The sequence below is a fragment of the Podarcis tiliguerta genome, assembly GCF_965153285.1.
Source record: "Podarcis tiliguerta genome assembly, chromosome: 8".
NCBI lineage: Eukaryota > Metazoa > Chordata > Lepidosauria > Squamata > Lacertidae > Podarcis > Podarcis tiliguerta.
In genome coordinates this window covers 39,212,988-39,357,166 of record NC_139541.1, presented here as the reverse complement: position 1 = coordinate 39,357,166, position 144,179 = coordinate 39,212,988, and the positions used below count along the sequence as shown (strand labels likewise).

The 144,179-nt window shown below is 44.4% G+C and overlaps 3 protein-coding genes across 6 annotated transcripts in view; 2 read left to right on the top strand and 1 right to left on the bottom strand.

The window, feature by feature from the left end:
• Positions 1-30,000: 30,000 nt before the first annotated feature.
• Positions 30,001-65,591, bottom strand: LOC310684993 (thyrotropin-releasing hormone receptor-like). 3 transcript variants are annotated; one of them, XR_014515016.1, is made up of 5 exons: positions 55,834-56,171; positions 50,885-51,386; positions 49,546-49,981; positions 45,141-45,764; positions 30,001-30,359 (listed from the first exon to the last, which is right to left on the bottom strand). XR_014515016.1 is itself a non-coding variant. In XM_083456507.1 (5 exons), exons 3-5 carry the CDS (start codon positions 51,343-51,345, stop codon positions 45,345-45,347), a joined length of 1,317 nt encoding a protein of 438 aa, XP_083312633.1. In that variant the 5' UTR covers positions 51,346-51,386; positions 55,834-56,141; positions 65,538-65,591; the 3' UTR covers positions 44,274-45,344. The 3 variants fall into 3 exon arrangements, 2 of the variants coding, with proteins under 2 accessions (XP_083312633.1, XP_083312632.1); XM_083456507.1 differs by lacking the exon at positions 30,001-30,359 and adding an exon at positions 65,538-65,591 and having other exon boundaries at positions 44,274-45,764; positions 55,834-56,141; XM_083456506.1 differs by lacking the exon at positions 30,001-30,359 and having other exon boundaries at positions 44,274-45,764.
• ZC3H18 (zinc finger CCCH-type containing 18) lies at positions 65,554-122,336 on the top strand. Of its 2 annotated transcripts, none has more exons than XM_083456458.1 (19): positions 65,554-65,695; positions 76,159-76,793; positions 80,487-80,571; positions 81,871-82,025; positions 83,712-83,804; positions 86,000-86,157; positions 88,356-88,388; positions 89,125-89,251; positions 90,276-90,544; positions 102,596-102,796; positions 103,306-103,431; positions 105,426-105,527; positions 106,894-107,037; positions 108,597-108,749; positions 109,946-110,106; positions 115,658-115,860; positions 117,995-118,091; positions 119,569-119,665; positions 121,402-122,336. In XM_083456458.1, exons 2-19 carry the CDS (start codon positions 76,173-76,175, stop codon positions 121,604-121,606), a joined length of 3,030 nt encoding a protein of 1,009 aa, XP_083312584.1. In that variant the 5' UTR covers positions 65,554-65,695; positions 76,159-76,172; the 3' UTR covers positions 121,607-122,336. The 2 variants fall into 2 exon arrangements, with proteins under 2 accessions (XP_083312584.1, XP_083312583.1); XM_083456457.1 differs by having other exon boundaries at positions 115,655-115,860.
• An 18,418-nt stretch (positions 122,337-140,754) lies between these two features.
• IL17C (interleukin 17C) overlaps positions 140,755-144,179 on the top strand; it is a 6,486-nt gene continuing 3,061 nt past the window's right edge. The window contains exons 1-2 of the mRNA XM_083453349.1: positions 140,755-140,921; positions 143,169-143,479. Of these exons, the coding sequence (XP_083309475.1) occupies positions 140,919-140,921; positions 143,169-143,479 (314 nt within the window). The 5' untranslated portion in view covers positions 140,755-140,918. The remainder of the gene's footprint in view (positions 140,922-143,168; positions 143,480-144,179) is intronic.

Below are 144,179 nucleotides of genomic sequence, written 5' to 3'. Positions count from 1 at the left end.
ATGATTGGTCCATCTATCTCATTATTGTCCACAATGAGCAACAGCCACATACAGCTTGAAATGAGCAAGAATTCAGCCCATGAACCTATGTTTTAGTGCCATGGGTCAACCCCTGGAATATGTGGAGTTAGAAAAGGACATACTGCTCCTGCGCTTGTGCAGAATGCATTTCTCTCCCAGTGAGCACCCTTATTTATAGGGTTTGGGATAAGGCTTTCAAAATTGGAATGCATAATTTCCAAACAGGGCTGGGTGCCGGCATCTCTGCCTGAAGGATTTATGCCCCAAGGCCTCTGGCACTGGAAACTAGGTCTGAGACCAAGATCTCTTCCAGGTGTCCTGTTTATTGAGCATTCTTCCTGATTTGTTTGTGGGGAGTTTAGATGATGTTGCAGCAAAGCAAGCATTATCCACACTTTTCAGGACATTTCTGTTACTTCCCTTATTACATAAAGTCCAGTCCTTTGGGGAAGCAAGCTTGTTTCACAAGACCTCCCAACTAACTACACTACCTGCATGTGATGGAATCCTACCCCAAAACAGCAAACATCTGGAAGTGCCCAAAACCAGCCTGTTGGCTGGGGCTGCTCAGAGATGTGGTTCAAAATATCTGGAAGGCAGCAGACTGGCACCAGCTGGATAAAACTCTAGATAAGGTCTGGATGAAACTCAGGGGGAACTCCAGCTCGGCATTGTCACAAAGCCACGTCTGCTGCGCCCTCATATTTAAGATTCAAAGGTCAGTAGAGGAGTGGGTGAAAACCACCCTCTTCCTTCGTTGCAGCCAGACGCTGTTCCCAACCTTTCCAGATCCGGCTCCCACCTTTAGGCACCACCTCCCCTTCTTCCACTTCCTGCTGTGTGTCATCTATGGATGTGGCACTTTATAAAGACTATGAAAACAGATCCCTGCCTGAAGGAACTTGCACTCCAAAGTTAACACGAGAGAGGAAGGGGTTTGCTTTTTAAATAAGAGCCATTCATCATCATCATTACTCTCATAGGGGCTGCTGCCGCTACTCTCATTGATCACAAATTCTACCTACCCCTGACAAACCCTCCATTTCCTCCTTTTACACTTCACTTAAACACCTCAAATCCCCTCACAATGCCTTCAGGGGGGCCCCCATATCCCCTCACAGCTCCTCTGTGTTTCTCATCCCTATTTTAATCAAACCTTGGCTGTTGGTTCAGGCAAACATTTTAAAACCCGCTTTCTTTCTTTCTTGCTCCTCTCCACTGCTCCTCTCCCTGACCATGCAAATCCATACAAACCCAACGGGAGGCTGTGTGATGACAGCCTTACATTTTTATGTATATAGGAAGATGTTATTTCTTACATAAAACCAATAAGCATGAAAAATGTCAGCAGCTCACAGCCATGACCATAGATATCGCCAGCCATGTAGTTAATCCATTTCCAAAAAGGAGATGTACTTCAGTGGCAGAACACCTGCCTTGCATGCAGAAAGTCCCAGGTTCAATCCCTGGCATCTCCAGGTAGATCTGGGAGAGACCGACCAAGAGATCTCGACTGAAACTTTGGAGAACTGTTGCCAGTCAGTGTCAACAGTACTGAGTTAGATGGACCAATTCAGTAGAAGTGCAGCAATAAAACTGCTAGCACATTTGCAAAGCTAAGCAGGATATGGTATGGTTTCCAATTGTATGGGGGACTGGGTGGAGTTGGGTCCCTTCCAACTCTATGGTTCTGAGATTCTATCATTCCTATGTTCCTAAAAGCTGGAAGGAAAACAGTCATCTTCACATGACATCTAAAAGCACCAGTTGCTGGTGTGCATTGGGCTTGGTGGGGTGGGAGGCAGAGTGGCCAACAGTAGGTGGAACCACAGCCAATGGTAGGCGGAGTCAACTCATTCTGACAGCCAGGGCCACCCCATTGGACTGGTTTGAAGTAACAAGGCAGGCAGGTGGAGGTGGGCTGAGGTTGAAGGGGCAGCAGGGTTGGATTAAGACCTTTAGAGATCACTGAAAAGATGATGGTGCCCCCAATATGTAATTCAAAATAAAAAACTTTTAAAAATAAAATAAAATTGCACTATGTAAAATATTTTTACACACACAGATTCATGTACAGTGGTACCTTGGGTTACAGACGCTTCAAGTTACAGACTCCACTAACCCAGAAATAGTACCTTGGGTTAAGAACTTTGCTTCAGGATGAGAACAGAAATCGAACAGTGCTGCCACAACGGCAGCAGCGGGAGGTCCCATTAGCTAAAGTGGTGCCTCAGGTTAAGAACAGTTTAGGTTAAAGACAGACTTCCAGAACGAATTAAGTTCTTAACCAGAGGTATCACTGTATATATATATGTAACTCAGAAGCACATACCCATAATAAAAAACCTTAGATTCATTGCAACACATGACGGGATCTGTTTTTCTCACATTATTTCCATCTATGACAGTGGGACACCCCTCTGGTTTAGATGGGGATAAGTGAATAAAAAGAGAACAGAAGAAAGGAGAGAGTGTATTGAGCAGAATGCAAGTTCTATTTTTCCATGGTGACTACTTTGATGCTTAAAAAAAAAATCAAATGTCAAGCTGTGGTCCTGAGATATGTAAGAGTCCCAAGAAACTTAAGGGCGACTTGGAAGACATGAATATTGTCCTGGAGTGAGAGAAGGATGAGGAAAGGGCTTCTAAAAGCTGCCCAGGCATGTTGGTGCAAGCAGAGCCTTTGGATCAGGGCATTGCTGTATGCAAGAAGTAATTCCTTTTCCTGCCAAAACCATCTCTGCCAACTTCCGGAAACCCTTCCCTCCTGTGAAATCCTCCATGCTTCACCCACAGTAGCAGCAAAGCAAGGGAATCTTTAAATAGTCTGGCTTTTAATACCAATGCTTATTCAAATCCTATTCCTAAATATATGCCAAAAAAAGCAAGCATGAGAGTTTTAAAGATGTGTCAAAACCTGACAGCCATCCTTTTAAAGGGAAGGGCGGTGGGTGGGAGTGGAGGGTAAATTTATCATCATTTTCTGCAAGGCTGTAAATTCCAGGCGTAATTGATTTGCAATTGACCTTTTCGTGAAGCGGCTCCTGTGTAGCTTGATGGCCAAAGAGCTGCCAACATCTCAGGGGGAACTCCAGCAGAAAGCACCCAAAGTGTCAGTCACATATGACCTTCCCAGCCCCAGTGATGGTGACCCACCACACAAAAAGCAGTGTGAGCTAAATCCGCCCACTGGCAAGTCCAGAACCAGGACTAAGGCAAAGGGTAAATTCACTGCCTCACTGAATTTATTTATAATTATTTAATTGATTTATTGTTGGGAATTAAACTCTAGTTCCCATTTACAGAGTTATGCAGAAGACAGCATGAGTCATTTGACCCTTTTAGTTCCCTTTTCCTTCCTATAAAAACTATGCAATACACTCTCTAAAGTTTAAATAACATAACTTTTACTTAGTGTCATAGGAGGCATCTCCTAGAGGCTGAGGGGGTCTTTGCCCCCCATAATATTTGAGGGAACCGGGAGCCCCCAAAGTTGATGGCCACTGCCACTCAAATGGTGTGTGTGCATCATGTCATGTGATCGATTATGTGGGGCGGGGCTTACCTTAGCGTACTTGCGCTTGCAGATTAAAATATACATTGCATATAGGTGTTACTTATGTTACTAATACATCTTACATAGATTTTTATCTAAGATAAATAATGTTATGGAATGACTAACTCCGAGGCAGATAGCAACAGAACAGAACAGATCTGCTACCTAGCTGGCGACTCACTGCCAGAAACTTGGAAATCATTGAGAATTGTACTATGTCCTAAACCACACAAAGATCATTCTCTGGTGGAATCTTATCACCCAATTTCTCTACTTAATCTTGACTATAAAATCTTTACAACAATAATGATTACTAGGACGAAAGCATTTATTGGGAAATACATCCACCTGGACCAACCAGGGTTTGTTCCAGGATGCAAAATTGCAGACCCAATTAGAAAATTACTGAACTTAATATACCACAGCAAGCAGACAACTTCAACATCAACCTGTCTATCACTGCATGTATTTAAAGCATTTGAATGTATAGAACCCAGGTGTTTAATTGAAGTGATAAAGTTTGGATTTGGTCCAAAATCCACTGGATTATTAGAGAACATTTATGGCACCACATTTGCCAAAATTAGGGTAAATAATATAGACTCGCAAAAATGTCAAATTGATATAGCAAAGCAATGATGCCCACTGTTGCCTTTATTATTTGCCATAATCTTGGAACACTTGGCAATTAGACTGAACCAAATTCTGGCAGGAAAGGGCCTAATCATCAATGGAAATGAATATATTCTGGGTCTGTATGCAGATGACATTGTTTTATGCACATCAGAGCCAATCAACCCAAGAAAACTATTGAGTCTGGAATTGGAGAAATTCTCCAATATTTCTGGACTTACGAGTAAATTTTCAAAAATCAGATGTAATGTTCTTTCATAACCCCACCCCCCAGCTTCAAAAAACCTTCTCTAAATCCCAATAGCTAAGAAAAGTTTCGGATACTTAGGTGTTCTGATTACTCACAATTTAAATAAGTTATATCAGACAAATTATGGCAAAGTATGGAAAACAATAAACACAGATATGTGGCACTGGGGGGAAATGAAATTTTCTATTATGGACCGACTGGCCACAACCAAAATGATGATTGTTCCAAAGTTATTACAGTCATACCTTGGTTCTCGAACGCCTTGTGACTCAAACGTTTTGGCTCCCGAATGCCACAAACCTGGAAGTGAGTGTTCCGGTTTGCAAATGTTCTTTGGAACCCAAACGTCCGATGCGGCTTCCATGGCTTCTGGTTGGCTCCTGCAGCCAATCGGAAGCTGCACCTTGGTTTTCAAACGTTTTCAGAAATTGAATGGACTTCCAGAATGGATTCCGTTCAAGAACCAATATATGATTGTATTTTTATTCCAAACCCTACCAGTGTGGATCCCACCACCCCACATGTCCAAGTGGCAAAGAAAAATTAATATTTCAGTCAGATAGAACACACATTAAAAAATCCCTGGTGTATCAGCACCCAACTGTTGAAGGATGGGGACTTCCAAACTTAAATAGCTATTATAACGCCTGTCAGCTGAGCAATATGCTAGACCTAATGTCTGGTAATGAGGGAATCCAATGGAATAAGTTGGAGAATGTGGAAATAGACGGTATCCCTATAAAAGTAAGACCTCTTTTAAAAGATAAACTAAATTCCTTACACAGATTGAAAACTTTTAAAATTTGGACCAAACGGGCAAAGCTCTTTGTCCCAGGCACATCACCCTTAATGGCAATACAGTTTCACCCAATCTTTACAAATAAATATAAAACCTATAACATAAAAGCGTGGAAAGAATTATACTACCTGAAAGATTTTTACAAAAACAGAAGGCCGCTTACCATTAATGAGATACAAACCCAATTGGGATATCCTCAAATACTGTGGCTATTAGGAAATCAACTAAGGTCATTTCTAATAAATTAGAAGATTAAAACTGAATCCACGGGACAATTAACATCATATGAAAAAATAATAGTAGAATAAAAAAAGCAACAAAAAGATTAATATAATCCCTGTATAAATCAACTATAAAGGCATATTTCCCTCCCCAGAATAATATGAGAGAATGGTAGAAATCAAATTGGAATTTAGAAATTGAGGAAGAAGCATGGAATGGACTGTGGATCAAAGCCCTGTATAAATCTATTTTGGCAATGACAAGAGAAAGAGCCCTGCAAATCTCACATGGCTGGTATTTAACACCTAGACGTCTAGCTTATATAAAACCCAACAGCTCTCCTCTGTGTTGGAGAGGGTGTCCCACTATTGGGACATACAGACATATGTGATGGGAGTGTTCAAAAATAGAAAATGTCTTTGATCACAAGGCAGATAGTTCCTATGTCCCCAGGACTGGCATTGCTTAATTTATACAGTCAGGACTCACCAAGAATTAGAAATAAAGATCTTATAACCCATTCCTTTTAATGAGATAGAGCACATGATGTGTAATTTTATGGTTTTTAGGATTATGAGAATGTTTGAAATGTATGCTGTGGCAAATAAACTATTTTTAAATGGAAAAAAAGAGAACAGACCTGCTGCTCTAACTGTTAAGACTGTAAATAACTGCCTCGGGCACATGACATCACAGAGTTCTATAGCCCTTGTGAGCATTAACCCTTTCCTTAGCATTTTGGATGCTTTCATCCCACATTTATATGCCACCTTTCTCCCAGTTTGGGATTCAGTGCAGCTTACAATTAAAAACAACATTACTGAAAACATAGTAATAAAAACAAATGAGTTAAAATACAATAAAACACATCTAGAACCAGCATTAAAATACTGATTGCCTTGAGAGCAGTCCACTGGTCAACTGTGTCTATACCTTAGTTTCCAAAGCCCTATCTGAAGAGGAGGAAGGCCTTAGCCTGCCAGCAGAAGAATAACAAGGGAACCAATCTAACCTCTTTTGGGGGGGAATTCCACAAGACGGGAGCAGCCACAAAAAAGGCTCTCTTTCATGGCACCACTAACCATAGTTGATGGGACCAAGAGAAGGTGCTCACCCAAAGATTTTACCACCCAGCGAGTTTCATATAGGGAGACATGATCTTTCAAGTAGTGGGGACCAAGCCATATAGGGCTTTATAGGTCGTAACCAGCACTTGGAATTGTGTCCAGAAATAGACCAGGAGCCAGTTAACAGGGGACTAGGATGTTCCCTGTAACCAGTCCCAGAAAGCAATCAGGCCGCAGCATTCTGGACCAGCTGAAGTTTCCAAACAACTTTCAATGACATCTCTGCATAGATCAAATAGAGAAGAGGGGGCCTGGAAATGAGAGATGAGAGAGCCGTAGCTGCCAGTCGGTGTAGGCAGCCCTGACTCAGTTTCCTTTGCTTCTCTGTATAACAGCCATGCTGGGGGTAGTCCAAAATGATTGGAGGGCACCAGGTTGTTCTGAGGCTGCCCTTGTTGGTTATTTGACAGCCCCCCTCTCTGCTTTGCCCTCCCTTAAAAAATAAAACACTTGTAACTCTGGTAACTGCTTTGATTGCTTGCAAAATGCTCCATTGGTGCAAATTACATATTAATTAGCTGTTCTGGAGAGCTAAAGTGTTTTGACACAGTGCTCTTTGTGATTTATCACTGGCATTTGTTTTTTCTTTTCTTTCCCCTTCCAGCTGGCTGACTAGGTGGCCCAGTGACTCAGAATGGGCACACAGGCAGCTGGCAATGGAATGAAAGAGGGAGCGCACTGCAGCTGGCAGCAAAGAGAGATTGTGGCAGCAGTGCCAAGCAGCTCCAAATCGAATCACTATGCCCCTTGATAAGGGCAACCATACTGTTACGGCAGTGCAGGTAAAGCCCCTGCAAGGCTGGAAGCAGAGCAACTGTGAGGAGGGAGGGGGCGGGGTTGGATTCTCTGCCACCTAAGGCAAATGGCTTCATCGCCCCTCATGGGTAGTCCGCCCCTTTGTAACAGCCTTCATCTACCCTGTTCTACTGACCAGGTGCGACCCATCCCGTTTTGCCACCTGAGGCAAAATGGAAAGGTGCCACCTCTCGTAGCTGAAGCCTCTCTTGCCAGGGTCATGTGGTGGTGGTGGCTTCCAGAAAGATCTCTGGAAGCTGCCACAGCTTCTCCTCATTTGTGTGGCAGGGGTGGGCAGAGTGCCCACAGGGGCACCACCATGTGGGACTCCAGCACCCAGGGCAGCTGCGCGTCCCCTTCGCCATGCTCAGAGCACACTTATAGATGGGGGTTTTCTATTCTCGTTCTGAGTGCAGAGCCAGTGGGCAGGTTAACCTAAAGTAAAAAAGCTTTGAGTCATATAGTGAAAAGTGGAGGGTATTCCAGGCTCGTGGGCATGGTGATATCACCATAAGAACATAAGAGGAGCCCTGCTGGATCAGGCCAATGGTCCATCTGGTCCAGCATCCTGTTCCCACTGCAGCCAACCAGATGCCAGCAAGCAGGGCTCAAGCACAAGAGCGCCCTCCCCTCCTATAGTTTCCAGCAATTGGGATTCAGAAGCATTGCTGCCTCCAATTGCGAAGACATCCTGGCTAGTAGTCACAATAGCCGCATCCTCCACGAATTTGGTAAATAGTCTTTAAAAAAGCCAAACAAATTGGTGGCCTTCACTGCCTCCTGCGGGAGTGAGTTCCATAGCTTAAACAGAAGGACTTTCTGTTATCTGTCCGGAATCTTCCAACTTCATAGGATGTCTCCAAGTTCTAGTGAAAGGGATGTGAAAGGGATAAAAAGAAGCTTTTCCCTATCCACTTTCTCCACACCACGTATAATTTTATAAACTTCTGCCCTGTCACCTCTTCTCTATATTCAGGTAGGTAGCTGTGTTGGTCTGGTACAGTTGAAATAAATTTTTAATTTTTTTAAAAAAATGTCCAATAGCACCTTAGAGACCAACTAAGTTTGCATGTGCATGCAAGAAAAGGTATCGGAAGAAGTGTGCATGCACACGAAAGCTTATACCCAGGACAAACTTAGTTGGTCTCTAAGGTGCTACTGGACAATTTTTTTATTTACTTCTTCTTTATATTCACTCAGAGCTGAAGAAGACCTATAGGCATAGCTGTCAACTTTCCCCTTTTTTAAAGGGAAATTCCCTTATTCCGAATAGGATTCCCTGCAAGAAAAGGGAAAAGTTGACAGCTATGCCTGTAGGGATTGTGACTCCTGCTCGCCTTTAGAGAGGACCAGACTCAATGTGCGTAGTGTGTGTGTGTGTGTAAGAGAGAGATTTTACTTTACATGCCACTATTCCATGCCTAGCAAACTTCCAAATGCATCACAATTTTACTCCCTGAATAAATGTTACAGATGACACAGTTTTGCAAATACCTTTATACCCTGCCTGCTGAATCACCATCTCTCAGCCTATATTTGCAGCCTGAAAAGGACTAGACTAGAAACTTCCATTAGAGGGGGGAAAGCTCATAATCATATAAAACCGAATTCCCTGCATATGCAGGTGTGCCTACAGAAAAGCAAGGTCCAAACAGAAACCAAACAAGATGAGTTTTTCAGTGATGAATAATTCACTCTGTTTGGATTTGTTGGTCTCTGCGGGCAGATTGAGATGGATATTCTGTGACTGATTTTTTTTTTTTTTACAAAAATAAATAATAGAATTACGGTAGCTTTTGAGATCTGTGGCTTGCCCTCAGAAAAATCTGGAGTGCCCTTTGGCTGAGAGAAAAACAGCGAAAGCACACAGAGAGGCTGGCTGGCTCAGTCTGTTGTAAGATTGTGATAACTCAAGGGCTCCCCCTGCTGTAAATTAGCTGTTAGGAAATAACAGTCAATAAATTCAGATTAGAACCTGTGGGGTTTGTTGTTGTTGTTGTTGCTGTTGCTGCTGCTGCTGTTGCTGTTGTTTTTAAAAAAGACCCACAAGGATAACAGAGTTGTCAGCCATCAGGCACCTGGCTGAAAGAAAAGGAGTGTCTTTGCCTGGCACAAAAAACCCCAAACATATTAATGGAGGTGACAATATGCTCTCTTTGGGGAGCACATTCCTCAAAGGACAGGAGCAGGAGGAAGCACCACCGAAAAGGATCAGGTAGCAGATGAAAAAGCTCTCTCTCAACCCTGAGACACTGGAGAGCTAACTGGAAGAAAGTCAGTTCTGGACTAGATGGCCAAAAGCGTCTGACCTGATATATGACAGCTTCCAATGTTCCAAAACTGCCCTTACTTGGGGTAAAGGTTTCTGTTGCAATTAGCACCCAGAAGTTTTTACTCCATGTAAAAACTTTCCATTCCCCCTTTGCCTTTTCCCCACAGTCTGGGGAGACCCTCTTTCTCACTGTTCTCAATTAGGCTGCATTACCTTTCTGGTGCCCCCAGTGCTGTGCTGGAGCTTCACTGCTGCAGCCGGCTTGCTTTGAAATGCCCCCTTCCTGCATTATTCTGATTTGTGGCCGTTAATTCTGATGCCTTCTTGCAGGAGGGCGTGTGTGTGTGTGTGTGTGTGTGTGTGTGTACGTGCGTGCGTGCACACACACACTTGTCAAAGAATAACTGGAAAGGTAGATGCTTTAATGCATCCCCTTGCTGGCTGTGTCCCTGTAAGCAACTGAATCCCACACCAAAGTCAGTTTGAAAAATCCTCCTACTCTCCACCTCTGGCTCCATCACCACAGGTTTGACAAGAGTTATTTCATTTCCACCAGTTTCACAGGAGGGATTGCATTGATTATGTATTCAGGGCAAGCAAAGGTCTCCAGCACCCTGTGCAGAGCCTTTCAAACTGGATGTTGAGCGAGGCTGCCGGGGTCACTTAATGGTTGGCAAGGGCACAGTCTGTGGACTGCTGATGAGGTCCTGTGGCCTCTGCTCTCAGTTTTCTCTCTCCATTTCCGCAGCCATTTCTAAAGGAGAATGCAAGAGAGCTATTCACAGCCAGGTGTTCAGTGTGGAACCCCATCTCACTGAAACACAATTATCCCTTTTTTCTTTTTTTTTTAACTTTTATGGGCTTCACCTCCATTGCCCATCTTTCATACTACACAGCCAGCAGGGGGAAGCCGGGGGAGTGCTGGGGTCTCCCAAGCAGGGGCATCAGAGAATTCCAGCAAAAATGGAAAAAGGAAGGAGAAATTGCTGCAGTTCGTGGGTTCATCTGTGGTCAGGGACAGAAATCAGCCAATATAACTGGTATTTGTTCACCTACAGTGGTACCTCGGGTTAAGTACTTAATTCGTTCCGGAGGTCCGTACTTAACCTGAAACTGTTCTTAACCGGAAGCACCACTTTAGCTAATGGGGCCTCCCGCTGCTGCCGCGCCGCCGGAGCACGATTTCTGTTCTCATCCTGAAGCAAAGTTCTTAACCTGAAGCACTATTTCTGGGTTAGCGGAGTCTGTAACCTGAAGCATATGTAACCTGAAGTGTATATAACCTGAAGTACCACTGTAATTGTTGTTGTCATTTTAAGTCCACAAATGATACATAATGAAGTTTTTTAAAAAAAACAAAAACAAAAAAAACCACTGTTACACAAGTTACATAAAAAGTTATGAAAGTTAACATTAAAAAGCAGGTGGCAAGGTGTATGAAGTAATACTTGGCAGAAGCAGAGTGGAGCAGAAACGGCACTGACCATGACAAATACAGAATGAATTATAGAAATGGAAGGGACCCCAAGAGCCAGCTAGTCCACCCCCTGCAATGCCAGAACCGCAACTAAAGAATCCCTGACAAATGACCATTCAACCTAAGTTGAAAACTTCCAATGGAATGCAACAGACACCGCCTGCCATCTTACACCTCTGGCCCAAGCTGCTCCTTTGCAGGCGCATTTAGCCCCAAAGTAAAAAGATAACCACAGCAAACAGCCCACGGACAAAATATGCATTTCAAAGGACATTGCCCTGCAGTCACAACACAAATATAAGCAAATGCTGCCAGGTGCACAAGCAACTATTTCCCACCCTTTTGCTAATTAATCACCCACATCCATATATTCAGTTGACTTTATCCAAGTTATCAGTTGCTAAGGGTTCTAAAATATTATTCAGCTTCCCAACAGAATTTGTTTCAGTCATGAACTGACAAGACAGTGGGGAGGAGGAAGAAGACCCCAGCAGGGGCATAACTGTGACTGGGACACACTGGGGCAAGCTGGGGATGGGGAAGGAGAGGTTGGTGTAGAAAGTACTCACAAGGCAACAGAGGATGGTGAGGAGATGGGCATCAGTTCACAGGAACCAGAGTGGCAAGACCCATAACCAGAGCCAGAGGGGCCCCTGTCTCCTCAAACACGGCAGGCTCTGAGGTGCAAGGAGCAGAAGGTAAACTCTAGGATGCTGAAGCAGACAAAGGCTCACTAGCTGGCCAGGTGGGGCTCATTAGCTCTGGGAGGAAGTGAGTTCTCCTGAGCTGGAGTAGGCTTGGAACAGGTGAGGGTCGTGTGCCTCGTTAAGCCCAGATGCTGCAATCAGCATGCAAAGTACAGTATAAAGGAAAACAGAGCTGAGGGTCTGGGTCATAACATAAATTCACAATATAAAAACACAAAATGCATAATAAAAATAAACACAAAAAGAACCCAATAAACCCCCAATGACAACCCAATAAACTAACCCATTCGTGTGAGTTCCATTAAAGCCCTAAAGGAGGCTGAGACTATCCATGACAGCTGTGTTCTGTCTCCACTGTCGGAGGCAGTACTGTAATGCCTCAGGATACCATTTGTTGGGAATTGCAGGTGGGGCAAGTGCTGCTGCACTCAAGCCCGGCTTGTGGGCACCTGGTTGGCCGCTGTGGAAACAGGGATGCTGAGCTAGATAGGCCTGGTCCAACAGGCTCATATTACATGCTTGTGTTGTTCTACTTTTGTAAATGTTGGTCTACTTGATTTCTCTCTCCCCTGCTACTCCTGTTTTTACTGTTTGTTTTACTGCATATCCCTGAACTATATATTCTCTAGTTTTGCTTTATGATATCGTAAACTGACTGGAGTGGTTATTTTCTTTAGTGAGGCAGGATATGAATATGAACTTAAATAATTCAGACAGGACTGTTGACCTGTTGCCTTTTATGATGAAGGCATGAAATATATTTATTTTATTTATACAGTACTAATAGTTCTATCCCACTTCCCCTCCTCTACCTTCCAATGGCGATGCTCAAAACAGCTAACAATGTAAAGCAGACAATATCAAAAGTTAAAAATAGCAATAATCCCTCTTTTGGTTAATGGAATAAATAGCCACAGACCAGCAGGAGAGAAAAACACACCACACAGATGAGAGGAGGAGGAGGAGGAAGGAGAAAGAGCCAAAGTAACAGATGATAACTTACTTAGTAGTAATAGCAGAATTAACAGAAGGGAAATGTCTCTCCAATATTTTCATCTTCCCTGAAGGGCTGTCACATGGAAAATGGAGCAGGCTTGTTTTTTTGCTGCTCCAGCGGGGAAGACCCAAAGCAATGTATTCAAAGTACAGGAAAGAGATTCCAACTAAACATTAGGAAGGATTTTTGGTGGCAAGAGATATTTGACAGTGGAATGGTGGTAAACTCTTCTTCATTCGTGGTTTTTAAGCAGAGGTTGGATGGTCATCGGTCAGGAGTTCTTTAGCTGTGATTCCTGCATTGCAGGACGTTGAACTAGAGGGCAGTAACCAAAGGAAGGTTGTTTCCATTTGGATGAATGAGCAGCAGAGTGTCCTTGTAAAGTTTGCTTTATTTATAATACATTATATACATTAGAGCATAAGGGGAGGTAAAAATCAGATGCTCAGGAGTAGTGCTGGATTTACATATAAGCTAAACAAGCTATAGCTTAGGGCCCCACTCTATTGGGGGCCCCCAAAAACTTTAAAGGGAAAAAACTGGATGTACATTTCCAAAATACAAGATAAAAAAACAAATAAAATAAAACCTACATACAGCAACAGTGTTTTGTGTTGTGTAGGCTCCTATGATGTAAGTAATGGGCCCCACTTGCTATATAAAGGGCCCCGTTACCTTCAATAGCTTAAAGGTAAAGGTAAAGGTACCCCTGCCCGTACGGGCCAGTCGTGCCCGACTCTAGGGTTGCGTGCTCATCTCGCTCTAGAGGCCGTGAGCCAGCGCCGTCCGAAGACACTTCCGGGTCACATGGCCAGCGTGACGAAGCTGCAGCTGGTGAGCCAGCACCAGCGCAGCACACTGAAACGCCGTTTACCTTCCCGCTATAAAGCGGTCCCTATTTATCTACTTGCACTTAAGAGTGCTTTCGAACTGCTAGGTGGGGAGGAGCTGGGACCGAACAACGGGAGCTCACCCCATCGCGGGGATTCGAACCGCCGACCATATGATTGGCAAGTCCTAGGCACTGAGGTTTTACCCACAGCGCCACCCGCATCCCTTCAATAGCTTAGGGCCTCATCAAACCTAAATCTGGCCCTGCTCAGGAGTGACCTGAGCAGCATGCAAGTGTTGGAAGTGTGGGTGCAACTGAGCTTGCAGAAGAGGGGTTTGTGGGGGTTAAGACAGGGCCTCCAGATTCCCAGACTATTCCTGTACAGTGGAAGCTCGGGTTGCAAAAGTGATCCGTGCGGGAGGCACGTTCGCAGTGTTCGCAACCTGCAGCGCCACGTGTGCACACACGTGGGCCGCAATTCAGCGCTTCTGTGCACGTGCAAAGCATGATTTAGTGCTTCACATGTGCGAGTGCTGAAACCCGGAAGTAACCTCTTCTGGTACTGGTTTGGCATGGTGCGCAACCCGAAATCGTGCAACCTGAAGCATCTGTAACCCGAGGTATGACTGTATCTTTAACCTCTTGAGCTGAACTCCCCATCCCTGCATTGTTTAGACTGATATTCTCAGGGTGCATCCTGTTTTACAACTTCCTCCTCCCATTTCTCTCTTGGACCTCAAGATGAGTTTGATTGATCAATCTTTAACTATCCTATGTGAGAAAAAAGGTGCAGGCATTGCTGCCTTGTTCTTTTCTAGGCTAGAACTAGAAACTTTTCTATCCAAGTTATGCATTTCCTACAATAAACACATTTATTATTTTCTTACCTCCAAGCATGTGGGTGTGATTGCAACAGGTAAAGTCTAACCAAGTTTCAGTATCTGAAACGCTGCTGATTCTGCATACAGTGGTACCTCGGGTTACATATGCTTCAGGTTACATATGCTTCAGGTTACAGACTCCGCTAACCCAGAAATAGTACTTCGGGTTAAGAACTTTGCTTCAGGATGAGAACAGAAATCGTGCTCTGGCGTCGCGGCAGGAGCGGGAGGCCCCATTAGCTAAAGTGGTGCTTCAGGTTAAGAACAGTTTCAGGTTAAGAACGGACCTCCAGAACGAATTAAGTACTTAACCTGAGGTACCACTGTACTCAAAAGGGGTTCAGTGGGTATTGTTGTTGTTTAGTCGTTCAGTCGTGTCCGACTCTTCGTGACCCCATGGACCAGAGCACGCCAGGCACTTCTGGCGTGGGTTCAGTGGGTAATTGACCCTATTATCCTATTAGCAAGACTACTTTCTCCTCTCCGTGAACTCCAGCCAAAAAACTCTGAAATATATAAATCTCCCTGTTCCAAGGGCAGAAGTGCTGCTTTGAAAACACACATTGGCCCACTTTCCTCAGCAGGAGGGGAGGGCCCTTACTCAAAGCACTGATGGGTATCTCATTTAATGGGTATCTCATTTAAAATTGCAGAAAGAGTCACAGCTACCAGGAGGCCATTTCTTCACCATGAAACTGCCAGGGATGAAACTTCCACCAGACAATTCTAGGCATTTAACCAGAAATTGCAAACAACAAAAGAGTCATCTGGTAGCTGTAACCATATGTGTCATCGAGAGTAGGGGGGTTTGTGATTGGAAGCCCCACGTTCTTCAAATCCCTTCTGGAAAGGGGAAGCAGCTTCGGATAAGTCACAGGCTCTGCCTGTAGCCTTATCAGAGGCTTATTTTGAAGATAAGTACACACTGCAAGCCCTGTGCACAGAAATGTTTTTCCAAAGCATCAAGATTGCAAGGGCGTTAGTGACTCTTCTGCAGCGAGGCACTTCTCTCTAACCCCCACCCCTGTCTTCCTTTCTGCAACAAACCTCAGTTTCCTCCTGTTTTCCCCTCCAGGCCGGAGCAGAAGAATTGATTTCTAGTACAGCCCACCCTCTCCTTACTTTCCTACACATCAGAAGAAGCGTCTGTTCCTCGTCAGATCAGCAGGGCCTCCTTCCACACAGCATGATCATCTCAATTTTTTCCTCTCCATTTATCGGTATCTTTTCTGCTGTGCAGCCTCCAATCCTCAACACCCACTGATGCTTTTTGTGTGCAGCCTCCAAGGAGGCCATTGTTATCAAAAATAATTCAGCCCATCCTTGCCAGATGTCCTCCCTCTCCCCCCCCCCCCATTCCTGCTTGTTTCTTTTTTTATTTTCCTCCTTGCATCACTCTTCTGATGATGAATAATTGCACAGCTGAGCTTTCTTCCTGTCTTTTCAGGTGAAGTTTCCAGACTGTTCTGGGCTGCTTCTACCTCTTCCTTCTAGATTTCCCCAGAAGACTCTAGAGCAGGCGACAGACATAATCATACTTTTTTGAAGATGGTTCACCCATGTTCAGACTTGCTCCTAAGTCATAAAGATCAAGCCAGAGAAGGAAGCTTTCTTCATACGCAATAGCTAAATAAAACCTTCACGTTTCAAGGAAGCGTGAATACCAGGTGCTAGGAGGAAAATAGCAGAGGGTTGCCTTTGCATCATCAAACATTTATATCCCATCTCTTCTAGGAAGCTCAAGAGCATGCAAGGTTATGCCGCTCCCATTTTATGCTCACAACTCTCCTGCAAGGTAGGTTAGGCTGAGAGAATGTGACTGGTCCAAGGTCACACCCAGTGACCCACACCCAACCCACACCCAACATGGGCTGGTTGGATGCAGAGTGGGAGGAACCAGCTGGGGAACCACCAAGGGCAGAAGGTGCCAAGGGATGATGACGAGTGGTCAGAGGGAGAAGCCAGGGAGGAAGAGTTGTCAGAAGCTGAAGAGGTAACAGGGCTTAGTGAGCTGGGAGAGTCTGTGGCAGAGAGAAGTTCAGAATCAGAGGCAGAAGCTGAAGCAGGAGTGTGGGAGGAGGGAGGCCAAGAGGCAGGAATGAGTCAGACTGGTAAATAGGAGTGTCTCCCCTCCTGCAGCAGCAAGCTCCCCTCCCCCCTTGTCTCCCAAAACCAGAAGAGGCATGAAAAAGGTGGCGGAGAGAGTGCATGCAGGTGTAGTCCCCGATTGCTTGGGGAAAGTCCTGGTGAGGAGGCAGGGACGGTCACTCCTGGCAACTGATTTTCATGGAGGAAAACCACTGGAAATGAGTTGCTCCGCTCATTAGGCCAGACACACAACCAAGGTGGAATCTACACACATGTTTAAAATGCTGTGAAAATGCTTTTTTGAAAATTGTTTTGAAAAATGCATTGAATTTGCTATAGCTCACAGTCGCCATCTAGTGTCATAATTCTATATTGCACTTTACAACACATTCAAAACATTTTATTTGCAGCTGTATAGCCGAGACCCAAGTCTGTGTTTTTGCTGATAAAGATTTCATTCCATCTTTGAACTGTGTGATTACTGACTGACTGGCAGGCTCCTGTGACACCTAGAGAACTTCCTGGCTGAGTAGGGATTTAAACCCTGGTCTCCCAGGCCATAGAGCAATGCTACAGCAAGTGTGAGGAACATCTGGCCAGGAGCCAAATGGCCTCCCCCCCCCCGTCCCTTGGAATTCTCCATGGGTTGCACCCTTCATCGGTCCTGCTGTACACCCTCCCAGACCCTCCAAGTGTCCCTATTTTCCAGGGACATCCCTGATTTACAGAAGCTATCTTGGTTTGATCCCGGAATGTCCCACTTTTCCTTAGGATGTCACTATTTTCACTGGAGAAATGTTGGAGGGTATGGAGTTATCCAACCCCCGAGCCGTCTGAAGGCAATCCTGTACAGGGAAGGTATTTTTAATGTTTTATTATGTTTTTATATATGCTGGAAACTGCCCAGAGTGGCTGGGGCAACCCAGTAAGATGTGTGTGGTATAAACAGTATAATTACCATTATGGAATGGGACGTCCCTATTTTCATCAGAGAAATATTGAGTGTTTTTCTCTTGAACTCTAATAATTTCAATTAAGAGTCTGCATGGTCCTTGCCGCAAGTTATGCTTCGCTTCCTGTCCCTACTGGGTTGCTGAAGGGCAAGTCTGAAGCCAGATTAGATCACCAGAGCAACACTCTGCATCTGCTCGCTCTCCCAGACATTTTATACCCAGGTAAAATGTAATTAATCCCACCTGCTGGGACAGCTCAAAAGCATCTACACTCAATCAACTTCAATTGTCCCAGTTTCTTCAGTGAAATTGGGACAATTGATGCTGATTAAGTGGGGCAGCTTTACAGCGAGAGCTTCAGACCTGCCTTTCCTTGTCCTGGTTGCAAGTGCTGTTTTTATCTCACATATTTGCAGGTCACAAAATCCCCCTTTATTATCATTATTTTGACAACTACAGTTGTCCTTAGATTTGGACAGATGGCTGCATGTGTTGGATTTTGGTGCCCATCCAGAAACTAAATGCTGGTATATGGACAACTCCTCTCTTGAAAAGTTGGTCTGCCTTTATTCTTGCTACGTCCTGCTGAGGAAGTGTCAGAATGAGTGGTGAATCTTGCTGATAGAAATATTCCTCCTCATAGAAAGATGATAAAGGGAGTATAACTCAAATCTAGACAGCTTTCATAATTTGCAGGGTTCTCTCCCAAGCCTTTCTATGAGCCTTCAAGTCCCTCTTTAAGAAGGCAACTTTGCTTGGCAGCAGCTGCTGCAACAAATTCTTTTGATTCCTGGGCTTGATGTGGCAGCAGCAGAAACTTCCAGTGGACTTTGGGAGTTACATTTTGATGCTGGGAGCAGTGAATGTGCCTGGTGCAATCTCACAAGAACATAAGTAGAACCTTGCTGCATCAAGCCAATGGCCCATCTTGTCCAGCATCCTGTTCTCACATTGCCCCACTTGCAGATGCCGGTGGGACAGTTCTGTGGCTCACACCTGCCCAGAAGCTGCATCACCCGAGCTGGATTCTCTGCTCTTCATCCCAGGTATATGAGATGGAGTCCGCTGTGTTTACTTGCTAGGAAAGGAAAAGTACAGCCAGGACCTCAGGACAGATTATAGATGTCTTCAAAACACACACACACACACACACACACACACACACACACACACACACCACACACACCATAGACATGAAATGCACAGGGTGGAGTGGAGCTTTCCCCCTCTCCCTTTCTTGCAATCCTAGCTCTCCAGTGAAATTGATTGGCAGTAGATTTAGGACAGACAGAAGGAAATCCTTTTCCCCACAGTGCATAAGTGGACTACAGAAATTGCCACAAGCGGTGGGGCGGTAGCAGCCACTCCCATGGCATCAGTGTCTTCAAAAGGCAAATAGACAAATCCACGGAGAAGGAGAGTTCTATCAATGGCTTTTAAGTGTGATGGAACATTCACATTCAGGGGCAGTCTACCCCTGAATCCTGAAACTCTATGTTGCTCTTATATTAGGCTGTGGTTTCATTCCCCCGCAATGTTAGCAGAAGATGGACATTTGGAGTGATCAAGCTCCTCTTATGCTTTTGAGCCTGTCCTTTTGAATAGTGTCGTTTTGGCCTTTCAAGGGTATGTACTCACCCCGATGGTTCAAGGCTTTGAAACTCTTCTCTGTTCAAAACATGCCTGGCAGTGACGTTTGCTCTAACATGGTCCTTGGCTTTGATTTGGAAATGAGGCTTGTTGTTCATATGATTAATTAAGGCTAATTAACAAGAGTTTGTTCAGAACGTTGGAGAGCCTCTCTGAAGAGGCTCTCTGTGCATGGGAGATTCCGGGAAATATTTATATAACCCCATCCAGCCTCGGAAGCTTCCAGACCTCAGAGAGAAAGAAGCTAGACCCATGGAGGGACTTGCCTCTAAGTAAGGACTCACTATTTATCCATCCTGCTTTGCTTGCCCAGAGCTTATGCGGAGATTAGATAGATTCCGGTTTCTTGAACATTCCTCCTGATTTGCTTGTGGGCTGTTGATACAGCTGCCCATTAATCATCTGCCCATTCTACAGTCTTCAATGATTTCCCCTCACTTTCTAAACCACAAAAAAATTCTGTTCTGTTGTTTGTTTGTTTGTTTTTGTGGATTTGTTGCTCTAGGCCAGGGTGACAGAGCCATTTCATCCACTTTAATTGCGAAAACCTAATTTTCTCCTTCCACAAATCCCTTCTACAAAATGCTGAAAGTCTGGGGGTGCCTGCCATAAGCCACCTAGTGGAAAAATAATGGAATCATAGAATTGTAGAGGTGGAAGGTACCCAAAGCATCATCTAGTCCAACCCCTGGCAAGGCAGCAAGCACCGCTGAAGAAGCCATGACATGGCCATCCAACCTCTGCTTAAAAACTGCCAATGAAGGAGAGTCCACCGCCTTCTGAGGTAGCCCATTCCTAATATTCGTTCTTGGATATGAATTCATTGGTTTAGGTCCTACCCTCTGGAGTAGCAGAAAGCAAGCTTGCTTCATCTTCCATGTAACAGCCCTTCCAATATTTGAAGATGACCTCTCTGTCATTTCTTCTCCAGGCTAAAAATATCCAACTCCCTCAACTGTTCTTCGTGAGGCTTGGTTTCCAGACCCTTGATCATCTTGGTCGCCCTTCTAGGCACACGTTCCAGCTTGTCAACATCCTTCTTAAATTGTGATGCCCAGAACTGGACACAGTACTGCAGCCGTGGTCTGACCAAGGCAAAATAGAGGAGGGATGCGGGTGGCACTGTGGTCTAAACCACAGAGCCTAGGGCTTGCCAATTAGAAGGTTGGTGGTTCGAATCCCCGCAACGGGGTGAGCTCCCATTGTTCGGCCCCAGCTCCTGCCAACCTAGCAGTTTGAAAGCACGTCAAAGTGCAAGTAGATAAATAGGTACCACTCCGGTGGAAAGGTAAATGGTGTTTCCGTGCGCTGCTCTGGTTTGCAAGAAGCGGCTTAGTCATGCTGGCCACACGACCCTGAAGCTGTACGCCGGCTCCCTCAGCCAGTAAAGCAAGATGAGCGCTGCAACCCCAGAGTTGTCCGTGACTGGACCTAATGGTCAGGGGTCCCTTTACCTTTACCTATGACTTCCCTGAATTGGGACACTAGACTTCTGCAACCTAGAATTGCATTAGCTTTTTTTTTTTCTTTTTTTTTTTTGCTGCTAATTTTGAGGGGAGGTTATACAACAAGCATTCATTCCCAATTTGCTTGTGAGATGTTTCCACATCTTCCCTCTAATCTTTTGTTTATTCCACACTTGATGCATTACTGCCTCCAAATCACACAGCTGAAAGTAAGGGACCAACTGCTTTATATGGAGGAGATGGAAAAATGCCACCTTTGCTGTGGCTGCAACCTGCACCTCCATGGAAAGGGAGGCGTCGAAGCTTACACCCAAACTCCTGACAGAAGGCGCTGGCACTAATTGAGCCCCCGCAAGAGATGGGAGTTGGCTTCCCAACCCCATGTCATCCCGACCCAGCCAGAGGACCTCTGTCTTTGAAGGATTTAACTTCAACCAGCTCCCACGCAGCCATCCAGCCACAGCTTCCAAGCATCTGGTCAGTGTGTCCGGGGCCAAGTCAGGGCGGCCGTCCATCAACAGATAAAGCTGGGTGTCATCAGCATATTGATGACAACCCAGCCCCAAACTCCAGGCAATCTGGGCAAGGGGGAGCATAAAGATATTGAAAAGCATCAGGGAAAGGATTGTGCCCTGCGGGACTCCACACACCAAGGACTGCCACAGCAACAACTCCCTCCCTAGTGCCACCCTCTGTCCCAGACTTGAGATAAAGGAGCGCAGAACATTGTCGGACTGTGCCCTGAATCGCTATGTCGGCAAGGCAGTGGTCCAAAAGATCATGATCAACCATATCGAAGGCTGCTGACAAATCTAAAAGAATCAGCAGTCCCAACCCGCCTCGATCCAGCTGTCTACAGAGATCGTCTGTTAGGGTGACCAAAGTCATCTCGGTCCCATAACCAGGGCGAAAGCTGGACTGAAATGGATCCAGAGCCAATGTTTCATCCAGAAACCTACCAAGCTGTTCAGCAATCGCTCTCTCAATTACCTTACCCAGGTATGGAAGATTCGAAACCGGGCGGTGATTGGATAGATCTAAAGGATCAATAAAATCAATAAAAAGCATTAAAAAAAGAAAATTCAATAAAAAAAATGGGGGGAACACTTCTCTCTTGGCTGGCTTTCCTCCCCTCTGCTCAGCTTTGATCCTGGCCACACCCTTCCCCCTCCCTCTCCTCTCTCCCCCACCCCTGCCATTTTATTGCCATTCCAGTCCTGTTGCAACAAGCGAACTGCAGCTCAGCAGCTGCTGCTGCTCTTGCTGCTGTCCCAGCAGGGCTCTGCTGTCTCACTAATTTGGGCCTTGATTAGGCCACTGAAGCATTGCCATTTTTTTGCTGCTCCCAGTTGCTTCGGCTGTGCACACCATACAACTTTGCACGGATGGCAGGAGCAAGACGGGCAGATTAGCCAAAGCTCTCCTGCCAAATTGATTACTCTCATTAGACCATCACCTGGAGAGCAGGGAAGGGGAGGGGAGTTGAAGGCTTGCTATCTCTCTCCCCCGTTTTCCTTTAAAAAGAAGATCGAATAGAATCAGGCCATAGCAAAGTGGTGGAGCACATGCTTTGAGTGCAGAAGGTCCCAGGTTCAATCCCTAGCACCTCTCAAGCACAAGGCTGGGGAAAAGGGGCCTTTTGTCTGCCCCCAGACCCTGGAGAGGCCCTGCTAATCAGAAGAGACAATGCTGGCCTAGAGGGGCCAATGGCCCAACTTACTGTAAGGCAATTTGATGTGTAAAATATCTACTTGCATATTGCAGAAGGAGGGGACAGGAGAGGAAGCAGATTTGAATAAAATTTGCATGTACAATTTACCGGTAATAGGTATAGGTGCAAACTGAGAAATAATAGCTAAAATAGAAATTGAGAACATCTCACCACATGGAAAAGACTGTGCCCAGGGCCAGATTTACATCATCCGTTTAAGGTACTATGATTCCACTTTAAGCAGTCATGGCTTCCTGCAAAGAATTCTAGGAACTGCACTTTGTTAAGGGTGCTGAAGAGATGTTTGGAGCCCCCAAACCATGAATGAAGGGGAATGATGGCCGAATGGTCCAGTATAAGCCCACCAGTAATGCACTATGATTGCATCCATAATGTGTTGCAGAAGACACCTGCAAAGATTGTGCAGGGGGCTAGAAATGAGCCCTTGGTCTGATCCAGCAGCCAGGGGCTTCTTATGCTTTGCAACAGATGAGCTGGGCCATTGATTAGAGCAGGATTTCTGCTGCCCCTCTTCCTCTTCCACCTAACAAGAGCTTACTCATGCTGCTTCCTGTTGCCAGCATGGCTCCAGATGGGCACAGGCTGCATCCTGCCTCATGCGAAGCCTTTGTTGCCAGCTCATCTCGGGGTCTGGATGCTCCGAAGCACCCAACAGCACCGACTCAACACATGTGACTCATGACAGCGGGAGGGGTTCTCAGAGGACTTAGCAACCAGATTTAGCAGCGGAAAGAACAAATACATATCCGTGGGCAGACTGGCTCATATTCTGGCAATCGGGAACGAGACGTCTGGATCACCCACTTCTTCTCTGGGATTAGCTGACACTAACAACAGAGAGGTTGCCAAAGTTCGAGACTGCCTTTGCGTCACCTCATCCAGAAATGTAGTCTTTTAATTCCATTGATTAATTCCATCAAGGTGTGGTTGTGTGTTGCTGATAGAGGGGCACCTCTCTCTATTCTCCTCCTGTGATGTTCTAGGTCAGAGCACGGGTATTCAGAGAGTCCCAGGCCTGAAATTCAGCCATTGCTCCTTCCAAAAGCAACGCAGTCAGGTGCTTGCTTAAGCTTCTGTTGGGAAGGAGAGCCCTGATCCGTCTGAGCAGCTCACAGGTCAAAGCTGTTCTCAGGAGTGTACCACTTCAGATTGCAGGTGGAATAAGCACGTAAGAGCCCCTGCCCTTAAGAGACAAAAGAACACAAGAAGAGCCCTGCTGGAGCAGGCCAATGGCTCATCTAGTACAGCATCCTATTCTCACAGTGCCCAATCAGATGCCTTTAGGAAGCCTACAGGCAGGACCTGGATGCAACAGCATCCCTGTGGTTTCCAGCAACTGGTATTCCAAGGCATACTGCTTCCACCAGTGGAGGTAAACACACAGCCTTCACCTAGTAGCCCTTGATAGCCTTATCCTCCATGAATTTGTCTATCCCCCTTTTCAACCTAACTAAGTTGGTGGGTATCATTATACCTTCTGGGAGCAAATTCCACAGTTGAACCATGTGCTGTGTCTCTCTCCGGTTTCTCAAGGCTATGCATAGTTTTATACACTTCTTTCATGTCAGTGCTTCCTTGACTGCATGGGTAGGTTTAGTCCATGGAGAGCTTTACCATGTGAGTTGCTGCTCAGCTTGGCATGGGGTGACTTGCCTACTGAGCGTTCATCCAGATTTGCTTGCATAAAGCTTACGCAGAGGCTAGGTTGTTTCTGCTCTTCGCTGAGCATTCCTTCTGCTTTGTTTAAAGGAGCACTTGTAGGGCAATGAGCATTCCTGCTGTTTTCATCCTGATTTGCTTATGAAGTATTTATCCATCTTCCCACTGATCATTAGGGCACCAAGTTGTTGAAGACTTTTTAAGGGGTTGAACAAGGTATTTCACTCTAGGTTTGCCAGCTGACCTTCCCCCTTTGGCCACCTCTCTGTTGCCCTTTGCTAGCTTGGCATAGAGCAATGTTTTTTTCCTGAGAAAGAACCTTGGCTGAGTGGCAGAGTGTCTGCTCTGCATTCAGAAGATCCTGTGTTCAGTTCCCTGGTGCAAAAGATCATTGGGTAGCAAATAACACAGAAGACATCTGCCTGAAACACTAGAAATCTGCTGCTGGTCAGAAGAGACTTTTCTTGTAGAAAGTGTCTTTTTCTGTTGATTCACTTCCTCCAGACACCGGCAGCTATTTGCTCTGTCAGCTTCTTTCTCCCACTCAACAGTTCTTTGCTTGCACCACAGCAATGTCTGGTTTGCTTGAGCTGATCCGGCAGGTGGGTGCATAATTCTGCCTTTGGGATGACAGCAGGTTGACCAGATAAGCCTGAGTCCTGCATTGTTCTATGCTCTTAAGAGCACAGATCTGTCTAGACAAATTAATTTCTTCTGTTCACTGTTGGTGGAGTCTCTGCTCACACAAGAAGTAAAAATAAAGTAAGAGATTCCTTGTTCCCTCTACTTTTCCTTCCCGGATTTCCCCTGCTTTTCTTGGTGGGGCGAATGTAATCCTGACTTTTTCATGCTGCCCTCCCCATTTTCCAACTGTGCTTAAGTAATTAATGTAGACAAAGGATCTGTATACCAGAACAACAAAAGGGAAGCTGCCTGTTGTTTACTGACATGCTTGTTCAAAGATTGAAGACACACACACACACACACACACACACACACAGACTGCTGCAGCAGCATTGGTACACAACTCAAGAGCTGCAGAATAGGAAAGCTTTCAATGCTTTTCATGGCACAGTCCAAATAAAGGTCTCTTCAGAACATTAACTCTATTGGGGAAGATGAGACGGGGTGATGAAAAGCATTTTCCCTGTTGTTGAAAAGTGCAAGAAGCCATCAGATGCACTTTCAACTCTTGTGCTTTCAGAGCTACATTGCCATTTCCATGCAAAGCTTAGCAGGGGGCCCCAAGATTCTGGGTGGGTGGAGGGGAGATAATAGGACAAAAGGCAGAAGAGAGGAAATAGCCAGCTAGCGGTGCGGTGTGTTTATTTCTGTTCAAACCCAACAGCATTTCAATTCGTGATGCAGAATGCATTTTCTTTTGTAAGCTGAGCTGATCCATTTACAGCATTTTTCTTCCTTTCTTGACTTAAAGGTGGATGGTCTGTTGTTGTTTTCCTTTGCTGCACCAAATATTACCCTCAGGAAATGGACCTGCCTCTCATACCTAGGAGAAAGAACAGCCAAGCAAGCCCAGAAGCAACGCACACAAAAATTATTGCATGCTAAATTTCCTTCCCGGTAGATGTGGTAGACTGTTGAGCTAAGTACAAACGAACATAGAGATTTCTCGCCTCTGCTGTTCTCGCTTTCTCTGTGTGGCATCCCCACATCATGTATAGAAGTGCACATCTGAAGCACCTGCATCTTAGGATACCTTTAAACCCTGCTGGCAGATCTCTTACTACCAGCAGCAAGCCACCCAAAACCTAAGACACAATGACACACACAGGATCCTCTCCAAGTTAATGGAACAGGAAAAGGTTGCTGGCATCCATCTGTCTCAGGAGACAGTGGATGCACCTCTGAGTGTGAAGTCAGACTGCTAGAGAATCACAGTGCATGAAGTGACCTCTCCAGGGAGATTCTGGGCTGACCAGATGACAAGACCCCGCCCCCCATGGCCTATCTGGAGATGCCAGAGATTGAAACTGGGACATTCTTCATACAAGTAGATGCTCTACCTCTCAGCCACAAGACTCAGGCTCTGTGATAGGAGCTGGTCTGGACACTTTCACCTGCTCTGCTACTGGATCCTCAGGGAAGAGACAGCTTCCAGGGTGGGGTTGGGGTAAACCACTCTGTATCAAGGGTAAGACACCCAGAACCACCACTGGCAGGGGTGCAGAGTTTCTGCTCTTAACTGCATTATAGGAACTGTGTCTTGACAACTTTTATTTGAGCTTGCTTCATCCCACTCCCTCCTAATCCCTTTTTCCTTATATGTCATGTTTTTTCAGACTATAAGCCTTGAGCGCAGAGGCAGCCTTAATATTGATTTCCACAAGCTGCCCTTTTTGGCTAAGGGCAGGGGGCTATAGATTCAATAAAGAATCAAACTCAGAGTTCCCACAAGGAAGTGGCCAAACAGCCATGGTAAAGGAGACCTTTTTTGCATCTCCCTTCAGGAAAAACAGAGGCAGTGATTAAATGCTAGTGTGCTAGTTCTGTTTTTTTAAGAGTGCTTGAAGAAGTGCTTTCCTCCCTGCATTAAGTGTGCTAACTAGGAAAAGGGTACCATAGATGTGTACCCCCTCTTTTAAAAAAAGTTATATAACTACTTTCATTCCCTCACAATGAGTGCCCCCCCCCCTTTAACTCCACTCTCCTTTTGTCTCATAGTTTTTAAAGAGTTTGTTTGTGCCCTGTATTTCTGTACAGCACATGTTGGGACTTTTACAAGTAATAAATAATGCTGGTGACGTATGTTGACTTAATGCGCAGTTAAAACAGTGGTCTGGAAAAACTCAAGCCTCCATCCTTTGCAGTTCAGTACCATGGACAGCAACCCACAGAGCTGCCTTTTGAAGCGGTATGGTGCTGCAAGCTCCCTGTGATCTTCCATTAAGCTATGCTTTCATCCTTCACAATGCTAGTGAGAGTCTGATGTCAGTACTTTCCATATGAATATAGGATCAGATGGCTGTACCTGTCTTTTGCCCCTTAATGTTCTCCTTCTTGGAAAGTTTTATTTGTTCCATTTGTGGCTTTTTGGACAATTAGAAAAACAGAGTAGAAGAGTGCTGAATAAATATGTGAAGGGCAATTGCACAGATCATTCCACCACCCACACCTCCAGCATTAAAATGAGGGGTTCAGCACTAACTCAGAAAAGAATGATCTTCACTAATGATGGTTAGCATACATGTTTAGGACTGTCCATGAATTTATTATGACAGTGAAGAGTTGGAGATTGATGGGAGAATTTGGCATAGAAGGTCTTTAATACTGTGTTTCTACTACCTCTTCTTTGTAACTGCATGCATTTATTCTTGACTCCCCGTAGCGTAATAACTGAAAAACAAAAACAAAATCCTGTTGCATAATTTTTATTATGGCCTGTATAAATGTATATTAAGGTTAAAAACAAAACAAAAAAATAAACTGATACTCAGAAGTGGGGGAAAAAAAGAATTTAGGGAAAGCAAAATTCTAATCCCCTTCTCACCCTAATTAAGAAGGCAGCTTGGCAATATCAAATCGTGACTTCAGTGCCCTCCAAGCCTCCCTGCTCCTCATCCGTAGCTCATATTCTGTGCATCCTGTTATCCAAGCTGCTGCACTCCCACTTCACGGATGCTTTCCTTCCCATACATTTCCTTTTTGCAGACCCAGCCAAATATCCTATCTATCTTTAAAATCCTGAGTTTCGGAACCAGAATAACCTCTCTCTCTCTCTTAAAGTTGTACCTAATTTGCAAAGCATAGGTATGCGTTGTTTGGGGTGCAGCACTGGCAAACACCCCTACTCCATTCTTAAGAAGAAATTCCAATGTGCAACTGAAAAGGAGAATCACGAGGAAGTACTGCAACTCTTTTGTTGAATGCTCAATGGGCAGAGCAGGAGGGATGAGTCTTGCATCACTTACCACTGCCATGGAGCCATCACTTACCACTGCCAAAATAAGCATATGACCCAGTAGTACCTGCCCAGCAGCAGCTCACTGGCTGGCAGGGAGGGGCTATGCCCTGAAGTACATCAGCAGCTCTTGGGAGCTTCTGGAAAGGAGCCTCACATCATCCAGGAAGCCTATGGCAGGGATCTGTTCCTCACTGGTGCTTTGGGTGTAGTAGCTGGTGGTGTTATTGCTGAGCACCTCTGCTACTTTGCACCCACTGTCTGGAAGCTTGACTCTGCTCTGTTGGACTATGACTCTGTTCTTCTTCTGGATGTGACCCTGCCAGTGAACCAGTCAGTGCCATTGCTTCAGCCCAGCTTTTCCCAAGAGCCTTGAGCCATGCTAGGACAGGACAGCTCCTGGGATGTGAGACGCAGCCTATCAACAGCCTGTGTGTCCAGGGACTGGCACTTGCTACTTCCCCTCACTCTTGTCTTTCAGCTGGCCAGCCAGCCATCCCTTCTGTGCCCACGCTGTCTGCGGCTCCCAGGCAGGCAGTCTGAAGTTGATTCTGAAATGCCCTTTTGCAAACTCCCAGACATTTCATCTTTTCCTTGCAATAAATGGACGTCCCGTGTTGCATTTAAACACCACCTTGCTATATACTGCAAATCCAAGGCAGCTTGTAGCAATTTAAGAAGAAAGTAATGTAATAATAAAGCTGATTTAAAATACAGTAAAATAGCAGGCACTGAGCAGTAAAATAACAGAAGCAATCAAAGAAATGTAAAGACTTTAACTTAGAAGAGTCTAACTTAATATGAAGTTGTGTGTGTGTGTGACAACCTGATATTCCTGATATTTGGTGATTATTGCCCAAACCCAGCCCATTTGCCTATTTTGTTAGTTTAGTACATTAAGTCAGACATAATTTGATAGTCCAGGCTTAGACTTGACCCTCTGTTGTTATGTGCTACCTGAGATGTGGGTAGTGCTGTGGTCTAAACCACTGAGCCTCTTGGGCTTGCTGATCGGAAAATCAGCTGTTCAGATTTGTGCAACAGGGTGAGCTCCCATTGCTCTGTCCCAGCTTCTGGAAACCTAGCAGTTCGAAAGCATACCAGTGCAAGCAGGTAAATAGCATTTCCATGTGCTCTGGCACTCACCAGGGCCCTCTGTGTGCCAGAAGCAGTTTAGACATGCTGGCAACATGATCTGGAAAGCTGTCTGTGGACAAGCACCGGCTTCCTCGGCCTGAAAGCGAGATGAGCACCGCAACCCCATAGTCACCTTTGACTGGTCTTAACTGTCCGGGGGTCCTTTACCTTTTACCTTTTAATTGCTACCCCATTCTCCAAGCAGTGAGAGATTCCAGGGGTGCCTGTGTTTACCTGAGGTTCACTTTCCTTGAAATGAAGGCAGTGGAGATGGCAGTGGATAGGATAGATGGTTTTATTTACACATATATGCAACCTCAATACAGCATGGTGGGCTCACAGCATCAGCACCCTAATAGATCTTGCTTCCCCTTTAGTTTTCCAGGGGAGCCCCAAAGTCCACTGCAGAGCAAATGTCTATGTGTGTCTCTCTCTCCAGGTTCCAACATCTATCCTCCCCTTCCAGCATCCAACTTTGGCTGTTGTTCTTCTACCTACCAGCGGGGGGGGGGGGGGAGACCCACCCATTTGTTTCCGTGGCAACCTCTTTGGATTTGTTAATCACAGTACTCCAAAGTCATTACCTTAGCAAAGGAAATGGTTTGGCTGGTTTTCTTTTATAAACTACCCCCCCCCACACACACAGGATCAGTCTCCCCTTCCCATTGGTAAAATGGGAACAGCCAAGATCAACTGCACACGATTGCTGGGAAGGAAAACACAACAAAGGTGATGAAATACAGAATTTGCTTTGCTTTAGACTTGGCTTTGAGCTTCATTTCTGCCAGGAATTCTGCAATGCCAGGGGTTCATGGTGTAAGCTTATGTTGTCAGTCTCACTTCCCTCAAGAATAGGAACAGCAGGGGATCTGCCTCACAGGGCTGTTGTGAAAGAAAGCAACCATAAACACTTTGGCATCAAATGTGAATGTGCATTCTTGCATTTCAGTCAGGTTTGTTGTTTCATGTGCTTTGCGGAAGGTGAGGAGACATGATGTGCTTGGTTCAGGTTCTTATTCTGTCACTGGAACGCTCTGGGGACTGGGACATTTCCCTTGTCATTGGGTCAGTTCCAGTCTCTGATTCAGCTTTGAAAGCTCCCAGGAATAAAAGCTGAACCAGTTGATGGGAGGGCAACAGTCACAGCTGCCACCAGGATCCCTGAGGAAATCCCCTCTGGGTCGCTCTGCAAAGTTATTGAATTCAGAATAAGAAAAGTCTTAATAAGCAACGCTCAATACTGAGTTACAACAACCTGTCCAGCTCACACAGGGGCTGGTTTGACATGAATCTATAGCACCCCTGAAGGCCAAAGGACGCGTCTGTTTGTTATTATTATTATTATTATTATTATTATTATTATTATTAGTTGTTGTTGTTGTTGTTGTTGTTGTTGTTGTTGTTGTTTTACAATTTATATACCCCCCTTTATCAAAAGATCCCAGGGTGGTATACAACATTAAGAACACATAATGGAGCATCAATAATAAAAACACAACAAAGGGGCCATTCTCTTTTCAATGCAATTCTCTTTTCAATAGCCCCTCCCTTAAAGTTGTTTGTTGTATGACTTGCATTGTGCACACAGCAGGGAATATAGAGATCAGACCTCCCAGGAATCTGCAAATTCTGATGCAAATTGACTTGATTCACACCATCTTTGTCCTCCCCACATACCACCCCCAGGGGCCTTGTAGTGAAGGGCAGGTAAGAGAAAGAAAAGAGCAGCAAAATACGAACTTCTCCCCACTGGAATATTATCGCAATGCATGCAGGTCACTCCAGTGTAACTCAGCTAAGCTCATTGGGAAGCAATGCTTCAAGAAATATCAAGCATCAAGTCACAGCCTGGTCCCAAGCTCACCAAAAAATATATATGTAAGGACATAAGGAAAGCCCGCTGGATCAAGACCAAGGGCCCATTAAGTCCAGCATCCTGTTCTCACAGTGGCCACCAAGAAGCCTGTGGGAAACCCACAAGCAGGATCTGATCACACAAAGTCATGCTCCCCGCCATTCCCTCCTGCTCCTGAGCATCCTTGACCAAGGATGACCCCTGCCTTTCTGCCTTCCGCAGGCAGCTAACACAGGAAATGATTATCTGAGTGTACTCAAACTTCACACGAGAGCCACGGCTCAGGCGGTGGTGACAAGCAAATAATTACAGTTTGTGAGGGGGTGCCATCCCTGGAGCGGACACATTCAGAGCTGGCTGGTTCTCTCTGAGTGATGAGGGGCCACTTCATCAACACATAACAGCCCTTCTGTACGGAAAACTGTTTTGCTGCAGACTACCCACCCTCTCTGTCCCTGCCTCCACTGGATGCACCACAATACAACTGGGCTTACCTCTCTTGCCATCGTCGGCAGCTGCTAATTACAGTTTTCATCAGGAAAAGCCACTCTGCTTAATTGGGGTTGTGAGACAGTATGACAACTCATTTTCTTTTGCCTGTTTCTGGCTGTAAATGAAAAGCACACACAGCCTTGTCATTTGCAGCTTTGTGCCAGCACCTCTGGGCAGTAATGCGCAGTTTTAGATGTTCCAGGCAAGCCGAGCCTAAGCATTATGCTAAGCGTTGGGGTGCAGAGTAGAGAACCAGACAAAGTGGAAGACCTTTTGATTATATTATTCTCTGGCCTGTTAATACATGGGATGATGAAGGTATCTTTGACTACCTTATGATACAGTCACAATCCACAGCAGGACTGATGAGAAGGCAGCAGATTCCAGCTGGACCTCAGAAGGCTGAGGCCCCACTCTGTAAGGCCAGCAGCTTCTGGCTGCATTACAGTCACTTCCAGGAACAGATGGGTCAACACCAGGCTGTGTCTCAAGTCCTGTTTTTTTCAGCTATGAAGAGCCCATTTCCATCTGAGCTGGTCATGAAATAAAGGTACAGGGACCCCCGGCCATTGGGTCCAGTCATGACCGACTCTGGGATTGCGGCGCTCATCTCGCTCTATAGGCCGAGGGAGCCGGCGTACAGCTTCCGGATCATGTGGCCAGCATGACTAAGCCGCTTCTGGAGAACCAGAGCAGCACATCGAAACACCGTTTACCTTCCCACAAGAGCGGTACCTATTTATCTACTTGCACTTTGATGTGCTTTCAAACTGCTAGGTTGGCAGGAGCAGGGACCGAGCAACGGGAGCTCACCCCGTCGCGGGGATTCAAACCGCCGACCTTCTGATCGGCGAGTCCTAGGCTCTGTGCTTTAACCCACAGCACCACCCACGTCCCTTTCGGTCATGAAATAGAACCTTGTAAAATCAATAATTTGGTAGCCAATTTTGCTTGTTTTCCTCTCCTCTCCTCATCCCTTTTTTCTTTCATGACATGCCTTTTCAGATTGTAAGCCTCAGTGAAGGGACCGTGTTGTTTTTGTTCATCTGCAAACCACTCTGACGGCCTTTCTGACTGAAGAACAGGGCATGCATTAGGAGCGAGCCAGCTGGCATTTCTTTTTGACCTACTGAAAACGAAGCACTAAATTACAGTATTTAAAGGGTTGGTGAGGAAGTGATGAGGAAATGTCTCAAATGGTTTTTAGCTTCATGTAAATACTTTCTGGTTATTATTTTTTAAACCTTTTCAGCCTAGAACATTTTCCACAAACATATCCTGCCCAGCTGCTGGTAATTAGAATGGTTTTTAAAAACCCTTCTGCGAAACAGTTGCGCGTCTTTGCTGCTGTGTTTCAAGGAGAAACATTTCCACTAACTTTTTTAGCAGAGAGTTTGAATGTTCATGGTAGGGAATTGTCTTTTCAAAATCCTGCTTCCAATGGCAGATCTTGCTACAAAAGTGCAGTTTGGTGTCTTCCTCGTTTGGTAGGGAAACTGTGTTCTGGATGAAATGGAATACACCTCCTGTAAGCAGTGGCGTAGCGTGGGTTGTCAGCACCCGGGGCAAGGCAAGTAATTTGCGCCCCCTAACCCAAGGATTTTAGCACTCAGAGAGCTGCGAGTGCGAGCGCGCCCCCCGCCAAATGTTGCGCCCAGTGCGGCCGGCCCCCCCTGCACCCCCCACGCTACGCCACTGCCTGTAAGCTCTGCTGGCTGTGGCAGATGGGAATTGTGGGGCAAAGCATCTAGGAAGTGCTAGGTCAGGGAAGGCTGCTCTAGGTTAATTGCAGAAGAAGATTTGTTCATCCCACTAATTAACACCCAACAAACAGGAAACCCAGCTTGGTGACATCTCGGAGCCTGTAACTTAGTGCAAAATCCTCCAGAACAGCTTTTCTCAGCAAAGGATTCTGTTTTTCTCAAACCATGGCAAACCTTTTTCAAAAACACTCCTTCCACCTTTCGAAATGCCAAAGGAGCAGTTCCTTGCTGGCCTTCAGGCCCCGGTGCCCTTTGCCTGAGCTCGCCTACTGCCAATGTTTACTGCAGTAGCACCAATTTCTCTCCCCGTCTCCCTTGAGCCCAGCTGTGCGGATGTTCTAGAAGGCAGTGTAAAAACCCTTCGTTTTTAGAATGGCCTTTAAGAAATGTGATGCACTTGGCAACAAAATGTCAAGGTGGCTACCAAACCAGATGGCTTTAAAGGGGGATTAGACAAATTCACAGGGGGTCAAACTATGTGTAGCTACTAGCCCTTGGAACTCAAATACCAGAATGCACACTTCTCCTTACACCAGCCACTCTGTGGTTTGCAATCTGGAGCTCAACTACCTTCTGTTGGCAGAATAGTATTAAGAATGGACATATAATAGGACTTCCTGTCTGATGGAACCCCACCTGTGGAGCCCCCTTCCCACAGAGCAGTGTTCTTCAACCATGGAGTTCCAGATTTTGTTAAACTACAGCTCCCATCATCCCTGACCATTGGCTAAGCTGGCTAAGGATGATGGGAGTTGTAGTTCAGTAACATTTAAGCCCCAGGACGACTAGCACAGAAAATTTTGTCATTTTAGAGCCAGATGAAAACTCACCAGTCTGCCTGTGTTTTGGGCAGGGGGCACAGTTAGGAATTCTGCTGCAGCTACAAGTGATGCGTTCTGGTTGTGGCTCCCCAGGTGTGCTTAATGATGTTGGGTTTTTAATTGCTTTTATGAGTTATGTTGATTTGCTTTTATTGCTGTGTTGTTGTGTTACTGTTCTATTGTGTCGCAACTTGTCCTGGGATCATATTGTCTTGGAAACAAAATGAAATATTTACGGTGGCTATGTCATCTCTAAAATCAGAAGCAATGTGCCTCTGAATAGCAATCACAAGTGGGAAGAATTGCTGTTGCAGTCGGGTCCTGCTTGCAGGCTTCCCATTGGGGCCTCTGGTTGGCTGCTGTGAGATGCTGAATTAGATGCACCATTGGCCTGATGCAGCAGACAGGATCTTCTAACATTCTTCTATTATAAGTGGCGTCATCTGGCACGCTTGCAATCCTGTAGTTTCCTGGGAGTAAGCTCCGTTGGACTCAGTGGTCCTTCTGGTTGTGTATAGTTTCAGCTTGTAAAATGCATTTATCTTTAGCAAAAGGTCTTCAGCCACCTGAAATGCAACCTTTAGCTTTTAATTCAAGATACAGTCTTACAAAGAAGTGTTACCTTTTAAGCTGGGCTGAAGTCAGAACGCCACTGAAGAGAAGAAGTAGTACCCAATCTCTGCTTGATTATTTTCCTCTTCCTCTTCCTCTACATGTCACAAACAATAGCAAAGCTTGAAAGGCTCATTATCACCTCATCCACTTGCCAGAGCAAGGAACATCCATCAGTTACCTTGGTGCTCCTTGTTCCTGTTCCTGCTCCACCACACCACTGGGCTATGTTAGGATATAGTTCCGTTCCACCTTAAAAGGAACAGGCATGACTGTTGTGTCACATGCCTGTTTACTTCCAGCACAGGCTCACTGGGAACTTCTGTTTGTATATTGCTTTTGTATTGCTGTTTTGCTGGACACAAAGGGAAGCAGACATGTTTTTCCTTTGTTCCTGAACTATGCTGAATAAATGCTGTAAATAATGCTTACACATTATTATTACACATTATTACACCACTTCCGTTGTGGAGATTTATTCACTCTGCTAATTAGCGTGCTTGGTAGCTTCAGAAGGCTACTGAGGCTCAAGCGAGTCACTGATTGATTGATGCTGTTCCGTGACCTGGAGATCACCCGGCTGCCGGCCGGTGGCTGGAGCCAGCTGGGGGCCTGCCTGATGCCCCTGTCTCCCGGACAGTATCCCAACAGGCTAACCTATGTGTATTGTCATAGTAAGCATATTTATTAAATTTATTATACACCCAATTACTCTCTGAACTTGCTGAACTTTGGGGGCTCTGCTGAGTCTGACATGGGGCTGGATCAGCTTGTGGTGGTTCTAGCAAACTTCACATTCCTCTTCCTCCTGCATATTTTCACTCAGGTGTTGTAGATTCCCCTGGCATTCTTCCCAAGACAACACTGACCCTGAAAACTAGATTTTCCATATGTATTCCCCGCCTTCCCATCAGATATTGAGGTGAGTCTCGGTTGTGCATATCTTATAGCTGTTAGATAAAAGCTACAAGACTTTTGGGTATTGGGTGGTAGATAAATTCAATAAATAATAATAATAAATAATAATACAAAAACAAATTAGTTCCCTTGAAGAGCTACTGGTGGAAAGACAGGGTAGAAATCTTTTCAAGCAAGACAAAATAAGCATTGGTAAATAAGGCAGGACCTTTTCTGTTGTGGCCCCTGTCTTAAAGATAGGCCTGGAGCTCTCTGGCATTGAAAATGGATAGACTAAAGCAGGATGTCCTCAATGCAGCCGTAGTGATAACTTTCAGATGTTGTTGGACTACAACTCCCCTCTTCCCTGACCCTTGTCCATGCTAGCTGGGGATGATGGGAGTTTCTTATTACGTTTATTTCCCACTTTTCCTCCACAATAATAAAATAATTTTTTAAAAAATAATACTCCTCATGATCTTGGGGTTGTTCAGATTTCCTGGTGGCTGATATTTACATGACCAAGAAAAAAATAATGTTCGCATTCATTACACTCATCTAATTAATCACAGTTAAGATCATCATAACTAGTTTAGCCCTTGGCTACAATTTTGGTCCCAATTCCTAAAGCCAGGGGAGATTTCCACTGCCACACAACAAGCTGTGCACCTCCCCTACATCCCCACCAATGGAGCAATAGAAAGCTAATCATACTGGTCGTTTCTAAGATGATATGTTCATCTATGCAATGAGAAGAGAAAGAGTACTCACTTCGCATATTTAGTGTGCATAAATCATTTGGCCTACAATAACCAAGATTAAAGAGCATTATACATTTTCAAATAAAGCTCATGCACGAGTGTGGCAATGGAAATCAACTTTGAGCTGGAGACCACAAGCTAGCACTCTCTGTCTCTTTCCAGTCTTGTGGGAGGGAGGTGTAAATAAGTGATTTTTCTTTTGAACTTCCATACTGAATTATGCCTGGGAGGAATAAATTGCTCATCAGCTGTAGCTTCTGAGTTGGAGCCAGCATGCTTAATGCCGTTTTGATTCGGTAGGTCTGAGGACTGACATTTTAGAAAGCGTTGGGAGTATATTCTGAGAGTCTTTGGATTTCTTTGCGTGGGGGCAGGGGATCCTTACCAAAGAGCAGAAAGCAGACAATGAGAGGTGAACTTTTCTGTTTTGAAAGAGGTGGGGAAATCCCATTGACAAAGAGTAGTTGTTAACAAACCTACAAACAAAAAAACTGTTCTCCCTGGCATCCTTTGATGCTTTCCTTCATTTTTTACTCTGCAGCGTTACTCTTTTGAAATTAAGCAATGGGACAGGTTGTTCCCAGTGGTTCCCTAGTTTTTCTAGAACACCCACCTTCCACTTGCTGTTGACTGTGATCTCAAGACAGGGTGGTCATTTAGAACATATGATGAGCTTTCTCGATCAGGCCAATGGCCCATCTAGTCCAGCATCCTGTTCTGACAGTGGGCACCCAGATGCAAGCAGGACCTGAGCACAAGAGCCCTCTCCCCACCTGGGATTCCCAGCACCTGGCATTCATAGGCATCCTGCCTCCAACAGTGGAGGTAGAACATAGGCATCTTAGCTGGCAGCCATTGATAGCCCTCTCCTCCATGAACTTGTTTGCCAGTTTAACTTTCTCTTTAAGAGGTGGACAACAAATTGCAGCAACACAGGTTCCTTCAGAATCCTGAGTTTGCCTCTGGGCTTTAGAGGAGACCCAGTGAGGATGTTATTCTTGCACAAAGTTCCAACCCCAGAAATGCAAGTTTCAAATGATAATTGTTTTTCCACCGCATTTAATTAAATCTTATATACTCTCCGTGGTTCCATTCTCTCTTATCCACCTCTCTGTGTGTACAGAGTTACATCACTCACAGTCTTTGCCTGGTGTCTCTCTCCAAATTCTGAAATACTTATCTATTTTGTTTAGCTTTCCTCCCATGCTATACGAAGGGCTTCAAAGTTTCATGGGCTGTGGAGCTTTCCAATTACAAGGCTGCTGCTCAACCTCTAGCTGTTGGTTTGACTGTTTATATAAGGTGGGGCCAGTGCTTTCTTCCCTGTCCCATCACACACACCCTACTTCCAGCATGGGCATGTTTGCATTATCATTATCATCATTCTAATTACATTGGTACCTCAGCTTACATACGCTTCAGGTTACAGACTCCGCTAACCCCAGATATAATGCTTCAGGTTAAGAACTTTGCTTCAGGATGAGAACAGAAATCGTGCTCCGGCGGCGCGGCGGCAGCAGGAGGCCCCATTAGCTAAAGTGGTGCTTCAGGTTAAGAACAGTTTCAGGTTAAGAATGGACCTCCAGAACGAATTAAGTACTTAACCCGAGGTACCACTGTATATTTAATTTTATTACCCTCCCTTCGCCAGCAGGTCCCAGGGTGGTCATATTTCCAATCCAGGGCTTAGGACCCTGGACAGACAGCAGCATTGAAAACACCTGCTGCCCCAGCTAGGTTTGCACAAGCTGCTGGGGCAGCTCTATAAAGCCTGGCTGTCCTTGGCTGGCTAGTTTCTTTGCTGTGTCCTACTGGACAGCTCCAGTGTCAAGGGGAACCTAGCTGTTAGGGTGTGAAACCTAAGACGCTGGCAAATTAGCAATGTCATGTGACTTTAAGTAGTCAAGCTCGTTAAGTTGTTAAGTTGCTCAGTATATAAAGAGTGTTTGTTTTCTCTGCCGTGTGTGGGGAGTGCTGGGCGTGAAGCAGAAAATGTCTGAATGCTCCGGAGGTGTTATCTTTCTGCAATAAACCTGTCTTTGGAAAGACAGGCTTCCCTGTGTCGTCATTTTTTTTGCTGCTGAGACTTTGGAGCTTGTACTGCAACAAGAATCTCTGCACTGGACTTAATTAATGCTCTGCAAAGAGAGCTGTTGCTGGTGGCGCAGCGGAAGCATTTACTGGACCAGTAGACAGACTCTCTTAGGTTATGGATCCTTCTACGTTTCTACAGCTGTATTGTGTGCAGAGAAAGTGAAAGCAGCTTTCGGATGAGAGAAGACCGGCTTGGTCGTAAATCCAGCTCTTAAAGGAACTGAGAGGCTGGAGGCGTCTGAAAAGTGAGTAAAACAAATCCCAAGGGGAAAGAGAAGCAAGGGCACACAGAGGGAGTAGCAGCAGACCCCAAGAATGGCAGTGGAAAATTTCCAGGTTCCCTTTACAAAGTTGAACTCTGCTAATTACGTGCAGTGGTCTAAGAGGGCTCAAGTCTGGTTGGAAGCCAAAGAAGTGTGGGCTAACTATGTCCAGAGGCGAAAGCCGTTTGTGGCTGTTGCAGCAGATGCCACAGCAGAGCAACAGGCTGCTGCACATGCTCAGAACAGGGAACATGATAAAATGGACACTAAAGCTAGATGCATGTTGATGGTATCGATAGACGATTCCCAATTACCTCATGTGGAAAATTTAAGATCTGCATTTGAAATTTGGGAAGCTCTTAGGCGAATTCACCATAGAGCCACGCCCGGAGAGAAGGTGAACATTATACGTGCTTTGTATGAGTTGAAACTGAAGCCAGGGGATAGTGTGGTTGAACACACGTCACAGATGACTGAGTATTTCAACCGACTGTCATCTCTAGGTGTGAATTTTCCTGAAAATATTAAAGTTTATACTCTGCTTAGCAGCCTGCATGCAGGGTTTGAAAACTTAGTACTAACTTTACAAGTTTTGCCAGAGGACCAGCTGAATATGAATTATGTGACTGGTAGATTGTGTGAGCAAGAATATCAACATCATCGAAAACGTATTGATAATTCAAATACCCCAAGGGTTGGATGTTCAGATAATTCCCAGCGTGAGGGAACTAGCAGGCAGAGCTGTAAGGAAGCCTCACAAGTGTCTGCTATGGCCAGCAAGTCATGTTTTCGATGTGGCAGCAGGTTTCATTTGATAGCAAAGTGTCCAGAAAAGCAACAGGAATTTCAACAGTCCAAGGCCAGTTTCCGGAGCTACAGGGGAAGACGACGTGAGAACTACAAGAATCAACGATCCAGAGGGGGAGCAGGTGCTGATAAGGGACTATCTGCAATGGCAGCACAACAGAGTCCTAAAAGGAGCCAACAAACCTTGAAGTGGATAATTGACAGTGGAGCAAGTCACAGTTTAGTTCCAGCGACATCTAGTGGCAGCTTGATGAACTGCAAGACATTGCCAGTTGCAAAAACCGTGACTATAGCAGACAATAGTAAACGAGAAATGAACCTTAAAGGCACAATTTATGTTAACTGTTTGCAAACTAACCTTCCTGTTTTTGTTCTTCCAGGAATGAAGAATGGACTTTTGAGTGTGTCATGCCTGGTAAAAAGTGGTTTTAAGGTTGAGTTTGAAAATGATGTGTGCACCATTTCAAAACAGGGGAAGGAGCTAGTTAAAATTCCCTGTGAGGATGGGCTTTTTGTTTTGGATGAAGAGCAGTTAGCAGCAGGTAGATGTTCAACAGGTGAAGCGCAAGCTAAGTGTGTAAATAAGGCTCCTCATACAGGTTGTGTACATCTACTACACAGAAGGTTAGCTCATATATGCTTTAAGTATGTAAGCAAGATGCCAGATTTAGCTGAGGAGTGTAACATTAAACCCTGTCCAAATTTTCTGGATTGTTGTGCTTGTAAACATGCTAAGGTTAAGACATGTAACTATCCTAGATCTGATAGAGTAAGCAAGAAACCCTTTGAACTTGTGCACACAGACATGTGTGGCCCTATGCCAGTCAAATCGCTTGGAGGTGCGAGATTTATGCAAATTTTGGTGGATGATTTTTCAAGAGCTAGTTGGGTTTTCTTTCTGAAAGAAAAATCACAAGCAGCTTCCATCCTGATGGATTGGATTGAAGAAGTTGAATGTAAATTTGACACCAGGGTACGTAAAATACAATCAGATCGTGGTGGGGAATATGTGAACCACACGTTGGAGACGTGGTTAAAAAGGAAAGGTATAGTTCATAGACTTACCAATCCCTATTCACCACAGGAGAATGCAGTTGCCGAAAGAAAATTTCAAACATTACAGGAAGCCATTGCTGCTTTGCTGTTTGATTCTGGACTTCCACAGCGTTTTTGGGCTGAGGCTGCACTGTATGCGAATTATACTTTTAACAGAGTGTACAATAGCACAGTAGGCAACACTCCTTACTTCATGCTATTTGGAAAAAAACCAAAAATTGATCATCTAAGAGTTTTTGGATGTCGTGCTTATGTGCTGGTGCCTAGGGCACAACGTAGGAAAGGCGATCCTAGGTCTAAAGAAATGTTTTTCTGTGGTTATCAAGCAAACACAAAAGGTTGGAGATTTGTGAATGTAGAAGGCAATCAAACGAAAATCACAATCAGCAGAAGTGCGGAATTTTGTGAACAGGATGGTTGGAATAAAATTCATGGAAATCCTGACATACTATTTGATGTGGTGGACAGTAACAATGAAACTCAGGCCCCAGGGCAGGTATTAGTTCCAGAACAGGCTGAGGAATTTAAGTCTGAGGACGAGGGTGAGAAATCGTCTAGTTCACCCAAGTCTGTAAAGTCAGAATCTTCTAGCTCTAAAAGTTCACCTGTACAGCAAGAGAGACGTGTAAAGTCAGAATCAGAAAGTTCTTCAACTACTAGTGACAAACAGGTGACTACTAGTGACAAACAGGTGACGACTAGTGATTCTGAGTCAGAGGGGGAAACTGAAGGAACATCGCAGGAACTGTTAAGGCGTTCCAAGCGTGCCAACAAAGGTAAACCTCCTGATAGGTACCAAGCTATTAGTGTTTGGGCTGGTTTGGCAAATTGCGAACCTGAAAGTTTTGAGGAGGTTGAGCAATTACCCCAGGAGGAGGCCAGTAGGTGGCGTGAGGCCATGCAAAAGGAGTTGAATTCTATGAAAGAACTGGGTGTGTTTTCCATCACCAAACTGCCAGAAGGTACCAAGGCAGTAAGTTGTAGGTGGGTGTACAGGATAAAGACAACAGTGATGGGGAAACCAGAGTGCAAAGCAAGACTTGTAGCTCGAGGTTTTACACAAAGAAAGGGGTTACATTATTCTGAAGTCTATGCACCCACTTCAAGGAGTGAAACCCTACGGGCACTATTAGCAGTTGCAGCTCAGAAAGGGTTTAAAGTGAATCAATTTGATGTCTCTACAGCTTATCTTCATTCAGACTTGGCTGAAGAGCTCTATATGGAGCTACCGCCAGGATTGAAAGTTGGTAAATCAAATCAGGTATGGAAACTACATAAATCTATTTATGGACTCAAGCAATCTGCTCATAATTGGAATGAGTGTTTGAATGACGTTTTGGTAGGCATTGGTTTTAGCAGGAGCAAGGCTGACAATTGCTTATATTTCAGAGGTTCAGGAGATGCTCAAGAATCTTTGCTTGTTTATGTAGATGACCTGATTTATACTTCAAAGACACAAGAACAAGTAAAAAAACTAGCCAAAGAGTTAAATAAACACTTCAAAGTTAAGAATCTTGGTGATGTGAAGGTCTATCTTGGTGTTCAGATAGATAGGACCAAAAATGGCAGTTTTCTACTGAATCAAAAAGGCAAGATATTGCAAATGTTGAAAAAGTTTGGCATGATGGAGTGTGCAGGTGTTAGAACACCAATGGAAATGGGTTTTGTAAAAGACAATGAGTTCAGGGATAGTGCTGAATTCAAGCGTGCTGAAATCTTTCAGTCAGCACTGGGAAGCTTACTTCATCTTTCGCAATGGAGTAGACCAGATATTGCTTATGCTGTTAACTTACTCAGCAGAGAAGCTTCAAAACCTAGTGTAAATGCATGGAAAGGAATTCAAAGAGTGTTAAGATATTTACAATACACCAAAGATTTTTGCCTTGAATTATCTTCAGAAGGACAAGCACAGATTACTTGTTGGGCAGATAGTGATTGGGCAAATTTAAAAGATAGAAAATCAGTGTCTGGCTGTGTAATAAAATTTGGTAACTCTCTGATTGGGTGGAGATCCAAGAAACAGAACCTGATTGCTTTGTCGTCAACAGAAGCTGAGTTCTGTGCCTTATCTGAGTTATGTAGAGATCTAGAATTTTACAAATGCTTGGCACAAGAGATGTATGAAAAGGCCATCACTCCAATCACTGTATGGGGTGATAATCAACCGTGTCTTAAGTTAGCACAAAATGGGCAGTTTAAAGGTCGTACAAAACATTTGGATATCCGCTTTCAAAATGTTTGTCAAACGGTAAAAGCAGGAATTGTTAAATTAAATTACTGTCCCAGTCATGAAAATCAAGCTGATGGTTTTACAAAACCGCTTGGGTTTCAGCGGCATGAAAACTTTTGTAAAGAAATGGGTCTGAAGTAATTTTTTGTTTTTGTATTGCCAGCGAGAGGGGGTGTTAGGGTGTGAAACCTAAGACGCTGGCAAATTAGCAATGTCATGTGACTTTAAGTAGTCAAGCTCGTTAAGTTGTTAAGTTGCTCAGTATATAAAGAGTGTTTGTTTTCTCTGCCGTGTGTGGGGAGTGCTGGGCGTGAAGCAGAAAATGTCTGAATGCTCCGGAGGTGTTATCTTTCTGCAATAAACCTGTCTTTGGAAAGACAGGCTTCCCTGTGTCGTCATTTTTTTTGCTGCTGAGACTTTGGAGCTTGTACTGCAACAAGAATCTCTGCACTGGACTTAATTAATGCTCTGCAAAGAGAGCTGTTGCTGGTGGCGCAGCGGAAGCATTTACTGGACCAGTAGACAGACTCTCTTAGCTCAAAGTGAGCAGAAATGAGTCACCGGCAACTTGCACAATAGCGTTTACTTTCCAGAGTCTACTTTGCCACCATCATGTGTACACCTTCCCCCTGATCCAGAAAAGGCAATGTGAGGTCATCCAGATGTTGGACTACAATTCCCATCATCTTTTGCTGAGACTGATGGGGATTGTGGTCCAGCAACATGTGGATGGCACCAGGGCACCTGTCCTGCCCCCAATGGATGCTACAGTCTACCACTGAAGCCTTGTAACATTTTATTCTGTGTCTGTTGCCATGCAATGCTATGCCCAGTAGTTACCCAATTCAAGTCACCAAATATCTCAGAAAACATTTTCTTAAAGGCCACCCTTGACTCATTCCTAGATGTGGGTGGAAAAGGGTACATATCAGTTCAAAGGCTGAGTTGCAAAGGTTTAGATGCTGCTGTTTCAGACAGCTTGTCCCTGTTGAACTGAGCACCTTCTGGGTGACTTTGCACTTATAGAATTGTAGGAACCCCAAAGGGTCATCCAACCTAACCCCCTGCCATGTAGGAATCACAATTCAGGCCTGTGATGCAACTGTGTTTCTGCCCATTGTAAGACCAGCAAGATAATTCCAGCACAACCTGTCTGCAGCCTTGAGAGCAGCTTTTCCCAACCTGGGATGCCCTCCACACATCACTGGCATCCCTGACCACTGGCTATGCTGGCAGGGACTGATGGAAACTGGAGTCCCAAACCTTTGGAGGGTACCAGTTTGAGGGAGATGGGAGCAGAGAGAGTTAAGCACACCTTGTCCCTTGCTTCTGGAGCAGCAAGGCAAATAAAAAGGAGAAATATCTATCATCTATCTCTATCTATCTATCTATCTATCTATCTATCTATCTATCTATCTATCATCTATCTATCATTCCCCCCCCTCTCCCGTATATCAAAGAGGCCAAAGCAAGTCATGGTCAGTGGACTATGGAGTGACCCTTTTCAAGGAGGGGTTTGTACCTTCTTCTTCCCCCATTTGCAGCTCTCTCATACCTGGGTAGCAAGGGGAAATGTACGGTCTCTAGGTACTCAGCTCAGACCTGTGCACAAGCTTAAGATGCCAGCTTTTTATCCAGGAGCATCAGCTGGCTTGCCCTGGCCTCTCACTGCCAGGAGGCTTCCTTGGCTGGTGTGGTCTGTCCCCTTGCAGCTCTCTCTCGTTTCCTTGGAGCTGGGGTGGAGCTGGTACACAGTCCTGATTCTGGCCCAGCATCCTTTAGGTCCTGAGTACAGAACTCGTAGCAGGGCTCCAGCCCTGACAAACTCCTTCCCAGAGTCAGAAACACAATTCTATTCAAAATGGTGGGTGAACAGTGATTTGGGCTCCTGAAATTTGGCTCGGGGGTTGCTCAGGGCACCAGTTTTGCCTGCAGATGGTCCCAGGCTCGATTCTGGCATTTCCAGGCAGGTCTGGAAGAGCCCCCTGCATCATGCCCTCAAGAGCCACTGTGAGTCAGCATAGACAGGACTGAGCTAGATGGGCCATGGGTCTGACTCAGTAAGGCAACTTCCTATATTGCAGTTACCATAGCTCACCTGCTTGGCATGCAGAAGATCCCAGGCCCATTCCCCAGCATCTCCCCATAGGGCTGGGAATGTCGCCAGTCTGAAATCCTGGGCAGCCTCTGCCAGCCAGTGAAGACAATCCTGAGACAGATTGACTCAGTAGAAGGCAAATTCCTCTCTTCCTATTTAAACAAGAACCACGAGATCTTATTATATTTAAAGGAAGTGTCATGGCTCAGTGAGATCACTTGCTTTGCATGCAGAAGGTTCAATCCCTGGCATCTCCAGGTAGAAACTGAGTCAGTGTCGGCAATTCTGAGCTGGATAAACCAGTGGTTTGACTTGGTCTAAGTCAGCTTCCTCCCTTCCTATAGATCTAGTTTACTAGGAGAAGTAAAGCAAGTCCTTTACTGGGAAGTGAGAAAGGAGCCAGGCAAGGGGAACTGGGGCATTTAGAGCACGCTGAAATACGGCTCCTTCTCTTTCTCAGGTGCAGGCACCTGCTCCAAAGCAGGCAAGTCCTCCTCTTCGCCTCCTCCTGGGGACGGTGGCCCCTTAGCCTTGATGTCCCCATGCGGGTGGGCGTCAGGTTCCTTCTTCATGCTGGAGGCTGTGTAGAATCTGTGCCTTGGCTGCTGCTCCACCTTCCCACACTTGCAGAGCTTCTTGAAGGCCAGGCGGAACTTCTGGGACATGAGGTTGTAGATGATGGGGTTGATGGCGCTGTTGGCGTAGACACAGACCCTGCAGAAGAGGATGAACCAGCGGTTCAGGTAGGGGCGCTCCATGAAGGAGTTCACCAGCACCAGAGTCCGGTAGGGCATCCAGAGGAGGGCAAAGAGGACCACCACCACGGCCAGCATTTTGGTCACCTGCAGAGGAGCCAAAAAAAGAGAGAGGTGGCTTGGATGTCTTTAACAAGTTGCAGGTTTTCAGTTGCTTTTTCCATTTGCTTGCCTGTTTGGGATGTCATAGATCAGAAAATTCTACACCAATTCTACATGTTGCCAGGATCTGTTCCTGACAGGTGTAGGAATGAGACAGGCCATTTTTATATTGCATACATTTTCTTCGTGTTGACAAGATTTATGCAGCAAAAGTAAATTTTCTGCAACCTTGTATGTTTAATGGGCATCTAAGAGCAACCTGCATTTGGCAGATGATGAATATCTGTGCAGAAACTGAGCCGTACTGAGACTGAGAACATGCCTCTATAGGTTTGAAGGTCCTTCAGGTTTGAAGGAGATGGTGGCGCTTCCCTTGCACATGATACAGATTTACTTGTGCTGCATAACTGCAAGATAACCAAAGTGTATTGTGGTCTCAGGATAGTCTTGACACTTAATTTCACTCTTGCACCTGGATTTTAAATGCTCAATTTAAATGCATGAATAAATCTGATTTTTAGCTTATTGTAGATTTTAATTAGTTTTGAATGTTTTAAATAGTTGCTTTTACTGATAATCTCATTGTTTTATTCTTTTTGTAAATCACTTTCAGATTTATTTATTTGCAATTAAGCAGTATATCAATTTTAATAAATAGATATGAGCAAATAAAAAGGGCATGGGACAAACTCACAGAGAAGGAGAGATCCATTGTATGGCCATTTGCTATGAAATCTGGAGCCTCTCTTTTCAGAGGCAGTCTATCTCACAATACTATTTGCTGGGGAGCAACAACGAGGGAGATGGCTCTTCCTCTCGTGCCTCTGCTGGAGGGTATCCTGAAAGCCTCTTTTGGCTGCTGTGGGAAGCAGCATGCTGCAAAGCATTCAGTTAAAAAATAATAATAATCCAAGTCAGTAGGGCTGTTTCTTATTTGCTTAGTGCCTGGGGTCCAAATGCAGCCCTTGCATCACCATTCGACCATTGCTACCTTAGAGCACTCCTTTCCTGTGTGTAAACAGGGAGAGATGGAACTGCAAGGTCTCTCCACTCGCTCACTTGGAAGACTAAGAACTTTTGGCTCCTCTTTTACAAAATGTTCCATTTCGGCTGGTCATTACAAGAGCTTTGCAGCTAAGAGTTTTGCTTTCCCCCCCCCTCTCCCTCTCAACCCTTCTTTTTGTGGCATGGAGGGAGTTGATAGAGAAATGTTAGAAGACACAGCCATTCAATGAAGCTGAATTTTGGAAGATTCAGGACAGAGAAAGGAAAGCACTTCTTCATTCAGCGCACAGTTAAACTATGGAACTCGCTCCCATGGGAGACAGTGATGGCCACCAATTTGGACAGCTCTAAATGAGAATTGGGCAGACTCATGGAGGAAAGGGCTAGTGATGGCTGCTGGCCATTAGGGCTATGCTCTGCCTTCTTAGCTGGAGGCAGTAATGCTTCTGAATGCCGGTTGCTGGAAACCACAGGAGAGGAGAGTGCTGCTGCGCTCATGTTCTTGAGGGCTTTCTACAGCTATCTACCTGGCCACTGTGAGAACAGGATGCTGGACTCAATGGGTCATTGGCTCAATCCAGCAGTGCTCTTCTTATGTCTCTTAAGGGCAGGGGATGCCCTATCACTGGTATCTGGAAGTCTTTTTCAACTGAAGTGTGGAATAAAAGTGCTTTAAATCCAACACATGCTTTTAGCATCATGACACCAGTTCTCTGGAATTCTCTCATTCCAAAAGTGAAGCAAGCCCCAGCCTCATGACATGTTCAACGTTTGTCAAAAGCTTTTCTCCCAAGCCTTCCCAAATTAGCTGGCTTTATTTCTGTCATTTTTAATTCTCGTTGTTTATGATCTGTAGTTTTTATATGTATATTTTATTTCTCGGTGTTTCTCTGGATGTTGAGCAGTTTTACAAATCCACCAACGAATAGGTAGGAACAAGAGAAGCATTTCCCAAAGCCATCATCAGCCCTGGATTTGCGGGGTGGGAGCGGCACCGTCTATTGTGCAGCTTCACTTTAGAATTCTCTTTTCAGCCTGCCCTTTTCGTACCAGGACTCTTTCCAAAGAATTAAAACAAAACAGTGTCAAAGCCATCGCCACCGTGCAATGTTGATGAAGGCTCTGAGAATGCTTCTGGCTCCTTGCTTGGCAGACGGCGGTGGTGATAATTCAATTCCATGCAAAGCCAACGTGTTGGCATGCCAAACAAGACAAATGTTGGCAAAGGGAAGGTGACACATCATATGAGTGATTCTTTAAAAAGGACTTGGATCTGCTTGGAAATTCACGTTACTATTTAGAAACCCTTCCTCCCTCCCTGCTCAGCTTGGGATTTATTTGTTTGTTAGTCGGGGAAGCAAATGCATTCTGCACATGCCCAGAAGCACATCCTGATTCCTTATGCTCCATATAGGCCACCAAAATCTTCCGATGAGACACGTTTGGTGGCCCACTGTGTCCCTGAGTTCTGGTCAGCCAATCCTGACCAAAAGTCAATTCTGCTTTCTTTCGGACATGTTTTAAAAACTGCATCGTTCGGACAGGGTTTTGGAATGTGCTGGGTTGTGTGGTTTTTTAAATCAACTGTTTTTTATTGATAAGTTATTGATGTTTTTACTATTGCTACTTTTGTATCATGGTTTTATGCTGTACAACACCTTGTTACATTTTCTCTGAAGGTGAGCTTTATAAATATTAACATTAATCGGAGCATTGGTATTAATTAAGAACTGAGAGGGGAGGTAAAATAAGCCAGGGAAACAATTGGAGGCTACAGCAGTGGGTGGAAAGATGTAATCTGGATGCTGGGTCTATCCACAGATTAGAGCTGCTAAATCAGGGAGGATGGCAGCACAACCCCCCCCCCCTCGCATCTTTAATAGATGGGTTAAAAAGGTGATTTCAGCGGGTGTATTTTGCATGACAGCTTCCTGCAGTTCTATATCCCTACCTCACCAAAGATCAGGGTCGGGCAGACTTTAGGCTTGCAAGGCTATCTATGGGTCCCTCCAACCCCAACCCCCTTGGCGAGGGGGGTTGGTGAGGATCCAGACAAAGATGATGATGCGCTTGGCCCGTGACACTGTGCACATGATTTGTGCTCATGATGGTATTGGGGTGGTCAAATGCAATTCCACTTTCAACCCTCTTTCCACCTGCAAAAGCTTTGTGCCAGACATACTGCTTGGTTTCCAGTCTGTGCAAGCCCCATAACCTTCCTTTGAAACCCTCTACCTTCTTATCTTATAAACGTTCCAGTTTATTTTACTTGTCCCACTTCTGTTGTGCTGTCATGCAAATATGCCCTTTTACAGTAGATGGCAATAATGAAGTAATGTATCTCCCTATATGAACCTATCTGGATGCAAAGATCCTCAGTTTAAAAGGGTTTTAATTTTTGTTTTTAACTAGTTTGTTTTTATTTTTCTGTTTTATAATCAATATTTTAAATGTAAGCTGCCTTCAATCCCATCTTGGGAGAAAGGCAGGATATAAATATATTTAATCCATCGGTCAATAACACTGGGGGAGCATCACAGAACAAATAAGACAGTGAAATGATGTGTGGACGGTCCAGAACAAATCCACCACTAACACACTATAATTGTGTCAATCATAGAATACACTGCTCACTGCTGCACTTTTAGACCTCTTGCCAGCATGACACTGTTTTCTCCAGCCCCCCCCCCAAGGCTGAACCTGCCTGCCCATTGGCCTGAACTTGGCAGCACCTGGCAATCTCCAGAGGGCTCTGCGTTACCTGCTTCCTGGAGGAGACGGGCACCCTGGTTCTTGAACCACTGGCCTTGCTCCGGCTGGCCTCTGTGCCATTCCTCTCTTTGCCGATCTTTACTTTGCAACTCTGGTCTTGCCAGCGTTGGGTGCAGGCAGTGGGCTGGTGTGGGATGGGGCTGCGGAAGAGGACCCTCCCAATGAGACCATAGAGCACTGTGGAGAGGAGCAAAGGGGTGACAAAGAAGAGGGCGAAGTCGAGGAGGTAGATGGGCAGGTAGAGGTTGCGGGAGACCTTGTAGCCGCACTCCAGCTGCTGGCTTTTGTTGACAGCAATGTCCACCAGGAAGAACCACAGGGTGCAGTACACTGAGGTGAGGATCCAGACAAAGGTGATGATGCGCTTGGCCCGTGACACTGTGCACATTGCCTGCGCTTTCATTGGGTGGCAGATAGCAATGTACCTGGCAGAGATGAAAAGGAGGAAGTTATATGTGAGTAAAGACATAACACTGTGCTGAAACAGCAGTGGGGAACCTCTAAGCCATGGGCCTCAGGGGCCCACCTGGCCTCCCCATTCAACTTGCCAGGTTGCTTTGACTAAGCCACACGCACTTGCCCTACATGGGATGCCACTTATTGTTTAACACTGATTTGGTGTAATGTTAATTAATTGCCACTGCATAGAAACAGGCAAATCAGACCCACCCAAAGGGCATGTTTCAAGATGGAGAGAGAAGCTGGTCAGGCAGTAGGCAGCAGGCTGCCCAGTGATGGTCCAATGCCACTGGGATGCCACTGGGGGCCAAGGACCACATCTGTATGAAGTGGCAGGATGAGGATGGAAATACCCTGAATGATGGTCAGGGATATGAAGATCTCCTGGGGGAGAGACTGGGAGAGAAAGAAAAGCTCCCAGGTGATACCTGGGAGGGGCTGTCATTTTCTCTGAGGGTGGGGATCAAGAGCTACTTTTAAATAGAGAGAAGATTGTGTACTTGTGCATTGTTTTTGCATCTTAGACTGATTTCCTCCTCCCTTACTTTTTAGGCTGCTGCTGTTTAAGGTTTATCTGGGTGCACTGTTTAATTCTGTGTTGTTAACCACTCTGTGGTCCTTTGACAAAGAGCAGCATATAAATTTAAGATAGAAATAAAACAGATGGATATCCCTGCTCTAAGGTCTAAATTGGGGATGTGGAACTTGTGGTTCTCCAGATGTTGCTAGACTACAACTCCCATCATTCCTGGCCATTGGCCATGCTGGCTGGGGCTGGTGGGAGTTGGAGTCCAACACCATCTCGAGGGCAACACATTGGATACCTCTGGTCTAGTAGAACGGAGCTACTCCTAAGAATCTTTTCTTACCTTTCCACAGTGAAGGCAGTGATGGAGCAGGATGATGCATTGATGCCCAAGTACTGAAAGAAGGTGATGCCAAGACACCCAGCAAATCCATAGATCCATGTTCCTGCCAGGCTGTCAGAGATGTTGGGCAGGCCAGCAGCCACCAGAACCATCAGATCAGCCACAGCCAGGCTAACCAAGTAGCAGTTGGTGGGAGTCCTCATCTCACGGGTGGTGAGGACCACCAGCACCACCATGACGTTGCCGATGATGCCAACTCCGCATATGCCCAACACCAGGAAGACAGAGATTACCTTGTATTCAAGAACATCCAGTGGACTATCGCTGCCTACCAGGGATATGTTGGTGGGACTGTCAAATTTGCTGCTGCTGTTCTCCATGGCTGGGATGAAAGCGAAGAAGGTTTGGGTCAAGAGAGGCACAGAATCAGATTTCACAGAGGAAGGTCTCCTCATTCCCATTCAATTCCATCAGCACTTTCCTTTAGCCAGACAGAGAAGTCCTGAAAGTCAACAGATCAGACAATTAAAAAAGGAGCTGGGACCGAGCAACAGGAGCTCATCCCCTCACGGGGATTCAAACTGCCAACCTTCTGATCAGCAGGCCCAAGAGGCTCAGTGGTTTAGACCACAGTGCCACCCGCAGGTATAATTAAATTAGATTCTATAATGCCACATTCACACCATACATTTAACGCACTATGTTACCACTTTAAATATTATGGCTTCCCATCACCACCCAAAGAATCCTGGGAGTTTGTTTGTTTGTTTGTTATGGGTACTGTTAGCAGACCCCTATTCCCCTCCCAGAGCTGCAGTTCCCAGAGTGGCATAACACTCAATCCCTCTTCACAGGCAACTCGTTGAACTGTAGCTCTGTGAGGGGAATAGGGGTCTCCTAAACAACTCTCAGCACCCGTAGCAAGTACAGCTCCCAGGATTCTCTGGGAAAAGCAGTGACTGTTTAAAATGGTATCATAGGGCTTTAAATGTATAGTGTGAATGTGGCCTAAGAATTCTGTTGGGGTACATGGAAGAGTATCAGACTCTGATTTTAAAAAAATATTATATTGTCTTCTGGTGGCAGCAAAATGTTTAGCAGCTCAGCACTGGGAGAAAGCAGATAATGACAGCAGTGAGTTTCAGGTGTGGTTAGTGTGTAGTTTTGCTGGTATTAGCTTAAGTTGGGGAGAGAGCAGCAGAAATGACAGCATTGCTGCTATCAATAAAAGCACACTTGCATATTTGGTGTGTGGGGCTAGTTGTCACTGCTGTATTTCCATATTTTGGATCTACTAGCAGGTATTATGGTCCTTGTATGTTAGTTGTTTCATTTTTATATTGGTGGTGTGGTATTATAATAATTGGGATTATTATTATTATGTTTATATACCGCTTAATACCAAAATAGGCTTCTAAGCAGTTTTAAAAATATATAGAAACTAATTACACAATATTCTTAAAATGCACAGTAATTAAAAATACAACATTAAATGCACAACAAAACATGCCATGCCATGCCTAATTTTCACACCTCTAGCATCACCCCTCTTCCACATTTATTTTGTAAACTCTCCTCATTGCAGAGTTGCTCCATCCCTTTGGTTATTGGCCACCCTTCTCTGCACCCTTTCCAGCCTGTTCCAGCCTGCTGATTCTGTGTGGTTGGTGCTGTTTTAGCCAGATTTCACCCGCAGCCTGAACATCAGAAAAAAGGGAATAATTCTCCCGGGCTTAACTCCAAGTAAACATTAAAAGGATTTCACTGTTAACTAATTAACTGGCTGTTGCTTTGTTGGCATTGTCCCATGGCAGGGTCTTATTGTTGGCAGTTCTCTGTTTATGGGATGCCCTCCCTGGAGATATGTGTTTGTCTTCCTTTTTATTAACATTCAGGAGCAATTTCAAAACATTCCCATTCACCCAAGGCTTTATGGCTAAAAGATACTATTCCAAGCAACCTTGAAACTATTAGCTGTGGTGGTATGTGACTGTTGTTGTTGTTTTTTTTTAAATAGATGTTCTTCACTATAATAATAATATTGTAATAATTTATTACTTATTATTGGTTTCCCCAGCCACTCTGGGTGGCTTCCAACAAGAGATTGAAAATACATTAAAACATCAGTCATTAAAAACTTCCCTAAACAGGGCTGCCTTCAGATGTCTTCTAAACGTCAGGTAGTTTTTTTTATTTCTTTGACATCTGATGGGAGGGTGTTCCACAGGGCGAGTGCCACTACCAAGAAGGCAACTGCCAGAAGGCCCCTTGGTGATGGACCTCAGTGTCCGGGCAGAACAATAGGGCTGGAGACGCTCCTTCAAGTATACTAGGCCGAGGCCATTTAGGGCTTTAAAGGCCAGCACCAACACTTTTAATTGTGCTCGGAAACATACTGGGAGTCAATGTAGGTCTTTCAAGACCGGTGTTATGTGGTCTTGGCAGCCACTCCCAATCACCAGTCTAGCTGCCACATTCTGGATTAGTTGTAGTTTCTGGGTCACTGCTTTTTAAAGCTTTTAATACTTTAAAAAATTGTATTGTTTTGCTCTTTTGTTGTTTGCTAGCCTGTAAAGAGAAGATAGAAATCTGATCAGTCCATAAATAGACCTTTAACTTCAGGTAAAAATGTGGTCCCCCACTGAATCAGAGTGGCCATGACTCGAACACTGACTCTGCGAGGCAGGGCTCTTAAAGGACCCCTTGCCATTCACACTTTATCAGGGCCTTCTTCTTTTTCCACCGGCTTCAATGAAAAGGAAACCTAAAGATGAGCTTTTTACTTCCAGAGTATACCCATAACAACCTCAGTGTTTGCCTTGTTATAACGAAATGCCTATTCTTGCCTTCCCACCAGGCACGACACAAAGGAGCCGTGAGAAGCATAGGTGAGCATGGAAGTGTTGGGGAGGCAAGAATGTGCCAAAAAAATTGCCAGACATATAGTGAGCAGTGCAGCTCTTGACTGACCTAGTCAATCAGCTTGATTTTAGCAAGAGCCATCAGAGCAGAGGAACAGGCTTGTGCATACTGATTGCCCTCCTGGAGATGCCCACTACCACCACCAGAGAAGGGGAGCCGGGGGTGAGGGGGTCCATGCTTGGTGCTCCTGAGCTGGAACATTGCAGTGCATTGATGTGTTTGCATTTAATTGAATAATGAATTGATTAATCCGTTAAAAAACCCCAGGAAATTGACCAATTTAGAAACCTTCTGTCGGTTTACCGCCAGAAGGTTTATTAGATTTTGATGCATTCCTTTGCTCCCTCTCTCTCTCTCTCTCTCTCTCTCTCTCTCTCCACTTACTGCCTCTCCTTCCCTGATGCGCTGCCTTATCTGGAAGGATGCTACACTCAGTGTGTACTGAGGAGGGATTTGAACAGAGCGGCTGCTTCCCCCTGATCTTAACTAAACCTTTTTCTGCTGCTGTTGAGCGTAAAGGGTGCAAAACATGGCTGAAGTCAGTAGATGCCAGCCCTTTCCCACAGGCACACCCTGGCCCTCTGGGCTTTCCCATTTGATCTAATTTTGTGTCATCTTTGCCCTTCCTCTGGTACCCAGGTGACCGGCCACTTCACAGATTCCTACAGCAACCTGTATTATTCTCTCCAAGTGCCCACAATGTGAGTTTTGGAGATAACACGCCATGGCCGAGAAAGGGAGACACAGGCACACGAATCCTTACTGAAATCATACCATTGCCTTGTCTTCCAGCAATTTATTTATTTATTGTTAAATTTATATCCTGCCTTTCCTCCACAAGGAGCCCAGAGTGGCCATCAGAAGGGTAGATGGACATGGAAGTGGTGGAGAGACAAGAATGGGATCAAAAGATGCCAAACATTTAGTTTCATTAACTCTATATTGGCCTAATTTGCCCAAATAGCATCCTTCCTGCTGTTGATGGATTCTTCTCTGTTCCCTTTCTCTCTCTTTTTTTTGGGGGGGGGGAGGGGAACAGCCTCATCAAGACAGGTCAGCACAGCCAGCACATTGCCAAAAAGAAACATTATTGTGAAAGCTATGATTTGACCTTTGTAGATTCATTATTCCTTAAGTAATATTTGCTGTTGAACATAACATACACTCAAGGGTTGAAAAATAAACCACTCAGACATGCCTGAAAAAATACAAGGAAGGGAGGAAGGAAGGAAGGAAGGAAGGTAGGTAGGAAGGAAGGAAGGAAGGAAGGAAGGAAGGAAGGAAGGGTCTAAGCAGGAAGCCTGGGTAAGAATGCAATGTGTGTGCCACAGATCTGGTTGCATTCAATGTGACCCTTGCAAAGTATGCAGGAAGGATGCATTCAAGGTGTCTCTCACAGGCAAAGTGTCAAAGGGGAGAATTCTAATAGGAGATTAACTCCATGGTTTGCCAAGGCATCTTAAAGGTCTAAAGCATGACAGGTTACCTTGCCGACGGAGCTTTACCTAAACATTTACTGCAAAAGGGCTGCTGATGATTGTTGGTTCTGTGTCCTGTCACCTAAAACCTGTTTGCTGCTCCTCCTCCTCCATATCATTCAAGAATCCCCAGATCTTTTCTGCTTCTTTCTCTGGGATAGGCAAAATATACCCACAATTGACCCTGTCCCTGCGGATGCCTTTACACATTGAAATCTATTGGATTGTCTCATTTAGGGAGAAGGGCTGTAGCTCAGCAGTAGAGCACCTGCATTGCATGCAGTTTCGATCTCCAGGTAGGGCTGGGAAATGCTCTCTGCTTGAAACCCCGAGAAGCTGCTACCAGTCCGTGAACACAATGCAGAGATAGATGAACCAGTTGCCTGGCTTGGTATAAGGCAATACTTTAAATGGTCTGGTAAAGCCTTTCTCCAAAGCAGACAAGTAACCATCCAGGAGATCACCCTCTTTCCTCCCTCTTTCCAAAACCTATTGCCTTGGTTTTTAAAACAGCAAAACAAAACCGGGAACTAACTTTTCCTGCAAAACTTACCTTCTTTTTTTGCATCATTCTTAGATCCTGGACGAGACTGGAGGCAACAGAGGAAGGAGAGTTAAAGGCATGCAGCGTCCCTGTCCCTCACCTCCTCTCCTCTCCGTCCTGCTTTGCCGGAGTGCCTTCGTATCTCCAGCCTCTTCTACAGCATCTGCCTGCCTCTCTCTTTCTCTCCCTCCCTTTTCTGTGTGGCTCGTGCAGTTTTTGCTGGCAGATATAAGGGGGACCCTTCGTCAGCTGATGTAACTCCACTCTGGCAGGGCTACAGTATGAAAGGAGAGACCCTCTCTTTGTTGCTTCCCTGGGAGAAATTGCAATCAGCATTGTTTAACACACAATCAGGGAGTGTAGGAAGAGCGGATAAAAAAAGTGCCACTGCTCATCAGTTGTTTTTATTGCTTGCTCTGTTGGCCAAGTGAGGGATATTTTGACAGCTGTCACCAAGTGGGAAAGCACTCCAGTCCAGACAGGAGGCGTGACCTGGGGAGGGGAGGGGCCTGCTGAGAGTCCTGAGGGCCAGATAGTGAAGCCTTGAGGGCCACATTCAGCTTCAGAACCTGAGGTTCCCCACCTCCGCTTTACAGAATTATCTTCATCCCCAAGTCGAGCATATGACGCTGGTTCTGAGTCACACCTGTGGTAAAACTAACCCAGTATTGCTTACTCTGACTGGCAGAGATTCTCCAAGGCCATCTCTCTTAGACTATGCTATCAGGAGCTGTCATCCAAGCTGAGGGCATCAGCTTGGTGGCACCTGCTCTTGAACCATCTCTGAGAGCAGAATTTTGTAACCACTGGCGAGTCCTGATATGTGACCTTCTCTAGGACACAGAGAGAGTGTCAGTTATGTCTTCTGTGGACAATATGGGGATTCAGTGTTTTGACCTCTTTGTAGGGTCTGGCCTACACAGTTATTTCAGAATGGATGCATCTGCCAAAGGGCTTGAGTTCAGTTCCTTGTCCATCCACAAATTCTCTCAGTGACCTTGAGCAAATTGCCTAGGCTTTGCAAAAATAGCTACTCTGGCTCTGAATACAATTCAGTGAGAAATGTGTCATTTTACGTCTTTGCCAATCATCCTTCTTAATATTTGAAAGCAAATTATATCAATTGCACACAGAAAGACAGACAGACAGACAGACAGACAGACAGACAGACAAAGAGACACACTCTCTTTCCCCTTCTTGCTATCAGCTCCTGGGTTATTCAAGGAGTTCCAGAGCAAACTGTTTCAAAGAGAAGAACAGAGCCCCCCTACCTGCCTATACTCCTGCAGATCCTGTAGTTCCCCTAAGCCTACTGAGTGCTGATACACCTCTCTGGCACAGGGGTGACAACTTGAATAAAACATTGTGGGGGCCAAGGTATGCCCTGCCCTGCATAATCAATGAGATGATGCAGTGCACACACACCATTCAAATGGTATTGCCCATCTAATTTGTGGGGGCCCGGCCCCCTCAAATATTTTATTTACTGAAGCTCCCATGGCACCTAGGAGTTGGCTCCTATGCTTTGGCACCTGGTTTAGCTACATAAGAATCTACATTCAGAGATTGAGTCTACTAGTGGTATATTATGGCATACAACTCAGTGCCCTCAGATGCTTCAAACTACAACTCTCAGCAGCTGCTGCCAACATGAGCAGTGGTCAGGGATGATGGGAATTGTAGTCCAGATATGTGGTGGGGGCAACCAGGTTGGGGAACCCCTGTGTATAGGATGGTGATAGAGGTGAGCAACCAACACAGGGTGTTATGCTCACACATATTGAATGACCTATGCACCTTTTGGAAGTACAACAGCATTCTGTGTACAACTTAGGGGTAAATTCTCTTTGTGAACTAGCCAAGAGGGGGCTGGATGGAAGTATTGCTTAGCAACCAGGTGGAAATGCATGATGTTTGCTGAAGTAGCACGTGTCCAATTGGCTGAAGGAGTTTTTCTTCTATATATTTAGGTGAATGTCTCCCTGCTATATACAAGGCCTGAAGTAAGAAAGACAAAACCTGAGAAGTATAATTTTAACTGAATAAATTCAAAATATCCTCAGTAAGTTGGAAAAAAATGCAGTGAAAGGGTAACATTTTTTGGACTGAAATCTTTGATGAAATTTATAAAATTGCTAACCAAAATCTTGAATCTAAACCACAATTAGCTTTATTGATAATATTTGATAACTCAGAACAGAATATAGTTTTTAACAGCCTTATTATTTTCTTGGTAACAACAGCTAGATTGGTAATAGCAAAACCTTGGAAAACTTCTCATTCTAATTTATTTGAATTTTGGTGCCAAGAAGTTTGGCAGATTTCCCTCATGGGAAATTTATTCGATAAAGTGAAAGCACAAAGTAAAGATCCATAAGTTGTCCTGTTGTGTGGTATAAATGTATTAAATATGTGTCTATGTCAAAAAAAATCTTCACAATCCAGCTCTGTAAACCCATGAAACATTTTGGACAACTACACTTGGGAACCTGAAATTTGAATAATAATGAAATGGACTTACATGCCAAAATGTAATGTCTCAAACTTTACAACTCCTTGCACTAGGTCTATCTATGTTATTGTCAATGATGTTGTGTGTTTTAATTGTCACACACACACACACAAATGTATAAGAAAGACAAAATTTCTCTGTTTATTTCTCCACATATTATACACTGATCTTGTTTAGTTTTCCTCCGTAAAGTGTTATCAGGATTTCTCTCTCTGGAGAAATTGCTTACATTTTTACAAACAGTGTGGAACATTAATTCAACAGTCACAGTTCAATGGCAACACAACAGGAGATTTGGAGACTGCATAGACTCTCCACATTTCATTTTCCACAGGAACAAATATTTACATTGCATAAGTGTAAGTATACAAGTAAGATACACCCCCATATTTATTTCTGGACACTACTTTTTGGTACACAAAAAGTGAACAAGGAATTGTGGGATTCCTTAGCCAGAAAATGAAGTTATTGCTTTCTGGGAATGAACCTGGCTCAACAACCGTGGGAACAGCCTGCTATCTTACTTTCACCTTAAGTGGTTCAAATGATATTGTAAAGCAGCGGGATAAAAATGCTGCACGTCCCTGGTACTTTGGGGAAGAGCTGAAGCTCAGGACTGCAGCACATTTTTGCATACAGAAGGTTCCAGGTTCAGTCCCTGATGTCATCTTCAGGCAAGTCTGGGAATTTCCCTTGCCTGAAACCCTGGAGAGCTGCTGCCAGTCAGTGTAGACATTACTGGGCTTGATGGACCAACAGTCTGAATATAAGGCAAAGTTCCCTTTGGATGGAACCTCCTAGGAGACACAAGTCACTGGTGATGGGTGGAGCCAGAGGCAAAAGTGGGTGTGGCCAGCATGATAGCCATGACTCTTACCTTTGTACAGTAGGCTACATTCCAACCATGTCAAAGTCAGAGGTTTCTAAACACACGCCTGTCTCTCTATCCACCTTCCATCCAGGCAAGCAAGAGGCATCCTCACAGTTCAAGAACTCATCCCAGCCAGGCAAATGCACTCAAGCAGTGCTGGTACAAAGGGTGTGGACTGGGCAAACTTCTGAGGGCAAGACAGAGGTTCATATTTGGCTCTCAGGTCTGAGGTTGCCAATCCCTGCGCTATGGAAAACACCACCTATGGAAAATAAGAAGCCTGCTTTAAACCAGTGGTTGCTTTCTACAGGTTGGGGTGGGGGGTAGGCTTGAACCCCAACTCCTCTCAGCCCCAGCCAGCATGTCCAATGGCCAAAGATGGCAGCAGCTGTCATCCAACAACATCAGGAGGGCTCACCCCTGGTTTAAGCTCTGGTGATTCTTTCCAGATTTAGCTCTGAGAGCAGCATGGGGTGGTGGCTGGGGAAAGGGGAGTCTCGTGCTTTCATCCACACCTTGTTGTTAGGGCCCACAGAGCAGAGGGGGTTTCAACCTGTCAGAAGACCCAAGACCAAGAAGTTGATTTTGTATTTCTGCTGCAGCCAAAGGAGCAGGAAAGACTCGACTGTTGTTCTGGGTAATAGTTTGAGCTGAGAGGTACTGAGGCAATTCTGCCTTGGGAGATTGGAAGGGAAGATTTCTGTGGATTAACATAAAATCAGAGCAGAGCTGAGGTGGCAGTGAGGGTGACTCACTTGCAGGCCTATTATGAGGGGGTGGAGGGGAGGGGGAGAAGAGATTTTGTCTGCTTCCATGGTGGATCGCTCATCATCAAGCATCCCCCACCTCACCTCTGTCTCTGTGCAGTTTTCCCGGCAAGCAGCCCAGTCCTCAAACCATTAAGCCACAGCCATTTCATCTGCTCAGCCAAAGGTTTCAGAGATGCCTTAGTATGGTTTTACACTGGGCACCAGTCCTACCACTAGGCAGGGTCCTTTCTATTGTGCATTCATGTTTATTTGACTTGATTGTGTTAGGATGGCTAGATGCCATTCTATTTCCAATACGGTTTTGGCTGAAAACACATTTGCGTGGACATGTTTCATTTTCAACCAGTGCATGTCCCATAGCTTCCCACTGAAATACTGTCACTTTTAAAACCACAAAGGTTTCAGTTTTTGTTTTTTGTCCTGCTTCTGTTGTCCTATAGTGCATGAGTGCTCCCTCAGGGGGCAATAATGAGTTAACATGATGTGTGGACAGTCCAGTACAGTGGTACCTCAGGTTACATACGCTTCAGGTTACATACGCTTCAGGTTACACACTCCGCTAACCCAGAAATAGTGCTTCAGGTTAAGAACTTTGCTTCAGGATGAGAACAGAAATCGGGCTCTAGCGGCGCGGCAACAGCAGGAGGCCCCATTAGCTAAAGTGGTGCTTCAGGTTAAGAACAGTTTCAGGTTAGGTACGGACCTCCGGAACGAATTAAGTACTTAACCTGAGGTACCACTGTATAAGTAAATGATTATTGTGTCAATGGCATGTTTCAGAATACACACACACACACACACACACACACACACACACACAAAACCCACAAGTCTCAAGGAGCCCTGAGGCAGCTACCTCAGCTGGCAGATACAGGGGAACAGGGATCAGCAAATAATGGATCCACACTGTAATTTTTAAGCATATCCAGTGCACATTTAAAACACATGACCTCCCTCAAAGAATCCTGGGAGCTGTAGTTTCCTCCTCACTGAGCTAAAATTCCCTACATCCTTAGCAAACTATCGTCCCCAGGATTCTTTGAATTTAAAGCCATGTGCTTTAAATGTATGGCAAAGATCTTCCCAAAGTGTTGGGGGACAGAGCTGGGTGTGTCACGTGGCCTGGCCACTGTGCCCTCTAAGCTAGCCTGATGTCAGGTGTGATGTAGGGTGCTGTCCTGTCACTGGTGCTGAAGTAAGACAGAACTGCCAGTTCAGTTAGTTTCTCTGCTTGGAATAGGAGGGGTGCTAAATCTGCTTTTGCTTAGGCCTCAGCAATGTTTCCAGATGGCTCTCCTTTGTCGGAAGCAAAGGTTTATTAGGCAAAGTTACTGGTAACACGCAGATTCCTATGAGGAGCTACACAAGCAGGGCTTGAAGACACCAGTCCTCCCTTGTGGTAGAAGGGCCATAGCTCAACAGCAGAGCATCTGCTTTGCATGCAGAAGCTCCCAGGTTCAACCCCTGGCATTTCCAGGTAGTCTATTAATACTGCTATTATTACTGCTACTAGGAAGACTGCTTTTTTCAAAAAGCCCTTCGGCCATAAGGTCCAAGGGCAGGTTATAGTAATATAAAAATACAACTTTAAAACCAGTTAAAAGTATTTCTGTTGTGGTCTGTGGGAAAACTCAGCAACATAAGATTGAGTTCAAGCATACCTTGTTAAATCTCAGGGAAATACTCAAGACTTTGCAGTATCCAGTCTTCTGAAACTGGTGTAAAATCAACATTCGTCTCAGGGTTGGTTTGTTTTAAGAATAAGAAGTGCCTTGATTGACTTCAGTGATGGATTTGGCTCTGTTTGTCTACATATTTCACTAACAAATTCATAATCTCGCCTCCCTGCTCTTGTACCTCATTTCATGCTCATCAAACCGCTGAAATGGCACTGCCATCCCAACCCCAGACACATTTGGGCTTGACTTCTAATGTATAATACTTTATTCAAAATGCTCATTTCAGCTTTCCTTGGTGAGTCAGGAAGAGGGGCCTGTAGGTAATTCTCAGCAGGCTGCCTTTGATTTATAGTGGGTTCATTCAGTTTGAAGATTCTGCCTCTCTCAAGATGTACAGTAAGCTCCCCTCATGTGGGAAAAACCTGCATTCAGGGGTGGCCTCAATATCCCAGAATCTGGATTAAATGTTACCTAATAATTTTGTGGTCTCAGCTGATTTGGGAGAATGACTAGATCACAACAACCTTCCAGACCCTCTTGAGGGCCAATATTGGCAGAAGGGCCTTCTTGATAGTTCCTCCTCCCTCAGAAGATCGGGAGGTGGCGGTTGAGAGGGGGGATTCTCTATGGCAGCTCCTAAATTGCAGAACTCCCTCCCCACAGAGGTGTGTCTGGCACTTTCTTTATACAGCTTTGGGTGAGTGCTGAAGACGCACCTCTTTTGACACCCAAGATGTATATTTTTAGGACCCATCTTATTTCTGTAATCTTAAATTGTTCCAAACTGTTTTTTAATATTGTGTTTTAATGACTGCAACTCGCCCTAGGACCTTAGGATAAAAAGCTGATAATACATTGTAAGAAGCACCGTCATTGTCTGTTTATTTCTATGCCACAAAATTGTGCCCAAAGTGGCTTGCAATGTTATCAAATAAACCAGAAGTATGACACTTCAAGAAACATATTGGAAACAATTGGATAGAATATCATAAGGAAAAACATAGAAAGCAATTGTATGACACGATACAAGCAGTCTCACCTAATTTAACAGTGTAAACTAAACAGATGGGAGAATAACAACAACACAAAACATTGACTAGTAGTATGGAAGATATCACCATGCTCCAGACAATACACCTGGATCCACACAACTAAAGATCCCAGTTGGGGTGTTGCAAACACCCACACCTTGGCTCTTACCTGGAGGGGCCCTATGTCCACCCTTGTTGTGGGCTGTCACACCGCATGGCGGCCAATAACTTTCCTTCCACACTCTTCCACCAAGCAATAAACATTTGTCTAGGCTGGGGAACATAAACAAGTTCTTGGGGTAGTGCCCTCACCCTCATCATGACCCCTGAAGTTAAAAACCCAAAGAAGAAAAGCCCCTTTGGTGTCACTCCTGTGGGGCTGACCCACCAAGGTAGACCCCCCACCAGTGACCTGTTATGCTGCCATAGTCTGCCATATTGTTTCCTACTCATGTGAGTATTTACCAATATGAATACAGAGATAATACTTATTAAACACACAATCAAAATATACAGATTTACTTGTTTCTGCAGTCAGGAATAGCTCAGCAATTAGCTCAGCAATTAGCTCCACTAAACTGTCAGTATCAATCACTTCAGTTTGGGGAAATTAGCTAAATGACTCTGACCATGACTAAATCAACATATGTGCAATATGCCCACAAAAAGCGGCGGAGGAAGGGGCAAGGCAGGGGTACAGTTTAGGAGGAAACATATGTCCAGCACAGCTTAGAGAGAGACCCTAGCCTAGTCTGTTCTTATCAGTCAGTTTCCAACAACCCATCTAAAACTCTCTCTCACACACTCACATAGGAATTTACCCCTTATTAACATTTTTAACAGTGACTATTAAAAAAGTAAAACTTTGATAACACAAACATCCTGACATTGGTACACCAATTAACACAAGTATTGCAGGGGGTAAATCCATGGTAGTGGTTCAATCCACAAGTGAACTGAACCTCCAGCAGTTTCAAGCTGCAGTCTATGAAATTCCTTTGTTCCAGTATCCCTTAAAGTCATTACAGAAAGTTCTGGGAGGTGGAAATGTTCCCCTGCTGGCTTTTGAATGATTGGCCATTTATGATGACTGATTTGTATACATTTGCCCTTTTGCTTAAGAGACAAAAGGCTGCAAGTATTCAACTGTGCATCGTTGTTGGGTGTGAGCTCCCTCTTCTGTTGTATTTGGCAATAGCATATCTCAGTTTCAACTTTTCCTCCTTAGTTCCAACCTGCTTTTGATTATCTCCATCTTAAGGTTTTGAGTCAGTTTAGAATTGCTTGTTTATAGATCTATATCAACTGTGGGAAGCATTTTGGTCCTCCAGATGTTGCTGAACTGCAACTCCCATCATCCCTGGCCATTGGCTATGCTTGCTGGGTGTGATGGGAGTTGTAAATCAGCAACATCTGAGCGCGAAAGGTTCCCCACATCTAATCACTATTGTTACTTATTAACGTATTACATTTACAACCCACCTTTCATCCAAGGAGATCAAGGTGACATACATGGTTCTCCTCATTTTATCCTCACAACAACAGGCTGAGAGACAGTGACTGGCCAAAGGTCACCCAGCAAGCTTCATGGCTTGTGAGGATCTGAACCTGGGTTTTCTAAGTTCGTTCTCTCCTTCCCTGTTTATATTTTCTACTTTTCTATTTGTCATTTCTTGAATTTTGTGGGGGAACAGACAGAGAGTGGATCAACACCCTATCTGCTGCCCTGTTTTTGCTAGAAAATCATTTTTCTCTCACCAAGTCAGCACAGACATCACTCAGATAGGAGTGCAAACATGCTGGGAATGTGGGTTTGGGAGAGCACATCCTTGTTTGAGACTCTGTCCTGCCATGTGATGGCCAAAATCTTCCTGACGCAGTGCCTGTGGAAGGTGTTGAGGAGTTGCTCCTGGCGGTTGTAAGTTGCCCATGATTCACTTCCATAAAGCAGCATGCTCAACAAGCAAGCCTGGTAGACCTTCATCTTGGTATTGGACGTTAGCGCCACATTCTCCCATACACTTTGGAGAGGCAAGCCATTGCTGTAGCTGCCTTGCTCAGCATCAATGGAGAGGTTGCTGGTTATGGTGGAATCCAGGAAGACAAAATAATCTACCACCTCAAGCAAGTGGTCACCAATACTGAGGCGTGAAGTGCTGGAGACGTCCAGACACAGGATGTTGGTCTTTGTCAGGCTGATGAGCAAAATAGTTGATTAGTTTCTGTAGAGCTTCCTCAAACTGCGCTGTCAAAATCAACTGGTGTATCTTTCACCAGACTCAACATACAGCATTGGGAGAAAGCTTCACCTCTTGAATTTCTGCCAGCGGTGATGGCGACCATTGGCCTGCCAAAGGGTTGGGTTTGGAATCAGCAACTATAACCATCTGCTGCGCTTAGATTCGTATGAAATCAGTTGCTGCAATATTGGATGGAAGCTTCAGGTTTTGAATTTCTGAGCCTTGTGTCGTTCTTAGGTAGGCGGATGCCTGTCACAAGGGATGGTGTGCTGGGGCGGGGAAAACACGAGTTGAAGCGCTGGCGCTCTAGGGCACTCTGCACGTGCTCAGAACCATTCTTGCTTTATATAACAGTGGCTATGAAACATGTTCTGTACAGTGAATGTGCTCAAATGACTCAGTGCGCAAGCGCAACAAAGCTCTGTCTCCCGCCCCATCTCTAGGTTAGATCGCCTGATTGGCTGCTAACCCTTTTAGGGGCGGTCCCCGCCCTCCGACTACTTCTCTGGAGCTTAACCATGCGCCGCCACACCCCTTTCTTTTTTTTTCTTAATCTCTCGCTGTCCTGGGCGCCTCTGCGCATGCGCTTCCACAAACCCTTCACACTCTCTTTAGCCGTCTCGTCGCCGCCGCCGCCGGCGCGCTCGAATGACGTCACGCCATGGCCGCCTTGCTCCGACGCCGCCAGTAGAGGCCCTGTCTCGCGCCCTGCCGCTTCTCGGAGCCGCTTTCCCTCCCTCCTCGTCCCCTTCCCGTCCGGTCAGGTGAGGAGAGACGGGCCCGGCTTCCAGGCCCGGAAGTGGGCTGAGGGTCGTAAGGGAGCTGGGCTGAGGCACCCTGGAATGGGGGGGGGGCGCCTCCCTCACTTCCACTGCTCGCGCTCTGGGTCTTCGGAGGGCGGGGTGGTAGGCCTCTCCCCCAGCCCTGAACGGGGATGACGTTATTGGGGAGGGGGAGGAGGCTATGACTCCCTCCCCCCAATAACCAGGAGGGCTAGTTCAGGGTGGCGGGGTGTCAAAGGGGTGACCTCCAGGGCATCCCACAAGGAGGCGGGAAAAGGGGAGGTCGGCGTTGCTCTGTGGGGATGAAGGTGGCTTCGAGCAGAGGGGTAAGAGGGACGTTCCGTGTTAACAGTTGAAGCGGTCTGAGCATCAGGCAACCTAGCCCAGCCCTGTTCTGCCTGGAAGCATCTCTCTGAAGTTTGAAGCTGCTCCCATGCTGCATGAGGTGGTTCGTACTGCCGGTAAAAGATGGGATTGCTACATCCAGAGCCCCCCCCCCCCCGCGTGATGTTTGGACTCCCACTCCTATTATCCCTGATCATTGATCATGTTAGCTGGGCCTGATGGGAGTTGAGAGCATCATGTTGGCTACCCTTGTGAATGTTAAGCTTCCTTAAGATGCGTTGGATCATTGACCCAGACACACTGCTGTTGTCATCTCAACAGTTCTCCATGTTCCCAGGTACACAGAGGCCTTTCCTAGCAGTCTTACTAGTGATCCTTTTGATGGAGATGCTGGGGATTTAACCTGTGACCTTTTGCAAGCAAAGTAGGTGATCTGCAATTGAGCTGTGGATGCTTCTGATAAACCTGTGCAACTTAGCTGCTGTCTTTTGTAACCAGAAATGAATTTGAGAGCTTCAGTATGTGCTCTACCACAGAGTGATGGTGAACATGTAAAACATGGGTAGCCAATGTGGTGTCTTCCAAATATTTTTTGGTTCCATTTCCTTTTAGCAGCTGGCAGCATAGCCAAATAACAGGGTAATGAGACTTGTAGTTCACCAACATCTGGGAGGGCACCATGTTGATTATCCCTGCCCTATAAGAGTTGAGTTGGATGACTGCTCCACCAAGCCCAGTCTCATTCCTGTCATTGGCAGTTTCAAGCAGAGAAATCTCTACTTGACATGAGATAATACATTGGAACTTCTGCATGCAATGCACTGAGTTATGGCCTCTGGGATTGGTGGTGGTGGTGGTGGTAAATTGAGGAGGGTATAGTGAAAGATTGATGGCTGCTCCTGCTTTGAAGGGTGTATTGGGACAGACTGAGTCCTCAGTGAATGGAAAGCAAATTGTGATGACAAGTGCCAATGTGGGTTCCTCATTAGCTGGCTACAGGTTCTTTTCTGGATGGATTTGACAGGGGCCAATGCTGCAGTTAGGGTATGTCAGGCAACAGCTCAGATGGGAAATGACTGAGTAGGTTGACACTGATTCTGCTGGGAGGCTTAAGAACATGGATTTAGTTACTGAAAAGAGAGTGGCAAAAGAGGGTGAGACGGAGGTATTAACTTATCTGTGGACATCACAGAGACAAGAGGTGCTCTGAAGTTGCAAGTAGAAATTCAAAGGGGAGGTTTAACTGAAATGAAGATTTGAGGTTCATGCAAAGGATGCCTGATTAAGTTTTGCATGAATGTATATGAAGTTATCATTGGTTTCTCATGTAAAGGGAGTAGGTGGGAACACACATCCCCTGACTGCATAATGGTAGTGGCGCCCTCCCTGTGGAACGCCCTCCCCTCAGATGTTAAGGAGATAAAGAACTACATAACTTTTAGACGACATCTGAAGGCAGCCCTGTATCAGGAAGTTTTTAATGTTTGATGTTTTACTATGTTATATATAAGCTGTAAGCCACTCAGAATGGCTGGGGAAACCTAGCCAGATGGATGGGGTATAAATAATAAAATTATTATTATTTCATGAATTAAATGAAGAAATTGGGTGTTGCTTTGTATGGATGGAGATACTGAAAGGCTTGATGGATTGCTTGAAGTGAGGAAAGATAATACAATGGGGTCTTAATTTAAGATGCAAAAGCTCAAAATGTGATTTGTGTTAGGGAGCAGAAGGAAGTGCGAGTGCTGAAGAAGGGATAGGGTGTAGGAAAGATGAAAGATCAAGACCTTTGTTAGTCCCGTCTTAGCTGGTGAAGACTCTGCATGTATTCCTAAATGGCCTGGTAGCTCCTGGATATCTCAAAGATAAGCTTTGTTAATAGGGAGCTCTTTGATACCTTGGGAAGAATAACTAGGATTTGTTGTTGATACTTAGCATTTTCAGAGTGCTTTCAGTCTTCAAATAACCAATCTTGTCATCCTTATAAGAAGTTTAGAGGGTAAATTAGTATTATCAATATACTGCCGATAAAGAAAGAGGCTGATGCTAAGAGAGAATGACTTGCCTACAGCCGCCTTGCAAGTGCATAGCAGAGGCAAAATTCAAAACTTTACTCTCTTTCTGAGCCATTGCATTATATCACCTCCCTTGTGGTTGCCAGTGGAGGAGGATCTTTTAAAAAAATCTCCTGACAAGTTGTTAAGCATTGTGGATTAGTGAGAGCTAAGTAAAGCCAAGATAAATCATGTTTAACCACTCATCAGCCCTCTGCATTTTGAGGAAATGTGTTTTCAAAAAGTAGCATGCTCCTTCTAGGCTCTTAATGACACTTCTCCATCTTAGCTTCATTTTCTCCTGGCATTGCATAGATATGTGGTATAAGATCCCATTGTATTATGTGGATCTATGTATAAGGAGCTGGTAAGTCTTATTGTTTTCAAGCACCTATGGCTAGAGCAACAGACTTTGTGATAGATGCCCATTCATTACCGGGCTGTTAAGAACAGTACTGCTAAAGGTGGATTGTTGTTGGTTGTTCTTTGAAGTATTTATTTGCTGGTTTTAAGCTTAAAACATCAGGAAACAGTTTATTTTTATTTATGGTCATTTTATGTAATCAAATGCAGCAGTAGAAAGAAAGTCTAAGCCATAATTTTTTTTTAATCATACTAACAGCACAGTCCTCTACAGGTCTGTACAAAAGTAAGTCCCATTGAGTTCAACAGGGTTTGCTCCTAGGTAAATGGGAATATGATTGCAACCTAAAATACACTAAAAGCATGGGCTTTAGTTTTGCTAAACAAATTACTTTCAATGTATAAGTGCCAATTGCATTTTGTCCCTGTAACTGGGCAGGAATAGAGTGGGTGTGACATTTGTCAAACAAAATACTCTGCGAACTGCAAACCCAGTATTATTTCAGTCCCTGATCACCAAAGCCCCATCTGGCATGAGACTAGATGTTGCTCACCCTTCCTCTCTAAACCATTTCATAGTCAGTACCATGGATAGGTAGCATTGGGTAGACTTCACAGTGATCAAACTACGTTCTCAACAGTGGCCAAGTATTTTCATTTTTTTATTCTACTTTCGTCCTATCCTTTGAACCTCAAGGCAGTATACCTAGTTCTCCCTTCCCTGTGCTATTCTCCCCACAACCCTGTGAGGTAGGTTAAATTGAGATAACATTAATCTGAGATAGGCTAGCCTAAGGTCTTCCAGTGAGCTTCATGGCTGAATGATGATTTAAACCTACATCTCCATGGCCCTAGTTAGATACTAATCACTACACCATGCTTAAATTAGATGGAGGTTCTTCTGGAATTCTTTGTAAAAGTAACAGATCATGAATTGATTTTCTCAGAGCGAGCTTTAGTAATACTCATTATGTAATCAATAATATAACAGAATTTCCTTCATTCTTGGCCAGCACTGGATAAAAATTCAAGGCACCTAGGAATTTGATGCTGGCACCTGGGAATATGCTGAAGGCCAGTTTCTTTTCAAAAATGATGATTGTTATGGAAATAATTGAATGCGGCAAATACTTATTTTAAATGTTTTTTGGGTCTTATTCATTGATCACTTAACATTCCGTCTATTCCATGTTTAACCTTTAAAATGAGCACTTCATGGTTAGATTTTTCTGGGGTGAAAAGAAGATTTCCTTTCCCTAAATGTTGTTCCCACAAACAGATTAAATTAAATGGAAGAAAAATGCTATTTCATCTGAGACCTAACTAGAGAAGCAAATTACCATCTTCAGGCAAAATTCCTTTGGGGAATGGTAACACAGAGACAAAGGCTAAATCTTGTTCGCTGTAAAATCCCATGTTATTCACAATAGAGAGAAACATTTCTCTTGTTAGACCTTTCAAAATCTTTGGTTATGAGTATAATAACATATGTTTGAAAATACTGGTTTTTAGCTCACCCATTTATTTAGTTTCATTTGGCTTCTGTGGCACAAAATATTCATTCACTGTCCTCCATTCTCCAGACTTGGTAATAGTTGTCTTTTATCCTGTGTTAGTAAGGATTGGCTGCAATTGACATGGTATGGGGTTTCTTTTTAATGGGACAGAATTACACTTCAGATTAAAGTTAGCTGAGCCACATGACAAGGGGGGACACAAATACACACACTCTCCTTGATTGGGAGCCATTTGACTGAGGGAGGAATAATGTCTTCCTATGCTCAAATATGGGACGCGGGTGGCGCTGTGGGTAAAAGCCGCAGCGCCTAGGGCTTGCCGATCGAAAGGTCGGTGGTTCAAATCCCCATGGCGGGGTGCGCTCCCGTTGTTGGGTCCCAGCGCCTGCCAACCTAGCAGTTCGAAAGCATTCCCGGGTGCAAGTAGATAAATAGGGACCGCTTACTAGCGGGAAGGTAAACGGCGTTTCCGTGTGCGGCTCTGGCTCACCAGAGCAGCGATGTCACGCTGGCCACGTGACCCGGAAGTGTCTCCAGACAGCGCTGGCCCCCGGCTTCTTGAGTGAGATGGGTGCACAACACTAGAGTCTGTCAAGACTGGCCCGTACGGGCAGGGGTACCTTTACCTTTATGCTCAAATATGTCCATCTGTTAATCAATCAGTGAAGCCCTATACGTATACCAACTCAAGATCTTCTGCCAGACTGACATGGCTGTTCACAGCTTGCTACCCTGTTCATTCTTGCTTCTTATGCAATTCCCTTTCATCCAGTTTTTGAAATTAGCCATTTTGCACCTGGCTACCAGCCACTTGTGACCAAGTGAAGATGACTGGGCACCAGGATGGTGCCTGCATCTGTACCATCTGAAGGTGCATTCATTGGCTCTTGACTGTTTTCACACACTAATACCGCATTCTGTAGAATTCTATCAGTTATATTTTATCTGCACAATTAGAACGAACTTCAGGAACTAAAATGCTTTTTCTATGCAGCCTGAGCAGGAGTGGTGAACGGTGTTATAGTTAATTGTTGTAGCTTGTCTTCACTTACACCACCCTCCTGCTCACAGTAGTGAAGAACATTCTTATGTTATGAATGGTCCATGTCACCATTAACAGAAAGAGATAGAAATAGGGCAAGAGAGAGAGAGAGAGAGAGAGAGACTGTCCCTGGATCAAGTGACTTTTATTCTTTAAGATCTCGAAATTCTTAACCTAGCTCAAGGTTGTCATCTGAAATAGCCAGATGTCACAGTCTTTAGAGCTGTCTTACCCCAAAATGACAACTAGACCTTCTGTTTTGGTGACTGTAACCTTAGTTTAAGGAACTGTTTGGTGCTTAGCTTTCTAACACTGCTATCATCATGAATTTAAGAGGGGTGCTGTATAAAACATAACTATTGTTTGGAAGGTGATAATTTTTCTAGTGTTTCTGTTGCTTTGTCACAGGTGCAAGGGATATTCTTGGTGTCTGCACAACTTTTATGTCACTTGAGAAGTCATTGGGCAATGTTGCACACATGGAATTCTGTGAGCTAAACAGTCAGTGAGCAAAATACCTCCGCCTCCTTTAGTCTTGCTGATGAAATATAACTAGGCATTACCTTCCAGACTTACTAAAGTACCTCTGTCACATCCTCTCAAATCTTATTTGGTTTTTAAGCTGGCTGTTTCAGCTGGCCTTAGAATCAGTTATTCCAGCTCATCTTCCTCTGACTCTCTAAATTTCTGTAAGCCTGTTAATGTCGACCTTTAAGTTTGGGTGTTTCAGATTGAAAACAAACTTCTGGGCCTGTCTTCAGCAGGGAATAATTTCTGAAGTAATTAAACCATTTTAAACCATAATTGGAAAATGGCCAGTACAGCAAGCTTTTGGTCATAGATGTTTCTGATCTCTAACCTTTAAGTGCTTTTGAAATGGCGAACTTATGGGTAGCTCTTCCAAGCTACACTTTATTGCCCCGAGCCACAATTTAATAGAAGTCAATTAGTTGCATTCTTTAAGCTTCCTGATAACATTCTCTCAGTTGGAAATTCAAATCTGTCCCAAAATTTGATGTGCAGGTATTCTCAAAGTATTAGCGTCTAGTGAATCAAACTGTGTTAAGGGCTCCTTCTGTTAATTTTACTTTTCTTTTAAATAAGACCTGTTTTATTCCCCCATTCTAAAACATATGTGCCCTGGCATATATTACATTCTTACAGCATTCTAAAGTTAAAGATCTTTAAAGTTAGGAGTTTATTACCTACCCAGACATTCTATGTGGTACTAATATCACTTTATCTTTGACACTTTGTGTCTTATGTCTACTTTTTTAATATTAGCTATTTGTTTTTGTGCCTATATGAAGAAGGTTGACATATACAGGCCCAAATCAAGGCTAGCTGTAGAAACTTTACACCTAGTGCGGGGAGAAACACAAGAATACTGTGCAATATGGAGGAAGGTTTTTGTTCTCTAAAGCAAGTGTTGGGTATCTCTGGTCCTCCAGTTGTTGCTGGATTGTAACTCCCATCATCTCTGACCCCGTCATGCTGGCTTGGGCTGACAGGAATACAACAACATCTAGAGGACTGCAAATTAATTACCACTTCTCTAAAGAAAATACATAGGGTCTAATACAGTTGTGTGGAATGGATTTTAAAAAAAATAATTCTAAAAATGTACTGTTCCATAAAATGAATTAATTTGCTTTTTGAATGTACTCAGCACAAGAAAAAATGGGCTATTTCAAAGTTGTACATAATATTTTTTAAGTGATTGTCATTACGAAGCCTAAATATTACATATATATTACACATAGTCTATTTATGTTTAAGGCAGAATATATGCAGAGGGCTCTATAAACAACCCAACATGCAGCTAAATCTTCCAGTCACTTTGAAAGCTCAAAGTCAACCTACCTTTCCTGAAGGCTCAGTGGTTTTGCTTGTACTCAGGATATCCATGTTCACCAGTGATGGCTAGCCTGTTGCCTTCTAGATATTTTGGACTTCCAATTACCATCAGAACCATCCAGCTGATGGCTGATGGGAGTTTTAGTTCAACATCACAGGGTCCTGCTTGCTGGTTGCCATCAATTTGTTTCTGATTGATTTTATGGTGAAAAGTTTTTAGAATGTTGGATTGTTTTTATTGTTGTTAGCCGCCCTGAGCCCAGCTTTGGCTGGGGAGGGCGGGGTATAAATAAAATTTATTATTATTATTATCATCTGGATGACAAAAGGTTAGGTGCTCCTGCTGTTCATGGCACACAGGTTTGGCAGTAACCAGCATCGTTGATTGACTGTTGGCACTGTTGTCATTTTTCTATCCATTACAGCCTAGTAAGGAGGAGGGGGCAAAACTATTGCATTCACATGTTTTCCCCCTTTCATAAAGACCTGCAAAACACTCTTAGGGTGTTCCTTCCTATTTGCCCTTTGACTTTTGTAAGACTAATTATGTCAGCGGAAGCATAAGGGGAAAGGGTTAGAAGGGCAGAAAACAACTAGGTGTTCTAGAATTTGGCAACAACCTCCAGGTTAACTACTTCTGCACATATGTAAAGGGGCAGTGGATTCTAATTAACTCCAGCTATCTGACTGTTTGTTTGATAACTCATCCCAGAACTTTAATGTCTTCCCACCCTGTGAGGTGAGATAAGAAAAGCAATACAATGAGAGCTTCAGAGGGAAAGAGAGAAAAGGATGGTGCTGTTGAAATAGCAATTGCAGGAAGCCTGACTGTCACTGTTTTGCCTTCAATATTGTTCTCTCCCTTAGCTAATTGGTTAGCTAATTCTCCTTTGCGGCCGAATTGTTGGCAATAGAAAAATAATGGTAGAAGTGAAAGCCATGGCATTAAAATGTCAGCTTGGTCTTTTCCTTGCTTGCTGTTCTGCATCATGCTTCTCACTCCAGCAGGCTGTTAAGGACCTGATGTTGCACTCTTGCCTGCAGCCCACATCCCAAGCCTAGGAATACCATCACTCATCCATCCCCCAGTTCTTGCCACTCTTGATTTTTGTTATATGCACCGTAGATGTACCCCTGTTCCTCCTCTCAGTGTACAACAATGCAAACGCAAAATGCTGGCTAAAAACTGTTAGTGAATATATAATCGGTTATGATGTCATTCAAAATACATGAAAAAGCCACTTCAAAATGATGTATATATCATACAACACATCTCACAAAATATACAAGTAACTAGAAGTTGTTATATATATCAGAGTCAAACAAAGAATCAAACAAATCAATGAATAGCGAGGAATGCCAAGCCGTCTCTCAAAGGAAGACGTCTCTCCGAAGTTTCAAAAGGAGATATCCAGAATAGTTCAACTGTTTCAGAATAAAGTCTTCATCAGCTGGAAATGGAATTTAAGGCTTTGCAAGCAATGAATGACAACAAAACTGAGCAATCGGCATGTAAGTTATACAGTGGTCAACTTTATATGTCCTGTGCATTTGTGTTGTAAGCATCAGCAGCTACACTATCTAGGGAGCACTGATCCACCAGCATGATCCCAACTAGTATGAATATTTCATTGATAATTATTCGGTACGTACATCTTTATATATTTTGTTCTACCGTGTAACTTACGTGCAGGTTGCTCAGTTTTGTTGTCATTCATTGCTTGCAGTGCCTTATATTCCATTTCCAGCTGATGAAGATGTTACAGTGGTACCTCAGGTTACAGACGCTTCAGGTTACAGACTCCGCTAACCCAGAAATAGTACCTCAGGTTAAGAACTTTGCTTCAGGATGAGAACAGAAATCACGCAGTGGTGGCGCAGCAGCAGCGGGAGGCCCCCATTAGCAAAAGTAGTACCTCAGGTTAAGAACGGACCTTCAGAACAAATTAAGTTCTTAACCCCAAGGTACCACTGTATTCAGAAACAGTTGAACTATTCGGGATATACTGTCCTTTTGAAACTTTGGAAAGACATCTTCCTTTGAGACTTTTGTGAGACTTCTTCCTTTGAGAGGAATTCCTCGCTATTCATTGATTTCTTTGATTCTTTGACTCTGATGCATATAACAACTTGTAGTTACTTATATATTTTGTGAGATGTGTTGCATAATATATACATCATTTTGAAGTGGCTTTTTCATATATTTTGAATGACATCATAACCGATTATATATTCACTAACAGTTATTAGCCAGCGTGTTGCATTTGCATTTTTGTAGATTGTTACATTTTGCAACACGGGTTTGTGGCTGTCCTCCTCTCAGTGTAGCTGTGGCTGCTGCCTTATGTCTTTAAAATTCATCTGCTCAGCCTTCTCTTGTTTATTTGAAGAGTTTGGGGCATTAAGACCACCCACAATCCTGACAAGTGTCATAATTTTGCATCCAAATTGATACCACAAGAGTTTCTGGTGAAGTGGGCTTCTGCCACTTTAAGGTGCCACCTGTCTTTAAGGTGCTACAAGATCCTCTGTGATTTTGCTGCAACAGATTAAGACTGCTGTCCCAGAATTTTTACTGTCTAGGGGTTGTAATCTGTTCTAAGTCCTAGGGATAAAAATTCAAATGAGGACTGTGTGCATACCATTGTGTCATGAATTTACATGTCTACATTCTGAGTAAGTTTAAGAGTTATACAAATCTATTGACCTCACATTAATTAACCTTGCATGTTTTGGGCCTTCAGAAAACATGTTTTTTTCTGCTGACTATGTTTAGATACGGTAGTGCTGGGAGGAAGAAATTAGAGGAGAATAAAGGTAAGGTATGGGGAAAGAGGTTAGATTTATTGTGCAGAGGACATGGGAAATAACTGGCTATGTCCTTTTTAAGAGTTATGTGTGCAGAACGCCTGGTGCTAGGTGCCTCCCCAACCCCAGGCAAACTGCACACATTCTCCTCCATAAGGATCAGAAGCTTGTACTTGGTAAAATGCTGTGGGCCTCACCTTTCACATACACCTGCTACGGTTCACAAGTTACTGTCTTATATAGTCTACTCTGTGTAACTGGGAGCAGATAAAATTCTGGTTTGAACACTTGCGGTCTTAAATGGTACTGTTAGGCAAGCAGGCCCAGTCTCTCTGCTTGGATTGTAAACTGAGGATTCATTTTTAAGGAGTATCTGACAGCTGAGAAATGTAGGAATGCTTGAGGCTGAATGTTTACACATTATCCCATCCAGCTATTTATTTTTCTCCATTACAGACTAGCAGGCCCTGATGGATGTTTCCAAAAGCCCTGAGCAAAACCCCCGCTCTCCTGACGAAAAAGAGGAGGAAGAGGACGAGGACCAGCTGCTGTCTGATGACGAAATCCTCAAAGAGAGCGGCTCAGAAGAGGATGGAGAGGACGGGCAGGGCACCACTTTGGGAGAAGGCAAGGAAGATGCTGACGGAATATTGAGTCAGGAGGAGGAGGAGGACGAAGAAGAAGAGAACCACTCAGGTGAAGAGGACTGCTTAAGTGAAACCAAGTCTCAGGACTCCGACAATAATGAGCAAAGCAGGGAGCTTAAGGGCTCTCTCTCTGTCAAGGAGGATGAGGAAGAACAGGCAAACGACTTGGGTGATGAAGCCTCCTCAGTCACTCGGGAACTAGACGAACATGAACTGGACTATGATGAGGAGGTTCCCGAGGAGCCAAGCACCGTTGCTGCTGACGATGAGACTGACAAGGCTGGGGGAGAGGAAGAGGAAGAGGAGGAGGAAGAGAAGGTAAATGAACCACCTGAGGATGAGAAAAAATCTGGCACAAAGAGCGACGACGAAAGAGGTGGGCAGGAGCCTGTCAAAGAGAAGAAGAAAGAGGAAGACGGAGAAATTGATGATGGCGAGATTGATGTAAGTTCACCTCCTTCCCAGAATTTCAGGTTTTGCCCCCAGCCAGTGTCCCTGGAAACCAGGGTGGGTTTAGACAGCACTCCGCCTCCCACTTCTGTTTCCTAGACCTCCTGCATATGCAAAAGGACCTCTTGTGGGATGTTTTCATAGGTACATTTTCAGCTAGAGGAATCCTAACATGCATCTCACAGCACTATCATCATTGGAATCTTCAGATGCCAGTCAATCTCATATCAGGTCATTCTTTCTAAGCTACCTCATTCAGAGGGGAAAAAAAACCTAGGAGCAAAGAGATGGAGAAGCAACTAGACTGAGCCCACGATCTTCTTTTGCAGAATCTTGGGAGGGAATGTAGTGTTGAGTTTCTTCCCCGCATTTTCAGTGTATGCAGAGCTGCAGTAGCAGCAGGGTAGTTTCCCCTTTACTTTACTTTAGTTCATTCTCCTCCTGGTTTTCGGAAATAGTAAGGGACTATCCACCACTTTGAGTTGGAGCACATGCTTGGTATGTAGGAAGTGTCAAGTTTGTCCCTTGCATATCTCCAGTTAGAAGACAGACAGGCTAGGAAAGGCTTCCTTTTGCTTGTGGTCTTAGGGAAGAACCCTTAGCCAGAGTAAATCCACCTGGGCTAGATGGACCAGTGGTGTAACTCAGAATAAGGCAGCTTCATGTGTTAACAGGATACCTAGGTTTGCATCTCCAGGTAGTCTAGTGAGGCCTGTCAGCTCAAGTGAATATAATTTGACAGTTTCCTTCTATCTGCTTATTGGTGGCAGGATACTTGATTGCGGACTGTCTGAAGCATACACATAGCCTGTGCCTATTCATGTAAGCTTGGCATTTCTGCATTATCAATTGCCTTAAAACCTACCTGCTTCTGGAAATGGATGCCAGTCAGTCTCTTAAAAGAGAGCATAGCAGAGGCATTACTCATCCTGGAAGGGTTCTTTTTAAAATCCACTACTGAGGTTCTCTCTGATAAATGCAATACAAGGCCTGCTCTTTCATGCTATCCATATGAACATGGAAAGCTACCATATACCAAGTCAGCTATTTTGACTTTAGGCCCAGAGCCCTTTGCCATCCCTGCTGTCTGAGAATTTTTTTAGGCTAGGATCCCCAACATGGTACCCTGCAAGTGTTGCAAGCAACAACTCCCATCAGCCCAGCCAGCATGGTGACTGGCTAAACACTGTAAGGGGTTACAATAGATTACTAGTAGCACAAAGTGTGGCTTTTAGCTTTTGTGTTAAAATTGACACTCAAAGGAAGAGTCCTATGTGGCATTTCAAAGAAAAAAAATCATTTCAGTTTGGTACCCTTTTCTTATGTATGTTAATGACAAAATCACAATTGACAGCCTCCTTCCCATTATGCCAGAATCTGGAATGCATGATCTCTTTCTTAACAGTCCTCTGTCTTGGCTCGCTTTATGTGACTGTGTAAAATTGCCAACTAGCCTTTCCCATCCCTCAAACCATACGGGTAAATGTATTGCAAGGTATGTGATGACTCTGAATGTTTATGGCATTTATGTAACATCCTCTACTTGCTTGTAGTGCAGGACCAGTTCCCTGCATTTCAGTTCACCTACAGGTAGGTGCTTGTATAACTGCTTCCATTGAGAGTGGTGGGGCCATGGAGGGTATGTTCTTTTTCCATCAATTCTAAAGTGGGACAGAGTCAAATAACATATTTGCTAGCATTGTAATAAGGATGATAACGAGGTGTGATGAATAGGGCTAGGTGATAACTGGTTTTCAACATTGCGATGTATCACCAGCTAAACATCCCGATATACCGATATTTCACAATGTGTGGAATAAGGATGGAACTACTGTATTTTTTGCTCTATAAGACTCACTTTTTCCCTCCTAAAAAAGTAAGGAGAAATGTGTGTGCATCTTATGGAGTGAATGCAGGCTGCGCAGCTATCCCAGAAGCCAGAACAGCAAGAGGGATTGCTGCTTTCACTGCGCAGTGATCCCTCTTGCTGTTCTGGCTTCTGAGATTCAGAATATTTTTTTTCTTGTTTTCGTCCTCCGAAAACTAGGTCTGGTGCGTCTTATAGAGCAAAAAATACGGTGTGTAGAGGTGAACATCAGGATTGAGTGATAACTGGCTTTAAACATTGTGATATATCATCAGCTAAACATTGCAATATACCAATATATCACAATGTCTGAAATAAGGATGGAGCTATGTAGAGGCATTGGCTGGCTTCACAGTTTTCCCTGCATCGTGATTTTTGCCCATTCCTCCTCTTGTGATTCGCTGCAGGAGGCAGGGAAGCGCTAAGCTGGCAGAGTTAACAGGGACTGCAGGAATTGAAAGAAGCATTGGCTGGCTTCACGGTTTTTCCCATATTGTGATTTTTGCATAGTGCGCACATACACATACACCATGATTCGTGATATATTGCCAGGTCGAAAATGAAACCAATATCACAATATGGACTTCAAACCAGTTTTGGACAATATATCAATATATCTATCACCCAGCCCTAGTGATGAATTACTTTGTATTTACTATTTATTTATAAAATTGAATAAAATTATTAAATAAGAAACAGAAAAGCTCATCCAGCATGGCCAATGATTAAAGCTGCCATCTCTTGCATGCAGAGTATGTAGCCCACCACTGAAGTAACTTCTCCTGCCTTCCCCACCCCCACCCCCCCAAAAAAGATACCAGGGACACAGCTTCTGGCCTTCTGCATCTAATGCATATGCTGTACTGCTGAGCTCTGGCCCCTCATTTGGTTAAAAGCAATCTTGCTTTTACTGTCTGACTTTTCCGAGTTATTAGTTTTGAAGACTGTCATAAAGAGCACCCAGCTTTCTCTCTCCACATGTTGTGCTGTGGTGTGGCTTTTCATTTCCATGACTATGTAAGAGCTGTACCACATTGTAATTCTGCACTGCTCTTCCTGAAACAGGGAGACTTGGATTTTGTGGCAATGAACAGTGAAATGGTTTTATTTGCTCTCTTTAAGAGCTGCTTGTAAACAGATTGCCTTTGAACTTAATAGGGTGGAACCTCATCTGCATACCTGGCATTCTGCAGATCTATGACTAGGAGAAACCCAGAAATAAAATAAAGCACTTTTAATGTTCTGTGCCCAAGTGGGAGGCAGGAAGCTAAGGTGGGGAGATATTAAAAAAAAAAATCTGTTCCAGGTTAATTTATCATTCACCAAAGTTACCTTGTGCAAATCAAAAAGTGTCTGTACACTTGCTTTAAATCTTACAAGATTTGCTTGGAGCCCAGCTCTTGAATCTGCCATATTTTGGCAGTTTTGCAATTGGAGGAAAGGGATAGATAGCTAAGAAGAGATAGTGCTGTATGTTTAATAGTGGAAGATAACAGGCAGGTGAGAGTACTCTGTAACACAGAGAAGCCCTGCCCTTGCCATGCTGAACGTTTACAAATGTTTGACTTTTCTTAAGAGCCAAGACATAGCAGAGAAAGGAGGAAGAGAATGACAGACTCAGTTGGACCTGTTATGGCTGGTAGAACGTGGCTCACCGTCCACCTGTTCAGGAGCAGGTGGATAGAAAGTGTTTGGCTTCACCTGTCTCCCAATGTGCAACTACTTGATTGAAGGGTAGCAAAGCAAATACTCTATTATTGGCAGCATTGCTGCTGTAGCAGCACCTGCCTTTTACATACCTGTCTCTTTATGTCTTTCAGGATGACGATCTGGAAGAGGGGGAGGTAAAAGACCCAAATGACAGGAAAGTGAGGCCGCGTCTCACCTGTCGGTTTTTCATGAAAGGTAGGAGCCATGCCCAAGTGCTCCCTCTCTCCTGGAGCTTGCAGAGGCAGCTGTCAGGACTTACTGCCTCTGCCATCCTGCCTCCCGAGACTTGTGGCTTCTGAACATAGTGCATTATCCAGGTTTATTTCTGTATGTTATCGAGTCACATCAGATCAAACGTTCTCAAATGTTGTCACAGCAAGCATCACAAAAGGCCTTCGTAAGAGGGAATCTTTTGGGATCAGACCCTGGCAGGGCCACTTGGTATGTTTGTAGCAGTGACCACTCAGATATTTGGGATAGCCAGAAGCTGAGCACGAGGAAAGAACCCACATCTATGGTCTTTAGTATTCCAATACATCCTGCATTTGAATTCAGTAATTATGACTCAGAAGCCATTTTTTATTATATCTGGATCTCAAGTTCCACCATCATGGCTACAGTGGGTGGCAGTCAGATTTCCCATGGCCTTTTAAAATACATGTTTAATTGGTTGGCTTTAACGCTGTTTGACAATAAAAACAAGGACATTAAAAATGCATGTCATTTCCAGTCTTAAATAGAAAGTAAAGAAATCCTATGTGTTTTACTTGATTAATTAGTTATTTAAATTGGAACCTGGATAAATGTATTTCTGAAGTAAGAAGCAGACTTGCTTTGTTTTTAGGTGGTGGAGAGAGATGCTTGTGTTGAGGTAGGCATCCTTGTAAAAGAGGCATTTATTTTGCATACAAAACACTTTCAAGATGGTACTTCAAGATGGTACTTTCCATTCGTAATTTTTATAAGTACTTTGTGCTAAAAATTGTTTCATTAAAAATGCTTAGTTAATTAAAATGCCTTTGCGATTTATCAATGGCACATTTTAAGTTGCTCGGAAGGTTTTTAATTGATTGAACAATTCTGAGATAACTTGTTTAAGCTAACCACCTTCCAGGTTCAGAGGTGGGATTAGATGGACACTTATATGGGAATGGAAAGCTTCACTTGAGCTTCTCTTGGCACTTGGGTCAAGGATACAACTCTCTCTCTGAGCTCTGCTAGGTTTTCATAAAAGCTGTTCACCAAAGTTCTCTTAGGACCTGGGCAATTCATAAAGAAGCAGCAACCAAGAAATGAAATGTAAAGCATCAGCAGCGCATTTCTCCTTTGATGAATGCTCTGCCTTCTTTTTTCTTTTTCTTTTTCAAGTGATTTGAACATCTCTACAAAGATTTAAATATGTTCCAGTCACTTTTGTGTGTGTGTGTGTGTGTGTGTTTTTACTGTTCCCGTGCATGGAGATTTCAAACCTTCTGTGTGCTTTTCCCCCCATAGGGCATTGTACTTGGGGTATGAACTGCCGGTTCATTCATCCTGGTGTAAATGACAAAGGAAACTACTCTTTGATCTCCAAGCCAGATCCTTTCTCTCCAAATGGTGCACCACCCATTGGCCCTGGGCCTCACCCTCTGATGCCAGCCAATCCTTGGGTACGGTAATATTACTTTTTTAATACATTATTTTTTAATACATTACTTATTTAATACATAATTTAAAATGCCAAGAGGTTGACCAGGCTACACTGCATTGGAAGATATGCAAACACTGGAGCAAGTGAGGAGTATCAAGTTGGCATTTCCATGTTCTACACCTTTTCTTGTGTTTGTCTGTTGATGCTTGCAAAAACCGTGGGTGGGTGAGATGGGGACTGTGCTGTCCCTCTGGGTCATGTGCAAGCTTCAGTGCCTTTTTTTTTGGCCTATGGATTCTTATTTTAGAAAATCTCAGCTCTCGTGTTCCAAAAGCAGTGGTTCACTTAGCCCTATACTGTCAGCCCTGGTTGGATTGGCCAAAAACCCCACACCAACCAGCCTCTGGTGGCAAGGGCTCATTTTCAGCCCCATTATTTGAGATCACTTAGTTGTGCATGTACCATGTTTCAGGGTGTAATGACCTCAAATTCTGATGCCACATGCATTGCCACTGAGCCACAACTTTAAAGCCACTTGCTTATAAGCATGGTCATAAGAGCATAAGAGTAGCCTGACTGCTGGATCAGGCCAGAGGCCCAGCTGGTCCAACATCCTGTTTTCACAGTGGACAAGCAGATACCCCAATGGGAAGCTCACAAGCTGAGTGTAAGAGTCCTCAGGTGTGTTACCTGGCAACTGCTGCTCAAGAAACATACTGCCTCCAACAGTAGAGGTTGCAAATAAAGTGATCTCTAAGCATGATGATTTATTTCCTAAAGCAGAGCTGGCTAGCCTGTGGCCCTCCAGATGTTATTAGTCTAAAACTCCCTCTATCCCTGCCCACTGGCTATGCTTGCTGAGACTGATGAGAGTCCAACAACGTCTAGAAGGCCACAGTTTCCCCATCCCTGAAAACCCAGACAATGGGGGGGGAGCTAGCTTTATGTTTATAGTCGAATCTTGTTGATGTATCTGATTTTGAATGTTGGAATAAGTAGACCTCAAGACTCTGCATGGAGGTTGGGGGCTGCAGTCCTTCCTTACATTTTAAGATTGTTTTCCAGAAAGAAGCTTCATTAAAGGCCCCTTCACCCCTTTTCCAGATCATGCCTGTTTTTCCCTTGAAAACCCTAATTCCTTCATCAAAACTCTTTCATGCAAAGAGTTATGCATGTTAAGATTCTTGGAACACAACCTTCTGGCCAGATTTCATGGAAGATACACAACTCTCCTTGTGTTGAGAGAGTGCAGCTGCCATGTGAAGGAACATTCTCTTAATTTTGCTGAAATCCTAAAGCAAACCAGTATGAGTAGTCAGTAAACATGCACATTTGGAGCAAGAAGCTCTCCTGGGTTATTTGTAAAGGCATACATTTTTCCTGTCATTAGCTTTCTAAGATGTTTCATTTTCATGTGCAAATACTGCCAAATACTTCAAATACTGACTAAAGTTAAAACAAAAACCTTTTAAAGATTTCTCCTTTCCCTTGGAGAAGGCAGGGACTTTGAGATAAAGCATTCTCTAAGATAGGACAGTCCAATTTCTTATTATTCTTTAAAAATAAATATTTTTACGCCCTTGGGCAAATTCATTTAACTTCCCTGAACAGAACAGAAGCAATGGGCCGGGAGAAAGGGAAAGAGGGCCTAATGAAAATGTGTGTCACCTCATTCTGGAACCATCCTCTTCTCTTTTCTTAAAAGGGAGCCCCTGTAGTTGATGAAATATTGCCACCTCCGCCTCCAGACCCTCCAGCAGAAAGTGCTTGGGAACGGGGACTCCGCCATGCGAAAGAGGTAAAGCAGCTGTCTGGGGACAAACAGGAAAAATTCATATGAATCAAGAGCATGTACTAGGCTGCTGTTCACAGGTATTCAGAATCTCCTCCAAATCAACACTTGGATCATTAGGAATGAGTAGACATGAGCCTTGGGATTGTCTGCTCAGGCAGAAGGGGAGGAAACGGGAGGCTTCTGATGATGGCATTTCCCCCATTCAGACAAAAAGGGAAACTCTGCTCTGCCCTTTCTGACGCCTAGTGACCTAAAGTGTCTCATCTCTGGAGGAGAAAAGAGAGCAGGCCAGCTCAAGGCTCTCACTTGCTTGTTCTCATTATGTTGGAATTGGGGCCCTAGAGATAGGCAATTGATCTGCCTTGCTAAGGAGTATCAGCTCTTGACTTGAGTTGCTCTTCAAGTTATCCAGCAGTGATATATCTACACACACACGGCTCAGCACAGATTCTGTGATGGAAGATTGCACCACTTTAAAGTTCACCCCTTTAGTGTTTGCATCTCATGCAAAACACGTGCTCCGCCAGTGAACAGTATATTGCCCTATCTTATAGTAAGCAAATTATTTCCTCAGTGACCATGCGCTGTGCAATCTTATCTCTCTCTTAAATTTTGGGGCGTGTTCCCTAGGAAACCCTCTTTAAATATTGAGTTGACCAACAAAACTGTGTGTTTTTCTTGCAAAGGCTGAGATTGCCACGCAGGTTACTCTTCAAAACACAAAAGCAAAAGCTACGTTCACTGTGACTTATGCATGACAGCACGTGATAGGCCACCAAGAGCCCGCATGGCTGAGTCAAGAGTTTTCCATATCCAGTTCCATTATTATACTCAGGATGATGAGACTTATTTTTATACATATAAATGAAATTGGTAAGAGTGGACTGCTACAGCCTCTTTGTTTACTCAGGCCTTTAGTTAATGAGAGTTGTCTCCTGCAACGGTGCTCGTCTTTTACTCAAGTAAAAGTATTTAGTGTTTAGTATGGTATGGTTTTAAAATTTTCTGTTTTTAAATTGCTTTTCTTTGTTGTATTTTACCTTGCTGAAGCATCTTGATAAATGTAGTAAACTGATAAATGTAGTAAATTATAATAATAATAATAATCTGAATCCCTGGAGCCTGTTAAAAGCAGCTAGCAACACACTGAAGAAGAAATTATTATTATTATTATTATTATTATTATTATTATTATTATTTAACCCCACACATCTGGCTGGGTTTCCCCATTCCAAGATGATAGTTTTTAAAATCATCATCATTATCATCATCATCAAACAAACAGAAGGATACCAAGCATTCTTGGTATATCAGTTTGTATCCAAAATGCTTCATTTCCATCCTTGGTGATGTTTGTTGCAGTGAGTGGCTGTAAGAAAAGCAAAGACCAAGCACATTTTAAAAATCCTGTTTCAGTGGCTACTTTTACTTTGAACAAAACCTGTCCCAATCTGAATCGGGGTCTTGCACTCCTTCCAAAAATATATTCTTTACCCTGACCCTGAAGGTGCTATTTGCAGTAAGCCAGGCCTTCCTGACCTGATGCCCTCTAGATCTTTTTCACTACAACTCCCATGCAGTGCTGGCTGGGCTGATGGGACTTACAGTCTCTTAAAGCATCTGAAGGGCACCAGGGTTGGGAAGGCTTCCTTAAATAGCAAAGGGCAGTGTTCTTTAGGAAATGAATAGTGCTCATTTCCAGTTGGGAGATGGCAGCTGCTTTTATTCCAAAAGAATAAAAAGTGACAACTTTTCAAAACAAAAGGAAACGGCTTAAGCTTTTGAAAAAGTGTGTTTGTTTAGCTCAGCCTTAACATGTGGCCTGGGATTCTGTCATTATGATTCTAAAAAACAAAGAAACACAGAGAATTAAATGTTACCTCAAAATTGTAATGTGTTTTAAAATATGATCCACTATTTTTTTTAAAAAAAACAAAACAAAACTAGGTAGTAGTTGATATTTGAAAAGATGAGAAATAAATTGTTGGGATATTAGCACTTCTGCAGTGGGTCATTAAGCCACAGAATGGGATTTGCTGCCTCTGCTCTAGGACAGCCCTTGCCAACCTGGTGCTTGACAGGTGTTTGGGGGCCAACCAGTTTGGGGCCGATAGACACTGTAGTCCAAAACATCTGGAGGGCACCAGGCTGGCAAAGGCTGTTCTAGACAGACGACTCCTTACCTCTCGTCCACTTAGGTGTTAAAGAAGGCCACAATGAGGAAGGAGCAGGAGCCCGACTTTGAGGAGAAACGGTTCACGGTGACCATCGGAGAGGACGAGCGCGAGTTTGACAAAGAGAATGAATTTTTCCGGGACTGGAACTATCGTATCACTCGGGATGTTCGGGACTCGACGTAAGACGCAACTGTCTAATTCTGTCTTGTGGCAGGAATGCGGACTTGAGCAGGCTGGCTTCTGTGGATCTGACTGCAGTCCTCCAGAGGGCAGTGTTGGCTTATCCAGCACTCTGTTGTGTTGTTCAGTAGCAACACACACTTGCTCTCATTGCTTCAAGAGCCCTTCCTTGGTATTCAAGGGGGGCTCTTCTCCTCTGTGCAACACTCTTCTCCATATAGAGGGGCACACGAGAAGTGTGATAGCTATATTTCTTTCCATCAGTTGTCTTCTGTTTATAGCCCAACAGAAAACAGTCACACAAGTCTGCCTTTTCCTGGTGTGCTATGTTGCTAAGGCAGTCATGACCTCCTGCTCTTGCCCCAATGCAATTCCCAGTATCATCCCAGCTTCATGCTTCTAATACTTAAAGGGTTTTTTTTAACATTATTGCGTTGCAAGGTGGGCCCCATCATTTGCAAAAAGTAGGTCAAACAGGCTTCTCTGCCGATCCAGCAGCCGTGAGTGGGCTGTTGTGTACGGATCACAGTCCTGGTTGGCATGACAGCTGATCCCAGCCTTCATGAGTCACCCCAATGGATCACTAGCTCACAAAGCTTAACCTACTTAGTACGGGCAGTGCATTGAGTAAAGGGAGCCTAGGTGGATAGAGAGACCTTCAATTTCTAGCATAATGAATGATGCCCTCCAGACAGGGAGATGTCTCTTCCCTGCTTCCTCAGTTGCATCACACACAAGTGCTAAATTTGGTATCATCATATTTTAAATCAAGGTTCTGGTCCATATGGTTGTGAGAAGAAACCTGGAAACAGTTACTGTGAAACCTTTTTGAGCAGGGCTGCAAGTGGGTCAGGTTGGCTGTTGGGGAGCTTTGGGGTTCAGTGTAAAATGAATTCTACAAAGATGCACCTTTTTCATCTTTTGTTCAGGATGCAGAATTCAGCCTTTCTTTGCACGCAGTTTTTAATAAATATCCCACAACACTGAAAACAAGCAGGTTTCCATTACGGAAAAGGGTTCTGACCCTATATTTTTGGACTGAAAGTTTTCTCTTTCTAAAACAGCATGGATATAATTCCAGTCAAACTGAGTGCTTGCTGTTAGTTCATGTGCTCTTGAGGCAGGTAAAATTAGGATGTTAATTAATATACTCCCCCAGGGGTGGGGAACCTTTAACCCACAGGTCTAATTAGGCCCACCAGGCCTTCTCGTTTGGCTTTCCAGGCTGTTTTGGCCAAGCCATGCCCATATATGGCATCAGGTGAGAGGCAAGAAAATAAGCGGCTGGGCCAAAGGGGATTTGCAGGCACCACTAAGTAGCATTTTTTCAGTGAAGACAAAACAGCTCGCCTGACATCATTGTGCTATCAAGTGATTGACAGGGGATGCCCGCCCCCAGGTGTGAAGACCCACACAAAAAGAAAAAAATACGAAAACCTCTCCCCCCCCCCCATTTGAAAAAAATGTTACATTAGGAAGTGTTTTATTTTGGAGTGATGTGATGAATGTTTAAGATAAAGCATCTTTCTGGTGACCTTTGACAGCTGAGATGTGTGTTTTCAGGGTCCACCCTATTCCCATTATTATGATCTGTTTCAACTATTTTAAATTTTGATGCTTAAATTCTTGCAACCTTCCCTGGGAGACCCACTGGTAATAAATTTTATGATGCCAGTGCTAAACAGTTTTCAGTGCCTTTAGTTTCCCACTCAAAATGGAAAAAAATAATAGGAAACTGTATGCAAGTGAGTCATCATGTTTTAAAATATTAGCAAATATTCCAACACAACGAAATTCCAAATAAAGATTTGAATTTAATCATTGAAGCCACATTTTCATATGTATTATTGATCCCCTCTCTCCAATCAGATAGTTTGCTTTTGGCTAAAGGTGGAAAAAGAACCTTTGAGATTTATATAGCACATAAAATTAACACAAATATGCATCTTTGTCTATAGTTTTTGCTTGCTAAATAGGTCAAATGTACTAAATCCAACCTCAGTTTAGAGCACCGAAAAAAAATCCAGTTCAAAATTTTCTGGAAGACTTGCATCACTGCCCTTCCCCTAAGAGTTATTTTTTTACAAAACAATTTTAACATGCATTGAGAATGGCTTGTGATGTGTGAAGATGGCTGAGAGCTTCATAAATCTCCTCTTTTTCTCCTCCTCCCCTCGGTTTCTTGAAAAACTTCCAGTGAGGTGGACATCAAAGAGAACGCTAACTATGGGTAAGCAGTCCCTAATCTCTGTTGTGCTTACAGCTGGCCCATGTTGCTTTCATTTTGATCCCTTGCAATTCTTTGAAATTCTTCAGTCAATACCAGCTGCTGCGTAAAGCTTGGCTTCCAGTTGACCAAACCTTAACTTGGTGCATTCAGGTGTGGAGGCCTCCAGGTGCTGGCAGTGTCTCATGAAAGTTTATAGTAACTGCAGCATTCCTAAATAACGAAATGCATATTGACATCTGGTCAGCGGTATGCATTTTCTGATGACATCCTCAGAAGGAAGGTCGTCAAGTAAAACCACAGCCATGGTTGTGGTGAAGTCCCCTCTATGCCCCAATATCTTAATTTACCAAACTTGCAGAGGCTTCACCTCTTCTCCCTTGACCAGAGCCCTCACAGCTTTCTGAGCTTTCCGTGGTTGAGGAGGGCCCAGCTCCAGCTGCTGTCTTACGTTCTGATGCTAGGCATGCACACCTGTGCCTGTTTGTGTTGGGGGTTTTTTAAAGACACTGGGTGGATATAAACATGGTTGATGCCATGTTTGGTGATAAGAGACCACTCTTTAAAATAAAATTTAAAATGTTTGTTTGTTTGTTTGTTTGATAGCACATGTTGTGTGCTAAATGTGACATAGGAGTCAGTTCTTTCTTTTAAGCAGTGATGGCTGGATATTCTTTTTCTGGCAACAACAGTAGTTTTGTTTCATTTGAATGTTTACCCTCTCTTGATTCCTCTGCAGGCTTGACCCTTATGCGGATCCTTATTATGATTATGATATAGAACGCTTCTGGCGAGGCGGGCAGTATGAGAACTTCAGAGTACAGTACACAGACCCAGATCCGTACCGGAACTACAGATTGAGTAAGGTAGGTAAATGCATCCTCTTCTCACGAGCCGAGCTTTTATTCTGCAGTAGGTTGATCCAGACAGTTTAGTCCAAGTCATTGACCCAGTTCCTGTGTTACCTGAGTGCCGTGTTCACAGCTTTAGTGTGTGCATCTCGTGTTGTTCCAGTAACATTTAATAATAATAATAAATTTTTATTTGTACCCCATCCTCCCCAGCCAGAGCCGGGCTCAGGGCTGCTAACATCATAAAACTAACACAGTATACAAAGAACATAAAAACAGGCAATCAGTTAATTAAAATACATCTTAAAATTAGTTCAGAGCAAATTAAAATCTGGACAGATGGCAGTCCATGGGTAAAATTGAGAGTGGTTAATATTCTCCAGGCCAGCTGTTACCACCAGTAACAGGACCTGTGAGCGGGCTAGGAGGCCTATTTAATGCTTGTTCTTATACAGAAAGAAAAGAATCAGACTGAACCCTGACCAAGGGCCTGGCAGAACAGCTCCGTCTTGCAGGCCCTGCAGAAAGATGTCAAATTCCGCAGGGCCCTGGTCTCTTGTGAGAGAGCATTCCACCAGGCCGGGGCCACGGCCAAAGAGGCCATGGCTCTGGTCGAGGCCAGTCTAATCTCCCTGGGGCCTGGGATCTTCAGGGTGTTATTATTTGCAGACCTTAAGGTCCTCCGTGGGGCATGCCAGGAGAGGCGGTCCCGTAGGTATGAGGCTCCTAGGCCGTATTGAGAATTGGAATCATCAGTCCTTGCTGCTGACATGTGGAGCAACCAGCTCATGGAAGCCTCTTGTGTGGTTTCTTGGTTTCATGCTGGGAGGGATACAACCACACTGCTCAAGTAACTCAAGAACTCGCCCTCCTTGCAGAGAGAAACCATTGGAATAAAAGGTTATCTCAAGGATTCCATCACAGCATGTGTGGCTAGTTGGGGGTGGGGGGAATGAAATGCCATGTTAGATTATTGGAGGAAAATCATATGAACATGTGGGTCAAAACTCCTAACGCAACCTAACCATTATTTTACAAGGAAAGGGAAAGAGAGAGGGAGAGGGAGAACAGGCAGCGCGAGCGAGAACGCGAGAGGGAGAGAGAGCGTGAACGGGAGCGGCGGCAGAGGGAACGGGAGCGCGAGAGAGAACGGGAGCGTGACAAGGAGCGCCAGAAAAGAAAAGAGGAATGGGAAAGAGAGAGGGAGCGCATCAAAAGAGACGAGAAGGACCGGCAGCACCGGGACCGAGAGCGAGAGCGGGAGAAGGAGAAGGAGAAGCCAAAACCACGATCGCCACAGCCACCAAGGTACAGGCTATACTTTTTTCATGCTGTTGATGATGTGGCAGGGAAGGGTGTGAGGAGGTTTAGTCCCTGCTGGCTGGCTGGCAACTCCGAGAAGCTGATGTTTTACAACGGCATGAGACAGCATGTCGAGGGAAACTGTTTCTCATGTTGGTTTCGTTGGCTCTTTATATGGGAGAGCTAAGGAAATTGGGTGGCAAATGTATTTGCTCACATCAAACAGAAGCAAAAAGTGTTGTGTGTTAGATTCAGACATGTTATTTGAAGATTTTGCACTGTAGAAAGTCTGGAATCTATGTAAGCAGCGTGTTTTACGATGTGAAATCTGTCAGAATGGAGCCTCATGAGAGACTCCCTGCTCCATTTATTCTTATTTTTAAAGTGAGCAGTTAGCCGTCTTGGCTTCTGCTTTCTTTCTCAGTAGCTTTGGGTTTGGGTTCACAAGCAGCATCTGGTTTCTTACTGTCTACGTTTAAGCCTCTTTTTTTGCTCTTGGACTCCATGCATGAACTGGCACTTCTGTTTCTTTTATACATTGATTGTTAATCACCTCAAACTACTAGAGAGGTAGTCTGGTGCTAACTGAGCTTCTCCTATCTGCTCTCCCATGTCTCCATTCCAAGGCTACTGGTCCTTTTTTCCAAGCTCTTAATAACCACTTAGCCCCATTAGTGATGTTAAATTCTCGAGAATAATCTTTTGGAGAATATTCTCAAGAATATTCTCGATTAATGAGAATATTAGAGAGTTTTCATTTAAAATAGGAGACCATTCATTTTAATGCATTGAAAAGGATATCATTTTAATGCATTGAAAATGATATAATTAGTTAATATACATGTTTATTCATGGGTAAACTTGTTCAGATGGCAACCAAAAACTGTACAGATACTTTTATTTAGTGGGGCAATGCAGTGAATTCATGTTCTTTGATTTAGTAAAGGAACCACAGTGAAAATATATAAGCACAAGCCCACTTGTCACTTGCAAGTATCAAATTAAAAAATAAAACATGTTTTATAGTTAAAGTTAAACCATTCTAAGGTGATGGCAACAGTAATTGTCATGTTAAGGTTTGGTATAAGGAAACTCAGTAGTTAAATCATATATTATTCTTCCATTAGAACATGTACATGTTATAAGACAAGTCAAAAAATACAATTGGCATGTTAAGGTTTGATACAAGTAAATTCAGTAATAGGCTATATTGTGCTTCTAATAGCTCTAACAATAACTGTTTTGGTGACTCAAACACAGCTTGATAAACAAAACTATATATATGCAAACATACCAAAAAGAAGCCATTAACATTAAATATATTATCATTATATGATAATATATTTCAGTATGTCAGTCTCTGGTAAATGGCACCTTGTACCATTGAATAGCACTGCAAAAACCAGTTACTGACACTAAATAAAAATATATAAATGTCAGCTGTTTAAATCAAGGCCACCTCACATGCTGTTACACATAATTGTATGGGCCTAGGTACTTAAGTGTATAAAGCTTTAAAGCTACTTTCTGTAAAAAAAAAAAAAATCACACTGTATGGCCACGGGTATAGAATTGCTAAGAATAAGGTCACACCAAAATAGAAAAAAAGGCTACTATATATAGTTGAAATACATACGAATTCAAATGTTCATCAAATTAAATGAATAGCATTTTTAAAACTAAAATAAAAAAAATGTTTTCTGTAGCTCACATTTCAGAACTGCCAGTGGTGAATGACACAATGCCCAGTAATGTAACTGGATAAAAAAAAAAAAATCAGTATTCATTACTTACACTGGCAGTATCACAGCTTGACGTATTTACTAGATTTTTTAAATGTGGGTTGTAAAACTGGTTCTTACATTAGAATTTACAGTTTGTGGAGAATATTCTCTGGATAATTTTCTAGCAGAGAATATTCTCACCTCACATCAGTAAGCCTCATTCTCCTTGCCTGTTCTACCCCACTTCTTCCTCTTTCCACTCCAGTTCTTGGCAATAAACTACTACTACTACTACTACTACTACTACTACTACTATTAATAATAATTTATTGTTTATATCCCGCCCATCTGGCTGGGCTTCCCAAGCCACATAGACCAGATTATGCAAAGTTAGTAACGTGCATAATTCTGTGTACAGAATTTGGGTTCCTTTTGGCACTGAGTTCAGTTAGGGGTTCATTTGGTGTGTATGCAGCCCTCAGCAGAATAAGGGGTGATGGGAGAGAAGGCAAAGGGAAGTGCCTGCTCATCCAAAAGAAGGCACTCCTTGTATAGTGGCCTCTGGCTGAAGACCCAGTTTGGGGAACTTGTAACCCTCCAGATGTTATTGGACTCCCATCAGCACCACTCAGCATAGCAAATGATGGTCAGAGATTGGGGAGGGGGTCAAATCCAACAACATCGGCAGATCCACATGTTTCTCACCCCTGCTGAAGATGTTATTTCTTAAACTTAGTCAGCGAGTATTTTTTTTACTCCCTTTTCCCCCCTTTCTGCAGTTCATTTACCTAACTTACAGTTGTTGGTTTTTTCCACGCTGGGCATGAGAATGGGGCCCAGGTCACAAAGCCTGCCCCCAACGTATAACCTTTGTTCCCTAGAATTCTCAGCCTTGAGTCTAACTGCCAGCTTCAGCTTGCCTTTCCTTGAGTCTTTAGTTAATATAGATAGCAAAATGCAGCCTTCTCCGACGCCCATCAGCCCCAGAATGCATGCCGCCATGCTGGCTGGGGCTGCTGGGAGTTGTAGTCCAAAACATCCGGAGGTTGGGGAAGGCTGGCATGATGTGTCCCAACCTCTTCTTCACGCTCATTATATAACTCACCGGGCTGATGAATAAGCAGGGTGAAGTAAGGGTGATGTAAGACCGAAATGTTCACAGGTTGCTAAAAGCCAGGTTTCCCCAGCTCACCAGCACTGCTATAAAGAATGCAGACCAGGTTCCCTATTGCAAGAAGAATGCATTCTTTTCTCTCTGAAACATTCGGAGGCTCCTTTTCCACACTTGCCCTTAATTGGGCCAACGTCATCTCATTCTGTTTCCTTGTTATGGCTCAGCTGAATTTGGAGAGAGGTTTTGAGTGTTTTTTGAAGCACAATGATGACCAGTTTTATGGGTATCCGAGGGATATATCCACCATGTCACTCTGGGTGGAAGCGGTTTAGGTGGCAACATCTCAATTGACAATGTGCAAGGATTTTATTTATTATCTGTTTGTTTTATTACATTTATGTCCCCCCTTTTCTCCCAGAAGTTCAAGGTGGTGTCCCCAGTTCTCCGCCTCCTCCTTTAATCCCCACAATAACTCTCTGGGATAGGTTAGGCTTTGAGGCAGTGACTGGCCCATGGTCACCCAGTGAGTGGCGATTTGAACTCTGGTCTTTCAGCTACTAGTCCAGCACTTCTAATTGCTACACCACACTTCCTATCTCCCTGTCAGCAAAACTACGTCAGTCACGTCTGCAAACCTATGATGAAGATTGCTGTATGGATAACAGAATTTTATTATGTATTTTTTCTGCTTTTATGATATTCTTCTTGACACAGTGTGATTCGATTTATATTTATTTTGTTGGTTTAGCCACTTCAATCAGCATATAACATCCTGTGTAACTATGATATGGTCAAAACAGCAAATTGCTTGCTTCCACATTTCCTTCTCCTTGGAAGTTGAGTTCTAATTATAGAAGTTCTTGAGTTCTAAATATACATTTATAGCTTGAAAAGGGCAATAATTTGCAGGTCTGCTAAATACGTAGCACCTTTAGGAATTCTTCGTGTTTAACTAGTCGGCCTTTTCCTTGGCAGTGGGGAGTGACTTCACATTAATTGGGTTTATTTATAGACTCCTGTGCTTTCCCTAATCATTAAATCCTAGCTCAGCTCTTGGCAACTTCAGCCTCTTGCGTAGTTTTGGGCTGACGCTGTCCAAATTGCTCATGTGGCTTTGGTGAGGCTTCCAAGTCTGAAAAGCCTCATGCTGGTGGCAGCTTCCAGATAACAAGTGTTTCTGTATAACAGAGATTTTTGTCTTGAACTAACATTCCTTGTGGGATGTCTTAAAATCGGAAGAGCAGAACAAAAAGTGGTTGCATAGGCCTGGTGTTTAAAAAAAATACATGCCTTCCAAAAATGCATTTTAACCAGTTAAATATATATTTGATGTTTTTATAACTGGAATAAAGGAAGTCATATGTGGTCCATTCTGAGTGGTGCCAGCCAACAAAAGGGGGCCTTTTCACTTGTGCAGCTATTGCTTCAAGCCCCCCGCCTGCTACCGCCAGGGGGCTCTCCCAGTCCGTGGGGAAAAGAAGGGACATACCATCTGGGAGGAGCTATAGCTCAGTATATCTGAGCTAGGTGGACCGTACGATCTGAACTCTCATAACAAATGTAGCCTGAAGCAACTGTCTTGTTATAAAGCACTTTTCACTCATAGCAGAACTCCTAGCAGTGTAGATATCATAGATACTGATTACTTATATTTGTTTCTTCCTCTGGCAAAGGGCCTACTTGCTCTGTTTTCTCTCTTGCACATTCTGGGCTGGGGAATGGGGCTTGTTTCAACTCCTCTCAAGCATGCTGGAGAAGGGCGTAACTCAATGGTAGAGCATCTACCTTGAATGCAGAAAGTCCCTGGCATCTCCACGTAGGGCTGCAAGAGGCTCCCTGTCTGTGTAGACAATACTGGTCTAGAAGGGTCAGTGGGTCGGTCTGTATCTAAGGCAGCTTCCTATGTTCCTGTGCTGCTCACTGCTGCCGCCTTATGCAAGTCACTATACCTGAGCCTAACATACCTTCTAGGATAGCTGTGAATATAATGCCAAATGCTTCCCCCACCCCTTTCCCTGGAGGAAGAGTAAGATACTAATGTGATAAGAAACAGGACTTTTTCTGCTCCTTTTGCCTTTTGTATCTGGTTCCAAAAACTGAACTTGAGAACAAGTTGATGCCCGGAAATATTATATTGCGATGTGACTGTTTCACCATGCAAAGGGTATTGCTTCTTGGTATTGTTCACGCTCGCTGTGATTTCATCTAAATGGATTCTAACCTGGCCCCTGAGGGAATTCTTTTCCTCCCTAGCACCAAATAGGAACCCGTGAAATGGAGTTGGCAAGAGCAGCAGCAGGAGGAGGAGGAGGAGTTAAAAGCGTAAATGAACATTTCTCACTCAGTCAATGGGAAAGCTGCCAACTTATTAAGGTGACTCAGGCTAAAAAAAGTTAAAAACAAAACAGCCCACCAGTATTTGCTATTCAATTCAAATTGAATCCAGTAGGGAAGAGAATTCTGTTCTGGTCAGATGATGGTTTATTTGAAGATAATCTAAACTAAATCAAGGATTCTACAAAACTGACCAGAAACCCATTTAGACACACACACACACTCTTTAGGTTAGCAATGGGGCAAATGAGCCAAACAATAAATTGCCACCTGTTCTTATGTATTCCAGAGGGTTAGCCACAATAGCCTGTTGCCATAAAACAACAGTCTCCCCAAGGAGGGATGGGGAGCCTGCAGCTCTCCAGATGTTGTTGGACTACAGGTTCCCTCATCCTTGACCATAGGCCCTGCTGACTGGGGATGTTGGCATCCTACAGCATCTGGAGGGCTGCAGGTTCCCCTATCCCTGTGCTGAGGACTATGTTTATTGTGGTTTAAGCGCTTGCTGTCCGACGCAAGATGTAGTCATCTGAGTGGGTAGATGTATATGCCGTAAGGGCAGGAGGAAGCAGGAGTGGAGAGAATGTTTTCTGCCAGCAGGCAAAGTAGTAACACAGAGAACTTCGCAGAGTATGGATGAAAAACGACAACCACATCAAAAGGCTAATAGACCCAGTCAGTGGGTGTGGCCCACTCCAAGCTGGTGACAAACTATCTGTGCAGGATGAATAAACACCCAGCAAGGGACAATTACTTTCTGTAGTGTTCAAGCCACGCCCAGTTGAGCAGCAGTCTGATAGTGTCAAATTTGCAAATGGATTCCAGCTCAGCCTCTTGACGCTCCCTTCAGAAACATTCCAAGTGTGGCAGCTTTGAAGTTGGTTGCAAAATGTCCAAGAAAATCTAAATGCTTAGTCACATTTGCTGCCTTTGATGGTCCAGTTTTCTTCCTTGCAATGATGCTAAGAAATATCCCTAACCTACCGGAAATATGAGGCTATAGTGAGTAACCGTCTTTTTCTTCATATATTGCACAAGGGTTGCAGCTGACTCTGAATAACTGCTTGAAATCCCATTTGAGCTGTTCAAGGTTCTGAGCCCAAAGAATCCAGGTTTTGGGAAGTATATGCAAATATACTCATTTGCATAAAGCAGCATAATGTGTGCACTGCTGCTCCTTCTCCCTCCCCTCCAAAAAATAATAATGTTGGTTTCCTAGTCCCCAGAGCAAGTAGCAGGATGAAAATGCAGCACAATATCTAACTCAAAAATCATGCTAAATAGAATGTATATGAAAACCTCATTCTCAATTAAAAGCTTTTAATTATGGCTGTGCTGTCAGTATAAATCAAAGGATGAAAGTACAACTTGGTGTATTAGCCATGACGCACCCAAACATTGAGCAAGTCTGAGATTAATCTAAAGATTTTACATGATGCCTCTGTATATAGGATAAAATTTATGAGTTGAATCTACTCAGAGTAGACCCATTGAAACAAATGGGCATGATTAACAGGTTCCTTGATTTCAGTAGAACTTAGTTGGAGTCTAGTGTTTGCCCTTTTCTTCTTTCCCCATAAGTACCGGTACTGTGAGGTTGGGAATACCGTAAGTGGGGAGAGCACTGCTTTTGCACTCAGGTCCTGCTTTCTGGCTTCCCAATAGGGCATCTGGTTGGCCACCATAATAACAGAATGTTGGACTAGATGGGCCATTGTCCTGTGTCTCTTCCATCCTCATGATTATCACATGAGCTACAGGCACATATGCAGAGTTCTCTTAATTGCTGGAGCTTCCCCACTCATTTCATGAGAAGGTCCATACAGCAACACATCTTCCTCTACCACCTGTCATTGCAATATTTCACCAAGCTTTAGATCAGCGATTTCCACCAAGAAGAAGAGTTTGGATTTTATATCCTGCTTTATCACTACCCTAAGGAGTCTCAAAGGGGCTAACAATCTCCTTTCCCTTCCTCCCCCACAACAAACACCCTGTGAGGTGAGTGAGGCTGAGAGACTTCAGAGAAGTGTGACTAGCCCAAGGTCACCCAGCAGCTGCATGTGGAGGAGCAGGGAATCGAACCTGGTTCACCAGATTACGATTCCACTGCTCTTAACCACTACACCACCTCTTACAGTTTCAAGAGGGACACTTTGTGCCATGATCCCAAGATCCATGCAGGGGGTCTGCTTTGGACTCCCATTTTCAGACAGGAGTCCATCATGCTGCACGTGGACAAGCTGTTTTTGAAAGCAAGGAGCATGTCAAAGGCCATTCATAAAGCAGCAGGAAAGAAATAATAGAAAAGGAACCTTTTAGATTGACAGCTCCGATATTGCAATAAGTCAATGTGAAGAATTAAGTTGGAGCTATAATGATAGTATAATTATTTGCCCTTGTGAGTAAATTAGTTAGGGTTGGCACCCAGTTCAGTTTACCAGTCAAATGTTGTCAGCTGGTCAGTGAAACAATGATACTGTTGATGCTTCCGACTTGGCCAGCAATCTGCTTGGCACAACCACCTTTAAAAGCTGGTTCTTTGCTTTATTTCTTTTGGATTCTTTGGGTTCAGTTGTTGTTGGTTTTTTAATGTAACTGTAGACAGACCCTGATGTTCCTGAATGAAAGCCAGAGAGATTCGTCCAGTGAATTGTTCACATTTTTAGGAATAGTAATGTGTTTTTGTAATCATCACAAGCATCAAACTTCTGAAACTTGTTCAGGCTGCAGTCCTATATGCACATACCTTGGAATAAGTCACTGAACTTGGTAGGACTTCCTTCTAAGTAGATGTGCAATTTTTGTCATTCAAATAGGCATGTGTTTCTGTTCAGCTTAACCTGCTGTATCTGGTGGCAGTTGAGTAACCACTTCCAGGCCTTTTCATTTCCTCTTTTCAATCCTGGGAAATTTACAGTGATGTCAGAGTGACACCTTTCTTTTTAAAAAATGTATTTTGTTTTTGGTTTTGTTTTTTTTAAAAAAAGCTTCCTTGGTAGATGGACTTTCAGAGTTGCAATGATGTCACTGATGCTCTTTAATGGCCAATTGGTCATTGAGTTTTCCTGCTTGATATGATTGGATCATCAGTGAAAAATGTTTGCTTATGTCATGTATAGGAGAAGGGGAAGTAAGGGGGAAAAGTTAACTTTCTCTGAGCAGAAGATAATTCAGGCTGCATAACAAGGTTGCATGATCATTTTCATTAAACATTCCAAGGGATTTTTTTTTTTACCCCCCTCGAATTCAATGCCCTGGCAGAGTTCCACATTTAATCTTTTTGATTTCCTCCTAAAACGAAACAACCTGTCTAAACAAAGCAGAGAATGATTTGTTCACAGCAAATTTCCACAGCAAGTGGTGTGTTGAATTATGCTGTGATTTCCCTTCTAACGGGAACTTGGCGTGGCTAAACAAATTTCCTAGCAAGCAGAGACCAAGCCCCAAAAACTAGTGCCCAGACTGAGTATTTCTGATGTTTTTTTTTCCTGCAATGAACCACCAGCTATTTCAGACTTTACATTTCTGGGTGACGCTCTAGGAAGCACTGGGCCCTGGGGCAGGTATGCATTGCCTCTTGCCTTTTGTTAGAATCCTAAGAATCCCTGCAAGAAAAACAACACAGAAAGCCCAGTACAAAGAAGCCTGGGTTTCCTCACAATAAGCAAGAGCTAAGGTAGAGGAAGATGGGAAGATACTGTTTAGATTGTTGCTAGGGCCAGGAAGATAAAGAAAAGAAGAAATCAATGGAAGCCACTCGAAAACGACCAATATTCTATAGAAAGCAATTAGGTCCAGATTCAACATTCCCTGACCACTAGTGCAAGAATGAAAATAAAGGTTGAGCCGTATGAAATGCAGTGCAACAGTTGCGCTAGCAGCACCTTGTTGCGCAGCAGGAAGTATTGGGACCCCTGCAGTCCGTTGCGCAACTGGCCACAAGAGCCATTACTAGTTTCTGGCACCTTCTCTTGTTCAAGTCATTCTGCTAGCACAACTGGCAACACTGCTAAGCAACTGCAATTCCTGTCCCCTTCTGTTTTGCAAGCCCTTCTAGGATGCCGCACACATGCTTTCAGGCTTTCCTTAGCTTCAGTGAGGGCGGGAATCTTGATATTTGTAACTGGAATCTGGGGATTGCATGATACCGGTTTTGAAACTGCACCCTGGGATCTGGACGTGCAGGTGACACAGCATGTGTAGCACCCATGATTGCAAAGATGATACTGGCTAGGGCAGAAAGTCCGAAAATCTGAGCTTGGGATTCTTTAATTGTAGAAGCTATGTGGGGAAGTACCAAACTTCATAGAGTTTAGTATCATTATCTCTTGATTGCCATTTATGCTTACTTCCTCCTCTCCCCATGCCCTTACCTTGGGTTGCTCAATCTTCAGCAGGCAAAGTCCAAATCCCCTGACCAGGTGACAATCATTTCCTTTAAAAAAATATTTTTTTATACTTTTCAGATACATACATTTCACTGATTTTACATTCATTTTGATATTTTAAAGCTTCTTCTTTCCATTTTTGGGCATGTAACATTCTTGCCACTGTAGTCATGTACATGAATAAATTTCTATACAATTTAGGTAGTTCTATCCCTATAATTCCCAGAAGAAAGGCTTCTGGTCTTTTTACAAACATTATTTTAAACATCCTTTTCATTACATTGTATATAATTTCCCAGTAAGCCTTAACCTTACTACAAGACCACCACATATGATAAAAAGAATCTTCTTTCTCTTTACATTTCCAACACTTATTTGATTTAGTTTTATACATTTATGCCAGTTTACTTGGTGTTAGATACCATCAATATATCATTTTCATACAATTTTCTCTTAAACTATAGCATGCTGTAAATTTTATATCCGTATTCCACAATGATTCCCACAACCACCACCCCACCCAACAGATCTCCATCTTTGAGAGCCATACCATCATGCTGATTTTCTTCCCACCTGAAGAGGACGCTTTCTCTTTCAGATCTAGTCCTATATGGGTGATGTAGCTGCAAGAGGTTTTTGTTGCCTTATTGAAAGCAAAGGAGTAAAAAGGTTCTGCAGTATTAAGTAAACAATAAAGTGATATGATCTGTTGATTTCCTCTGAAAAGCTCAAGTAATAAAAAGCACCCTGGATAAGTGTAATACGTTTTGTTCTGCATTTTGTGCTTTTGTGTTGTCATCTTCACCTCCAAATGCCTTTGCAGGAAACTTTTTAATATTCTAGAACAGTGATTCTAAAACCTTTGCTTCCACTGTCCACTTGACAATTGCTGGGGGTCTTGGCAGACCATTTAATGATTTTTCTGCCTGTTGTAGCAATGGTAATGTTCTGTGCTAGTTGCTTTTTAATTGCCCCCCCCCCTTATATGTTATTTTATAATTTGAATTCCATAGAATTCAAATTGTCATATAATAAATTGCAATCCAATGAATAAAAGAAGCAATAAAAACACACTTTTAAGTCCACATGAGTATTTAATGCAATGGATGTGCCATCTCCTATCTTCCCCCATGAATCCACAGACATGCCATGGACCATAGTTTGGCAACCCCAATGTCTAGAGCCTGTGCCTGCCACTGCTGGGTCTGATACCACTGAGCTGGTAGATCACTGGCGGAAAAGTGCTGCTGCCATAGCTCTGAGAAATGAGAGTGGATTGGGCCACCCTGTACAGAGCTACTCTACATCACCACTACTGCTGCCCTGAATCTCCTATCTCTGCAACAAGTGGACTGCCTGTTCAGAGCGGGCAGGGCGGGGCAGTTGGGACACCCCTGTATCCTTTGTTCCAGCTAAAGGACTGGTTGCACCCCTGCATTGTCAATTGGAGAGATTCTAGTTTGAATCTATAGTTCAGGGGTAACCAACACAGTCCCTTCCAGGCGTTTCTTGGCACCAGCTGTCTCGGACCGTTGGTCATGTCCACTGAGGCTGATGGGAATTGTAGTCCAAAACACCTTGTGGTCTCTTCGTTGGCTATCCCTACCCTAGTTACTTTGCTGGGTCAACCATTACAATGCTGTTTACATGGGGCTGCCTTTAAAAATTGTTTATTTATATTTATTTTAATATATATGTAGGCTGCCTTTCTGAGTACAACCCATCCATGGTAGCTTGCATTGTTAATCATTGGTACAATTGGTTGTAAATTTGTTTCCAGGCTCAGTTTAAAGAACTGGTATTAAACTGGTTCTAGACTTTATGGCTTTAAAGGCTACCTTAAGGATTGCCTTTGTACATCTGAAGCTGCCCAACCTTTAAACTCCAACTCACCTGACATCACTTGGTCAGGTACAATAGATGGGCCTTTCTTGGTAATTGCACCCAAACTATGGACTGCCACTCCCAATGGAGATCTTTCAGGATGCCTATTGAGGGTGTTTCTATATCAACAGGCTTTCAGTATTTTAATTACCATACTTTTCTGTGTATAAGACTATGTTTTTTTACTCTAAAATAATGTTCAAAATCTGGGCTCGTCTTATACACGGATAGTATCTCCCCCCCATTTTCTTAAATCGGAATCCTCCAAAATAGGGGGCGTCTTATAGATGGAAACATATGGTACTTTTAAGGAATTGATGTTTTTTGTGGGGGGTTTTAAATATTGGCTGCTTTTATGTTTTATTGTCTTTACTGTTACATGAATTGCTTTTGGTTTTTAGCAGTGTCTTTGTGACTTTTGTTTGTATGCTGATTTGCTGATTTGATTTTCAGAAGCACTAGTTATAAAATAGGTGCAGTTTGGCCCTTGTATATAGCTATGTTTAGCATTTGGCTGCATCCCAAGAACTGGGGGTGGGGACCCAGGTCATTGGATGGCCCAAGAGAGAACCTTCTCTCCAGCTAACTACATTTTTTATTCATTTTCCAGCCGCCAACCTGAGCCACCAAAGAAGGAGAAAGAGGCAACTACGACCACCCCTTCTCAGTCCAAGAGAGCAGATGAGTGGAAGGACCCTTGGCGCCGATCAAAATCCCCCAAAAAGAAGCATGGGCTGTCTGCTTCACCCAGCCGTGCCCGCAGGCGCCGGAAAACCTCTGCCTCTTCAGCCTCCGGCTCAGGTTCATCAAGGTGTGAACCCGAGATGGGTAGCAATTGATGCAAGGGGATTTCTTATAATCAGCATCACTCCAGATGGCTCCCAGGACTCAGTCCTAGAAGAAAGAGCAATGCTGCTGGTGGGAGGAGCATGTGAGCCAGAGACAAAGAGAATAGGCTGTGTGGCCAGAGGATTCTGTTGTGAATAAGCATCCAGCCCTTTCTTGGATGCACTAGGGCAGATTGCTCTGGTGTTGGTCAATGGAAAGAGAGCTTAAATCAATACTGTGACCTGTTGAGACTGAATGGCAGAGAGTGACAGCCTGTGCCCCTGGAAAGGTAGCCTCTAAAGGCAGGCTACAGCAGAGTAGGACATAGACAATTTGTGACCTCATGTGAACCTACTAGGATCTTGGGGAGATTTTGAAATAAGGGAGCTTCTTAAAACAAGTAGAACTGAAAATAAGAATTCATACAAATAATGTTCCAGTTGCCAAAATGCTGTTCCCTCATATGTACACATACCTTTTATTCCCTTTCAGGTCATCTTCTCGCTCCTCCTCCTATTCTGGATCCGGTTCTTCACGGTCACGGTCCAGATCTTCCTCATACAGCTCCTACTCTAGTCGCTCTTCCAGACACAGCTCCTTCTCAGGCAGTCGATCCAGGTACTGTTTCTCCAAATGTGTTAGCTGGCAGGTTCTTGGGCTCCCATAGTGAGCCTCCCTGAGTCAAGACAGGTTCTTTTAGGTGAGTCTGGGCAGTACCCTATGGAAAGCTCAGGACAGCCACTTGATGTCAGTTTTAAGGTGTCGCTGGAAATCCTGGAAGTCGAATCCAGGACACGGACTAAGTTCAGAATTCAGGGAGCTTAGCTGGTCACTAAGGCACAGCTGCATGATTGCTGCCTAGAAGTAGTTTTACTACAATTTATATCCTTTATTTTAATGCTCCTCCTTTTAAAAATTAAAATACCTAAAATGCTCATCTAGATTGCTATTTTTTCTTCAAAATAAATCATACCTTAGTCGTTAATTCATTGTATCTTTGAGAGCACTTTACATATTAATATTGCATTCCATATTTTTCAGGCCCATTTGCCCACTGCTGCTTGCTTATTGCATTTTTTCCTATTGCAAGGAGCATTCTTGCACCTGCAAATAAAATGCTCACCAGTATTCCGCTCTATTCTCTTCACACAATTTCTCATATCAGCCTAATGGTATCTGGAGGGCACCAGGTTGCAGAAGGCTGACATGGGATTTCTTGAAATTTGGACCCCATTTCCATGCTCACAAACTCACAGGTGTGGCCTGCTAACTTATGCAGAATTTACACACGAGTAAGTGTGTTTATGGTTGTGACCCTGCAATGGCATTTCAAATAGACACAGTCGCCACTGTCACATGCACTGGAAAGAGGCAGTTTCCTAGATGGGCACCCCGCCAAACTACTTTACGTGTTTGGGTTGGCTGCTGCTACTGAAAAGTTATGAAATGGTGATGAAATATCCAGGTACAACATGTTTACGATCATCTGTTATCAGAAGAGAAAAAGTTGTGTAAACAAATGGTGGCAATCTTGTGACCCGTGGAGATGATTTTCTCTTCCAGATCAGCAGAGGAGTGGGAGGGGGGGGGGAGAGAGAAAGAGAGAGATCTGGATGACTATCCAATAATTCTGTGATGCCTTCAGCCCCTGACCAGTCGGGGAGCTGCTGTTTCTCCACTTTCTGGAGGTTGCCTGCTTTGGAGGGTTCCTTTTCCCAGTCCATGTTCTAGCTTCCTCTCTACCAGGAGATGTGACTGTTGGCTTAAAATGATGGGGCACAGAACCGTTTCTGAGCTACTTGGACCGTGAAGAAAAGGGAGTTCCACAGCCTTGAATGTGGCATGGGCAGCACTTGGTGCACTGAAAAGTCGAAAGCCATCATCTATCCAAAAGACGCTTCCAAAAAGTTTGGATAGTAGAGTTTTGTAAAAGAAAAAATGGTACCATTTTTGAACTTTCTTCAGAGATTCTTATCAGCCTGCTTTACACAGATAACAGCAGAAGTGTGGCATTGGAGGTGAGGGCTTGCATGAGCTTAGAGCTCTTTTCCCCACAGTGGCAGGTGGGGGACCAGTGTTGTGGTCAACAGATCCTCTAAAAGCCAATTCAGAGTGGAGCCCTGCAGGTGCTGCTTCCAGGGTTAGCAGGCCATTCAAATCTCACCAGTTGTCCACCTGTTGTTTGATTGTGCCCATATATTGTAAAATATTCCATGAAGCCATCATGCTTGAAGAATTGGCCCCGTTGCCTACTTAGCACATCCATCTGCCTGTAAAATCGGTCTTTTGCTTTTCAGTAGTTGTTGTTACTTCACTTTGTTACTTTGTTTTATTTTGGTTCAGTCCAAAAAAACCCCAAAAAACAGTAGACTGATCCTCATGTTTCACGATAAAAACCAAATGGAAGAATATTCAGTGAATTGTTTGCATTTAGAAGGAACTTAGCCTGGACTTTTATAATGGACTTAACTGTCAGAGGTCCTTTACCTTTTTTAGAGGCACCCCCAATTCAATGAGGCTTTTGCTGTATTTAAAGGGTGTATCTAGACTTTCCCCTCATTCTCTCTCTCTCTCTCTCTCTCTCTCTCTCTCTCTCTTGTCTGATTTTTCAGGTCACGGTCCTTCTCATCTTCCCCATCTCCTTCTCCAACGCCATCTCCACACAAACCTCTTCCCAAAGCTAAAGGAGAGCCTGCAGCACCTGCTGGAAAGGGGTAAGATGCTGTGTCCGCTCTGGGCAAAGTGACATTGGGACATTCCCTTTTGAGGTTCTATAGCAGTATAAAGGTGCAGGGGCACTTTGCATTTGTCACATTTAGAACTAGACCAGCAAGGTACTTTCCACCAGATCAGGTTTGTAAAGTGTGGTCCTGTGGTATTGTGGCACCCAGGCGTGAAATAAAGCAAACACAACAGTTGTCTGTACTTAAATATTGATTTTTAAATGGACGTCATCTCCCTTTTCCACGAACATGTGACACATGCTTCACATACAATTAAAGTGATGGCACAGTTCTGAGGGATGTCTACCTACTTGTAGCAATGTTGGTTCTGCGAGGCCTGCAGCTTATCTCTTGATATGCTGTCATTCACTGATTGGATGAATGATAAAGCAATAAAATGTGTTTATTTAAACATACACTCTTTGGGTTAGTCATCATAGGGCAGTAGGCAGACTTCAGGCTTATGGGATGTACTTTTTTTTTTTTACTAAAACCCCAGGATCCAACAACTGGAGCCTAGTGAGTGGGGGGGGGGGGGCTACATTTCAAATCAAACTGTTCTAAGCCCAGCCCTTTGTTTCGAATACCAGAACTGAACAGAGCTCACAGTCCTTCCACTCAAAAAGTCCATGCCTGATTTCCTCCCCCCACCGGGCCCCCTAACAGTATAATTTGCAGTGGGGTGGAACTGGGGAAGAGAAAGTCACCCCATTTGGCCATGGAGATGAGCTTGAAAACATGAGGCAGATTTGGTGAAATGTCCAGAGACCCCAAAATAGACTGAACACTGTGGTCCCAGGAGCTGCACTTTGGAGCTCTGTGCAAAAGTTTCTTCCAATATGAAATGCAAAATAAATATATGCACGGTCACCTAAATGACTCTGAAAACCCTGTTGCTGTACTGTCCATATTCGTTTCATTAAAAGTTTTGTCTCCCAGAATATTCCTCCTTTTGCAATTCATGTGAATTAAGGAGAGTTGGGAGAGCAACTTCCCCAGAGCCTTACAGGGAGCTCAATTCCAGCATGTCCAGTTAGAAGAATTTGAGGGAGGAGGGCTAGGAAAGGCCTGTGACAACTCTGGGGAGCCATTGCCAGTAGAGTGGGCAATACTGGGCTTAAATGAACAGCAGCCTGTCTCTTTGAAAGACAGCTGAGCTTTGTATGTTCGACCTGGGCATCTGGTGTCCAACCCCAAGACGCTCTTTCACCATCCTGTCTCCCAGAATGTGCCAGACGGCTTTAGCATGGTCGCTAAGATTTGAGGCCAGACTTGGGTCCAGTTTAAAAAATCTAGCACCCACTCTCTTCCAGCTGGTCTCCCTGCTCCTGTCATCTTACCCATTTTACTTTTGCAGTGACAAGCCTGTGAAGAAACTACCTGCCCCTCCAGCACCTCCACCAGTTGCTAAAACTGCCCCAGCTGCCCCGGAGCCACCCAAGCCAGGAAACAGTAGAGAGGCGAGGCGGAAGGAGCGCCAAATGAGGATGCCACCCCGGAGGTAGGAGGAACAGGGGAGCTTCCTAGAACAATCTCCTAATAGGCAAGTCGAAGCATGAGCTGCTTTCTTGGGAACCTGGGGAGGCACAGCGGCCCAAGTCATTGCTTCATGCCTAGGGGCTTCCCAAGACATAGCTGTTTACTTGAAATGTCACTTAAGGCACCAGTGGCTAGCACTTCGTTTGCCCAGAGGGCCACATTCACCCTTGACCAATCCTCAGGGGCCACATTCCAGGAGCAGCTGTGTCCATAAGTGGGCGTGTCCACTCCACATTTCACAAACACATGCCCTGCTTCTCTTTGCAGATCAATTCAGGCAGGAGAAATTATCAACTCCTCTCCCTTCATCATATGATTGATCTGGTTACCAGGGAAGGGATTTCTGAGCATCTTGGGAAATTGGCTGTGGCAAAGCGGGGTTCTCCAAAGTGAAATTAGCGTGCAATTCAAATGTGTAGAATTTCTGAAACTGGCACAATATAAATGGGCCACATCCCAAAGGATCTAATTCCATGCAGGCAAAAGAAACCGCTTGTTTCCTATGTTCTCTTGGGGCTCTTTTGACCCTGCTTACTTCATTGGCTGTGGGAGCTGCATCCGGAAGACAGAAGAGAGAAACTTCCCTGCCCTTCATGGCTTCCTTAGCATTCCTCATTAGAATCATGACCACGGGTTTTTAGAGTTCTGTGACTGAAAGCCAGGTGAGAAATAGGTCCATGCCAGGAAGTATCTGTGGGGAATCCCTTCTCTTCTCCCCTGTGATCACTTTGGGGAGGAAGGAAGGGCACAGCCTCCCTTTGCCCCACAAGAGGACTGGTTTCCCGCAACTGGTAATTAGCGGCCTGCTGCCTCTGATTGTGGAGGCACAGCCATTGTAGCTATTAGCCATTGATAGCCTTATCATCCGTGATTTTGTCTAATCCTCTTTTAAAACCTGTTGGTGATACCCCAATGGGAGTCCCATAAATGCAATAGCCCTCTCCTGTTTGGAATCCCAAGCAACTGATTCCAAACACATTCCAAGCACATCAGAGTGTAATGTATTGCTCAGCCAACTCAATTATTTCTCCCACCACCCAAACTATCCCTAGTTAGGGCTTGGGCCTGTATGCCATGGGGATGGTCCCTAGTGACAGAAGTCAGCTCACATGCAGTACCCATTGACATAGAATAGGTTCCACTGCCCCACACAGCAAGGATTTTCAAGCAGAGTTACTCCATTACGATCCCTACTTGCAAGAATCCACTTTAGCCCTCTCCCTCCTGCTGTTAGGTGCCCAGCACATCCACATGGAAGCGAGCTATTATTTTATAAGTCACTTGGAGATGCCTTACATAGCAAGCCACTAATAGGTTGTATTATTAATATTCATTATTGTTTAGAATTTATTCTGCTGATATTGTTGGTTTTCACCCGTCCTAAGTAAGGGTTTGTGGGTGTATTCCTGAGTGCACCTGTATGGCAAGCATCAAGGTTTCCCTAGAATGACCAGCAAAGGTGTCTTGCACTGATGTCCACCTGGTATGTAACAGGGAGCTTGAACTTGTTTATTGTTGCAGGCGGGCCATCAGCTGCAGCATGAGTGGCAGCGGCAGCAGCTATACTGGGTCCAGCTCCCGATCAAGATCCATCTCCCGATCCCTCTCTCGATCTCATTCTCGGTCCTCCTCAGCTTCCATCTCTCCATCACCGTCTGGGTCCAGAAAGTCCAGGTGAGATATTTCCTTCTGTTTCTGGGTTGGAAGAGTAAAACATGTGGCTACTTCTGTGGAATGAGGCATCTCTCTTCTAAAGCAGGATTTGTTTTAAGGAAGCACCCTGCCAACCTTCATGGCCACTTGAGTAAAAACTGGGAAATGCCCAGAAATCAGCTTTTCTTATAAAGACCTTAGAATTGCCATCCTGGGTCGAAGCATCTGCCTCCGCAGCATACCCTGTGACTTTGCCCAGCCAGAATTGTCAGGATGGTTCAGAAGCAGAGCATGCTAGGTACAATCTTCTCCTTGTGGTTAACCCCAACTGTGCCCTCTGAAAATGTTTCTACCTCCATGCCTTGTGGCAAGAAGCAACAAGCATGTGTCATCAGCTGATTTGACGTCGCATTTAATTCATTACAGTATCCAGTGCCTTGCAGTTCTTTCCTTATATTAATTTAGCTGTTGCAGGAAGACATCCTTAAATCTATTTCCAAGAAGGAATTGAAATTGTGAGGGTAGGGAGAAAACAATGATGACATGAACAGTCTGTTTTGCATAATGTTATGTTTTCCTGGGGCTCCCTGCATCGGATTCTAGCTTCCGCATCAATGAATACAAAAGGTTCCCAGCCGAGTTGGTGTCCCAATGACATCTGGAAGGCACCAAGTTAGGAAAGGCTGTGCTGGAGCAGCACAGTTGGCCACCGTTTTGCTGCGGACAAGTGCTCATGAGCATCTTGACTGATTATGAAAGTCCGCTTGATATCTCAGCAATTCAGCCAGTGGAGGGGGGAAGGAACGACTTGTATCCAGACGGACAACAGGCAGAAACCAGTTTTTAGCCTAGTACTAAATTGACCTGGTGCCCTCCAGATGTTTTGGGACTCCTGGAGGGCACCAGCTTATTTATTTATTGGCATTTTCATCCCCCCTTCCTCTCCAAGAAGCTCAAGGTAGTGCTCATGGTTTTCTCCCCCTCTAAATGAAGAGGGTATGACTGTGAGGTAGGTATGGCTGACAGGCAGTGACAGGTCCAAGGTCACCCAGTGAGCTTCATGACTGGGGTGGTGGGAATTGAACCCTGGTCTCTAACCAGTACACCACACAGGCAAGGCTGTATTACATAAGCAAAACTATTCTCCACTGGGGTGCTGTTTCAACCCGTTCTTCTGGATCTAACTTGTATCTTTGCCCTCCTCACACCCAACCCAGGTCCCTGAGTGTAAGTAGCGTCTCGTCCGTTTCCAGTGCCTCCTCCAGTAGCAGCTCTGTGCGGAGCGCTGACTCAGAAGACATGTACGCTGACCTAGCCAGCCCGATTTCTTCAGCCAGCTCCAGATCCCTAACCCCAGCGCAGCCGAAGAAGGAGAGAGGTAGGCCACTCTGCCTCCAGAATGTGATTTTCCTGTGTTCCTTCAAGCACCTCCTGTGGCACTGCCAGTCTCCATTCCCCTCTGCTGCTCGCTTCCCCTCACCTCCCCCCCCCCCGGACCTCCCTGTTTTTGCTGCCCTTGTTTGCAGACTGCTTTGGAATGTTCTTCACTAGCAGACGGAAAGACATGTGAAATCTTCATGAACACAGTTCACTAGCACTATTTATTCTGGATGCAGAATGCAGATTATTTTGGCGAAGGGTCCTTCTGCTGTGCTCATCATATCTGTTCACGATCTTGGCACATGAGTAACGCAAGCTTAGACCATGCATGTGGTCTGTTGTTTCTAAAGGCAAAATTCTGCCCTTTTTTAGCAGTGGAAATACACTGCAAATTCATTGGCAACAGCAGGGAAAGCCAATCAGCCGGCAAGGGAAGCCCAGAGAAGAGCCTCACCAATTATATTTAAAGCGCAGGTGGGTTGATATTAGAGCAGGCCATCCTTGAGCAGCTTTTGTCCCAAACCATAAACAGCCATATAGGTTACTGCCAGCACCTTTCTTTGTGTATGCACTAGAGAAATGTCGCCCATGTGGCTGCTACATTTTGAGCCGACCAAAGTTTCAGAAAGGTCTTCAAGGAGAATCTCGCAAGCCACACACTCTTGTATTCAAGCCTGGATGTTACTAAGGCATGGGTAACAGTATCCGAACTGCTTCTGTGTAGGAAGGGGCAGAGCTCTGGGACATTCACATATTTTTGGATTGGATTGTATGTATTTTAATATTTTATAAATTTCGCTATATAACCATCTCAAAGGTCTTAATCTGAGCCTTGTGGCTTTTATTCCATGTGGTTGGGGCTGATGGGAGTTGTAGTTCAAAGCATTTGGAGAGCACCAGGTTGGGGAAGGCTGGTTTAGGTTGAGTCACCACTTAAAAGGACCTCAGGTGGCAGGTAATAGGAGAGCCCTGCCAACTTTTCTGCTGGAAGCCTTGAAGAGCTGCTGCTTGTCAGAAAAGACATCTTTAAACTGACTAATGTGGGGGAGGGAGACAGTGCTCCTGAAGGTAGGAGTCTATCAATTGATGAAGATGATCATCCAAATGTCATAGACCAAATAGCACGCAGACCTAGTGGTGGGAGGAAAAAATCCTTAAATAAGAGACACGGGGGAATGATTAATGGACTTCAATGTCTGTACACTAATGCGCAAAGCATGGGAAATAAACAAGATGAGCTTGTGCTCTTGGTACAGCAAACTAAATATGACATAATAGGCATCACTGAAACCTGGTGGGATAAGTCGCACGATTGGAATGTAAAAATGGAGGGATACAATCTATTTCAGAGAAACAGACCAGACAAGAAAGGAGGAGGAGTGGCGTTATATGTCAGGGATGTGTATACCTGTGAAGAGAGCCAAGATTTAGAACCTCAAAGCCAAAGTGAGAGCATTTGGGTCAAAATTAAGGGAGAGAAGAATAACAGTGACCTCATTGTGGGAGTTTACTATAGATCCCCAAGCCAAACGGAGGACATAGATGATGCCTTCCTGGAACAGATGGCCAAGCATGCAAAAGGAAGGGAGATAGTAGTAATGGGGGACTTCAATTACCCGGATATATGTTGGATGTCAAACTCAGCCAAGAGCATAAGGTCAAACAGATTCCTCACTGGCCTTGCAGACAACTTCATTGTCCAGAAAGTGGGAGAAGCAACAAGAGGAACAGCCATTTTAGATCTGGTCCTAACCAATGTTGATTACCTGGTTAGTGGGGTAGAAGTGGAAGGATCATTAGGCGCGAGTGATCATGCTCTTCTGAAGTTTACTATACAGCGGAAAGGAGCAGCCAAGCATACTAGGACTCAATTTCTTGACTTTAAAAAAGCCGATTTCATAAAACTTAGGGAAGTGCTGGGTGAGATCCCATGGACAGTAATACTAAAAGGAAAGGGAGTTCATGATGGCTGGGAGTTTGTTAAGAGGGAGATAGTAAAAGCACAACTTCAGGCAATACCAATGAGACGGAAACATGGAAGGTGCCTAAAGAAGCCAGGGTGGCTATCTAAAGAACTTTTAACTGAGTTAAGATTAAAAAGGGATGTGTACAAAAAATGGAAAAGGGGGGAAACCACCAAAGAGGAATTCAAACAAATAGCCAGCACGTGTAGACACAAAGTCAGAAAAGCTAAAGCACAGAATGAACTCAGGCTTGCTAGAGAGGTTAAAAGCAACAAAAAAGGCTTTTATGGGTATGTTCGTAGCAAAAGGAAGAACAAAGAAACAGTGGAGAAGATGGTGAAATGCAAACAGGGGACACAGAAAGGGCTGAACTCCTCAATACCTTCTTTGCCTCAGTCTTCTCCGATAAAGAAAACAATGCCCGACCTGAAGAATTTGGAGCAAATGATTCAGCAGAGGAAACACAGCCCAGAATAACTAAGGAGATAGTACAAGAATACTTGCCTAGTTTAGATGTATTCAAATCTCCAGGGCCAGATGAACTGCATCCAAGAGTATTAAAAGAACTGGCAGATGTGATCTCAGAACCACTGGCAGTCATCTTTGAGAATTCCTGGAGAACAGGCGAAATCCCGGCAGACTGGAGGAGGGCAAATGTTGTCCCTATTTTCAAAAAGGGGGAAAGAGAGGACCCAAATAATTACCGCCCAGTCAGTCTGACATCAATACCAGGGAAGATTCTGGAGCAGATCATTAAGCGAACAGTCTGTGAGCACCTAGAAAGGAATGCTGTGATCACCAATAGTCAGCATGGATTTCTGAAAAATAAGTCATGTCAGACTAACCTGATCTCGTTTTTTGACAGAATTACAAGCCTGGTAGATGAAGGGAACGCAGTGGATGTAGCCTACCTTGATTTCAGCAAGGCATTTGACAAGGTGCCCCATGATATTCTTGTAAAGAAGCTGGTAAAATGCGGTCTTGACTATGCTACCACTCAGTGGATTTGTAACTGGCTGACTGACCGAACCCAAAGGGTGCTCATCAATGGTTCCTCTTCATCCTGGAGAAGAGTGACTAGTGGGGTGCCACGGGGTTCTGTCTTGGGCCCGGTCTTATTCAACATCTTTATCAACGACTTGGATGATGGACTCAAGGGCATCCTGATCAAATTTGCAGATGACACCAAACTGGGAGGGGTGGCTAACACCCCAGAGGACAGGATCATACTTCAAAACGACCTTGACAGATTAGAGAACTGAGCCAAAACAAACAAGATGAATTTTAACAGGGAGAAATGTAAAGTATTGCACTTGGGCAAAAAAAAATGAGAGGCACAAATACAAGATGGGTGACACCTAGCTTGAGAGCAGTACATGTGAAAAGGATCTAGGAGTCTTGGTTGACCACAAACTTGACATGAGCCAACAGTGTGACGCGGCAGCTAAAAAAGCCAATGCAATTCTGGGCTGCATCAATAGGAGTATAGCATCTAGATCAAGGGAAGTAATAGTGCCACTGTATTCTGCTCTGGTCAGACCTCACCTGGAGTACTGTGTCCAGTTCTGGGCACCACAGTTCAAGAAGGACACTGACAAACTGGAACGTGTCCAGAGGAGGGCAACCAAAATGGTCAAAGGCCTGGAAACGATGCCTTATGAGAAACGGCTAAGGGAGCTGGGCATGTTTAGCCTGGAGAAGAGGAGGTTAAGGGGTGATATGATAGCCATGTTCAAATATATAAAAGGATGTCACATAGAGGAGGGAGAAAGGTTGTTTTCTGCTGCTCCAGAGAAGCGGACACGGAGCAGTGGATCCAAACTACAAGAAAGAAGATTCCACCTAAACATTAGGAAGAACTTCCTGACAGTTAGAGCTGTTCGACAGTGGAATTTGCTGCCAAGGAGTGTGGTGGAGTCTCCTTCTTTGGAGGTCTTTAAGCAGAGGCTTGACAACCATATGTCAGGAGTGCTCTGATGGTGTTTCCTGCTTGGCAGGGGGTTGGACTCGATGGCCCTTGTGGTCTCTTCCAACTCTATGATTCTATGATTCACTTCCAGTGCTGCAGCTCAGAGGCAGAGCTCAGTGCTTTACATGCAATAGGTCCTGGGTTTAATCCCTGGCATCATTATGAAGGGCATGGAGAGACCCTTCTTCTTTTTCTTATATTTTTTATTAGTTTTCCAAATTGTTACAAATCAGACCTAATTACTTTAATACAATTTCATAAAATCAGGTTTCCCGCTCCTGTTGCACCACTGTTAATTCTCATAAATATTAAATCTGTTTCACATGGGTAAAGGTAAAGGTACCCCTGCCCGTACGGGCCAGTCTTGCCAGACTCTAGGGTTGTGCGCTCATCTGACTCTATAGGCCGGGAGCCAGCGCTGTCCGCAGACAATTCCGGGTCACGTGGCCAGCGTGACAAGCTGCATCTGGCAAGCCAGTGCAGCACACGGAACGCCGTTTACCTTCCTGCTGGTAAGCGGTCCCTGTTTATCTACTTGCACCCGGAGGTGCTTTCGAACTGCTAGGTTGGCAGGCGCTGGGACCGAACGACGGGAACGCACCCTGCCGCGGGGATTCGAACCGCCGACCATGCGATCGGCAAGTCCTAGGCCCTGAGGTTTTACCCACAGCGCCACCCGCATCCCTGTTTCACATGTGTAGTCCTTCATAAATGGTGTTCTCAGATCTGGTGCGTTGGGAGAGTTAATTGCTATCGTCCTTTGTTCAGTTCTCTTCCTTTGTTCAGTTCCCTGCAGTGTTTACAAGGTCATTTCACATTCTGTTCCCTTCCTTCTGCTGTTCACCAACTTGTGTACAGGCTGTGGCTTTAAATAATTCCCAGATAAGATGTCCAATCTCCACCATTAAAATTCTACTCTGGGGTTCTTCCTCAGCACAGCTATGTTTTTTTCTCTCAAATACAGCTGCTTCTTGCCAGATTTAATGAGCAGCCATTCATTTTCTTACTCTGCATTGCTCCCTCACACTCCTGGTCCAGTCCTTTATTCTGAATAATGAGGACTAGGAGTGTGCTATATTTTTAGAGGAAGGGTCATAGCTCAGCAGTGGAACATCTGTGTTGCATGCAGGAGGTCCCAAGTTGAATCCCCAACAGCATCTTCAGGTATAACTGGGAGAGACCTCCTGCCTGACATGATGGAAAGCCACTGCCGGTCAGTTTAGACCAGTAGTCTTCTACCTTTTCAGACCCAGGACCCACTTTTAACTCAAACACACATTTGGGGACCCATTCCTTAATCTTTTACCATATATTTGCATGATGGTAGTGCTTCTGTTGCAACCCACCTTGGATCAGGCCATAACCCACTAGGGAACCCTTACCAACTAGTTTGAAGACCAGTGGTTTAAACAGTACTGGACCAGGTAGACCAGTGGAACTCTGTATAAGGCAATTTCCTCTGTGAAATGCTCCATAGCTTATATAACGTTGCTTGTTTTCAGCACAGATTATCCACAGTTGCTGTCATGTTGACTGTCCCCTGGCCTTGCTTACAGAAACCTGGGGAGGGGAGGAGCACTTTCTTTGATCACCAAAGCATGTTCTGCTCCTAGCAGGAAAGCCCAAAAAAGAAGGTGGCGGCAACATCAAGGAGGAGAAACGGAAACGGGAAGCCCCAGCACAGCCCCCCAAGCCAGCCAAGGCCGTGCAAGGGGGTAAAACTCAGCAGCCGCCCCCACCTCAGCAGCCCGCACCACCCCAGCCGCAGCCAGCTGGCTTCAGCGCCCACAAAGAAATCAAACTAACACTGTTGAACAAGGTGAGGTTTTTTTTGGGGGGGGGGGGACTGTGATGATAATAATAATAATAATAATAATAATAATAATAATAATAATAATAATAATAATTAATAATTTATTATTTATACCCCGCCCATCTGGCTGGGTTTCCCCAGCCACTCTGGGCGGCTTCCAAAAGAATATTAAAATACTGTTATACATCAAACATTAAAAGCTCCCCTAAACAGGGCTGCCTTCAGATGTCTTCTAAAAGTCTGGTAGTTGTTGTTCTCTTTGACATCTGGTGGGAGGGCGTTCCACAGGGTGGGTGCCACTACTGAGAAGGCCCTCTGCCTGGTTCCCTGTAACTTGGCTTCTCGCAGTGAGGGAACCGCCAGAAGGCCCTCGGTGCTGGACCTCAGTGTCCGGGTAGAGCGATGGGGGTGGAGACGCTCCTTCAGGTATACTGGACCGAGGCCATTTAGGGCTTTAAAGGTCAGCACCAACACTTTGAATTGTGCTCGGAAACGTAGGGTCTCCTTAAATATTTTAAGCTATCCCTCAACTTCCTTGCATGCAGTTGGAGGGGAGGGGGCTTCCCACTTCTCTCTGGGGCATTGATAATATTGAATAATATGCACAGGGGCCCAAGAAGGCTTCCTCTGACTTGGGGTCCACCCAGCAGCTGCCTTTAGGTGTGACGACAAGGCGTCCTCAAAGCAAATGAGGGTCCTGTTTCGAGGGTGAGGTGTAAAGGGCTGGCTCAGAAAGCGGACAGGTGGATCTGATCCACCACAGGCAGAACTTACTTCTTTGCAAAAAATATGTCTATACTGCTACATATAGACAATAAAAAATGTACAAATTTAAAGAGATCCACTATTAGAGAAAGATATTTAGTTAATTGCATGCATAAGTTGGCAGCTCATAAAGAAATTTCAGCAGCTGCTTAAGGAATAAAGCAGAAGGTGCCTGCTGAATGCTGAATTCTGAATGGTGAAGAGAGGAACTTTTCTGCCTCTCTCATATTATAGGACACCCAAGATCAGCCAGTTAAATTTGAGGTATAGGGGATCCAGATAGCAACTGTTCACCAAAGCCAGATCACCAAATGCAGGCTTCCACTTCTTTGGAGTTGGTCATCCAATTTGACTGTTCAATGTCATATGGGAGCTCTTATCAGTGACTTCTTATTGGGGAAGGGGGACAGCAGGCAAATCACACTTGCAGGCTTCTTGGAGGCATCTGTTTGTCTGTTGTGTGGAACACAAACGCTGGGTTGGACGACATTCTGGTCTGATCCAGTAAGAGGCTGCTCTTGTGTCCTTGCAATCCTGCAGGGGCCTCTCTTGCATAAGCAGCACTGAAGATGCACCCACCATGCAGCCCTGCTGGTTAACTTGTTATGAGCAAACTGCCTATCATTAGGACAGGTCAGATATGTGTGATGGGAAGGTCAGCAGCACAGTGGTACATTGCTGAAACACCTGGAAGGTGCATTGGGTGTTCTTGTGCTTACAGCATGTGTGACACCTTCCCCCATGGGCCACTGCCAGTCACACCACCCAGAAGCTCTCGTCACTTTTGTCCCTGGGCATAGTTGAGGCATTTCTCTGTTAGTCACACTAGAGTGGGACAGAACAGTAGTAAGCAGCTTTTAGGTTTACACAAGAAAGCAGAGCACTGGGGACAGACTGCGCAGCATGTAGTCTGCTGGGAAAACAGCACATGGAAATACCAGGGATTTTTCTGTTTCTGGCCTCCCAGTTGGTTTCAGCTTGAAGAGGAACGGTTGACCTCTGCTAAGGGTGGGATTGGAGGTGCCATTGCTCTAGGGGGAGAGGACAGTTAAAAGTGGAAGCTGGCTGCTGCTTGATTGACTAACTGCCCGGGGCAGGCACTCACCTGACCAGTCGCATGCTCTCAAGGCCACAACACACACCTTTTCTGGGCCAGCCTCCAGCCGCACTCTGACCTTCTCCTCGGAAAATGTGCAACAGAGCCTCTGGCTAGAGCCAGCAAGGTGAAGACTTGCAGCACAAATGTCCTGCTGCAGGGAGAGTGCCTCGTTGACAGGCCAGCCTCTGTGTGTGTGTGTGTGTGTGTGTGTGTGTGTGTGTGTGTGTTCCCATGCGTGAGCCTGGCTCATTCTGATCCCTTCCATTCTCTTTGCAGGCAGCTGACAAAGGAAGCAGGAAAAGGTACGAGCCCTCTGACAAAGACAGGCAGGCTTCTCCTCCAGCCAAGCGGATGACCCTTTCTCCAGACAGAGGTGAGGAAGTGTGTGGGACCAGGAGGGGAGACCTCTGTTGCAAGGCCTCTCCACATGCAAATACTTCAGCTGTCTACTTCTGGTCTGGTCACCAAGCTGGGTTCAGCCACTTGTCTGTGTTTGAACTCTGCACAGATGCCCTTTTCGGTGACAGTTGCCGTGTGCGCATGCACTTGTCAGATTTGGTGCACTTGTCAGATCCTTGAGAACCACTTCAAAAAGAGAGAGCTGCCTGTCTTTTTTACTTCAAAGGCAAACTTGAAAATGTGTGGGCAGCAGTGCGGTTGCCCAATACCACATTTGTTACAGCCAGCGGAAGTGAGGAGCTTAGTGGTGGAGTATGTACTTTTCATGCAAAAGATCTTATCTTCCATCCCTGGTGTCTCCAGGTACTGCCTGAAACTCTGAGGAGCTGCTGCCAGTCAGTGTAGACAACCCTGAGCTAAATGGACCCCATGATCTTGACTTGCTATAAAGCAACTTCCTACATTCCTGTCTTTATACATGGTTTTTTTCTTCAGGGTTCAGTTTCTGCTTTTGTTTATTTATCTTTTTTTAAAAAAAATGCAGGTGTGATGCTCAGCTGAAAACAGCTTAGTTGCAACATCCCCAGCTGCTCCCTGCCCTCACCCAAGTATTTGTTAGATGATCAGCTCTGACTCTTGCACGATAAAAGCCAAAAGCTGGCATCCCAGGCTTTCCCCTGACTGTGTTGCAAGCTCATTAAGGCCGACATGCCAGAGCTGCTGCCGGTATACTCAGCCCGGACTGTGCCTGCAGCCAGAGGCACAATCTGCCGTGCCAGGCTTGGAGTTGCTTAACTGTTGCTGAGGCAACAACTTTTCCTGAGAGCATCAGTAACTGAGCCACATTCCTTATGCTGATCTTGCCACCTGAAAAAAATGCATTGTACAAATCAAAGCTGGTGTTGCTAAGAAACCGGAAGCTGGAAAGTCCCCAGTTCAAATCTCACCTCTGCTGTGAACTCATGGCAGATGGTCATGTGTTCATTCTCTCTCTCTTTCGGCTTTCCACCTTCAGCACAGAAATGAGAACACTGACCTACCTCACAGGGTTGTTGTTAGGGCTACTAAGATAATGTACATGAAATGTTTTGAACACTTAAGGGATCGTTAATAACAGCTGCAGTTTGAATTGTTGGGAATTGTAATGTTGCTGTTGCTATTGAATCTCCCCTTTAAAACAGCCATCCCCAACTGGGTGCCCTCCATATATTTTGGACTTGATGTCTCCTCAGCCCCAGCATTGTACAGCTGTGCTGCCTGGGGCTGGTGTAACTTGCACTCCAGTACATCTCATGGGCAGCTGGTTGCATTGAAATATACTGACTGCATTATGTAAAGGCTGCATTAAAGTATACTGACCCCATTCCTCAATCAGTGATTTCTGAGGGAGGGCGCACCATATAGAAACAACCACCATACTCAGACTACCTGACGTATTCTTCCTTCCTCAGGTACCCGTGATAGGAAACCTGCAGGGAGGCTCTCCTCTCCCAAACAAGACCGCCAGCGGGGTCCTAACCTGAAGCTCTCAGCTGCTCAGGCAGATAAGTAAGTTCTGTGCTCCATGATCTTGGCCTGCTGCATTTTTTGGCTTCCTGCCTGGTTTTTTCCTGCCTGCGGTCTCTTTGAAGACTGCCATGCTTTAACTACATCAGGAGGCAAGGGCTCACATGCCCAGGCAGCAACTGATAGCTGCAACAGCCACCCCCGGGTGATCCCCAACCTCTGTGAGTCACAGGCGATAGAGCCCAGTTGCCCATTTGGGTCATCCCTTGCCCTATGACTCATAAAGGCTGGGGATCACCTGTCTGAAGGCCTGAAGCAACCCCAGAGGGCATGGGACAGGTGGTATATCTTGAATGTCTTGGGTGTAACCTCACAGGGCATCACCTAAAAGGGCAGGGGATGCCGCTGCGTGGGCATTAAAGTGGGGAATTACCACAGGGATGGAGATGACTATCTGAGGACCTGAATAATGCCCAGTCAGAGCACCTGATTGGCATACTTTAAATGGTTGCTTTTTTTCTTCCTGACCAAAGATTCCTGTGATGCCAGAAAGCTTGTACATGAATCTGCTGCATCTTACACCCACCCACCCCACACTCAGTAACGTCCTGCAAAAACTGGGTTTCCAGTGCAGGCTGGACAATGAGATGTAAGATTGGAGGCCTTATTTAGCAAGTAGACTTTTTAGCTATTTGCATTGTTGCCACTGCATTGCCAAGGTGTAGGTTGGATCTGATAGCTGATGTTGTGGCTCTGTTGCCCTCGAGGGTCACACCCAGCTAAGCTTTACTCACAGTAGAAGCACTGAAATTAATGGATCTATGTTAGTCATGCCATTTAATTTAAATAGGACTCCCTCTGAGTGTGACTACCATTGGATACAACCCTGAATCGTCTGTGCTAGAGGTGGGATCATAGCACAGCATCCCTGGTCTCCAAAACGCAAAATGTCCCATAGCTCTTTTGTCTACATTTTTTCTCCAGCTGCAAAAAAAAAAAAAGGTTTTAAAATCCCCTTGGTTTAACTAGAGCATCCCCCTGCAAACATTCCTTTCCTGAGAACTCTGTGCTGTCTACAACTTTGGATGCTAGAGGTTGCCTGGTGGAGAAAATCGGTTGGCAAGCAACTCCCTGACTGGTGAAGTCACAGAGAGTGTAGCACTAGAAGCTGCCAACTCTCCTTTCTGGACAGAGCAGGGCCCTAACTCAGTGATAGAGCATCCACTTTTCATGTAGTTACAATCTATGGTTTCTCCAGTTAGAAGCAGACCTGGGAAAACTCTGCTTCAGACCATGGAGAGCTGCTGCCTGTCAGAGCTGAGGATACAAGGCTAGGCTGACGTACCATCTTGAGGTATAAGGAGCCCTCCTCAGCCTGGTGCCCTCAGATCTTTTGGGTTGCCGTTTCAAATGTTGCATGCAGTTAGCATAGGCTGCATCAAGAAATCCCAATTTTTGTACTCTTTTCTTTTTGGTTTCTATTGTAAGACTCTTTGGATGGGTATCTGTTCAGAAAAGCAGTGTAGTGGTTAGAGTGTTGGACTAGGACCCGGGAACAAATTGGGAGGGGGACAGCCCTGTATTGATGCCTTGAGCTCCTTGAAAGAAAGGTGGGATATAAATATAAAAATAAATGAGCATCAGCAAGTGACTCCAAAATATGTGTATGAGTAAATGATTATTTTTTTTAATGGACTTGGAGAGGATACTCTTCCTGGAGCCTCTGGCCAACAATTCCTGGTCATTTCTTACCATTATGTCTTTTTTTTCTGTCACAGGAAGCGCCCTCTGTCACCGCAGTCCAAGAGTTCAAGCAAAGTTACAAGCATCCCAGGCAAAGCAGCTGAGCCCGGGGGCCCAGCTGCTGCTGCGAAATCAGGCAAGTCCAGCACATTGTCACGGCGGGAGGAGCTCCTGAAGCAGTTGAAGGCTGTGGAAGATGCCATTGCCCGCAAACGAGCCAAGATCCCTGGGAAAGTATAGTCTGCCTTGGTCCAGCCTGGATTAGAGACTGCTCTCTGTGTTTTTATAAATAGCATACATACAAGCAGCCACTTCGGATTTTGCAGTTCAGTTTTATTTTGGCTGTGATCCTTTTTAAAAAAAATAATAAATTGAAAAGAGAAGAGTTTTGTCAGCTGAACACCCACCCGCCCCTTCTGGCGGTCTAAGACGGCTCCCTCCGGTTACCTCCCCAGCCCACGCGTTGCCGGCACCGTGGCGGAGGCAGCCACGTTGATGTTTTTTCCATGTCCATCATGCACAGAGGACTCTTAACTGCAGCCCTGTCCAGATGCCTTCTCTGCTCTGTCCTCCACTGCTAGCTACAAGTTGTGTTTCCTTAGTTAGCCCTGCTGTGTGTTGAGTGTCTTCAGCAATGCAATTCTACAATGCTGTGTAAGGAGAGAGAGCCAAAACTCGCTCTGTCATCTGCCGGAAATGTCCCCCCACCCACCCACTACACCTCTGTTTGTTTGTCTTCTTCCCACCCCTCTCCACCTTACCCCCCACAAGAACTAAACCAGTTGCATAGATATCCTTGATGGAAGTCTGGTCGGAAGATACCATGTGTCTTTTTATTTTAAGCAAAAGATTGTTTTCGTTGATTAAAAAAAAATGGAAAAGCAAAGGTTTCGTCAGGATGTGTGTCTAAAAAGAGGGGTCTTTTCTTTTTTTGAGGGGTTATGCTGAAAATAAAGTATTTTGATAAACAGCTTCTCTTCTTTGACGTGCTTTGTTGCCATCTCAGGTCCTGTCTCAGAATGCCTGGTAAACTCCCACCATCAGTCATTTAAATTTCCTATGAAAGGTGGATTGGGAATTCCTGCAGGGAATTTAAAAACATGTGGGTTTGAGCTTGTTCCCCCTCAAAATCAAAGTCTATGTCTAAGGGTAAAGGTACCATCTCCCATGAGATGGAAAGCTGAACATGCATCTCTTGCTGTCTAGCTGAAACCTAAGCCTGGCCAAAGTCCTCCTCAGGCTACCAGGTTTTGTTGCATGTGTTCCATGATTGATTGGTTGTATTTAGCAAAAATGATATACCACTTTGTAGTAAAACTTTAAAATATTAAAACTATCAATAAAATACAGTACTGTTCAAAAGGGATTGAAAAATCTCTGGGAGATTTTAGTGGCCTTCTTCCCTACTTTGCCGTGCAAGGAAGATTGCACCCCAGCTTAATGTGCTCAAATGAGCTGATCACAGCCCTGCCAGGTGCTCAGAAGACCCAATTGGGCTTCAAAACAACATGCAGAAGAAAGTGGGCCAGCTGAAATCATTGTGGCATGAGATGACTGACAGATGGTAGGCCCAGCTCACCTGCAAACTTGGCTCACGGGGTGGAGGAGAAAAAGACGCAGTCCATTAGTCAAATCTAGTTGTCCACTCCTGTCTTTAAAGGTCTCTTTCAAATTAGACACGCTAGCATAATTTTCCATCTAACTAAACTGGATCTTTGGGTCATTCAGATGGTTTGGCTTCCCCTGATTTTCTTCCCTCATCCCCACCAATTTTCTTCCAGTCCCCAGGAACTCACAGAAGCTTATTGTGAACTCCAGAAAAGAAGGAGAAAGAGGGCTTGGGATTGACAACCACTTGTCCCAGACCTTACATTTTAAAAACAGGAATCATTGTCGTCCTCCAGCCCACTTGTGCTCACCACACAATAAAACACCTGTTAGTATCACTGTTCACATAACGTCACTGCTTATGAAAATTGTCAATAAAACTGGAGAGAAGTAAGCTCAGATTAAGCAAATATATGTCATGTGATGCAGAATTAATTTATGGAATTTGCAGCCACAGGATGTAGCCATGGTCCTTGGCCTTAAAGGCGGATTAGACACATTCTTGACGAAGGCCAGGTGGGGGTTAAGTAAAACCTCCAGTTTCAGAGGCAGTCTGCTACTTCTGGGTGCAAGTTTCTGGAGAGCATCAGCAGAAGGCTGGTGCCATCCAACTCTGCTGGTAGACTTCCTGGAGGCATCTGGCTTTTCACTGAGGGGAGCTAGATACTGGACTAGAAGGGCAACTCACTCCGATCCAACCAGGGTGTTCTATGGGCAAGATTATTCAAGGAGCTGTGGCCTCCCATTTTAATGGGCATGAGCTTCTACTGACTGCGCAGCCAGTATTAACATCCAATTCCCCCTTAGGCCACTGTTAGTTGTAGAGGGCATTTCACAGGCCACTGATCTAACCCCTTTCCAGGCTCTGCTTCCCATCTGCCCTCCTTGACTACGTCTTACTGACTTGCCAGAAACTGATGCTTGAATTGAAGAAAGGCCTATAGACATGGGGGCGGACGGGGGCGGACAGAGAAATACGTAAATAAAGCTCCTGCGTGTCAGCATGACATGCACACTGGCCTTCTATTAACTTTCACTGATAAAGAAATGTGTCATCTTAGGGTTTTTGTCAGTTTTTTAAACCTATCCTGATCAAACCAGCAATTTGGGTGTGTGTGTTTTACACACTTCCAGTCGCTGGACTGGTCACTGATGCCTGAAGCCAGACCAACAGGCAAGATTGCATCACCTGTGCTTTGAAATCAGTTACACCTCCATTTTATGTTAGTCACGCAGCAAAGGGACGCAAATAGTGATATTCCCCCGCACCCAGCCCCACAAAAAAAGAGAAAAGGTCAGTACCCACACATCTTGGGACCAGAAAGCTGCTGACCTCACTTCAAGTACCCTTAAGCCTTTCAACACACTCCTCACCTATCCACCTCTGGTTCTACAAGTATCTTTGTAATTTGATGAATAATGCTAAACGCTCAGATGTTAATTGCCATTTTCTGTGCTGAAGTTTGGGTGGGTGTTTATGTGCTTTATATTTTTATTCGGTTTAACTGAATTCTTTTTGTATTTATGCAGTTTTTGGTTCTTATGCTTATTACAAGCCACTTACAGAGACTCTTCCCAAATTACACTGAACACTTGTAATAAAAAGCTGTTTAAAACAACATCGTAAAAGCTTACGTATTTAAAACAGCACAATATCTCAAGGGAATATAAGGAGATACCTGTAGGGTCAGCACTCTTCCTGTGTCTTGCTTTCCACACTCAAGGCTAAGACCCGGCTCTCCCAAGATATGATATACAATAGCCTTGTGTTCTTCCGGAAGCTTTGGTATTCTGCAACATGGCACCAAATTCCACCAGCAATTAGCTTATGATATTTGCTGTTTCTCAAAATAATTAAACTGAAAGTGACTTAAACACTAAAAACAAGAACAGCCGGAAATAAGTAATATATATTTAACAAAACAGTATTCATTTAGGGGAAGGGGCATAGCTCATTGTTAGAGCATCTGCCTTGCACCAGAAGATCCCAGGTTTAATCCCCAATGGATCCCACTTGCCTGCAACTCTGGAGAGCTGTTGCCAGCCAGTGTAGACAATACTGAGCTAGAGGGACCAGTGGTCTGACTTGGAATAAGGCAGATTTCTATGTCCCTTTGTAAGGGCAGAATATTGTGTCATTGGAGACATCTAGCTGGCCCTGGCAGGAAAAGAAAAGTGGACAAGATGTATGTCCACACTTACGTAACAGTTGCATTTTCAGTGGGCAGAAGATTATGGACTTGCTAAAAAAAACCTGAGCAACAGAGGACAAGGCTATCAATTGCTACAATGGCTATTTTCCATCCCCATTGCTGAGGGCAGGATGCCTCTGAATACCAGTTGCTTGCAATCACTTTTATCACTCACCCACCCACTCAGGCTCATGTTCTTCTGTAAGTATCTGGAGGACATAAGGTGGTCCTCCTTGCTGTGTAGGGCAACATTAATGTCACCAAAGTCTTAAGGGTTGCCACTATCCCAGAGAGTACCTGCCTGGGAGCAATACCTATTAAGCTGAAATTAAATGAGGAGAGGCACTCTCTTCCCCCACTTTATGGCGACGAGATGCTCTGATCAGCAAATCTGCACCCGCTGAATTTCTGCATTTTATGTACCTGTTGATGGTGCAGGTGTGCAACTGGGACTCTGTTTTGATCACTAAAGCACATCCATGCATAGACCTCATACTCAGGGCCTACAGGATGGCTATGATTTAAAAAACTGATATTGTGGCAAAAGGTATCGGCCAGCTATCTGGGACCTTTCCATTCTTGCTTAATTTTGGAGTTCTGGCCTTGGCTTTAGGTGTCAAGCTAGCCCAGGACATAAGACGTGCCCCTGGTGCTGGAGAGGGAACTGGCGGTGTCACCCTGGGTCTGTTTATGTAAGAGGTGTGTAGCCTTTACTGGGCCCTGATTGGCTCGTTGCACCAGTGACACTTGCAGTGAACAGAAATAGCTCACTTGAAGGTGCCTGTTACCTTCAGGGGCTGGCAGTGAATAGCCCTGCCCTGGATGAGTCCCTCCTTCCTATGGGAAACCAAAGAGGAAGTTCAACTTGGGTGCTTATCAGTTCATCAGCTTCAACAATCACGCAATTCCTTAAGTTTCTGTTTGAGATGGGGGGGAGAGGGGAGGGGGGGAGAGAGAGAGAGAGAGAGAGAGAGAGAGAGAGAGAGAAGCTCTACAGAAGAGGAGAGCTGGGCATGCAGGGGTAAAGACAAATAAAGCCACTGGAATGAAGCCTCTTCTTCTAGCAGAGGCTGGTCAATTAAGGCAACTACCACCAACCTCAGTCTTCCCCTACCTGCCTGTCTTCCTACTTAACAGCCCGTCCAGGGGGTCGCCCTGCCTGTCCGCTTCATCATCCTTAGTTTCACTGTGGCCCTTATGGCTCTCAGCAGGGGACACAAGAAAAGCTAATGGCTGAATCAGGCCAGTAGTCCATCTAGTCCAGCAGTGGCCAAGCTGATGTCTGTGGGAATCCTCAAGCACAGGGGTCAGCAAACTTTTTCAACAGGGGGCCGGTCCACTGTCCCTCAGACCTTGTGGGGGGCAGGACTATATATTTTGGGGGGGGGGGGATGAACAAATTCCTATGCCCCACAAATAACCCAGAGGTGCATTTTAAATAAAATCAAACATTCTACTCTTGTAAAAACACCAGGCAGGCCCCACAAATAACCCAGAGATGCATTTTAAATAAAATCACACATTCTACTCATGTAAAAACACCAGGCAAGCCCCACAAATAACCCAGAGGTGCATTTTAAATAAAAGCACACATTCTACTAATGTAAAAACACCAGGCAGGCCCCACAAATAACCCAGAGATGCATTTTAAATAAAAGGACACATTCTACTCATGTGAAAACACGCTGATTCCCAGACTGTCTGCGAGCCGGATTTAGAAGGCGATTGGGCCAGATCCGGGCCTTAGTTTGCCTACCCATGCTCAAGCAGGACCGCTCCTGGAGTTTCCAGCAACTGGCACTCAGAAGCATTTCTGACTGTGGAGGCTGAGCATAGCCATCAAGGGTTATGCACAGACATTGACAGCTGTGCCCTACATGAATTTGTCATTTTCTCTATTAAAGGCAGCCAACCATACGTTTCCTAAAATACCTGAAATGTTTTTATTAGGGATAATAGGGAAGGAAGTAAAAAAGGAAGATCATAAATTATTTCAATATGCTACTGCAGCAGCGAGAATACTCGTGGCTCAAAAATGAAAACTACAGGAGACTCCCATGGCAATGGAATGGCAGGCTAGATTTTTTGAAAATACAAAATTAGCTAAAATGACATATAGAATAAGAGACCAAAAAGGGACAAAGTTTGATGAAGAATTGGGTAAATTTATGGCATATATAAGAACAAACTGTAGAAGCCTAGAAACTATGGCAGGGTTAACATAATTCCTGTGATGTGCATACAAGGGGAATAAGAATCTACAGGAGGGGATATATCTCAAGAAAACCGAAGCAGGGAAGGAAGTAAGTCGAGGCGTGAGGACACGCAGTGTAAATATGATGGCTTAAAATGTTGACTGTAAAAGATTGTTTTATTTTCTTGTTGTTTGTTTGTGAAAAACTCAATAAAAAATGTTTAAATGAGAATAGAAAAAAAATAAAAATAAAGGCAGCCAAGTTAGTGGCCATCACTGCCTCCTGTGGGAGCAAGTTCCGTAGTTTAACTCCACCTGGAGTGAAGGAGGACTTTCATTTATCTGTCTTGAATCTTCCAACGTTCACTTTTAGTTCTGGCATTCCGAGGGAGAAAAACCTTTCTCCATCCACTTTCTCTGTGCCATACATAATTTTATACACTTCTCTTGTGTCACCTCTTATTCACCTTTTCTCTAGACTAAGAGTCCCAAATGCTGCAACTTTTCCTCCACGCCCTTGATCATTTTAATTGCTCTTTCCTGAACCTTTTCCAACTCTACAATATTCTTTTTGAGGCAAGGTGACCAGAACGATGCACTGCTATTTCGAATGCGGTTCAAGCCTCAATTTATATAACAGCAATTTTATTTTTAAGAAGCACAAATCCAGAGTTGGTCGGCTTTACCTGTCATTGGCTCCACCTGCGGTTTGGGTTCCCTGCCTTCTGCTGTACCACTCACAAAGGCCACCAGCCCCAACAGACGACGGTGACGCAAGGACAGTATCCTCTTCACCTGTTCACCATACTGAAAAAAGAAGTAGAACTTTTGCATGTGTTAAGTCATTAATACTGAGGTTCCAGGTGATGAACAGGTCCTGGGGTAATCAGGAACTTCTTCCCTGCCCCCAACTCTAAATCAAAGTGACACTTTTCCTCCACAGCAATTGGATTATTATTATTTTATAAATCATGTTTATTGGTTTTACAAATACAACATACAAATAAACACAAATTAGTAAAAACATACCTGTATAAAGAGATTCTCCGAATCTCAAGACTTCCCCCCATTCCCTCCATGCGGTCTCATTTTAAGAATCTGCAACTGTATATTCACACATACTCTAATTTGTATATAAAACCATATTGTCCATAGTATTTTTTATACCAAAAGTGAGTCAAAATCCTGCTCTTGTTTCCTTCTGCTTACAGTGGTTTCCTAGGTAACTTATAAATTTTCCCCATTCTTTTATAAAGTTTTTATCCTCTTGGTTTCCGAGTTCTCCAATCAACTTTAACATCTCAGCATAGTCCATCAGCTTGGTCTACCATTCATCTCTGGTAGGGACTTTTATCTTCTTTCCAACTCTGGGCTAATAACATCCGGGCGGCCGCAGCAATTGGATTATTACTTAAGTAGCACACACTTTGTACATAATAGCACTTTATGCAGGTCTCTGTCCTGTAAAAGGTAAAGGGACCCCTGACCGTTAGGTCCAGTCACAGATGGCTCTGGGGTTGTGGCACTAATCTCGCTTTATTGGCTGAGGGAGCCGGTGCACAGCTTCCAGGTCATGTGGCCAGCATGACTAAGCTGCTTCTGGCGAACCAGAGCAGCGCACGGAAACACCTTTTACCTTCCCACTGGAACGGTACCTATTTATCTACTTGCACTTTGACGTGCTTTCGAACTGCTAGGTTGGCAGGAGCAGGGACCGAGCAACGGGAGCTCAACCCATCGCAGGGATTCGAACCGCCGACCTTCTGATCGGCAAGTCCTAGGTCGGTGGTTTGAATCTGTCCTGAGGGTCTTGCAATTTCAAATGCAACACAGGGGAGACAGTGGGTGAGCAGGACGGGGTGGGGGATAATGCAGGAGAATAATGTGCATACATTTAAGTTGAGGTAGTTCCAGCAGGGCAGAGCTAGAGCATTTAGCCAGATGTCGTTGGGTTACACCAGGTGTTAGAGAACCTTTGGTCCTCTCCTCCAAAAGCCTCTGAACAATAACTCCCATCAGCCCCAGCCAGTATGGCCAATGGCCAGGCAAGAGGGGAGTTGTCAATCAGCAACATCTGGGGGCTCAAAGGCTCCTCACACCTGGTTGTATCTTCTCTCATCAGCCCTAGCCAGCACGGCAATGAAAGAACTGCAGCTTTCTCAAGGAAGAGATGCTCACCTTTGAGTATCAGCCTTTTGCACGGCTGTTTAAGACACAATATGCTTTTATTTGAACCTGTGAAGCTGTTATCTATCTCTCAAGCTCGTTCCAAGCTCCACTGCTTCTCATGTGGAGATGCTACAAATCAAACCAGGGTTCATCAACATAACAAGTCTCTGCTATAGGGCTCATCCCAACGTGGAACACAGAATCAGACCCTAAGAAGAGCCCTAGTGAATCAGGTCAACAGCCCATCTAGTCCTGCATTCTGTTCTCACAGTGGCCAACCAGAGGCCTATTGGAAGATGACAAGCGGGACCTGAGCACTCTCCTCTCTCTCTGACAAACAGCAGAGGCAGAGCATAGCCATCAGGATTAGGCACCATTGACAGCCTTCTCCTCCATGAATTTGGCTTTTCTAAAGTCTTCCAAGCCGGCCACTGCCTCCATAGTTTAACTATGCACTGTATGAAGTGAAGAAGTCACTTCTTTTATCTGAGATTTTGAAACTCAGTGCACTTTTCAGAAGTCTCTTACTTCCCTTGACCTCCCTTGGGGTCTGACCCTGGCCAAGCACTCTGAGAAAGTCAATATGGAGTCAGTACAAACTGCTTTAGCTAAGCCACCCGGCCATGGGCCTTTAAAATCACGAGTTAACATGACGGCGCATGTGATGATGGCCCAGGGAGCTGTCTTTTCCTCCTATCCGGCCTTGGTTTTCCCCCAGGTGCCTTTGTTCACTCGTTGGCGTGCTCTGCCAGCTAACAAAAGGCAGCCACATACCAGGCGAGCCTTTTCTTGCATAAGAATTGTCAAGAGGCGGGGCAGCGGTGGGGTGGAAGGATGCTTCCGTGCAAGCCCTCAGAGCTTGCTAGACTGTGCAATTTACTGCACCGAATCAGGGTGTTGGGCAATCTCTTATTTAAGATCCAGTTACAACCCTTTCCTTTACCCCCCTTTTGAAAAAAGTGGTATAATGCCTGTGTTTCATGCATCCCTGACTCCTTTCTATTGTATGCAAGCTCCAAATAAATTTTATGATGCTTCATAACCACTCCGATTGCTAGCTGGTTATTGGCAATTAACAAATAGATTGATTAATTAGCTGATGATGCGCCAGGCTCCAGTGAATACTCAGAACTCTATAGGCTTTAGAGTATTGGTTAGGAGAATGCATTAATTTCTCTGGATTTTCCATGTACATAGGAAAACGTACTATGGAGCAGGGAAGCTTGTGGGATTCCCCTTTCCACACCTTCCTCCATTCATGTCCTGTCCCTGCCGTCCCTGCCACCACCCTGCCCAGCTGCCACTTTGCTCCTCATCCCATGACTGAGCTGGCTGGCAGTGTTGCATATGTATACCCTGCATATGTTTCTGGAGCCAACTTTATAGCAATGGAATATCCTCTTTTCCTAAGTGGGAAGCTGCTCTTTCCAACACACTCACGCTCTGCCTATGCGCCCCTTTTTGCTCTCGCATGGAGGGAAACCCCCAATATTTTTTTTAATGAGTACATTCTACTCATGTAAAAACACCAGGCAGGCCCCACAAATAACCCAGAGATACATTCTAAATAAAAGGACACATTCTACTAATGTAAAAACACGCTGATTCCCAGACCGTCTGCGGGCCAGATTTAGAAGGCGATTGGGCCGGATCTGGGCCCCGGGCCTTAGTTTGCCTACCCATGGTAGATGACCCTTGGTATCACTACCAACTCTTTAATTCTATGATTCTCTTGGCCCCTGAAGTTACACTTTTTATATTTTACGTATTCAAAGATTATATTGAACCCCTGCGTCTGTTACTCTGCTAAACATTTTGTAAGATGTCTGCAAATGGCGGCACTGTTTAAAATAAACAAAAAAGTCGCACACAAATGGACTATTAACTATTGCTAAATCAAGGACAAGGCAAAAACTTTTGAATAGTTTTCTTTGGCATTAGCTGAGAACAATACAGTGGTACCTTGGGTTAAGTACTTAATTCGTTCCGGAGATCCGTTCTTAACCTGAAACTGTTCTTAACCTGAAGCACCACTTTAGCTAATGGGGCCTCCTGCTGCCGCCACGCCGCCGGAGCACGATTTCTGTTAACGGAGTCTGTAACCTGAAGCGTAGGTAACCCGAGGTACCACTGTAACATTATAGACACTGCTCAACTATTATTTTTAGCAGCGGGATATCTTGCAACTTCAGAATTACAGAAGAGTTGAGAGCACTGCAGCAAATCCATTCTTGAATGTGTGTGAATCAGTAGAAAATCTTGTCTCAGTTGGTATAACTTGAGAGGCATTGCTACTGATGGTGCAAGAAACTTGGTGGAAAGTAAAACTGGTGCAGCTGCAAGAATCAGTCAAGAGACAATGAAATTAAATGGCACACATCCCGTGCAATTTCACTGCATCATCCACTAGCAAGCCTTCCGCAGTAAGATTCTCCCAGTATGATGTATGTTGGTTGTATCCAGCGTTAATCACTTATGGCATCATGGCCTTGATTACTGTCAGTTTTAAAAAAAATTCTCTCAGAGATAAAAGCAGAATACGGAGATCTGATGCTCCATGCAGAAGTCAGGTGGCTTAGTATTCCTCAGGTGGTATTTTAGTCTTTTTATGAAGTTGATGTCTTACTCATGGGCAGAATACAAGGTCGAGAAGTACTACTTTCTGACCCCAAATGGATTTTTGATTTGCCTTTCCTGATATCACGGAGCATCTGAATGCTTTTAATATAAGGTTGCAGAGAAAAGGAAAGCCTACTGTGTCTGACATGTATTCTGAGTTGAAAGCTATGGAAGCAAAACGATTTTTTTTTAATTTTATGAAGCACAATAATGAACATAGCTGTTCAAACTTTTCATGCAGTAACAAACTAAAATCTGAGGACGGGAATTCACAATTCCATGTTGAGAGATGGAACCTACTGCAGGTGGGATTTCATAACAGAATCACTGATTGCCAGAAGCACAGAAATGGTAACATTTCAGAATCCATTTGAAGTGGCACCAGAAGGTGCAAGTGAAGTTTTTTTTCCAAGTGGAACTTGCTGATTTTCAAGCCAGTGATTGCCTCAGAGACATAAACAAAATAAGCATTCTATCAAATACATTCTGTCAAATACATTACAAAACATTCTATCAGAGACGTTACAAAAGCCCATCCCAATCTCTTGCTCAAATGGCTCTGCTTCCTAATTAATACGCAATTAGTACTTGGTGATCAAGATAACATTCTCAATGATGAATAAACCACATGACCAGGTGCTAATTTATTCTCACATAGTCTGCAAGTCATCAAAAGAGAGAGAGCGGAAGCCTGAGTGGTTATTAAATAATGTTCTTATGAACGGTTGGGTAACTCGCCCTTATTCACCACCAAAGTGGTGGCCCTCTTCTTTCTCAGAAGTTGTTGAGCAGAGCCTAAGGCAGACCACCCAACAGGGAGGTTGGTGTCATGGATAACCTGCACTGGTAAGAGATTGGACAAGGTAACCTTTGAAGTTCCATCCAACTCTAAGATTCCCCCCACCCTCCAAGGCAAAGGCTGCAATCCTAACCTCACTTACCCAGAAGACCCAGAAAATTGTTATTATTATTTTATTATTTATATCCCGCCTTTCTCCCAGAACCAGGACACAAGGCGGCTCACAAAAATTAAAGCAAACATGAATAAAATGCAGACCTCTAACAACATATATAAAAGCTGGTGCTTAAAAAGGATTTAAAATATAGCAAAGTTAAATGGATATAAAAACAAACCAATTAAAATACAGATAAAAACAGCACAGCACTCTTAAAAGCCTTTCCTTAAAAGCAGCCAGTTCCCAATACCCTGCAAAATTTAAAACAGGTTTCACCTGCAGGTGGAAGGAAAAGGAGCCAGTCTTGTTTCTCTAAGAAGGGAGTTCCAAAGTCTGGGAGCAGCCACTGAGATGGATGGACTAGGACTTACTTCTGAGAAACAGGAATGGGATTACACTGGACAGTGGTACCTCGGGTTACGTACTTAATTTGTTCCAGAGGTCCGTTCTTAACCTGAAACTGTTCTTAACCAGAAGCACCACTTTAGCTAATGGGGCCTCCTGCTGCTGTCACTCCACTGCCGCGCGATTTCTGTTCTCATCCTGAAGCAAAGTTCTTAACCCAAGGTACTATTTCTGGGTTAGCGGAGTCTGTAACCTGAAGCGTCTGTAACCCGAGGTACCACTGTACTTTTCTCTATGATAGTACAGTAGTTGCTGTTTCCTTATTAGCCCTTGCTTTATACTGGGGTTTTTTAAATTATTGTCTATCGCTTTGAGCAGTTTATAGAAACAAACAAGAAGAGCAGAAGAATTTAAAAGCAAATTATAGTGACACAGTTGTAGTTTGTTTTGACCCTCCTGATTGCACAGATATAATAATAATAATAATTTTGTATTTTTATCTTACTACTACTACTACTATTACAGTATTATTATTCACTTGTTACCTCCACTGTTGGGAGGCAGTATGTATCGGAACGCCTGTTGCTGGGAATCACAAATGGGGGCGAGCTGATGGTGCACTCAGGTCCTGCTTGTGGACTTCCCCATGGGGCATCTGGGTGGCCACTGCCAGAACAGGATGCTGGGCCCTCTTTGGCCTGATCCAGGCCCAGCACGGCTCTCCCCGTGTTCTTAGTTGAGAGCGTTCCAAGCACTTCACACACATGGTTTTGCTCACAACAGCCCTGCAAGGTAGGCCTATGTTGTCATTCTCCATCTTGCAAACGGAAGAGAGCGGGTGCCGAGAGCGCGAGTATCTCCTCCATGAAAGAGGTCACGAGGTTAAGCATATTTAGAACTGGGAGGCTCCGAATCTCCTCGGATGCGCGCCATCATTTGCAATCACGAGCCCTGGATGCCGCCTTCTTCCTCATGACTCGGGGCTGAACTGCGACGGAATGGAGCGGGGCCGGGCCACGTGGAGGGGCTTTCCCCTGAGCCGGCCCGGCGGGAGCATGTGACGCGCCCACTGGAGAGGCGAATGACACACCGAGGCCGAGGAACGACGCAGCCGGAGAGAGTGCGCCTTGCCTTGCGCAGCCGGTTTGCGAGGATCCCGTGACCCAAGAGAGTTCAACCACCTGCTGCGGCTCCAGCTGAACTCTCACCTAATTTCGTCACCGCCCGAGCGCAGCATTAACCCCTTGCGCAGCGCCCTGGCCTGTCTCTGCAGGCTCTTCTCTGACGCCACACGACAACCTGATCCAGGAAACGGAGTGACGGCCGGCGAGCGGGCTCACCTGCGAACCGCAATGCGGGAGCCGCTTCAAGCAAGCGGCTGCGGAGGGAGTGGGGTGGGTGTGTTGCAGGAAGGAAGGAAGGGCCGTGGCTCAGTGCCTGTTTTGCATGAGGAAGGTCCCAGGGTCAATCCCAGGTGGCATCCTGGAAATGGCCCCCGCCTGAAACCCTGGGGAGACAGCAGTGAAGCGTAGAGCAGCGGTTCTCAACCTGTGGGTCCCCAGATGTTGTTGGACTACAACTCCCATCATCCCTGAGCTCTGGCCTTGCTAGCTAGGGGTGATGGGAGTTGTAGTCCAACAACATCTGGGGACCCACAGGTTGAGAACCACTGGTATAGAGCAAAAGTCGGACTTGATATAAGGCAGCTTCCTGTGATGTCACTTTCCCCAAAGTTTGGTACTCAAACCTCTACACCACACTGTCTCTGCCAAAGGACTCCGCCTAAGTGCCTTGCCCACATCCGCAGTGAGCAACAGACATAGCTCGCCAAGGCCGCCTCTGCGCCATACAGTTAAATTGCTACGATGCCACTTCAAGCAGGCATTGCTTGCTTCCACCAAAGAATCCTGGGAAGTATAGTGTGTTAGGAGTGCTGAGTGTTGTTAGGCTGCCCTTCTCCCTCCTCTCACAGAACTACAATTCCCAGAGTTCCTTGGGAAGAGGGATTGACAGTTATACCACTGTGGAAATTGTAGCTCTGTGAGGGGAAAGAGGGGTCTTCTAACTCTCAGCACCCTTAACATGCCACAATCCACGGGATTCTTTGGCGGAAAGCCATGCCTGTTTAAAGTGGCATGATGCCACTTTAAATGTATACTGAAGATGGGTTCATGGTCACAACCTTCTCTCCTTACAGTGAGATGCTCTGCATTTCCATTAAGTTATAGCCGTCATTTCTAAATCTGTAGCTATACATACACTTTTATTTTTATTTTTGTTTCTGCTTCCTGCTTTATTTGTGATCGTTACCAATTTTACGGTGCTGGTTGGTTAATGTTGTCTCACATTTCCATAGTTGACTGCAATTTTTAATACCATTTTTTGCCACCTTGGAACTCTTGACTGAAGGGCAGATAACAAATCCCAATATCCCTGTCTTTTCCATCTGTACAATTGGAACATTGGCAGCCCACATTGCAGAGTGGCTGCCTTGATAAACAAGATAAGCACTGAGAAACTGAGAACGTACTAGTTGCCTCAGTTTAGAATGGAATACTTCAATCATTTCAGTTTTCCTTTTCCACCCATTCTGAAACCCATCTGGTCACCACTAACTTTTGGGATAGAAAGATCAGATTTGAGGGAAATAGCATTGAAGTGACTGAATGAAAGCAGAATAGGAGCTTTTACAGACCGGGGATGAGGTGGGGAAAATATTTAGCTCTTAACCTGTCTAGTTTTTTTACGATCATACATTTGGATCCGACTGGTCATGCTTTTGGATCCCAGATAAGAGAAAGAAGCGTATTTGTGAGGAATGAAGCACTGGATATGTGAGCCTTTACCTTTCTTCCATGAACATCTTGGGGTAGATGAAAAAGTATGAGTAAGGGAAGGGAAAGTTAGAGCAGAGTTTCTTACCCACTCCAAGCCTCAGTTTTTCACCATCTGTAAAATTGAGCCACATAAGCAAAGAGAATCTACAATGCCAGATAACTTACAATGTATTGTCGTTGAAACATTATTGTTTATAATGTCTATGAAGCTAGATAGAATGTACCCTTCTGAATAAGGAATTAGCCGTCTCATGTCCAATCTATATAACACTGAATTTATTCATGGCTGCCTTGTTATTTATTGGATATGGTAACGTTTCAGAGTTAATGTGTTTTACACCACATCAATCCACAATGGATGTCAAAAAGAAATAGATATTTACAACCATTGGGAGGGGGGAGCCTTTGGAGAAAAGGAAGGTGAACTTCAAGTGAAATTACTAAAAAATAAATACATGTGTTTCTATTTCTGTATTATTATTTGTGTATTTAAAGTGTGTGATTGTGTAGGGGTCAGGTTTCACCTGCTATTGTGTGTGGGTCAGGTTTCACCTGCTACTGGAAAGTGGACCCCGGTCACTTTCTACCAGGATAAAAAAAAATGGAGAACAAGTCTGTCAGTGGGTATGGAACATCCACACTCAGAAGCAGTCTACCTCTGAATGCCAGCTACTGGAATTCAAACAATAGGGAGGGCTGTTGTCTTCCTGCCCTGCTTGCCAGCATTGGGAATAGGACCCTGTACTAGGCAGGCCTTTGCTCCAATCTAGCCTGGCCATTCTATATTTCTTTTACTTATTTATTTCATTTATGGCCTGCCTTTCCTCTGAGGAGATCAGAATGGTGGATGTGGTTCTGCCTTCCCAAGTCTGACCTCACAATGCAGCCCCACGACATTGATTAGGCTGAAAGACAGTGCCCATCACCGCAGTGGCTTTCATGTGTCCTTGCGGATGTGTTTGTTTTCCCACAACACAAGCCAACAATGGAATAAAATGTGAATAAATGAATGAGCTAACTGAGCAAATATGGACCTATCAAACATCAATGAATGAACAAACCTGTTTTGGAAAAAAAAAAAAGACACTCATAGAGAAACTGAAAATGGGTTTGTTGGAAAAATACAAACTGTAACCAAAAAAAAACAAAAAACCTTTTTCACGCAGAAGATGGAAAGTCCAACTTTTTTCACTTGCATATTTGCATTTCAGAGTTTCAAAGAAGCATAAAGAACTGACCATCAGGATAAAATCTATGAGACGGTGGAAGAAAATACTTTCCATGGGTGATCAATGTATTTATTTATTCATTGCATTTTTATCACAAGTGTGATGTAGTGGTAAGAGTGTTGGATGAGAACTTGGGAGGCTAGGGTTCAAATCCAGTGTTCAAAACTCCCATTGTTCTAGGTACATTTTGTGACAGGGAATTTCATTAGTGCGAGCAGTTTCTGAACTCTGAGCGCAGTACTGTGCCTAAGATTTCAGATTAAAACTTCAGAGTTGAAGGAAAGGAGGACCTTTTTCAGCCTCCCCACTTCCAGCTAATCTGTAGACTGGAGAAGAGACCCTGTTAAGAATATTAGGGGGGTGGGCAGGGGAAAGACTAGATCCTGTGAAAAATGAATGTAATATTTTAGATGCAGTTCATTCTTTTTCAGCTTTGTATTTTCGTTATAAAAAAGCGTGCTTAGACATTCTATTGTTGCACCCATAGCCATTTAAGGTGCCATTTAGCTGCTAGCTTTCATATCTCAGTTTCTAACACTGTTCAAATCCCTACTCAGTCAGTCACTGTCTCTGAGCTTAGCCTACCTCACAGGGTTGTTGTGGGTATAAAAAGGGAGGAGGAAAACTATGAACACCACCTTGAGGTCCTTTGAAAAAAAAAGGTGGGCAATAAATAAATATTTTTTTAAAAAAATGAAAGAAGAAGTAAATGTATGGTGAAGGCAGAGACATTATTTCAATCCTCCTATATTCCCCCTTAGAATATTCCACCTGTTTTTTTAAAAGGAAACGTGATGTGTTGCCTTTCCTTCTGCAGGGATAAATATTGTGCAGTCATGATTGTGCTCATGTTGGGATCAAGGTGGTTATATGCAATCCCTCTTTCAATACTGTCTTTGCCTTCAGGAGTTGGGGTCGGATATACTGCTTTGCTTCCAATCAGTGCATGTCCCATAACTTCCTGCTGAATTCCTATAATGTTAATACCACAAATGTTCTGGTTTATTTTTTGTCCCACTTTTGCTGTGCTAGAGCCTCTCCGGACACCAATTATTGTTTGTGTCAAGAATATTTTGCAGAATACACACATAATAAAACACCAGTCCGAAAGAGCCCACAAAGTAGGGTAAATATTTCAGTGACTATCATAACAGTGATATTAAAGAACTAAGCATAACAGTGACTAACAGAACAGTGATTAGTGTTAAAGCAAGAGGATGTGTAGAATTCACACGCGCTCTCCACCTCTCCAACCCGTCCTCCAAATCCGGCAGGAAGAGAGAAAAGCACGCAAAAGCTTTTTTCAAAACACAAAACCAAACAGTAGTTTGCTGCCACCACCCCCTTATTTCCAGAACAGTCCCCAAAGAGTAACCCAAGGAAGGAGGTTACTCTTCAGTCTTTACCAGACTACCCCACTCTATGTCACTTTACCATGACACAGACAGAAATCCAACAGGCTCTGGTTGGTGACTAAGTAGATTAGGCACTGGTTCAGCTTCCCTGGCAGAAAGGCATAAAAGACAAAGGCAGGAAAAAAATCCTTTTTCCAAATTTATTAAAAAGAAAGGGTATTCAAAACAAAAGTTGGCACATCTCTTACAGATTCCAAACAGAAAATAAAAAACATTATTTAATAGCGCTAACTATATTCGCAACAAGAAGCACAAGCATAATGGTTTCAAAGAAGTTCTTGGCTGAGGTGGTGTGCCAGGCCAGGTGGGATGTGAATTGCAAGTTAGTTTCCTAAGGTTTTTTCCCCTTTGAACCCACGTGGATTCAAAACTTAAAAGCCAATCAGTTCCTTAGATTAATTAGCAATTTGCAAATGGTTACATAGAGGGACAACAACTCAGGCTTGTTAGGAGACTCAACAGCTGAATCCTGTTTCTCAAAAGGCCTTGAAGATTAAAGCATCCCCAGAACAAACCAGATTCTTTGAGTTGTAAATTAGCCAGAAAGCCCTCTCACTCTGAATCTGCGTCCCAGACAGCCAGGTGTCAAGAACCACAAATCAGCTAGAAACTCTTTTTCCTGTAGAAAGGAGATGACCAGTTCACACTCTTAAAGACAGAAAGTCTGAAATTAAAGAACCAGATGCACATTCTCAGGATTCTATAGCATTTGGCTCTCCCATAATGCTCTTCTGCATGAGCCAAAGTTCTAACCTGCTAAGATTTCCCAATATCACTACAGGATGTTATAGGATTTGCACAACGGTAGGATGCCTCAAAGCTGTCACCATTTTCCGGGAAGGATTCAAGCAAAGAACTGAAGAACTATCTACCCCTCACAGAGCTACAATTCCCAGCACCCTTCCAGGATACTTTGGGCAGTGAGGTGATGTGCTTTAAGTGTCTGGTGTGTACAAAGTCACCCCCTCTCCCAGTCAGGTATATATTTCTTTACTGGGTCAAGTTATGCTGGCTGCAGAGTATGCCAGCTTTAGAGTTTCACAGAACCCTTCAATGAATGGAATGAAAAAGCAGCCAAACTTCCACTGACCTCTCTCCTCCACTGATCTGTATGGCCCCCTCCTGCTCTCAGTCTCTGTACAATCTTCTGTGTTTCCGTTCCATATGACAGAGAGTTCTGTGGAACCCACCAGCTGGTGCATTCCCCAAAATACGCTGAGGTGCCCCCCCCCCCCGAGCAAAGAGAGAATATTATACCTACTGCATAATTCAAAATAAAATGTAGCACTTGGGTGCCTGCATTTCTATTTCATTAAAGAATGGAACAAACAGAGTATCAAATTTCATATTTTTGATACAGGATGCCTTCTCAATTAATGGAGCACGTGCTTCCCCATCTACAAAGGATGAAGACTAGAAAGATCAGTCAACAATGTTTGTTGTGTACAGAAGATCATTGATTGCGTACATGCCCTTTCCCTGCCCCACGTCATCCAAGGATGCCCCCCTCCTTACAAATCCTATCAAACAACTGTTTAGATATTTACAGTAAAATCTATTATTAGTAATAGACCATTAGCAGGGGCTAGAAGAAGAAAAAAAAGACTAGGTTAGCCTGACTACTCAGCTCCCCGCCCACTGTCGTTAAATAAGTAATCATAGTATAACAGAACTATTTCACGAATGCCAGAGGATTGCAGAATAAAGAAACCCTGCTAGGTAAGGGAGGAGGAAGTGAGTAGACTCAACTATTTCCCTAAAGGGAGGAGGGAGAGCCTTGGAGTTTCCAGGTGTGTAAGTAACATCCCTGTTCCCCAGCATATAAATGGGAGACAGGTGTCAAGCTGGAGTCAGTTTACCTGTCCCTTGCAACTGACAATCACCCTCCAAGGGAAGCTAAGCCCAAGAGGCAGAGAAAGAGGAGCTCGTGGACAATCCACCTTAAGCATCATCAGCACCTGCTCACTGCCTCTTTCGAATCAGCCGAGATGGTAAGGATGCCACCTCTGCCACCTCCAGGTGCCCGAGGGAAATGCTCAGGGACTCTCTTACAGTTCCACTCTGCTGGAGGAGGGCAAGGGAGAAGAATCAGCCTTTCAGAAAGGAAATGGGATGGGTTGGATTCAGCGTTAGTCTGGACCTATTTTTCTTTCTTATCTGTTGTGATTTGCTAAAGTGTTTTTATGACTTGTGTGTGGACAGGGCTGGCGGTCAAACTGCTATCTGAAGAACATTATTCTTTTGTATTCAATCAAATACATGAACGGTATCTGTTTTAAAGCTGTGATTCTAAGCACCCTCGCGGCATGTTCCTGTATCTCGATAGAATGTGTATGTTCCGTTCAAACTGAGATTTACTCACAAGAAAGTGTTGTCTTAAAATCAAAGGACTGTAACATTTAAGCATGTGCTGTACTGATTCATTTGTGGCTTATTTCAATATGATAAAGTCTAGTGTGTTGGTAAATGGTCTCAAAGTAAATAACCTTGGACCTAAAAATGTGGATAAGTAAGGTTATAATAGAACATACTCATTATCCCTTAGTGTGGGACAGTGGAAGAGACATCTGAAAAAATAGGAAGGGGGGAGAGAAAGAGAAAGACGGGTGGAAGATCTTGAGGAGAGACTGATGGGTGAAATCCTGTACATGTCTATTCTGAAGTAAGACCTGCTGAGTTCAGTGGGACTTACTTCCAGTGAAGTGTGTATGGGGTTGTAGGATGATAAAATGAAGTGCAGTGAATTCTATGTGTGGTAGCCAATACCGCAGAAGACAGAATCAGGAGTCAAGATAACATTAACAGATTGGAGAACTGGGCCAAAACAAACAAAATGAAATTCAGTACGGACAAATGTAATGCTACAGGAATAACCAGCTGTACAAATATAAAATGGGGGACACCTGGACTACTGTACATGCGAAAAGGATCTAGAGGTCTTAGTAGACCACAGGTTTAACATGAGTCAACAGTGTGATGCAGCAGCAAAAAAAAAGAGCTAATGCTGTTCTAAGCTGCATTAACAGAAGTATAGTGTCCCGATCAAGGGAAATAATAGTCCTGCTCTATTCTGCCTTAGTCAGACCTGGAGTACTACTTCCAGTTTAAGAAAAATATTGACAAGCTGGAATGCGTGCCCAGGAGGGTGACCAAGATGATAAAGAAACCAAACATTATGAGGAATGGTTGAGGAAATAGGGTATGTTTAGCCAGCTAAACAGGAGACTGAGAGGAGATAGCCATCTTCAAATAAAGGGCTGTCACACAGAGGAGGGAGCAAGCTTGCTTTCTCCTGCTCCGAAGGCTAGGACCCAAACAAATAGATTCAAGTGACAAGAAAGGAGATTCCACCTCAACATCAAGAATAACTTTCTGACAGTAAGAGCTGTTTGACAGTGAAACAGACTCTCAGGAGAGGTGGTGGGCTCTCCTTGCTTGGAAGTTTTTGAGCAGAAGTTGGATGGCCGTCTGCCATGTGTGAACTAGTTGAGATTTCTGCATTGCAGGGGGTTGGACTAGATGACCCTCGGGATCCCTTCCAGCTCTACAGTTCCATGATCTATGTGTGTTTACTCAGAGGAAGTTAAGCCTTAAGGTGCTCACTCCAGGAAAGTGTGCTTAGAATTGCAGCTTTAGGTTACTATTTTTTTCTGAACACAGAAAGCAAGTATCTCACAGGCCCAACAGAACATCACACCAAGAAGATAAAGAAGTGTCACATTTGGCTAAAGACATGATTTTAAACATATGCATACATATAGCATCACCTGTGCCCATGGTGCTCTGCCCCAACTAGCTTACAATCTAAAAATTCTACACAAGGGGGGAAACAGAAAAATACTCAAGAGGAAGAATATCTGAAAACTTCAGTTCTCTCTCTGGGCTGGGACATAGGAATATAGGGAGTAGCCTTGTACCGAGTGAGACCCTTGCTCATCTAGCTTGGTATTGTCTACACTGACTGGCAGCAGCTCCCCAGGGCTTCAGACAGGGAGTCTCTCCCAGCCCTACCTGGGATGCTGGGGATTGATGCTTTCTGTGTACAAGGCAGATGCTCTACCATGGAGCTACAACTCTCTCCCTTCTATTTTAAGTGTACTGTAAGAAAGAAGTTCAAAACTAGTTGAACTAAGGATGTCTCCTAATTAATTCTAGCATGGATGAACAATGTTTTCTCTCCAACCACCATCTTCAATCCCTCTAGTATAGTTATATGCATCTCTTTCTTCCCCTTCCAGCGGTCCCTTTTGCTTGCACTGATTCTCCTTGCCTGGGCAGAGGCCAAGCGACTGGGTAGCCACCACCGACACCACCAGAACTGCTTTGCCGCAGAGGATGTGCAGGAAGGGTACGTGCCCACGCTGTTCCGGAGCAGGGCCACACGGTGGGAACGCCAAGCTCCCGTTCAGCTGGTGCCCTACGTGGAGGGTGAAGAGGCCAGTCCACGGAGGCAGCGGAGGCACCACGAGACCACCTGCCCCGATCTGAAGGTCCAGGGCACTCTGAACAGAGAAATCCACGAGCGCTCCATCTCACCATGGACATACCGGTAAGGGCACAAGACATAAAAAGCAAGAGTGAGCATCTCGAGTGGACAGGTGCAGAGGCAGTTTTAGGGTAGCATGACCAGTGCGGCTGCACTGGGCACCACATTGCTGTAGAAAGGAGTGCAAGATGCAGGGTGTGTGTGTGCCAGATTTTAGTGTCACACAGGGCGCTGCTGAAATTTGAGAGCCCAAAGTCTGCCACTGACAGATGTGAGTGTACTAAACACCACAACCAAACGGTAGTCCTCCAGCCCACATGGCAACTCTTCGACTCTTGCCAGGGTCTGTTCCCAAACACCCCTAATAAGGTGCATCCTATCATTTTAATTTTATAAAGATCTTTATATACCCCCATTTGTGTGTTTTTTTTAAAAAAATCAGAGCAGTTTACAACAATTATATGTAAGATTTTACAATAAAAATATGAAATGTTATAATGATAAAATCAGAAATCAGCCAACTGTTAGGGAGATATATATTCTGATTGCCAGAATAAGCCTGACAGAATAGAAATATTTTCAGCAGGTGTTTAAAAGTTGAAACAGAAGGTGCATCAAGATCATACAAGAGAGCCAGAGGTATAGGAGAAGTCTTAGGGGAAGGAGAAGTCCTAGCAAAAGCGGCTTGTTGTGCAAGGAAGAGAATTTGCAACAAACTACAATTTCCATAATTCCTTGAGGGTGGGAAGATAGAAGTCATGAC

What these genes read in the sequence shown, in the direction of transcription:
- LOC310684993 (XM_083456507.1), bottom strand. Translation starts at nt 51,345, where the DNA reads ATGGGAATGAGGAGACCTTCCTCTGTGAAATCTGATTCTGTGCCTCTC. An exon ending in ACTGCCTTCACTGTGGAAAG is followed by an intron (nt 49,982 to 50,884) that starts GTAAGAAAAGAT and finishes CATCTCTGCCAG; the next exon opens with GTACATTGCTATCTGCCACC. An exon ending in CCGTCTCCTCCAGGAAGCAG is followed by an intron (nt 45,765 to 49,545) that starts GTAACGCAGAGC and finishes GCTCCTCTGCAG; the next exon opens with GTGACCAAAATGCTGGCCGT.
- ZC3H18 (XM_083456457.1), top strand. Translation starts at nt 76,173, where the DNA reads ATGGATGTTTCCAAAAGCCCTGAGCAAAACCCCCGCTCTCCTGACGAA. An exon ending in TTGATGATGGCGAGATTGAT is followed by an intron (nt 76,794 to 80,486) that starts GTAAGTTCACCT and finishes TATGTCTTTCAG; the next exon opens with GATGACGATCTGGAAGAGGG. An exon ending in TCCGGCTCAGGTTCATCAAG is followed by an intron (nt 102,797 to 103,305) that starts GTGTGAACCCGA and finishes ATTCCCTTTCAG; the next exon opens with GTCATCTTCTCGCTCCTCCT.